This window comes from Hypanus sabinus, chromosome 3 (genome assembly GCF_030144855.1).
Source record: "Hypanus sabinus isolate sHypSab1 chromosome 3, sHypSab1.hap1, whole genome shotgun sequence".
Taxonomy (NCBI): Eukaryota; Metazoa; Chordata; class Chondrichthyes; order Myliobatiformes; family Dasyatidae; genus Hypanus; species Hypanus sabinus.
In genome coordinates, this window is record NC_082708.1 from 165,040,327 (window position 1) to 165,184,505 (window position 144,179).

Sequence of the window (144,179 nt, forward strand, 5' to 3'; positions counted from 1 at the left end):
TAATAACAGATTATTTCGGCAAGCAACCAATCCCTATTTGATTGAAAGTAAAAATATATTTTAGGGGGACATAAAATTGACGTGACAACCTTTTTTGTTTAGGCTGTACAACAGCGCTGAAATTTATATTTCTGGAAAAAAAATAAAATGCATACGCGCGTTGCTTCGGGCTACTGTGTAATGCAGCGCTTCTTTCAAATTGGAATCCACAGGTATAAAGGGGAATAATAAAACACCAATTCCTTATATTATCAGCGCTTTGTTGGTCCAGGTTATTGACCTGCCGGAGCTCCCACGAGGTTCCATTGTTTATAATCTGGGGTTGGGACAGGGACTCTTCCATTCGTCAAAGGGTGAAATGCAAGAGTGTGATCCATTCTTCTCCGCTGCTACTTGAAAGCAGTACAGCTGACAGGGGATATATTACAATCGGCGTTCAGAAAAACAGTATCTGCTCTGGATTTGACACGTGCTCCGAGCGGCATCTCCTCTTGCTGCCAGGTCCCGAGGATGTGCCTCCCGGGGCGGAGGGCGTATGGTAGCTCCCGAGGTGATAAAGGCGGCGGCGCGGGGCTGGCGGCTCACTCAGTTCTCCCGGCGGCTGGGAGGAGGACGGAGCTGGGAGCAGTGGGCTAGCCCGTACGTAGCCTTACCTTTCTCCTAACGATCAGTGTGGGTGCTCGTGTCATGGGCAAAAGATAAACGCGGCACGGAATATTTTATATATATATAATGTGAAAGTGTTATAATGTAATTCTATTGGGAGTATACGTTAAGAAACTGGTAGGGTTAAACAGCACAAGATGAATATTCTGGCTGAGAGGAAGGTTGGTTCCCATGGACGTTTCTTTTCATGCGGTGTTATGGGGGGGGGGGGGGGTCGGCTGCTGGGGCCTGTGGTGTCTCAATGCGCAGGGGCTTGTGGGAGTTGTAGTTCCATTCTCTCCCCCCCCCCCACCCCCAAACCTCCCGGCGGGGGTGAGGGAGGGGATGAGAAAAACAGCAGCTCCCCCCCCCCCCCCCGCTTCGCACCTACGCACTGCTGTCACCCGCGCACCAGTTGCTCGTCCGGCCCGGTGTAATTCACCCAGGTTTTATTTTGGGCCCGGGCGGGGTGGCTGAGAGGAGGAAGCGGTGCGATTTATGGACAGGCAAAGCCAATCGGACATCCTGGGGAAGCAGCAGCAGCTGGAAGTTGGGCTCAGTTTGCTCCAAGGTATGTGAATCCCCCTTACGCTGCTCCGATAGGGTCCGAAGGTGCACAGAGTTGGAACGCATGCAGCAGCTCAGAGACTGTTCAGTTTTAATACATGAATAGGCAAATGCATCTTCTGTCAATTTCCTAGCGCCTCACTTTAGACTCTAAAATATAGAAGATATTTATTAGATTGATTACAAGGTCGTTAATTGGCTGACTAGTGGGGTTGCTCTCCTTGACGAAGGGTGCAAGGGAATCTGATCGAGATATTTAAAGTCAAGAAGGGTATAGTTTGCATCGGCAGAGGGTCAAGGGCCAGGGAATATGGGATGGAAATGATTAGCTGGAGAAGCAAAAGTGGCCTGAAAATGTTATATAGTAGATGATGACTGAAGTGCACTGCAGGCTGTAGCAATAAAGACAGATTCAATTGTACTGCTAAAGAAAGAGCTGGCTAGGTACCTAAAGGGAAAAAAATTTGTAGTCAGGAGAACAAGGAGGTGCAAGGCAGACAGCTGTGCCATTATCGACTTGATGGGCTGAATTGTCTCTTTTCATATGCAACCAGTCTTTGATTCTGAATTGCATTTTTTTTTAAAGTTAAGCATGTAGTGTTTGTAAATGGGCAAATTACTTCGGGGAAATAGCTGTGGAAAGATTTGGTTTAATTATAATTTGAGTGTCTTCATGAAATAAAAGATTTGATTCAGTGGGTTGCTTGAGTAATTGCCTGCTGTAAATTGCCCGTAGTGGAGTGAGAATGGTGGGAGGAGTTGATGTGAATGTGAAGAGAAGAAAATGGAATCAATGTATGATTAGTGTAGCTTGGTGCTTGATGGTATGATTCTTTGATTTAATTAAGTCTCTACAGCTTTCCATAGAAAACATCTCTAATTTAGTCTTTCCCCAAAACTGGACTCTAATCTGGGTAAACGCTTGTAAACCACCTTTGCTGCTGCTCCATTGTAATCACATCTTTCCTTTATTATCATGTCCAGAATTGTATGCCTGACTCTACGATTTTTCACTGCAAAATAACCTTCAATAACCTGCAATTCAGACCCAGTTAATATTATACACAGTTCTAATACTACAGCTATAGGATGTACATCAGCTAATATAAGAAAGCAGTCTTTAGTTTTTATAGACCTTTTTTTAACCAATGTCTGCTCTCTTGAGGTTCCCCAAAATCTCTTACACTTAATATCCTTTAGGGTGCCATGGTAGTATAGCAGTTTGCGTGACACGATTACATCCTGGGGCATTCCAGAGTTCGGACTTCAATTCTGGCTCCACTCTATAAGGAATCTGAGTTCAGAGTTCAAATCTGGCACTGTTTTGTAAGGAGTCTGTATGTCCTCCCTGTGGAATGTGTGGGTTTTCCCTGGGTGTTCCAGCCCCCCCCCCCCCCCCCCCAGTCCGAAGACCAGTACCGTGTAGGTGAATTGCTCTTTGTAAGTTGTCCAATGATCAGGTTTGGTGTAGGTGGCATGGTGTGGCTTGAAAGGCCGACCCTACACCATGCTGTATCGCTAAATAAATAAATGTACTTGGACTCAATTTACTGATTGAATATTCTTGAAATCCTTGAAATCACAGATTTGCCTGGTTTCTATAAAATGCAAATTTCCTTTGTATAATTGCAGTGTGGACAAATGCATCTTCCTCAATGCTCATTAATATATCCTCAGTCCAATTAAGTTATTAAATGTTGCTCTTATCTTTGTATGCTGATATTCATATTTGTTTTTTGGGGTTGAATTGTGATTTTGCAATTTAAAAGTAACCTTAATTTCATAAATTTTCTGCTATGTCTGGGTTTTTTTGGACTTAGTTGGAAGATAGAATCCTTTGTGACATGGCATGCAGTCACATGTAGCCGAAAGCATGAAACAAGTCTTGTTACTGAATAATTTTAATTAAAGATGTGCTGAGAGGTTGTAGTTAAATTGTACTATATCCACCCATATGCAAAGTAGGTGTTAATCCTGAAAGAGAATGTTTGTGATTTGTGAATCTGTTTGCATTCCACGTGCAATTTTGAGCATGAAGAACTTTTTCGAGTTTAAACCTTTATTGATGGAAGTATAGAACTCTATTTTTAAATGTACCATTTGAACAGGTATTTTATAATTATGTAGCTTAGAAAATATTTATAAAAGTCAATGATGTTATTTGAACTTAATTTTGCAATAAGGGAAAATTGAGATGAAGTACATCTCAAAGCAGTTATTTTTGCATAGATAAGAATCAGTTATGTTGCCAGAACCGTAATCAAGCTCAAAATCCTTTGCAAAACAAATTCAGCTTATTGAAAATGCTGTAATTCATGGCTTTGGATGGCAAAAAAAAGATTGAAAAGTTGTTGGAGCATTGACAGATGGAATTTTGTCCTGAAGTGTGAGATGAAGCATGTTGGAAAGCTAGTGAGAGGGAGGGCTTGCACAGCAAAATGGTAGGGCACTAAGACATGTTGAGTTCAAGTCCATAATTCTCAAAGTGATAATGCAAGTGTGGTGAAGAAGCATATCAAGTCAAGTTTATTGTCATTTAACTATATACATGTATACCATCAAACGAGACCATGTTTCTCCGGACTAGAGTGTAAAGCGCTGTAGTATATATAACACGCAACAATGTGGGGAAAGTAAGGATAAAATCCAGTATGAATTATACATAAATTAAATATTGTAAACTGCAGAACGGATTAACTGACATTTCGAATGTAACGCAGCAGGCAGTTTAGAAGCCAAATGGCCAGATGGGAGAAAACTGTTTCCCATCCTGACTGTTCTTATGCATCAGAGACTCCTGTCTGATGGTAGAAAGTCAGAGAGGATGTTGGATAGATGGGTGGGATCCTTGATAATAAGGGCCTTGCGTATGAAGAGCTCCTGATAAATGTTCCTGATGGATGGTATGGAGACCCCTACGATCCCCTCTCTTTCCTAACGTGGTTCCTGCATGGGATGTCATGTTTCAACTTTACAAAACTCTGGTTAGGTTACACTTACTATTATGTGTGATTCTGATTGCTACACAATAGGATGGGGATGTGGTTGCACTGGCTGAGTGCAAAGGAGATTCACCAAAATGAAGTGCATAGATACTTCAGCAAGGTAGTGAAGGTTTCTAAAGAGGGCATGTGGGGTTGGTGTAGTTGAGTGTAGGCATGGTGCACCAAAGACCCTGCTTTTGAGGTGTACTGTGGCTGATTGAGGAGAAACTGAATAAGCTGAGTTTTCCCACAAGTGAAGAGGGCTGAGTTATGACCTGATTGTGATATATAAAACTATAAAAAGCAAGTAGTATACGGTGAATGTTTTCTCCATTGTAGGGGCATGAAAAACAAGAGGGCAGATGTTTTAAAGCCAAATGGAAGGCATTTAAAAAGGGACAAGGGGAGTCTATTTGATTGATATCCAGAACTTGCTGCTCAAAGAAGTGGAACTGGATGGGACACTTTTACAATCAAACAGCACGGTAGAGAAGGCTACAGATGTAAAATGGGCAAATGGGATTGATGCAGATGAGTGTGTGCCAAAGGGTCTGTTTCTGTGCTGAACAGCTCTATAGCTGTGATTTTTTCTTGCGAATTTCACAATTGGTGATTGAGGAAATCATTTTATAACCAGGCATGAAGCCTTGTTACAGCCTCTTAAACAAAATAGTTGAAGGTGGTGGAATAGATGTAGGCTGATTCCTACTTTGAAATGAAAAGCCATTACAAGCACATCGTTTTATTCTGTTTCAATGAAAAGAATTGGGCTAAAAATAAATGATTTTTTTTTCCCCCCGGGGTCCTGAAATCACCTAACTAAACTTGTGTCAGGTCTTGTAGAAGAAATGATTGACCCAGAAGAGCACAGTGAAGGGTAGTAAACAAATTGAGAAATTAAAGCAGATAGATGAGCTCTGAGGATATCCTTTGATATAATTTACCATTACAGAGTAGGGTGGTAGGGGCTGCACATAGAATTGACTGTTCAGTTGATTAATATATATTATAGTGACACTTGCTAATCCCCTCTAATCCATTTTATCTCCAAGCTTTCATAGTATTTGGTAAGGTCTTGTATTTCTTTACATGAAATGAAGTGCCATCTGATCTGAATTTGTTATCTAGATCCAGCAGGAAGTTAATTTGGAATTTATTAATTTTACTGGAGACTGCTTCCCTTTCTGTTTTGGGGTAGGTGTTTATACTAGAGACCTTGTCAACCTGATTTTGCTGCTTATCAGAGAAGTCTGCTTCAGCTTGTTTGTACAATGTGACTCACTTACATTTGCTTTGGAAATATCCCTGTCGAGATTAATGAAGAAAATGGTGTCATATTTCTAAATTCTCTGATCCTTCTGCCAATAGCTCTGGAGTTATAACCTTCGCATGAACTGAAAGTGCAATTCTGAACATTTACAGGAACTGTATAACTTAGGGGGAAAAACAATGTGTATGGCTTTTGCATGTCACATTTCTGATCATTTCAGTATTAATTCTAGCCGGGAATATTTCAGATGGGAAGCAAGTTCTGGCAGGATGGGCAACTCCTAATCTTACAAAAATGTGTTTGAAGGTGTGTATCATGATAACTTAGCAGCTAAAGCTAATTGCATTACATTTTAGTGGTTTGAGCCTGTGGTTTCAATCAAACCAAAACATAGAATTATAAATTTCAGTCATCCTTCCCAAGTGGATAATATTTTAAATAACCTTCAGCATGTGGTGGAAGGTTACATTCCTGTAATATATCTACTGGAACAGTAAGTTGTTTGGTAACAGGAATATAATTAGGATTTGCATTGATTCTTAAAGGTGAAAAGATTATAATGATAATAGCAAACTATGCAATGGGTCAACAAATAGTTTTAAAAATATAATTAAAATGGGTTTCCTGCAAGGATTTTTATGCCATTAATGTTACATAACATTTTGAGCTCTTTTAAAATACTCAGTAAAGCACAGAGTATCTTTAAGTTTCCATTAGGCAGCATCTCTGTCTTAAAATCCTTATCAAATCCCTTCCTGGCCTACCTTTGTAATCTCTTTAAACTGTAACCCTTTGACATCTCTGTAGGCCCTTTTCACAGATCCCTAGTTTTTTAAACTCCCTTCCCCACCAGTTGTCATGCCTTGTAGCAGCCAATAGCTAAGCTTTGAATTCACCACCTTTACTTCTAGATCGTTGCAGGTATTTCATGAAAACCAACCTCTAGAAACTTCTGGCTGTATGTCATGATGCTTCTGTGTGGTTTAGTGTTAAAATTTCTTGATGTTTCTGGTATATTCTACTTGGTTAAAGGTGTATGTGAGTATTTGCTGATTGTCATTGCATTGAACAATGGTCTTTTGGCCCTTTGAGCTTAATTCAAGTGAATTCTTGAAAATCATGAGATACCTGATTAAAGCTATCACAAGTTGCCCTGGTACTGGTTCACCAGATTATAGATAATTTCATACCATGTGGAAGCTAAGGTTTAATCTACTTGGTTTTCCTAGCTTCCTCAAGTTCTCTTTCAGCAATCCATTGGTGTTGGCTGCCCTTGGCATTTATCCCAAATTATTTGGCATTGGCAGTTTGATGTGTACAATTAGTTGGCATTGTTCATTGACACTGGCTGCAGTCTTTACGGTACCCATTTAAGTGACTTACAAAGAGATTCAAATACTTCTGTTGGTTGTTTTTGTGTTTGTGCATGTAGACTTGAAATAGTTATTGTAAGGTTTGAATGAACATAGTTCAAGTCAGTTTGGAGAACTTCTGACATACAAAGTAACTTATCCATGTATGTGGGTGCTAATCAGAAGTATGAGCTGCTGCAAATACTGCATTTGTAGCACCCCTATAGAGGTTATTGTATGTGACAGTGGAAATTCACTAAAATCGTTAAGGAGACCAATGGAGAGCAGCATACTGTAGTTTTTCCAATCAGTGATTTGGTGACTTGGTTAAAAACATATCAGTATGTTTGACAGATTTTTCATTTTACACAAGAGTTGGGATGAGGTAATATGACCCTTAGAGCCATTTAGCTGGCTAATGTAATGTTGACCTCAGTGCTTTCTTGTCCAATACTCAGAATGCTTTACTTCTTTATAGCACAAATATTTGTCAGCCTCATGGACTTAATGATTCAACCTTCAGACCTCACGATAGAAGAGAATTCTAAAAATAATATACCTCAGAAGCTGATACTCAGTGCTTTTCTGCCTGATCCATGTAATGCTTAATTAAATTCCTCTTTATTTCTATCTTAAATGGGTAGCTCCAAGTTCTGAACTGATCCCCTGCCCATCTCCGCATCTGTACTATCAGTTTCCGTTAGACACTTCCATCATGTTTCTATTGTGTGCCTCTAATACAAGAAAGTCTCCAAGAATCTTTGCAATATGGCCTTACAGTTCCAGGTTCAGGTAAAACATCTCTTTGTTGTCTCAATTTTTGTCAAAAAGGCCAATATTCATTTCTTTCCAATTATTTGCTATTCTTTGTTAGAGGCTTGCTGCTAGCATGGCTGAGAGATTGGCTGACTGGCCCAAGTCAGAGTTGGGGATAAAGGGGTCCTTTTAAGCATGGCTGCCTGTGAGTATGGAGTTCTGCTGGGGTCAGTGTTGGGATGAAGTAGTCAATTGGACTCAACATTGGCTTGGAGGGAGAAGCCAGAGAGTGGTAGATGATTCAATCTGATTGGAGGCCTGTGACTAGTGGTACTTTTTATTATCTGTATTAATAATTTAGATAATGTAAACTGGATCAACAAATTTGCAGACATGACACCTGAAGGTTAAGCAGTGGGTAGTCAAAGGATAGCTATCAAAGTTTCTAATGTGATCTGGACCAGCTTGGGGAAAATGGAATCTGACCCATACAAGTGTGAGGAGGACAAACCAGTGTAAGATTTACACAATGAACAGTAGGACTGTGATATATGTGGTAGAACAAATTCTCCTGGAAATACAGATTCTTGGAAGTTGTATAAGACATTGGTGAGTCCTTAATCTGAGTATTGTGTCTGGTCATCCTAGTTACAGGAAAGATTAATAGGGTTGAAAGAATACAGAAAAATATTACAAGGATGTTGCTGGGACTTGAGTACGTAAGTTGTAAGGAAAGGTTGAATAGCTTTGGACTTAATTTCCTGGCGTGTAGGAGAATGAGGAGATTTTGATGGAGGTATACAAAATTGCGGGGTATAGACAGAGTAAATGCAGGCATTTTCCAGTGAGGTTCGGTGAGATTAGAACTAGAGGTCATAGGTTAAGGGTGGATGGTGAAATGTTTGAGAAATCATGAGCGCGATCTTCACGGAGAGGTTGAGTGTGGGATAAGCTGCCAGCGGAAGTTGTGGAAGTTTAAGAGAGGTTTAAATAAGTATATGGATGGGTGGGGAGTGAAAGGCTATGTTCTGGGTGCTTGTCGTGAAAGCAGAGATACATTACTGAGGTTCTTAAGGCAGGTTAGTCTGCATTTGGAAAATCGAGTGTTTTTGACTCTGTGTAAGGAAAGATGTGCCTAGAGAGTCCAGAGGAGGATCACAAGAATAATCCCAGGAATGAAAGATTTAACCCTTGAAGAACATTTAATATTTCTGGGCCTTTACTGGATGGAGTTCAGAAGAATGGAGATCTAATTGAGTCCTGCCAAAGAGTTCTGGCCTGAAACGTTGACTGTACTTTTTCCCCAGAGATGCTGCCTGGCCTTCTGGGTTCCTTCAGCTTTTTGTGTGTGTTGCTTGGATATTAAAAGGTCTGGATTGAGTGGACTTGAGAGGATACTCCTCTTTGGAGTCCAGAATCTGAGTGACAGCCTTAGAGTAAAGGGGTGATCCTTTAAAACTGAGACGAGGAGATTTTCCAGCCCAAGAGTGTTGAATTGAGAGAAAGGGCCACAAAGGGCAAGTCATTGGGTGTATTCAAAACAGATATGTTTTTGATTGGTAAAAGGGTTAAGGGTTAGTTGCAGAAGAATGTGGTTGAAAAAAAATCACATGATTGGTGGAGTAGGCTCAATGGGCAGACCTAATTATAGTCCTATATTTTACAGTCTTAACTTTGTTTCCTATGTTATGTAGTTGTCCTGTGTCCAAGCTGCTGAATTATTTTCCCAAGTTACTCTGTAGCTACAAGGTACACAAAAATAGCAGCAATTGGCCAAACAAGCCTTAAAAAGAAACAAGCCATCTTCATTTTAAAATTTCTGATTTTAATTTATTCCCTTCAAATTCTAATCTTCTCAATAGAGTATTTAATCTAGTGAGGACTTTAAATCTTAGCAATTGCTTATTTGATAATTACTACTTTTGATGCTTTTCTGCTTTCTAAATTGTTTGCATTGGAGAAAGGCAGTTGTATGAGTGTCAGCAATATTGCAAACTTGTCTTCACATCTATGTTTTCATAAGAGCTTGGGGTGAGAGTGTGTACTTTTTAATGCACTTGTGGGCAGTGGTGCAATTTATAGATTGGAAGAGTGTCCAAAGTACGCACTGAATTTTCTTTTCATCTCCCTCTGAGCGGATGAAAGACCAGAGCAGAAGCACAAATTCTACCTAGGTAACTTTAAATTTTTTAGCATTTGAGATAAGGGGTTAATTATCTCTAGTATCCTGTTGGAGTGCTAAGGGTTTGGTGAAATTTGAAATGATTTTAGACAAAGATCTTTGTCAAGTGTTGTCAAGTATATATATAAAAAGTGTGCTGTTTTTTGTCTAGATCTCTTGTGTAAGTTTAATACGGTGTTTCTGGATCACCTGTTTAGTGCAGTGGCTGAATATGGCTATGCACATCAAAAGAACAGAATTAGTGGTCAGAATAGCGGTACCTTAACTGCTGTTGAGAATCCTTTCTCTTGCATTCAGACTTTTTAATGTAAATTTCCATGTAAATTCAGCAATTACTTCATAATCGTTATTGTGCATGATGTCCTGTTTCCTAAGAATATATATTCTACCAAGGCTTCAATGAGAGGAAATAACTGACAGCCTTGATGCAAGAGGCTTAGATGGGGTGGGATTTCTTCAGTGCATCCAAGAGAGGTTGTGAAACAGTTGGAGTCTGATGGGAGGAGACAACATACTGGGCCTGTTTTTAGGAAATGAGTCAAGCCAGGTGACAGACCTGTAAGTGGGTCTGGTGATCACAATACATTGTTTTAAAATGGTTATGAGTAAGGATGAATTAAGATCTTGCAGGAAGGTACTAAACTGCAGGAGGGCAAACTAAAGGATAAGATAGCTAAGGGGAATTGATTGGGAGTAACTACTGTTGGACTAATTCACATCTGACACGTGGAAGTTGTTTAAAGACCAGCTGAACAGTTCAGGATCGGCATGTTCCAGTAAGGTTGAGGAACCTTGGATGTACCGAGAGGTTCTAAATTTAGTCAGGAAGGAAAGGAAGCATATGTAAGGTTTTAGAATCTAAAATCAGACTGGCTCTTGCAGAATATAAAGATAGCAGGAAAGTGCTCAAGCAGATGATTAGGAAGGCCAACAGTGGCCATGAAATGTCTTTGGCAAGGAGAATCTCTGGGCATTTTACACTTGTAATAAAAAAAAGAAATACTAAGGAGAGGGGTAGGTCCACTCAAGGTAGCTTGATTCATAATATAAAGATGCATGTGATTTAGAGTGAATTGTAAGTTTGCATTCAGAAGACTAGGAGTAGAAAGCTGTCATTCTGGCTGGAGGACTGTGATCAGACTGTGCTCTGGTCTCTTTGTGAAATATATTGATGCTTTGGATGAAAATGTAGATGAGTGGATAAACATGTTTGCAAAAGGCACCAATATTGTTGGAATTGTGGGCAGTGTAGAAATCTATCAAAGAACACTGCAGGATATAGATTAGTTATAGACAATGGCCAGAGAAGTGGCAGCTAAGAGTTTAATCCAGGCAGGTGTGAAGAGTTACATCTTGGGAGGTCAAATGAAAGGAGAAAGTATAAAACTATATGGTCCTGGTCCATAGCTGAAAGTAGCTACGCAAGTGGATGAAGTGGCAAGGAAAGCCCACATGCTTAGCTTCAGTGGTTTGGCGGGGGTGGGGGGGAGTGGTTGCTTATGAGAGTAAGGAAGGCATGCTGCAGCTATTTAGAGCTTTGGTCAGCCAACACTTGGAGTATTGTGTACAGCTCTGAGCCTCCCTTTAGGGGAGACATGGAGACTGAAAGGAGAGCTTTACTAGGATGCTACTGGGATTAGAAGATATGAGCTGTAAGGAGAGACAAGCAGGTAGAGGCAGAGGCTGGGTTTGTTACTCCAATCGTGTCAGATTGAAGGGAAACTTGATCGATGGTGTTTAAAACTGAGGTATTGATAATGTAGGCAATCAATCTTCCCCAATGTGGAAGTGCCAAACCCCAGAGGACATGACCCAAGGTTAGAAGGTAGATATTTAAAAGTGATATGAAGAGCAATTTTTCTTTAATGCAGGGAGTGGTAGATTACCAGCAGTAGTAGGGGCAGCAGGCAGATTGAGGATTTTAGATTGACATCTAAATATGAAGGGATATAATGAAACACAGGAGGAGGATATGTATAAACTGATAAGATAGGCTGTGCTGCTCTATATTCTAAATGCTTTCTCTCTGTCATATTGTAGAAAGATGGGTACAATAACTTACTGGAAATGGTACTGGACCAGTAAGTGTTCCAGTTTTAGGAAAAAGATTAAATTGGACTCAAAATATCTCTAGTGACTCTATATGCATAGGGTTGAAGATCAGCCTCTCATGCCCAATCAGCTATGTATAATTTGATTTTGATTCCTTTCAGGTAAGTAAAAATGTGAAATAAAGGGACTATTCCAACTCAAGAACAAATATTTGCGTATTATTTTTGTCAGTGATTTTAAAAATAAGATTTTATGCGCTGCAATTAAAAAGTTCATTGGGGTGTCATGGCAAGAAAATTATGTGCCATTGTGCTTGGTAATTATTTGATTAAAAATACTATGTTTTGTGTTTTAGTACATATATAATTTGCTCCATTTGTTGCTTACCACTAAAAATGTCAGGCACAGATCTTTAAACTGAAATCTTATGAAATACGTTTGTGCTATTTGTGTAGGTGTTGCTGCATAATATGCTGAGGAAGCTTAAATGGAAAGTTTTGTGAATCTTGATGTTTGAATACTTTTAAAGGCAATTACTTTAAGAATCTATAGGGAGGCAGTGTCGCAGTAATGCTGTAGCCTTACAGCTGCAGGGACCCAGATTTAATTCAGACCTCGGGTGCTGTGTGTGTACAGTTTGCACATTCTCCCTTTGACCTTGGGTGTTTCAGTTGCCTTCCACTTCCCAAAGATGTTTTGATAGGATAATTGGCTGTTGTAAATTACCACCGTGGATAAATGGTAAACGAAAAGGAAGAAAGGATAAATTGCAGGGACACAAAGAAATAAGGAGAGGGGGAATTGGAAGCGTGTTCTCTTGGGAGCCAAAATGGAGCTAATGAGCGGAATAGTCTCCTTCAGTGTCATAATAAATAAGGAATGTTTTGTATTCTTTGTTTACCTTTTTTCTCCAAGACTCTTGCAATTAAATACTATTCACTTGGGAGCTTTACATCTCTCTGTAAGGGTAGATAGGGATTTTGTGTAATGTCCCATCCATCAGATTGGTGACTAAATGTTTGCTCTCAAGTAGGACTTGAACCAGTAACCTTTTAACCTTCAGGAGTGAAAGTGGTATCACCAGTCCGTTATATTTTTGCATAATTATCCCTGTGCTTTAGCTCTTATATTTTTATGCTAGCATCTCTATTACTATCTCCTGAACATTGTCTCTAGCCTCTCCCTATGTTGTTACCTTATCGTAACATTACCTTCTCTTACTTTCCTCCACATTGTTTGTGCTCTCTGGAACACTTGTCTCTTTTTATCCCTTATTTTGGTTATTGCTCTTCCACTTTTTCACTTGTTCTTCAATCCTCTGCTACCAGGCACATTATTTGTCAGTGGGAAATTGGCCACTGGCTTTTGTTGTGTTTATAGTATCTAAGGTATGATTTTTGGTTCATTAGTATTCCCAGCTTTCTTTACTTTTGAAACTTGTGTGTAAATCAGTGTTTTTCTATCCCTTTACCCCTACCTCTGTTCCATAAAACATAATCTTTTATGGCCACCTGCCTGGATGCTTTTTTGTACAGCACATTGTCATTTTATTGCCTTCAATGAACTTAATTGATTTCTTTTACTATGGCAGAGGTGTTATTTAACTGCAAAGGTCCCAAGGTGCTATTTGAAAGTAGAGCTGGTCATCCTGGTGACCTGGCTGATATATTTCCCTCAGTGAAAGTCTCCAAGTCATTTTCATGTGGCTTTTGTAGGACCTCGCTGTGTAAGATTGAGTGTCAAGTTTTCTTCCTTGCAAGTGGCATTTCCATTGGTATTTCTTAGCTACAAAATATTTTGCTCCATCCTGAAATTGTGGGTGAAGCCACATAAATACAAAAGATTTTCTTGTATACTTACTGGCATAGATATTGCAGTTCAGCAACCTGAAGGTTATTTTCAAATTTTCATTTTGACTGAAATTTCTATTCATCAATGTTTTCTTAGGAAATATTGAGGCATTAACAAAGACTGTGTTTAATTTCTGTCTGCATTTTTAAGATGTGGTCTGGAGAAATGTTTCCTTTCAAAACTGAGCATGCCTCAGTTTGTGGGTTGGAAAATGTGGGTTTAAACTGCACTTCAATGCACTGCCCAAGGTGACAAACAAGCACTAGAGTGATATGTGTTGAACTTCTCATTTTTGAAATTAAATTATGGTCCAGCTTTTTTGTTCGGGTCAGGATAAAAGATCATTTTGGGGAGGGGGGGAAACTTCCTTGTATTGTAATAGTCATTCTTTGACCAGCATCACCAAATTTGTTAATTGGTTAACTACCTGGTAATTTGCAAATGCTTAAAAATGTTGCACCTAACTATTTTGGGACATCCAGAAGATATGAATCATGATTTGTAAAGGTATATTTTTTCTTGGTTCTTGATATATCTGGATAAGTTAGTTATTAATTAATGGTATACTAACCAGTGGAAAGGCAAGTAAACTCTAAAATTGTGCCTCTCTGGTCATAAGGGCCTGAAGTGCTTTACTAAGCCAGTAACAGTCATTGTCTACTGTGAGAAGGGTACTCTTATGTCACATTTTAGAGCGTGGCTACTGTGAAACTATTTTCCAGTAAGAATGGCTATTATAAGGAAAATAGGAATAAGTTATTGGCAACATCACATTACAAATGTGCATTTATGTTTAATTATTCCTCTAAATCTGTTTATATAATTTAAAAAATGTGCACAAATATGGAACTGCTGTATTTTCTACTAGCTTTATACAAGTCTTTTCCAGCATTAAGCCGATAATTTCAAATGACTTGTGAAAAGCAAATTGAGCTTTGTCATTGCACCAAAAATAGGTATTGATCCTTTATGGGATGTAGACATTATTGACAGGATCTGCATTGCCTATACATTATTGGCCTTCAGAAGTTGGAGGTTGATTAAGTGAATGTACTCGGTGTTGTCAAGGTATGCCAGGATTTGGGACTGATAATGAAGGAATGTGGAGTTTCAAAGTTAGGATGGTGTGAAAGTTGAAGATACTCAATTTCCCCAAGTATTAGCTCTAATATATTAGGAGCTATGAAAATATATGCAATATTTTTCAAATTACTACCAATATGTACTGTATCACATTTTGTTTCTCTTTATTCAATAGCTCTGCAGTGAATTACAAATTAATAGCTGGATGTTACTACATAATCAGGTATATAACATTATTTCTTTTAGAAATTGTTTGGCAAGGTGATTTAATTGCCATTTTGGTCACTCAGATATACCAAGTGGTTGATGAGCAACTCCATGCCAAGAAATAAAATAGCTAGGAGGTAGTTTAAAAACCTTTTCAATATAGGGTGGTAAAGAAGACATCTGGTATACTTGCCTTCATTGGGGCATTGATTAGAAGAGTCAGTGAGTTCTGTTGCAGCTGAATAAAACTGCTACGTTCTAGTCATCCCATTACAAGAAGGGTCTGGAGTTTATGGAGAGGTGCAAAGGAGGCCCAGGATGCTGCCTAGATTAGAGTATTAGTTGTAAGGAGTGGCTGGATGTAATTGAATTTTTTTTTTGAGTCTAGTTCACTGGAGGCTGAGGGAAGATCTGCTTGAAGTTTATAAAATTTTGAGAGGCCTAGCTAGGCTAGATGGTCTCTTTCCAAGTACCAAGTGGTGAAATGGGTGTATCACTGTGATGTATAAGATTGATTTAGACACATGAAGAGAAAAGGAACATGGGTATATGGATCATATAGAGGAAAATGGGGATGATTTCATTTGACATGGTGCTCAAAGGGCAGTTTCATGTATACTAAGTGTCCTGGCATATAGTTAATACAATGAAGAATAAATAAAACATATCTTTTGTGAGGTTAAACTGCATGGTTGATATTTCTTGAGGTACCCATGGTGCAGAATTTCATAGCAAGACAAAAGTTAAGTTTTTTTCCCAAGCATTATAAAATGAAATTATTACTGAGCCTTTTCAACATCTTTGTCAGCTTTATAGAAGATTGAAATCATTTTTTGCATTCGTTTTTCTCTGGCTTCAGTTTTCATTAAAATCTCTGTACTATCTTGTGATTGAGTAGGTTGTTCTAAGTTGATCAGTCATTTTATTGTTTGGCATCTCCAGTTCATTGTGCAAATAAAGGGCGAGTGCTAATTTGGTTGCATCTTGAATGAAATGAAACAATTCCCATGATCAAGAGAATATTCTGAAGATAATTAAATGAAGAAAAACCATCAACTTGAAACACTGCATTTGTTTCTATTTCCATAGATGTTGCCTGATCAACTTAGTATTTCCAGTGATTTCATGATTCCCACCCCCCAGATTTCCTTTGAGCCAGGTCAGAAATCTGAATACTAAGATCACTGTGGTATGAATAGAGGGTATTGAAAAGAAAATTAGTAGAGAAAGATGAGTGTTATCTGATGAGACATAGGAACAGAATCGGGCCATTCAGCCCATCAAGTCTGATCCACCGTTCCATCACGTCTGATTTATTTTCTTTCTCATTATTCTCCCATCTTCTCCCCAAAACCTTTGTCCTTACTAATCAAGAACCCATCAACAAACACTTTTAGTATATCCAGTGACTTGGCTCCACAGAAGTCTGTGGCAATGAATTCCACAGATTCACTACCCTCCAGCTAAAGAAATTCCTCATTTCTGTTCTAAAGGGACGTCCTTGTATTCTGAACCTGTGCCCTCAGGTCCTAGCCTAATCCATTGTAGGAAACATCCTGTATGTAGTTCCTGCTATTCTTTGCCTTAATGGGTAGGTCCCTTGAAGCCATATATTGATTGAAAATTGTGAAAATATTGATCATTATATCTTGTTCAGCAGCTATATCTATTGAGGTGAAAATAATCTTGATCTGGGTATACATTTGTGTTTTTTCCATTTAAAAATGTGAAGTACAGGCCTATCGACTTTATTTTATCATAACCTTTAATTAAGATCTCTTATTTTAACTGGAAGAGTATGGTTTCTTTTTGGATAGGGGTAATCTACACAAGGCATTGATCAGGAACCTTGAGTTTTGGCAAGTGTACATTTGGATTTAAGATTTATTGAATTGAAAACACAAACCTGAGTAATTTTCCATTAGACCTGGTATATCCAGGTGCAATCTGGGGATTTCATGAAAACCTATTTGTGCACTTGGGCTTTTTTAGTGGAAGATCCTTCTGAAGATGCCTAGTCATAATTCCCAAGCTATTTCTCAATGAACTGAGTGAATTTGACAATATGATGTAAGAATGAGTCTGAAGCATATGCTTTCACAGCCATTTCTTTTTTAAAACAGAGCTGTGGCAAGCCATTTGAGCCTCAGTTTTCCCTTTAGTATATTTCCCAACAGGGAATACTAATTTCCTATTAATATGTCAAATTATGGAAAAATAGATGAAAAATTGTGCATTTCCATGATAGCTGAAAAGTACTTGGTTAGTACTTCAGATCAAATGATTTATAACATGGTGGGGAGAGCCCTAATAAAGGGTCCCGACTCAAAACATCGACTGTTTATTAATTTCCATTGATGCTTCCTGACCTGAGTTCCTCCAGCATTTTTTGATTTGCTCAATGATGAACAATTTCCAGTGCAGCCTACTAAAAATTTAATTCACCTTGAGTTTTTGTTTGGTCTGTAATTCCTTTTCAGTTTATGTACGATTGTTTTCTTGTGTCATTCTGACCATTGGAAACCAATCATTATCCGAAGTTTTTGTTGAGTCTGAGGCTTCCTCCTTAAGTTCCAGTGGCAAAAATGTTATACTCGTCTCATTCTTAGGTCTTTGATGATCAAAGTGAGCATGCTTATTTTACATAATGCACAAGTTAGGACAGAGTACATGAATGACCAGCTACTTTTATTTAGTAACCTTCATATGACTGGATGCATTGCTTGGCATTCTGATTCCCACAGGAGTTCTTCCTCTGAGCCCAAGATGACGCTTAATTTTTGGAAGCTACCTTGCGTTTTTGACTGTATTCTTAGCTTGTCATGCCTTCGCAATTTTCATATTTCAACATGTAAGCTAACTGTGGAAATGACTTCCTGTCCTTCATCTATTATCCCCTCAGCTTTGTTACTGACTGTTCATCTCTATCCATTACAACTGATTTATGTAGTGAATAGTTTTATACTATAGAAATGTGCCACCTCAGTTTTCACCTACAAACTTTAGTCAAGAAGGCAACTTTAGTTTGGCCCACACTTTTATCAAGTAGTATTGGAACAGTGCACTTTATATTGTGTTTTGTAAAGGTTCCATCAATTTCTTACCATTTTATTTCATAATTGTTTTCCTCTTATCTGACATGTTTTTCTACAGGCATTTGCAAGCAATAGACTTAAGTCCTGCTTACAGTTGCTTGCCTGGAACATGAATTTATTGTGGTGGTTTTGGACACTTTGAATGTTCGAGTATGAATTCAATGAACATTTTGATTTGTTGGACATGGATGTGGTTGGCTGCAGTTGTTTATTGCTAATTGTAAGTTGTGCAGTGGGGATTGGTTATTTTAGAAGGCAAGTAAGAATTGTTTGTTAGTGTTAGAATGAAAAACATAGATTGGATAGGCAGGGTGTTGAGAGTCCGGTGCAGTTGGATCGCTCCAGGTGCCAAGATGGTTTGGAGATGTCGAGAATAGCTTTTTTGGCAGTGAAATCCAGGCCCAGAATGACTCATTGTGTCAGGGCCCAGGTCCTACTGTGAAGTCTGGACAACTTATACACCAGTCCAGATAGTCTGGGGGCTCCTCTCTCTGATGCTAAGGCTATGAGACTGCCCTCAGCTGCTGTGCTTCGTGCCTGCGAACTTTGTGGCGATCTGCCCCACTTATTTGATAAACTAAATACAGAAGCTTTGGGCCTCTTCTGAAATTCTCTGGGGATTTGGAATTAATTGGATTTGGAATTAATTTGGCTCAGAAAGATGTTGTTGTTTGCTTCTATTGTTAGCATGATTTAGTTTAGTTTTTTTCCTCTTTGTGGGTAATGGGTCCTATTTTTTTGTTGGGTCCTTTTGGGTTCTTTGCTTTGCGACTGCCTGTAAGCAAACAAATATCAAGGTTGTATAATTTATACCTGCTTTGATAAGTGTACCTTGAATCTTTGAAAAAGCATCTAGGCTGAAATAAGACAATCAATTTTGTTTCCTGAAAATACATAGTGCACCATTTCAATTGTTATAAGCCTTGTTCAAACTTGTGATGGCATTTTGATTTTGTGATTCCAGCTGTTTTGTTCATCAATCAGCAAAGATTCAAAGTACATTTATTATCAAGGTGTGTATGCAGTATACAACCTGGAGATTCGTCTTCTTGCAGACAGCCACAAAACAAATACCATCAAATCTGCTCAAAGTAAACATCAAACTGCCAATGCACAAAAAAAGCGCAAATGACCAAAAAAATGAGCAAATAACACGCAGAATACAAACATCAAACCAGAGTCCTGAAACAGTCTAGTAATGTTTAGTTCAGTTCAGGTCAATTTCGCGCTGTTGTTCATTGTCTGCAGGCCACAGAGGTCGTTTGCCCCAATCAAATTAGCGCAAAAAAGCAATAAAAAAGGAGTAACTGGAACACACACAACACGAATTGCAGCATCCTCTTAAAAACAAATCCAATCCCCCAACTGTGTCGATCAGACCTTGCCTGAGACCCAAGACTGTCACCTTTCTCCAGCGGTGGAGAGGGAGACTGATCAAACACAGGCAGACAGCCCTGAACACCTGCTTACCTTCTGCTTTTTTCCTCTCTGCTTTCAGTCATGCTTGATGCTTAGATCATGGGCAAACACTCTGCTTGAAACCTCACCGAACTCCCTCTGAGATGGCAAAGTACCTGATTGTTGGATATGTTAATCTTTTCTATGTATACTACATTTGTGCTTCAATTTTGGGAGTTTTGTTACCTTTGTATTAACTGAATATATATTTATATATGTTAACCTTTAACAATGTAATCCCAATTATTGTAGCAATATTATGTTATATCCATTATTTTGATACTAATAAAAAGATTGAAAAAGAACCTGATTGCTGAATCGGCCCAAAAACACACCATCAAAATGTAAGTGGCAGGTTCACAGGTAATGTGATTTGAGCTGCACTTTATAATTTGAACTTTGTAATCTAAAATACTAGTTGAGTAGCATGACCACTGTGTAAGAAGTGATTGAAATGTTTTGGTCTGTACTTTCCTGACTGGTCTTGTAGGCTATCACTTTGTAGATAATGTTGTCCTTTGGAATTGAACCAACCACAACCCTTCCTGTGCGCATGCACACATTCTCTTTCTGTAATTCTTGGAGCTTTACGTGATTTAATTTGTTATATTGCATTTTCATGCTCTGAGATGTCTTCAAAATCAGTCTTGAATTCTAATACAGGAAAGAATCTTCATCATTGTGGGCTGTTGGGTACATATCATGAATATATGAAACTTAACGTTCTTGTATTCTGGCTATATCTGAAGCTGCTTATACAACAGATGTAAGCAATTCTTTTAAGCTTTATTCAGTGGGGCACATTGCTGTGCAGAGATATTTTCCCCTTTTGGCCAAAATGCGACTTCAGATCCACAACAACATTGTTAACTCTTAATCCTTCTAGGCTGGCCTTGTAGGACTTTCACTTTTATAAAATCAGCTCTATTTTACATTTTCTAAAAATGTGTCTATTGACCAAGGTACCTAAATAGGACATAGCTCAGGTGGTCCCCATTATCTTTGTCATTGGTTGGTCGAATTAGTGCTATTAAGATGATAGTATTACCCAAAGTTTTATATTTATTCCAAGCATTACCAATTTTTATTCCTAAATATTTTTGATATTATTGACTCCAAAATATCCTCGTATGTGTGGCAGAATAAAAATCCTAGATTAAGTAAAAAATATTTACAGAAGCCTAAGGAGGGTGGTTTGGCTTTGCTAAACCTGAGATTTTACTATTGGGCTGTTAATATTTGATATTTAATATTTTGAACACAAGAATTGATTATAGTATCTTGCCCACAATGGGTAAGTTTGGAATGTAAATCTGTACAAGACTTCTCATTGTTTTCTATTTTAGGATCTTTGCTTCCTTTTGCTTTATCTAAATTGAATAAACAAATAACCGATCCTATAGTTAAACATACATTACGAATATGGTTTCAATTTCGTAAATTCTTTGGCTTGAATAAGCCCTATTATATCTAACATTTTTTTCGGCCCTCTTTTATGGATCACGCTTTTGTATTATGGAAAACAAAAGGTATAACATGTTTTCGTGATTTTTTTTAGACAATAGTTTTATGTCCTTTGAATAGCTATCTAATAAATATAATTTGCCTAAAACTCATTTTTTTAGATACTTGCAAGTTAGAAATTTCTTGAATAACATGTTAGTTTTTTCCAAAATTGTTCAATGGACATTACGGAAAAATTTTAGCTCTGAATCCTTGCCAGAAGGGTTTAGTAGCCACCATTTATAATATGATCATGAAAATACAGCCAGAAGTATCAGGAAAAAATAAGAAGGAATGGGAAAAAGAACTTTATTGTCTTATATCCACTGAGCAGTGGGAGAAAATTTTACAATTAGTCAATTCTTCTTCTATTTGTGCTAAACATGCCTTAATACAACTTAAGGTTGTACATAGGGCTCATATGTCTAAGGATAAACTTGCTCGATTTTATTCTTAATCCAACCTGTGACAGATGTCATTCTGAAGTTGCTTCATTGACCCAAATATTTTGGTCTCGTCCCTGCTTGCAAAATTATTGGAAAGATTATTTTTGGTATTATTTCAAAAGTTCTGAATATTAAATTGCAACTGCATCCTATCACTGCAATTTTCGGTTTACCAATGGCGGATAATAGTTGTTTATCCCCCTCAGCCCGGTGGATGATTGCATTTGTTACATTAATGGCTAGAAGATCTATCCTATTGAATTGGAAAGAAATTAATCCTTCAACCATATTTCAGTGATTTTCTCAAACTACTTCTTTTTTGAGTTTAGAAAAAATTAGAAGTGTTGTTTTTGACCCTTCAGTTAAATTTGAAGGAACTTGGAGACCATTTATTCAACATTTTCATATGAGCTAAAATGACTTTTCCTAAACCTTACTTTTATTATCCATGATTATTTGGATGGAGGTATGGAGTTATTTGACATAATGCAATGGCCCATGTTGGTTAGGTTTTTTTTTGGAGGGGTTTTTATTTTCTTATTTACTCCTTTTTTTTGTAATCACTGAGTTTGGGAGGTTATATATGGATTATTATCTATTTGCATTTATACTTTAACCTATTAATTATTCAAACTCTCTGCATCTATGTTTCTCTTATGTTTGTTTAAAATTAATAAAAAGATATAAGAAAGAAAGAAAGAAAGAAAAGAAAGGACATAGCTGAGTGTCTTAACCTACTTGACTTTACAAAGTTGTCCTCGCTGGTATCTGTGGGTCATTGTCTTTGTGAGGAAAGCAGTTCCACAGAATAATTGGTGAATGGTCTGATTTTGTCACCTTTCCTTGGAGGACCCTTATCATGAGTGTCTTAAGGATTACCATTCACAACTGATTTCAGCTAGAACACTGAGTTGGATGATTCATCTTCCCTTTCAGACCATCAGAGTCAGTTTTCAGTCAGTTCACGTCATTCCACATCTTGTAAAGGAATACCTGAGAATAGTGATGTATAAAACTCAATCCAGAATTAACAGGACCTTTAGCCAAGCTGCTCTAGCACTATTACTCCATTGTCAGTACCCACATCAGGTGAACACAAAAGGTGCATCATGTTCAATTCTGCTAGATACTTTTCTGTCTTATCTTAATTATAAATTGTCATCAATTGGCACAAACACTGATTGTCTTTTTACTAGTGCTCATTGTTTCTTGCCAGGGCAACTTTAGTCTTGATCTATTAGACTTATGGGCCAAAAAAATGTAAATTCCAGATGCAAGTGGGAGTAATTGCCCTTCATATGAAACACCAATTGACTTAATGAGGCATCCTTAAATGTAGCTGAAACAGAAAATGGTAAACTTTGTTATATGGTCAGAAGTAGGATATGTTTGTACAATGTTCACTTTCAATCAGTACCTCAGCAAAGCTAGTCTGTTCCTGCCGTACTGTAAACCTGGACAAGGTGAAAACGTAGGATAGGTAGCCAGGAAGATAAATACCAGGCAGTGACCATCTCTACAAGGAGGGTCTCAGAGGAGTTTTACCATATCAGTCCATGTCAAGGTGCTGATAATTACTGTTAACCAGTTCAGTTGCATGAGGCAAATGTAGCTGCAAGAGTAGGCAGAAGCTCAGTATCCTGTAGTAAGTAAGACGCTCCATGACACAGAAATGTCTTTATGATATTTTTAAACCTTAAGGAAAGGATTGATGAATGTAAGACCAGTTGCAGTCAAGAAACTTAATACCATTCCTTAAACTTCTACTCACCCTATGACTGGTGGCTTCACTGTTTTCAGAATGCTCTGCATTTACTTGTCTAGGCACCTCTGAAACCTGTGAAGTCTACGTCAAGAAGGGCAAGGCCAGCAGTTGTGCTTGCACTGGGGCAATCTGTAGATTTCTCCAAGTGACTACAATCCTTTGTTGCTGATTGTAAATCTTTGAATTCCCTTTCACTGTGGGAATTTGGAACACCTGTATCTGAGGGACTTGCCATGTTTCAAGTGGCAGCCTGTCACCACTTTCTCAAAGGCATTTAAGGTTGGATTATAAATTCTGGCCTAGCAAGTATCCTGTAAGTGAATAGGCTCATGACATTGCTGTGGTGACGTGGTAAGTAATAACTTTAAATGGAGCTGGGTTGCCTAGATTTTGTAGTCCAAGGTGTGTTATAGCTTCAGCACATGAAGAATCAAATTTCACAAAGTTTGCAAAAATAGATTAAATTTGCTATTGTTTTTGAATTTCCAATTTGTAGTAATTGTATCTTTACCCTCCAAATCTTTCTTGGTTATTTCATAAGGAATTACTTTAGGTTTGCTGAGAATAGTCTTTTTATCTGTATGAACTATTAATATTTACAATATAGAGAGTTTATTCATTTCTGTTTTTTTTGCATTATTAGCTTAATGTTCTTATTGAATACTTTAAGCATTAATTTGATAAATTTGTGGCTTGAAATTGCACAAGTATGTGAGATGAGGCTTCCTCAGCTTTGCATGGTTGACGTTGAGAGCAAGTGTTATATTAATGTAAAACAATGAGTTCTGTCCAAACTGTGATTCAAGATCATGCAGTGCAAGAAGAGGTCTATGGAGTCGACGGTTATTTGAAAGAGCTATCTGATTAATACTACTAATACTTTGTTAAGCCATGTTTCTTCCCTGTTCAGGCCTACATTTGGTTCTTTTTTGGAAGAACTTTCACCTGTCTGCAACTTGAAGATTTTCCCTACAGAAATATAATCATTAAGCACTAATTTTCCAAGATGCAGTTTTTATTGTCTCCTTTATGCTCTGATTGTACAATGAGAAATCAATTACTGAGCAATAAATTTGCTTTAGAATGTGTCAGGCTTGGCAATGATGTACAAGGTCAATTCTCCAATTTTGCACTGATTGTGGGTGTTTGCAACATTGTGGATTTATGCCTGGTAGAGATGATCTTAAATATCATTCATGAAATATTAAAGATTGATTTTTGTTCATCTTGAATGAACTAATAAGTTTATTTAATTGCATAAATGCTAATGCTAAATATTGATTTGTTGTCTTTAACAATAAAAACTTAAACTGGGAGATAATCAAAATGCAGTAGTTTATTCTTGGAACAAGATGCTAACAAATAGTGATTGACATTGCATTTCTTGAAACTGCAATTACCCAACCTTCATTGTAAATATAAAACCTCAAGACGATGTGTATGTGAATTATATTCTCACATTTTATGTAACTGCCATAATTAGGCTATTTTTAAGCAGCATTTGCTAGCACTTTTTTTAAATTAAAAAAAAGTGTTACTCTAAATATACAGTTTCTTTGCTATTTCAGAGCTTATTCCAAAGTGCCTACTATGGTAATCTCATGAAGGCTTTCAGGTCAGTCTGGGAATCGGATCAAATTCTTTTGATGCTGGTGCATTTAATAACTAAATTTGTCATTAAATGCAGACTAAATCTAGGAATTCCATGTAAATTAATTTCAGGAAAGTTTTCCGCTTTCCAAATGTGCTGTAACTTTTAAAATGTGACTATATTGCATGTCATGTCTGGATCCATTGCCAAGTTATTTCAGCTTTTAATAACTTGTTTTTATTCTGAAACTGCTTTGGGGTGGTATACATGCAATTTAAAAAAAAAGCTTGTGGTTCCTTTTAAACAATGCACACAAAATACTGGATGTACTCAGCAGGCCAGGCGGCACCCATGGAAAAGAGTACTGGCGATGTTTTGGGTCGAGAGTCTTCATCAGGACTGGAGGAAAAAAGTTGAGTCTAAGTAATTTGAAACTGGGAGGGGAAGGGGTGAAGTAAAAAGCTGGCAAGTTGATTGGTGAAAGAGATACAAGGCTGGAGAAGGGGGAATCTGATAGAGGAAAGAAGAGGGAGGAGCACCAGAGGGAGTTTATGGGCAGGGAAGGAGATAAAGGTGAATGGGGAATGGTGAAGGAGAAAGGGGAGGGGGGAGCATTACTGGAAGTTTGAGAAATCAATGTTCATGTCATCAAGTTGGAAGCAACCCAGATGGAATATAAGGTGTTGCTCCTCCAACCTGAGTTGTCGCCTCATCGACAGTAGAGGAGGCCATGGACTGACATGTTGGACTGAGAAGTGGAATTATTGGTGCCCACTGGGAGATCCCACTTTTTCTGGCGTACAGAGCGTAGATACTCTGAAGTGGTCTCCCCATCTACGTCAGGTGTCACTGACATAAAGGGGGCCATACTGGGAGCACTGGATACAGTAGATGACCCAACAGAGACACAGGTGAAGTGTCACCTCACCCGCAAAGACTGTTTATGGCTCTGAATGCTCGTGACCAACTTTGGAAGCAGTGTTTAATAGATTAAATGTTTGAGTATTTTTGTAGTAAGTTTGAGAGGTCCAGTATAAAGTATCACTTACTCAATCTTATTTGCACAGTAGCTATGAGAAAAGTATTAATTTATAGCTGAATAAATGTTTCAATATAATGGCATTTCAGATTGAGAATGCATCTATCAAGTTAAACTTCCAATTAGTAAACACATTTTAAGTTCTGACAGCATTTTAAATACTTGCATCATTGGTAAATGTGCAAAATATACTTGAGGCACATTGATTAAAAAGAATCCTCTGGTAAATCATAATTCAGGTAGATGTTCAAGGTGTAACCTCATGCCCAGTTTGAGCTGAATTGGTGGCTAAAACTTGCTGTTGTACATGACCTTTCTGCCTTGCGTACATAATTTGTCATTTAATGCTCTAATTTTATTTCAATAATCTAAATGTTTCAATGTGGGCAACGAATTTCTATCATGAGTTTTCAGGTGTATGAGCTTACTGTGTATATATGTATGCAGCAGCATGCATTTAATAGCCGCAGGATGAGCTAATTAAGGATCTGAGATGGTCAAAATTGCTTTCACTTTTTTCCCCCGGTTAAAACTTTAAGATAGCATTCCTGGATGCATGTGTAATTTTATGAACTTCTGACTGTAGTTGGAGTTGTATTGGTAAAGCACTTCCCAACAAATTTAGAATTAAAATTGACAATGTTGTTGTGTCTGCCTCATTTTTTGATGGGTGGTGATTTACCAATGATAGGAATTGAATACAAGTTCCACTCCTGGAGTAATATTAATATGTGGGTCAGTTTTAAGATGCTTCAATATTGTGAACTTTAATAGACCTCTGGACCGCTATGTGTGCTACTATGATTTGATATATGCCTTTGTGCCCTTTTCCATGTTGAGAGTTTCTCAAGCATCTGGGGAGTTTTTCAGTTATGATTTGCAAAGACCAGCATCTCAGTATCCATTTGAAAAACAAGACTAAACTGAGTTATTTGGTACTAGGAAAATACTGAAATGAGCTTTGTAAAGGGAGAATTATTAACTTATTAAAATTGCTAACCAATTTACAGTGAAGGCCCTCTTCTCCCAAAATGGTCCAGTAGTTTTGGGGTGGGGTCAAAGGGGAAGCATATAGGTACTGGATTCTGAGTTCAGGGAGTACTTTGTTCTTACATTGAGATTTGTATCTGCTGGTGAGTTTCTGTAGTTTGACTTAAGTGTGACAGAGAAGTGTACTTGAGCGGTTAAGGTTATTAGTTTTTATTTTTTATATTCTATACATAAACAAGATTGTTATCCATTTGCATTCTTTGTCTATGAACAAAATGAGCACCACTGTGTAGTTAATAAGAGTTATAATGAAGTTTCAATAATACTTTGTTTCACTTTGTCTACTGTGAATGAATTTTGCAACAAAACTTTTATTTCCTTGTTGCATTTGTAATTTAACAGGTAATTGAATGTACTGAAGGTTATGTTGGTTCGTGAAAGCTGCGGCTGCCATGGAGGCCAATGAATAAGAACGGGGATACAGTGCGGCAATCAGGGAGTGCATGGGGAATATTGAAACAGTACATAAAAAGCCTCCAATGCTTGCCAGTGTGAGCAGTGGAAACGAGACAACTACCATGGTAACACTAATCACAGAAAAGCTGCAGAACCAAAGCCTGCAGGATATGACGTGCAAAGCCTACAGCATTAATCTGGTAAGAGCTTCACAAACTTCCTGGGTAATTTGGTAGTTTTGACTCATGATTTAAATATCTGTTGTGCTAATCTTGTTTCTCTCTGCTTCATTAGGGAAAGCTTGCTAAGTGACTGAATCATCGGCTGCATTATAGCTTCCATCACTGACTCTTAATATTTGTCTATTGAATGCATTTCCTAATAGCTTCATATTCCCACTTTAAAATGGAGATCATTGCTTTGAAATGTTCCATTTAATGGTGTTATTAGTTAAGGATAAGAATTTGACATTGAGGCTTAGATTTTCATTTTGTGGATGTATTTTTTTTTAAGAACAATGTCTTTTTCTATTCGACATAGTCTGGCTAAAATGCCTTACTAGTTTAAGACATTCATTGAACAGTTTGATACAGTACAAGCTTGAGAGATCTGAATATAGTGAATAATCTGGATAAGTAAGCATTGAAGTTAGAAAATGGAAAGAATCTTCTTGAAAAGTTCCATGAATGGAATAGGAGACTGGCTTCCTGTGCCATCTTAGTAGGTCAAACTGCCATTTCTATCTTCTCTGCTATTCTGTAATACTATAATCTTATACTTCAAGCTTCCCACCTGACTCTCATATCCTTTGAGTTCTTACAATATCCAAATTTCATTCAATTTCAACAACTAAGTACGTATAGCTTTCTAGGGTGAAGATTTCAGAGCTATGCATTAAGAAATTTCTTGTCTGTCCTCAATAACTCTTCTCCAGAGGCTATGGTCTTAAGTTTTAGAAACAGTGGTGGTCTTGTTCTGCCGAACTGAAGTGAGTGTGGAACCTCTCAATCTCATGTGCTGCCTGTGTTGAATTTGCACATTCTCCCTGTGATTTGGGTTCTTCTGTTTCCTCCCACATCCCAAACATGTGTCACTTTGTGGGTTAATTAACAAATGGGTGGTAGAATGAGGGAAGAGTGGATTGGGATGTGAAGCAACTTTAATAAAAGAATGTGAGTATTGTAAGTGGATGCTGACGTGCGGCATGGTAGCGCAAGCAGTTAGTGCAATACTTTACAGTGCCAATGTTCAGCAATCGGGTTCGATTTCTGTGCTGTCTGTAATGAATTTACACATTCTCTCGATGATTGCATGAGTTTCCAACGTGTGCTCTCGCTTCTTCACACATTCCAAAGACATACAGGTTAGGATTAGTAAGTGTGGGCATGCTATGTTGATGCCGGATGCATGGTGATACTTGCAGGCTGCCCCCAACACATCCTTGGGCTGTTGTTATTGACACAAATGATACATTTCACTGTATGCTTCAATATTTCAATGTACATATGACAAATACTGCTAATCTATCTTTTTCTTGCTCTGCACACTTGGTGGATTGGAGGGTCTGTTTCCATTCTGTATGACCCTGGCTCTCTTCTTCATTATTCAGGATACAGTTATCTTAGCTTTGTTCTGCTCCTTAGTGTCTTGTAAATTCCAAGTTATGCAGTTATACAGTATATCCTGTGCTTTATAAGGTTTTAGCATTTCGCAAATACAACCCTATGTTGCACAGCAAGATAGGTGGGCATCCGGCACTTCATCTCTGTCAGTACTACTACTAAGTAAGAATATGATTTATGTTACTTCCTACCTGTACAGACATACATAGCTATTGTTCAAACCAAAATAAGCCTCAGAAATCAAGGATAGAAATTATGTCAGCTGAAATTTCTACATATTGATCAGTTTTTGCATTTTGGTAAATTGTAACATTTTATCAGACACATTTATCAGAACTCTACTGAAAATTAGGGGTGGTGTTAATGACATTGTGTACTGGAAATACTGAAGGTCAAAGTCTGGCTTAATTATTTTAAAAGGATAATATATAAAGTGGGAAAGGTCTTATTCACTGGCAGTGAACTTAATAAATTTTCATATGGATAGTGCACTTCATCAAAGATTAAACATTCCTGTACATATGATCACATTTTAAGTAAATTATTGACTTGGATTTTATCACTAAGAATGAATGTGTGGTCTTTGCTACCATTGTATTTATAGCCAACCATGGACTTATGCCACGTTTGTGAGTCATAAACTAGGCAATAATTCCTTTTCAGGAAATTCTGTGTGAGCCAAACAAGCATGGTGTATCTCAACCATTCAGATTTAAGAATCCTCCAACTAACGTGTTTAAGCCAGGAGGGTAATGTAGTATACTTAAAGTCGTAGAAAATAAATGAAAATTAGATTGAATGGGAGCTGTAAGACCCAAAAATAAAAGTAATATCATTTCTAGATTTAAAGATTCAGCAAATAATTAAACAACAAATAAAATACACATTTGCAAAAGCAAATCTTCAATTCGAGGATTTGTTTGATAGTATTAAAGACTAGCCATGTCATTTAGAATTTCTCTTATACTTGAATAGATGAGGCCTGACATTTTCTTTATCATTTAGGTTTATCTAATGGCTAATGCCCTTAATGAAAGAAATCAGATTTGAGAGCATATTTGTCAGTTTTTATGTTAAGGATGTTCCTTGTTTTCTTCCAAATATTTCAGAGGCTGATGCTTGGTGCTCCAACTATACAAGGCAGTACTTACAGTATATTTTCACTACTTATAAAGAAAGAATTGGCTTTATATTCATTTAATTATATCTTCAGTACCACAATGAATTACTTTTGAAGTGTATTGACTTTTTTTGTAATCAGATGTTGTAGCTGTAACTTTTCTCAATGAGATTTTAGAAAAAGTTGTTCCCTCCCTTCAAGCTAATAGGCTTGGGGTTTTGTTGTTTTGCTTTGCTGGCCAATTACATTATGTGGAAAATTTGAAAGTTATTTTGAAGCAAATGATCATGGGAAGTACAAAGTTTGTGTGTTGGTCCATTGAATCAGTTTTTGTAGGTGTGTGCACGATTTCCCCCCCTCCACAGCTCAATTTGTGGTGGGTATGGAAACCCTTTGACTTGGCATGTTCAGTTAAATGCGTTAGATACTACCTTGCTTTTTCTTTGTGATGTATGTGTAGATTGAACGAGGGCTGATTCCAGCTATTAATCTCAGAGCTGATTTGATCTATCTATTACATGAAGTAGAGAAATGAAACTACACAATCTTGGCAAGCTTGTGACATTTTTGTAAATGTCAGAAAATTGGAGAAAATATTAAGAGTTTACTATTGGGAGGAAAGGCATTGCAGGGTGGAATATTGCACTTGTTTATACAGTAATGAATATTGGAATATGGGATTTGTTTATGGGTGATTGTGTGGTTGTGTCCTGCCAGTTGATATTGAAAAGAATGAACTTGGATCCTATCATACTTGGGACAGTATACAGGGGAACAACATTACAGTCAACTACTTTGTCATGTTTTCAGTGATATAGTTTGAAAACCTGGTTGCTAATTTTCATATAGCAAGGTCTCACAACCAATGTCCAAATATTGACCAGATAATTGGTACTTCAGAATATTAGTTTTGGAGTAACTAAAACCCAGGTTTTCGAAAAAGGTTTGAATATTGAAATGGGATCTTCCAAATCCACCCATGGGTTGACAAGCCTCAGTTTAATGTCCAAATGGAAAGTGATGCATTGTGATTCATCACTACCCTCATGATTACACTACAGTAGTGGTTGCCAACCCGTCGATCTTTAAGACTTTCCCAGTAGATCCCAAAAAAAAGAAAGAAAAATAAATACACAAATACTGTTGAGAGATTGTTTCTGGGTTGCGGGGTTTTCGTTCCGTTCTTTCTGCCCAGTGTGCATGCGCATAGGTCCCCCGCTCTACGCAGTGACTTCAGTGGTCCCCAACCACCGGGAAACAATATGAGTCAGTTGCACCTTTCCTCATTCCCTGTCACAGCCACTGTTGAACTTGAACCCATGCGAGGTCATCAGTTGCCTAAACGCACGGCCGGCAGGGAAGTGCCGATGCTGCTGTCCTGGAGCGCGGCCGGTGGGAAGTGCAGATGCTGCTGTCCCGGAGCGCGGCCGGTGGGAAGTGCCGATGCTGCTGTCCTGGAGCGCGGCCGGTGGGAAGAGCAGATGCTGCTGTCCCGGAGCGCAGGCGGTGGGAAGTGCCGATGCTACAGGGCTGGAGCGCGAACAGATGGGCGCCTCTGAACCTGTTTAGCACACCGAATGTTTGTGGAGAATCTGGTGCTAAAATATTCGCAGATGACCTAATTCGGCCTCAAGGTTTCATAAGTATCAGACCAGCTACCTCGCTGCGATCTGCTGAACCAAACTTTTGTCGTTTGATAGATCCTACAAGGGGGGTGGGTGCGAGCCTCTTGCTGTCCTTGCTCAGTTGGTCGCTGTGTCCGGACTGCAACTGTTGCGGCCCTGACACGGGGATATCTGTCTCTGACCTTGTCCTCTCAACCCACCCATGACCAGCCGCACCTGGCCAGGGTGTCTGGTGGCGGGCGGGGAGAGGATGGAGTTCAGGCCTGGAGGCTGTCTAATGAGGCAATGAAGCCCTCCAAACTGCTTCGGCATTTTGAGACCAAGCACCCTGCACTTAAAGACGAACCCGTTGAGTTTTTTTCCGCGGAAAAAACGTGAGCAGGGCGGGACAGCAGCTAAGTGCCAAGAGCCACGAAGGTCATGTTTAACACAAACCCCCTCCTCCTCTGTCGTCTGGTCCACAAGAATATTGTTAATATTAAACTGGTCCATGGTGCAAAAAAGGGTGGGTACCCCTGGTACTTATGCATTATTTCCACTTCCGGGTTGTGGGGTTTTACTTCCGGTCTTTTCTGCCCCATTGCGCATGCGTGTAACTAATCAATTTGGAGTAGATCTCACCTTTCACTGAGGCCGAGGTAGTGGATCTTGGGCTTAAAAAGGTTGGTGACCACTACACTACAGGATTGCATTTCCCAATATTAATCACCACTGTCATCCAAGGGACCAGTATTCGTTTTAGCCACAGTTTATATATAATAAATGCTTTGCTGATTTCACATGTTATGCTAGCTTACTTTCAGAATCCACAAAAATATTTTAACTATGAAAATAAAAGAAGGTGCCAAACTAAAATCTTATGCATACAATGAGGCCAAGAGAAGAGGAAAACTTGAGGAACACTAGAGGAAAACTAAGATTGGGAAAACTTTAAAGACCAATGAAGAACCACTCTCAAAGCAAGCAGAAAGGAAAGGGAAGTTAGATTCTGAAATGAAACTTGCGCAAAATAGAAGAACTAGTAGTAAAATCTGTTGTTATGTAAAGGGAGCAAGGGTGGCTAAAGTGAATGTAGGCCCCTTGGTAAGTGAGAAGGAATTAATATTGAGTATTGCAAAATGGCTGAGGGTTTGAATTGCTATCTTGTCGGGTTTCACAGTGGAGGACGCGTTTGACAATCCAAAGGTGTTTTCTGGATGTGATGGGAGGTGTGGAACTCAGTACAATTGTTGTCACTAAAAAAAAGTAGTGCTGAACAAGCTAGTGAGTCTAAAGGTAGATGAGCTATTAGCATCACAGCGTGTTGAAAGTACTTGTGCAAATTATGGTAGAGGAATTTGTGAAAACTTGCCAACGTTTTCTGGACTCCTGGCAGATTGGAAAGCAGTGAATGTCATGCTACTGTTTAAAAAAAAAACAGGATATGAAGAAAAGGCAGTTAACTTTACATCGATGGTCAGGAAAATTCTTGCTGTCGTTAAGGAAGAGATAGCAAGATATCTGGATAGAAGTGGTTCCATCAGGCATGGATTTTGGAAGGGCAGGTCCTGTTTGACAAACTCACTGGAGTCCTTTGAGGATAAGACATGCATAGTAAAATGAAGGAAACAGGTGGATTTCCAGAAGACGGCCAGTAAAATGCCACCTGAAAGACTGAGCCATAGGATAATGATACATGGACTTTGGGGGTGGAAGATAATGTATCAGCTTAGATAAATGATTTTAAAGCCAATAGATATATATTAACAATTTGGAAGTGCAGGCCAAGTGTATTGTATGGAAGTTTGTTGATGACACTAAATTGAGTGGAGAAGCAAATTATGCAGAGGATGAGAGTCTGCAGAGATATATAGATGGGGGTAAGTGAATAGGCATGGGTCTGGCAGATGAGTACGATGTTGGTAAATGTGAGGCCATCTGGAAGGAAAAACAGAAGATTATTTAATTTGTGAAAGATTGTATGTAGCTTTCTGTTGTGCTGAACAACTTGAGTGTACTGGTTCTTAGTTGTGGCCCCTATAGAAAGTTCTTAGGATTTGGGGGTCCATACCAAACTTCAATCGTCTGAGGTGAAAGAGGCATTGTTGTACAAACCACGTGAGATCCTTGGTGATGTTCACCTCACAACCCCAGATCCATTGATGTCATTAGGGGTCTAGCCAGTCTCCATTCCTCCTGTAGTCCACAACCAGCTCCTTTGTTTTTGTGACATTGAGTGAGAGGTTGTTTTCTTGACTGCACGTGCCTGGGTGATGACTTCTTCTCTGTAGGGTGCCTCATTGTTTGAGATTAGGCCAATCAGTGTAGCGTTGTTAGCAAATTAATTAACAGATTGGAGCTATGAGTGGTGACACAATCATGGGTATAACAGAAAGTAAAGGAGGGGGCTTAGGATACAGTCCTGAGAGCACCTGTGTTGAGGGTCAGAAGGGCGGAGGTGAGGGAGCCCACTCTTACCACCTATTGGTGATCTGACTGGAAGTTCAGGATCACAAAGCAAGGTGAAGTCCAAGGTCTCTGAGCTTCTTGTCAAGCCTGGAGGGAATTACTGTGTTGATTGTTGGATGGTAGTCCAAGAACAGCACTCTCCCAGAAGTATCCTCCTCCTCCAGATTCTTTTAGGGGATTAACATTTACTGTGGATTTCCACTTCCAATCTATCCAGTAGTATAAGCTCTTGCTTTATTCTCTTGTCTCTTTCTAATGTACTCATTTCTTCTTTCTGGCAAACTTTTGCAGTTTATAAAGTTTTTCCATTGTTGCTACTCATCTTCATTAGTCAGGAATGGTTCATCCTTTCAGTGGAACTTTTGTTAAATGGAATATATTGATACAAATTATGCAATTTCAAATATAGGCTGCAGTTTAACCACCAGCTCACTTTTTAATCCATTTTCCTTATCCAGTTCAACCAACTCTGACTGCACATCTTCGTAATTGCCTTTATTTAAGGCACTAATATCAACCTCAAACATTGGATGAAGTTCATTGTTGTCATCAGTGTTTCCCCAGGAGATCATTAATTGTCACATTACTCAAATCTGGATCAATTTATATCATTCAGTGAAACTGTCGCAAATGCAGAGGTTGCCTTCAAAACTTCCATTGACAGTTGATTTATCCAACCTGTAATGAGAGTTTAAATTTTCAGGGTCACCATGTCATTCCCTGTCATTTCTTGATTTGTACCCATCTGAAGTCTAGCTACTAGAAGAGTGCTGTGGATAATTTCTCCTCATCACTTCTTTCCTGTCCTTTCCTGTCCTATCCAGACTTTTCTGTCTCAATATTTAGAGCAAGCTCATTTCTTTCTACTTGAACCTTGAATAAAATTCCTTCACCATCATTTCCTTATCTAAAATATCAGGTTCTCCAGAATATTCAGTTCAATGGTTGAGAGCAGTTCTGATCAATGCACCTAAGGAAGGACATAGAGATGTTTGTGGAGATGGACTGATTTTTCAGAATGTCTTTCCAGTATTAAATTTGGGTGGTATCTTTAAAATTTAGAAAGTTAAACAGCAATTTGAAAGCTTTTTCAGATTAGAGACAAAATCGAAAACTCAAGGTAGAAAATGGTCTTTACACATGGATAAAAAATGTTCTTCATTTAACAGTTGATGTATATTCTTGAAGCCAAAGATATTAGACGATATGGAGGAGAAGAGGTGAGTCTGTGGAGTTAGGTCAGAGCATAATCTGATCAAGTGAGGAGCAAACAGAGGCTGCATATTCTCACTGTTGGCCCAGTAAAAAGCAAAGCATAATCTTTAGACATTTATAAACAAACCTTGCTTGATTGGAATGAAAAATGACAGGCAAATAAGTTGATTTATTGCAGTTATATAAAGGGAGATCCGGTTTTCCTTTGGCAGCTATGAAATGTTTTCTGAAGTATGAAACTGAATTTAAGAATCTTATAGAGTACTTTTCAGATAGATGAAGGTTAGTGCTGAGCAAATTGTGTTGCATAAGTTTATTTGACTGCATTTCTATGTGGTCATTTGTTGCAAATTTGCACTGGGAAATGTAGTACTTGTGAAGGGGGTGAAAGTTGGAAGCCTGGCCAGGGTTTTGACAGCAGCATTGGAAGACTGCTGCACAACCACCTTGACTAAATTAGACGGATAATGTGTTGGGTTGTGGAGATTGAAGGTGGTCAGCAGATTGAGCACTCATGAAAAGTTATTTTTGTTTTTTTCATTAACAACAGACTACATTAATGTGACCATAGATACACTTTCTGTTGACTTTTTGAAATATTTTCAACCTGAATACTGGAATTTGCCCAAAGCATTTTTGACAGTAGTCCATTGATTAGTTGATGTGAAAGCAGTCTTGGTCACTGTCATTAAAATTCTAAGATGTTGAATTTGGCCAGAGGGTATGTTCATTTGCTTACTTTACGGTGAGCTTTCAGAACTGAATCTATTGAGTAACCTTTCACCCTTTTTGATTAGACCAAAACTGATGCATCAACATGAAAACAACTTTAATAATCATCGTATATAATAGTATATAATAGTTTTATTCAGATGCCCTTGTCTGCAGTTCAGTTTACAAGGCTTTTGGGTCTTTAGATTTTATCAAGTTTCTGTTCTCTGACCTGCATATTTTAGTTTGTTTTCAGTAAAGTTACAAGTGAAGGTTGTTAATTGCTCCTTGTGTGACAGTTTCTCTTTCATATAAATAACATTCTTTTCAGTTGCACATCCGCAGTTGATAAGTTTAGATTTCCTTGCTACCCTGAAGTTGGCAGCCGTCTTATGAAAGAGCCATTAATAAAAATATTCTCCCATTGCTTTTTGCCTCCACGTACCTGATGTGCTTCAGTCCCTTGCACTTCAAATCATTCAATCATAAATTATGCAAGAAGGTGATTCTGTGCCAGATAAAATTATACTTTTTAACAAACTGTTCTGCGTTCTAAAGCTTATTTCAATATTTCATTCTCCAAAATGAATTTGCCACTAATGTAGATAACCTTTTAGGCTTGACATCCAAAATATTCAGTATCTTAAACCACATTCTTGCTCAGCCTATACTATAAATAAAAGATATAATGTTTCCAACAGAGTAAAACTGAACACCAGATTTTTCCAGCATGAGCCGGAGACTCCACAGCTACTAGTTTGTCAGGTATATTTGCTTCATTTTTTAAACCCTTCATTTGAGAAGACCATTTGGGTTTCAGTCTGCACAAGTGGCAGTTTCTATTTTAAACTCAGGTTCTCTTGTGACAAACATAAAAGTCTGCAAAAAATTTTATTGATACTCAAAACTTAAATATTAGTCCAAGAAAAATATGGTGTGACTGGGTTTGCAGAGAATTTACAGTACCTTGTTAAATTGTTGGTGAAGGTTGTGGAAAAGCCCATGTGGAGATGATTATTTTTCATGTTAAGGTTGACCTGAAGAGTTTAACATCAATTCTACATCTAAATAAGAGGCTTTTTTTTTTGCTCAAGTAATACAGTTGATTATTGATTTATTTCTCCTACTCTTTTGGTCTATCTTGAGCTTAAAGCTATTATGTTTTTCTGACCTGTGCCATAAAAGGGGCAGAATTTTAGCTCTGTGTACTATCTTTTGCACTAGAAATGTGCTTTCAACAATTTTATTTAATATCTGCCATCTGAAGTGGGGCCAAACATTATTCTATGCAATGCATCTGCTTTAGTTGCTTTTTGACAGTGGGATTTTAACTTCAGCTCTAGGTAATGGCAAGAAATCATGTTTAATTGCCTACCATTCAATTAAATGTTCAGGTACTGGCACTTTTCTAAGTAGTTAAATTATATTATCTGGCAAAATTGGCTATTGGAGTAGTCACTGACTTAGACAAACCAGTAGAAGCTTTTGACTGCAGACAGAGGGTTCAAAGGAGGTTCACGAAAATGATTCCAGGATTGAAAGCATTATATGAAGAGCGTTTGAGCTTCTGGGCCTGTATTTGCAGGGATTCAGAAGAATGAATGGGGATTGTCATTGATACCTATCAAATATTGAAAAGCCTAGGTGGAGTGGATGTGGGAAGGATGTGAGGAGTCTAGGACCAGATGGCACTGCCTTAGAATAGAGAGACATCCATTTAGAACAAATGAGGAAAAAAATCTTTAGTTGGTGGAATTCATTGCCACAGACAGCTCTGCAAGCCAGTTCATTTGGTGTATTTAAGGTAGAGGTTGTTAGGTTCTTGATTAATCAGGGCGTCGAAGGTTACGGGAAGAAGTCAGGAGAATGGGGTTGAGAAGGATAATAAATCATCCATGATGGAATGGCAGAGCAGATGCAGTAGGCCAAATGGCCTAATTCTTATGGTCTTAATAAAAGATCATGGATAACCTCAAACATTGGTAAAGCCACAGTTTGCCATATTTATATGCATCTCTTATCACCACACCATAAGAATGTGCTGGAATGAATGGTGAGGGAATTTGCCGGGAGGAAGGCAATATGATGCCTGGAGTGGAAGACTGGATAAGCTGGGTTTGATTTCCTTGGAGTAAAGGAGGATGGACCTGGTAAGAAATTTGTATGACAAGAAGCAAAGTTGTAAGAAACTTTTCCCCATGGCGGAAGTGTCTTAAGACCAGAGGGCATGAGTTTAGGGTGAGGACCAAGAGGTTTAGAGGGGATCTGAGGAAAAGATGAAATCTGGAACAGACTGCTTAAGAATGCAGTACCTTCACAAAATTTGAGAAGCATTGAGATGAGTATCTGAATCACTGAAGCAAAGAATGCTATGGATCAAGTGCTTATGGGATTAATATAGATAGGCACGATGAAGGGTTTGTTTCTGTGCTGTGACTCTAATTGCAATGAAGTGTTACCAGAGAACAGCATTGGATTCCCATAATGTTTAATTTTTCCTGATGTTACTTAATGATCCTGGATTGTTTTGAGTCTCGACTTATCTTTTTGTGCTCCATGCTTATGGGAACATGTATTATTCACCATTTTCTCAACCTGACCTGCCACTGTTGATTGTTGCACACAACCTCTGCTCCTGCACCCGCCAGGCTTTTGACCCAGCGACAATGGCAACGTATTCCCAAGCCAGGGTGGTGTGTGGCTTGGTGGGCAGTTTCCAGATGGAGGTGTTACCATGTTTTTCTGCCTTTGTCCTTTTAACTGGTGAAGGTTATGGCTTGGAAGCTGCAACCTAAGGAGTCTTGATGAGTTGCAGCTGGGCTACCATGCTTCAGTGGTGTGGAAGGGAGTAAGCGGTTGTGGATGGGGTCTCTTATGGTGTCAAGTTTCTAGTGTTACTGAAGCTGCACTAATTTGGGCAAATGGAAAGTATTCCATCCCATTTGAACCTTGTAGATGGTGGACAGGCTTTGGGGAGTTACTCATCGTAAGATTCCTAGCTTCTGACTTGCTCTTATAACTACGTGTTTACAGCCACTCCACTCCAGTTCAATTTCTGGTCAGTGGGTTATTGAAAGTGGACTACTCAGCTATGACATTGAAGGTCAGGGGATGATAATATTTTCTCTAGTTGGATATTAACATTACCTGACATTTGTGTGGAGCAAATATTATTTGCCACTTAATCAGCCCAAGCCAAGATATTGATCTCTGTCCACCTTTAGATGTGGGCTGTTTATTTATCCCTACATTAGCAAATGTCCCTTCTTCTGACCTTCAGTTGAAGGAAGGTCATTGGTGAATATCGTAGCTGATGATGGTTACATCTAGGACTCTATTCTGAAGAACTCCCACAAGATATCCTATGGCTGAGATATTGACCTCGAACCATCTTTGTGCAAGGTACGATTTCAACTAGGGAAGTGCTTTCCCCTGATTCCCATTATCTTAATTTAGCCAGGACTCCTCAATGCCACATCAATTGAGTACAGCTTTGATATTAAAATTAGTTAGCACTTAGTTTCTGGAGTTCAGCCACGTATGGTCCAAGGCTGTAATGTGCTAAAAGATTTTGGCAGAACCTAAAGTGAGGATGGCTGAGCAGATTGTTGCTAAGCAGGTGCCACTTGGTAGCACAATCATTTATCCCTTCCACCACTTTGCTGCTGCAAGTTATCACCACCCCTTCTACAGCTGAGAATATTGCCAAGTCTTGCATCACCTGAAAATTTAGATATTGTGGTTAGCATGCCGAAAGTTTTCCCAATGCTGATACCATTATTCATCTTCAAGTACTCGGCGCAACAATGACTCATTTGTTTTGTGTTACTCAGACATTTTAGCTTCCTGCTGTGAAATGTCCCTTCATGGTTTGTGTTGTATCTTCTGGTAGTCCATGTACATCACCCTTATCCATTCTGTCACATCATCAAAATGTAGTAAAACACATCTGGGTTGTTACAATTTTATACTTGAAATGTTGAAACAGTTGCTTATGGTAGAAAACTGACTGTCTTACTATCTTTCCTTTCGGTTAGTCCTGACGAAGGGTCTCGGCCCGAAACGTCGACAGCACTTCTCCCTATATAGGTGCTGCCCAGCCTGCTGTGTTCCACCAGCATTTTGTGTGTGTTGTTGTTTGAATTGCTTGGTGCCTGTTTTCTTTGAACATGGAGTAAAAGGCTCATTGACTCCAGCAGCTCCATATGGGCACAACTTTTATAGATATTGTTTCATTGACAGAAATGGATATTTTAATTTGTGAAGATTCTGACTTTGTGCTTGCAGGCTGCAACATGTCTCAATTATTGTGTGTAAATAAACACTTCTGAAGTTTTTAAGAAGGTTGAGGTGTTTGCACTCAAAACACTGCATTTTTAATAGTATTACCCAATAATCATGAATTGCAACACAAGGGGACAATGCTAAACAATGATTTGCTTTTATTTCTATTAATGATCAAAGTATTATTTGCTAGTTTATCATTAGGTTCTGCTTAGTTTATACTTCGGCAAACAATGGTTGTGAGAAATGGGTTGGAAGTTAATTTTGTAATTTTGTGAATGCATAGATTTGTATATTTCCTCATGATTTGCACATTTTCAAAGGACTATCAGTAAATGTTAAGACATTTTTGTAATCTTTGGTATTCAAGTCTGTTACTTTAGCAGTGTTAATTGATAAAATTAGACTGGTAAGTAACCTTCAAGGGACATAAAAATTACTTTTTATTAGGTGAGCATTTGATTATTAAACTTGGTATGTTATTCCTTACTGAAATGATCAAGTTAATCTTTTTCTATTACTTACCAAGGTGCTATATTGAGTTTGCTGAGATTCGTTAAGTTTTTATTTGCAGCATTCATTTGTTCAAATAAAAGCAGTTAAAGACCTTAGCCCTATGGCAACCAAGAAACTGTAAAACTGAGTTCTAGCCCAAATCTCAATTTTATTGTCTAGTCCATCTAATCACTGACTTTTTCCAGAATTTTTATTTGTGGTGTTCAGTTATTTTCTCTTTGGTTAATTTCAGCACTCATCTGAGAAACTGAACGAAAGTGGCAGCTTGTTTCCATATGAAATTGTTGGTAAGTTTTCCTTGCATTTTTCTCCTCGGGCAGACACTTCAGAATAAAAATAGTATTGCAGAGCTCTTACAACTTTTTTAGCAACTAGCACTGCAATAAGTAGTGCCAGAACAGAATAGGTAAGCCACAAAGTTTCTCCTACTGCTCCAGCATTCAGTTTGATCACGTATGTCTCAGTTACCCATTTTTCTATGTCGTTTGACATCACACGGGACATAAATCTGTGAATACAAATGCATTTTCTTAGCTTTTTTAAAGTAATGTCAGGTCACTTCACGGGCATAATTCAAAAGAAGTGAGAATAGGAGAGAGAGGATATTCAGATGTGACTTGATCAAAATAAAGATATTACAGAGGCGGGTGAGGGGGAACCTAAGAGAGAATTTTTCTGCTTGGGGTGTAGATGGGTATGGGCAGACGTGTGTCCTTGTGGTCTTGTCCCTTTAGCTCGCTTATCCTCTGGAAAATCAAGAACAGCTTTCCACTGGAAAGCAAACTGAGCTGTGCATATTTTCTATTTTTTTAAATTTGTCACAGTGTGGGTCTTTCAAGCCTTGTAATACTTTTATTGAGTAAAATGCTACTTGGTCAACTTAATAATACAAATTGACTTTAGAGGAAACTGATTTTCAGTAAATATTCAAATTAAATATAGTGGAGCATGGGCATTTAAATTTAGTCACCATTTTGTTACAAGTAAATCTGCATACAGTGTTAATTCTGGATAATTTCTCCACTGGATCACTTTTACTTATAGACAGATTTGTTATCCAAAAGCATAAAAACACATAAACTGAGTAAAGTATTGAATGGTTCTTTATAAAATAAAGACAGTAAAGACAGGTAGTAAGATTTCTTTTTAAAGTAAAGCTGTAGTATTAGTTATCAAGTGGACCCAAGAAACTTTGGTCTTTTTGCAGTCTGTGAGGGTTAAGCTAAAATTAACAAAAGTTCCAAATGTCCTAGCTAATATTTCCTGGATTTTTTTTCTGCTACTTTTGATTACATTCTTATGTTAATAAGAAATTTTGCCCATGAGCTAAGAACATGAGCTATGTAAACGCCAAGAGTGATGGTTGAATGGTATTTAGTGTGAGATGCTGTATGGGCAGCAGTATAATGCCATTTTGTGTACAATGGTTTTGTAAACACATCTTTTACCAACTGTTGGACCTTGCAGTAAAGAGCTTGTGGCAATTTTCAGTACGATAGAAGTGCAGTTAAGCCACTGGACTGGTAATTTCTAAGGCCTGAAATAATTGTCTGTGTTTACAATCAGAAATTCCTGCTAGTGCTCTGGGATGTTTAAACATAATTACATCTGAAATTTAAAGGCTGGCATTAGTAATCTATTAAATTAATGGGTTGTTTTAAAAACTCATCATATTAATTCACTAAGTTTCAGTGAAAGAAACTTTTTCTCAAGTAGTTTCTTATACACAGTTCCAGAACCACGTATTATAGTTGACTCTGAATGGCCTGTAGACCATTTGGATGAGCGTAAAATGGATAGTCAGTAGTTGTCCACAATTCATTTTTTAAAAAAAGAGTCAAATGTATGAACCATTCACTTTTTCACTCTGTACAAGTCTTAGCAAGCTTTTTCTGTGTTTTGAAGACTCGGGGGGGGTTGGGGGGTGGTTAGAAATTTCGACCATTTGCTAAAGTCACAGTCTAGTGGCAAGAACATTGAACTGCCCATTATGTAAGCAATAAACTTTGCAAGTGCTGATGCAATTCTATGTAATCTGGGTTTTCGGCCTTTTAGTTAGTGCCAGCAAATGAAAAGCTGACTCCCACCTTTTTTAATCCAGTGAAGGAAAGACAGATGGGTAGATTTAAGAAAAAGGTTGGGGGGGGGGGTGAAGAGAAGATTTTTGAAAGAGCAAAATGAAAGGATTAAATTGCTAGGCCTAATTGTGGGCACAGCTTTGCCATTCTTTTACTAGTGTACCTTTTTCCCCAGTGACTTTTGAAATATGATGTGAAAGTTCAGTTGAGACCATCTTGACGAAGAAACAGGAAATGTGTTATCTAGTATGTGTAACATGTATGCAGTACAGTATTTGCATGTATTTTCTCATCCTAATCAAAATAAAAGCAAAATTTGAGTAGTTCTGTTGCTTTAGAATTTTAGTATTTTTTTCTGTGATGGAATGGGGTGCTAATAGACCCTGTGTGCTATGCTTGAATAATTATGGATATTTCCACTGAAGAGGCATGAGAAGTTATTAACCTTGTTTTCACTCTTCTCTAACAGAAGAAAGTCCATGGGCACTCGTTAATAGGACTTGTCCGATTAAGGCTGAAACAAACCGCAATGTGGCTTTTCCTTTTTCAACGTGCTTAGCTGACCACGTTGGTTTACAATGGCAGATCGACATGAATAAAAACTCTGTCTCCGGCTGGATCAGTGAGCTGAATCTCAATGAGAACTCGAGCGTTCCCTTGGCCCCTCCCACAAAACGGCATTGCAGGTCTCTTTCAGAGCCTGATGAATTGTCCCGGTGCCGGTCCCCATGGAAACCCTGCAGTTCGAAGATCTGGACTCCTGTGTCGAAACGGCGGTGTAACAGTGGTGGCAGCGCAACTTTACAGCGCTGCAACAGTCATGGAAGTGCCACATTGCAACGAAGCACAAGCATCAACATGCTTCAGCATACCAGTAAACACACGTTATCCCTTAACAACAGTATATTTAATATCACCAGCTTCAATACTTCGCCAGTACCAAGACCCTCATCAGCCAGCAGCGGTTTTGTAGACAGTAGCGAGGGAAGCACATCAAGTATTCGTTGGAACTCTACCGGACCCTTTGATTTTAACCCAAGGCGGCGGTTGTCACTTTCGCAGGAACACATTACGGAAACAGCGAATCTCTTGCCTTCAGCGAGCAGCTCACCTACTTCCACACCGGAGCTGAGCCGCCGGCAGGGATTGCTGCGATGCCGCTCGCAGCCTTGCGTGCTGAATGAAAGGAAGTGTGGGCTAAAACGCAGGCGGGAGGAAGATGTCAGGTGGACACGGCCCTCTTTAGATTTCCTGAAGATGACCAGAGTAAGTAGGGGAATGTCTTTCCTTCAAATCTTCCTGGTGAATGATAATATTTTAGTTTGAGATGCGCTGAAAGGGCTTTAGATTTCTCCGTTATATTCAGTGCAGTATTTAGAAACATAGAAAACCTACAGCACAATACAGGCCCTTTGGCCCACAAAGTTGTGCCGAACATGTCCCTACCTTAGAAATTACTAGGCTTACCCATAGCCCTGTATTTTTCTAAGCTCCATGTACCTATCCAAAAGCCTCTTAAAAGACCCTACAGTATCCGCCTCCACCACCATTGCTGGCAGCCTATTCCACGCACTCACCACTCTTGGAATTTTCAACTTTACTGTCCTACTTAGCTTGCCAGCATTTTAGTTCCCTTAGTTTAGATTTAATAACTCAATATAAAAACAGGCTTTCAGATAGTCTTTAAGATTCAGTTTGAAATTGTATCACCAAGTTTCTGACGGGGTTCCATGCACTGCTGTTTCCATCCAATTATTTTACTTGCTGGAGAGAAGTTATACGATGCAGTAACTTAAAAATCCAGTTAGGCAATGATGGGTAAATATATTGACTAAGAGTTCATAAAGACCACTGGTGATATCAGTAACAGTTGTCATAAAGAGAACATACCAGTTTTGGCTATTATAGGCATAATGATCTGAAGGGCAACTTCCTTTGCCATAAATTTCTTTAGATTTTATATTGCAATTATTCATTTGTCTTCAGATTGTCAGCATCCAATTTAGAAAGTCATTTCAGTATGAAATGTGCAGTCATTCAATATATGAAATGTCCCTCAGCTACACAGATCAATTCTGAGTCTCTAGGTGTTGTTTGCACATCGCTGCGCTGCTTTGAGTTTGAGCCAGTGCATAGCAGCTGAAACCAGGCACCTTTAGGTTGGATGATGTTTGATCATATTCTACTCACTATAATGAAACTTTATTCTGTGGAAATGATTTATAGCATAATCCAGATTAGCCTCGTTGAATTGGGAACAAGGCACCTATCATAGGTTCAAAAGGTGGAGGTTCAAGAAGGCACCTCAGATTTTTCTTGCAATTTTATCCCTAATTTGCGAAGCTATATTGTTACATGTATCAATACATGATTAGAGTTTATTTGTCTCAAACCTATCCTTATTGTTCAATACTTCTGCATCAGCTAATATCTGTGGGAAGCATTTAACCACATACGAGTGCATATTCTCCAAATAGTATGAGTCAATAAATTGAACAGCACATGCTAGCTTCTCAAATTGTGATTACATTACCTTTTTTTTAAAAAGGAGTCTGTTTCTGTTCTTGGTCTGTTTTTAAAAAAAAACACCACAATACATTGAGATAAATGTTTACAAGCGTTGAAGTACTTGCCAGACTCTTATTTTATATTTATAAACTCATAATTTAGCAACTAGTGACTGTATGAGTTAATTAGGGTTATTAGCCATATCAAAAACAACTATCAGGAGAGTTGAGTAAGCATAGTATTTCAGCCTTCTTGCCAAAAGTGGGTGTTCGGGTCTTCTTTCCCGAGTTCCTAAATTCTTGTGTTTTTTTTGTACTCCTATTTTTCCTCTAAATATGTGATACTTAGTTCCTGATTGGGTTACATTTTTTCTTGTCTTCCCAGTTTTGATACAATACTTCTAATTATTCATGAGCTACTTCAGATTTAACTGTCCCTTTCAGTTAGGTGTCATCTGTTCAGTCTAGATTAATTATTGAACTTAAAGTAGATGAGGGGGAAAAATGAGTGCATATGGTAATGAGATTTGCTGATTGGAAGGAAATGGAGAATATGTATTGCAGTTTAGGCTAGGTCATTGGCTTCTACTATGTTGTAATTACCATCTATGAAAATTATTATATTGAGTCATTAACTATATAGAGATGTTCTGACTCACTGCTAACGTCCTAACTCACAATAAAAATTGCATTGCAGCCTGGGTCAAAAATAGATAGAAGATGCGAATTGCACTTGACATTAGGCATTATTTTGACAGTCTGCTGCTAAGAGTTCTGGTGAAACTCAAGTCAATGAGATCAAGGAACAAACTTCCAACAGGGGAGAATTTGACAATCTCATTTGGGGTATAATAGCCATGTAAGTGTTTATGAGCTTTATATTCTGCAGCATGCAATTTTCAAGGGCACAGGTTACAATGCCTGTGTCAGTTTGAGGATTTTGTAACTTTCCTGGATAGGCAAAACTACTGTAGTGCCCAAGAAGCAGAACATTCTGCTGCGCAAAGCAGACATAACTGAGTCAGTCCTTCTACCACAGAATGTCAGAGTGCAATCAAATCTCTGCTAAATGAGCACCTTCACCAAAAACAAGCGCATGGGAGTCATTTCTAGAGTAGTTTCTGGTTGTTTACATGTCGCATGGAGCCTTGATTGATTGCTGCTGAGTCAAAGCTGCATCCAGCAAAATAACACCAATTTTTTTTGATGCAAGAGGGAATGGGCAATAAACAATAGCCTTGCCTGTGGCTCCAATGTGCAGGGTAGTTTTTTGCATTGTCATGGTACTGCATTCCAATCCAGTAAAATGAGTACTTGATTGGTAAATAGAAACTGAAGTGCAAATTTTAATCATTGTAGCTCAGGTGATCTATTTTACTCTATTTAGGTTGGGTTCAGGATCACTTTTACAACATGTTGCAGATTTTCTCTTGTAGAAGATTAAATTCTATTAAAATGACATGCAGTCAGGAGAATTTAACAAATGTCACTTTGTTTTGCTCGCATTGTAAATTGTTTCCATCAGTTATTGAAGAAATTGAGCAATTGAATCAAATGCTGACTGGGACTTTTGTGGTTATTTATATCAACAGACTGTATCTAGGGACTCAGTACAATCTTGGTGAATGATGCTGACCCAGAAAGACCAATACACTGGCCGAGTAAACTTCATAATTTGGTAGGAAAGAGTGGATCAATTACAGATTTGGACAAGTATAAGGCTCAGGATATTCATTTAAAAAATACTATTTCTGCAGGATCAATTTATTTTGCTCCAGACACTGGTATAATTTCTTCAGACTAATAAAGGAAATAAAAAGTGGGTTTTTGATAAGAGTTTAGTATTGTCAGAAAATGCTCAACTGAAATTGAACCATACTCTTTATGTTCATATTAGTCTTGAAAGTAGTGTGGAAGCCTTAGAGAAAAAATTGATCGGAATTGAAATAGGGAAACATAGGGAATAAGGAAAAAATATATTTTCCAACATTCAGTCTTATTGAGCACTGAACAATAGGTAGAGTAAATACAGAGATATCTGAAAGTTCAACTGTCTCTTGTCCCACAAATGTGACCTGACCTACTGTGTGTTTCCAGAATTTTCTTCTTAATTGCAGAGAAATACTGCAGAGTTTTCCAAACAGGCAGAACAAAGTTTGTATTGATGGTAGAACAGTACAACACAGTGCAGACTTCGTGGCCCATGATGTTGTGCTGACCTTTTAACCTACACTGAGATGAATCTCATCCTTTCCTCACACATAGCCCTCCATTTTTCTTTCATTCATGTGCCTGTCTGAGTCTCTTGAGCGTGTGCCTCATATCACCTCTGTCAAGTCTTCTCTTATCCTCTGCTCCAAAGAGAGAAGCCTTTTCTCTTGAGTCTCTAATCCTTGTAAATTATGAAGCAACCAGAATTGAAGTCAATACTCTGTGGTCTAACCAGGGTTTTATAGAGCTACAATATTACCTCATAGCTCTAGAACTCAATTCCCTGACTAATGAAGGGCAATACACTTTCTTAGCCTCCCTATCAACTTTTGGGGATCTATAGACTTGAATGCCAAGATCCGTCTGTTTCTCCACACTGCAAAGAATCCTTGTGCTCTGCGTTCATGTTAGACCTTCCAAAGTGAAATGCTTCACACTTTTCCATATTGAGCTCCAGCTGCCATTTCTCAGCCCAGCATCCTGTCATTGTCCTGTTGTAACCCACAACCTATTACACTATCTTAAAGAGCATTAACCTTCATATCATCTACAAACTTGCTAACCCTCCCTTCTGCTTCCTCACCCAAGTCACATACGAGTTCTGCCTATTTAAATGTGTTGAATTCTAGCTGAGATTATTTAAACTTCTAAATAATTTAACTGTATGTTGAACTTACAGCTACTCTCAGAGTAGGAAAAAAACAACTTGCATCCTCATTGAATGCATTTCAAGCCATGATGTCCATAGTGATGTTCATTTCGTACATCAGTTATGTTTAGTAATATCTTCTACTTCCCAGGGCAAAATAGCGCTACTTAATTTAAGTATATTACTTTTCTAAATTGAGAAAATGATCTGCAAAGACTTATAGCAGCAGTGAGACAAGGCTTAACATTTTGGAGGAGTCTTTATGATCAAGGATTTTTGTGGAGAGGAGTGTGCTACTTATGTTCTTGGGTCTGACAACTTTACATTCTGCTTTTCCTTTCTTCTGTAGATATACCCAGGGGAATGACCACAAATAGGGAATCAGAGAAAAGTGAGAGACAATTCATCTGTAATTATCACAGAAACATATAGAAGAGGACCCTTCAGCCCATTAAGACAGTGTTGATATCAAACACCCAATTATAGTAACGCTACAGTTTAACCCTCGTACCCATAAGGTTTATGTAGCAATAACTATTTTATTGGAAATAAAAATTGCAGCTGCTGAAAATCTGAAATAAAGACTAAGTGTTGGAAATACTCAGGCAGTCAGGAAGCAATTGAGGAAAGAGTTTGTTTCAGATTAGAAACACTTCAAAAATTCTGTTTTTAACCTAAGACCATAAGATATAGGAGCAGAAGTAGGCCATTTGGCCCATTGAGTCTGCTCCACCATGGTCTGATTCAATTCTTCCAGTCATCCTCACTTCCCTGCCTTCTCCCCATACCCTTTGATGCTTTGGCTAATCAAGAACCTATCTATCTCTGCCTTAAATGCACCCAATGACTTGCCTTCCACAGCCACTTGTGGCAACAAATTCCACAGATTTACCACCCTCTGACTAAAGTAATTTCTCCACATTTGTTCTAAATGGATGTCCTTCAACCTGAAGTTGTGCCCTCTTGTCCTAGACTCTCCTACCATGGGAAATAACTTTGCCATATCTAATTTGTTCAGTCCTTTTCACATTCGGAATGTTTTTGAGATCTTCCCTCATTCTTCTGAATTCCAGAGAATGTAAACATATTTAAGCTTGGTTGTATACCTGCATACATCTAAGTCTCGTTGTTCATGGTGAAATGAAATATTTATGATGTTTATTCATTTTAATCGGCTCCATTGTCATCTTTAAAGCTTAAACAGAAACCCTTCTGATTTGTGTTTGATAAGAATAAAAATGTAGCTGGGCCAGTTTTATTGCTAAATGGAAAAAATGTTGCTTAACCTATGTTATGTAAAAAAAAACCCACCTGACTTCAAAATGTGGCTCTTGAAGCAGGCTAAAAGTATTAGTTTTGAATAATAATTGAAGCTTGAACATGATTGAGAATTCAGTTACTAATTGTGGGTTTCTGTTATAAGCAGCAGAAAATGCAACATGCAGTGTTTGGGACCACAGTTCATGTCATTCACATTCAGAAATAAAAGTTTGAGATTGAGAAGAAATGTGCATGTTTAGGAGAGGTCTGAAAACCATCTCAAGCAATGGGTTTTCTATTGACTTGTTTGCAGCATATATCTCAACAAAGGCAGGTTTGGATTACTGACAGAACAACTGCTTTGCAACGTATCTTCCTGGTGTTATTTTTGGGAGGAGAAAGATTTCATTTTCCAAAATTTAAAATTTTATACCTGTCTGGGATGGGTGTACATGAAAATTACTGGAGTAAAGTAAGGGCATTTTTGTTAGGAATTCGTTTATTTTGTAATTAGTAGCTTTGAGGAAATCCATCACTCCAGCACACTCGCAAGGATTAAGGCTGTAAATTCCACTTAAAGGATTTTGTATTCAGTTTTTTTCTAACTCGCAGCCATCCAAGGAGTGCATGTTTTATGAAGTATGTCAATTAGAATACTGGAAATTTTAGTGTTGTACTGAATCAGAATCAGCTCTATTATCACTGGCATATGTCATGAAATTTGTTAACTTAGCAGTAACAGTACAATGCAATACATGATAATATAGAAATAAATAACTTACAGTGAGTGTATGTATATTGAGTAGATTGAAAATAATACAATAACAAATAATATATTTTTAAAAGTTAGATAGTGTTCATGGGTTCAGTGTGTCCATTTAGGAATCAGATGGCAGAGGGGAAGAAGCTGTTCCTGAAACACTGAGTGTGTGCCATCAGGTTCCTGTCCCTCCTTCCTGATGGTAACAATGGGAAGAGGGCATGACCTGGGTGATGCAAGTCCTTAGTAATGGATGTCGTCTCTCAGGGGCACCATTTCTTGAAGCTATCTTGGATTCTTCAGAGGCTCTGTAGCTTTCAGTGGACAGGAAAATAAACTGCTTTGGCATTTTCTAAAACAGTCACCAATTTGAGCCGAGAGTCTTCCTTTCCAATCCTGCTGACGGGTCTCATCCCAAAACGTTGACTGTTTACTCTTTTCCGTAGATGCCGCTGAGTTTCTCCAGCATTTTGTTTGTGTTTCTTGGATTTCCAGCATCTGCAGATCTTCTCATATTTGTGACTATATTCTGCATTCTGTTTTTATCACCTTGATATAATTTATTGTATACAAAGAACATTTTTGCCCTAACTCAGTACATGTGGCAGCAATAAACCAATACTCAAATTGATTGAAGGATAAATATTGACCAGGTACCAGGAGCCTTTGAAGTAACATGGATTCATTCTTGTGAGAGGTCAGATGGAGACTGCAGTTCAAAGCATCATCTGAAATGAGATGTCTTTGACAGGATGCAGTGCTCCTTCAGTGCAGTAAAGTGATCGGCAAGAGATTTGTGCCTGGCTCTCCCGAATAGAACTTGGGTTTAAATCATTCCACATCAGTGGTTGTTGAATCAAATAAACCTCTGTAATCAAAGGTTCAAAGTAAAATTTTTGAAAGTCGAAGTCTGTGCAGTAAATGTCACCATATACTACCCTGAATTGCATTTACTTGCAGTCCTTCACAATAGAACAAAGTACAGTTGAATCAATGAAAAACAACAACCAAAAGATGACAAATAGCCATTATGCAAAAGTAGACAAATTGTGCAAATGCAAAAAATACAGATAGTAAAATAAGTAATACTGAGAGTATGAGTTATAGAGTCCTTGAAATTGAGAGCACAGGTTCCACATGTTGTGGAAGCAGTTTCGTGTTGAGGTGAGTGATGTTACCCACACTGGTTCAGGAGCCTGATGGTTGAAGGGTAATAACTGATCCCAAACCTGGTTTGTGGGAGCTAAAGCTCCTGTATTTCTCTGATGGCAGCAGCAAGAAGAGAGCACGGCCTGGATGGTGAAAGTCATTGATGGAGGCTGCTTTCTTGTGGCAGGGCTTCTTGTAGATGTGCTCAATGGTGGGGAGGGCTTTTCAGGTGATGGACTGGGTGATATCCACCACTACACATTACTTTGTTTTGCCTCCTGTATTCACTCGTCTTGTTTCTAGGATCTGGAAATTCACCCAGATGATCTAGTATTGAGCAGATGAGTTGAACAGTTCGTGTTTTTACCTTGAGTGTGCGATGGGGGAAGGCAGGGAGACCTCGAGTATCCCTAATGACTACACGCAATAAGTGCATGCATTCAGCTGCAGCTTCTAACTGACCGTGTTAAGGAGTTGGAGCTGAAACTGGATGAACTCCAGATCATTTAGGAGGCTGGGGGGATTGATAGACAGGACATGCAGGAAGGTAATTCCACCCAAGGTACAGGACACATATAGGAGCCAGTGCAGGGTATCCCTGTGGCTGTTCCTCTCAACAACAGATATCCACTTTGGATGCTGTTGTGGAGATTGAGCAGAGGAAAGCCACAGCAGTCGGGTCTCTAGCACTGTGTCTGGCTCTGTGGCTCGGAGGGAAGGGTGAAGAAGAGGCTTTCTGTAGCAATAGGAGATTCATTGACAAGGAGAACAGAAAAGGAGGTTCTGAGGATGAAAACAAGATTATTGGGTGGTTTCTTTCCTCCTCAGTACCAGGGTCAGGGATATCTCCGGTGGAGTCCATAGCATTCTTAAATAGGGTGAGCAGCCAGGAGTCAAAGTCCACGTCAGCACGTCAGTGATGAGGTTGTGCAATATGAGTGGAAGATCAGTGTGGTAATCTGTGTTGGAGACGAAAGAGGTGGAGATTAAATATTTTTTTTGTTTTCATTCAGAATATGGTCACAGAATCAATAGGTGTGAGGCATTGCAGTGGTGAAGTCATGAACTCTATACAGATTTAAGGAGGTGATGCTTGCTGTCTTGAGACAAATTGGGTGTATAAATCCCCAGGGCCTGTCAAGGTGTTCCCATGGCTCGTGCAGAGAATGCAGGGGTCCTAACAGAGAGATTTCAAAAATCAAAGTAAAATGTATCATCAGAGTATATCCATACAACCCTGAGATTCTTTTTCTGTGGGCGTACTTAGCAAATCTATAGAACAGTAACTGTAAGCACCATCTTTCAACTCTAGTTTTAAGATTTATGGTTATGAACATACTACTGTGATGGGGTTATTAATTATGCTTGGTGTCAGCAGGGAATGAGTGCTCAGGTGTAGGGTTTCTAGGCAAATGTTAGTGGGGTGTCAAGGCAAGGGTTGCTGGGTGTGATGGCCAGTTTTAGTTTAGGGGTCGGGTAGGGCTTGAAACATCCCTATCCATGGATGAGGTGCCAGATCATTGGAGCATAGCTAATTTGTTTAAGAGAGGAAAGGCTCTAAGAATAAACCAGGAAATTATGAGACTGACAGCAGTAGTAGGAAAGTTATTGGAAGCTATTCTAAGTGACTGGATATACAGGTACTTGGACAGACAGGGACTGATTTGGGATAGTCAGCATGGCTTTGCATGTGGTAAATTGATCTAATCAATTTTAGAGACTTTCAAGGAGGTTACCGGAAAAGCTTGAAGGCAAAGCAGTGGGTGTTGTCTATATGGACTTCAGCAAGGCTTTTGACAATGTTCTGCATGGGTGGCTGGTCAAGAAGTTACAGTCACTTGGAATTCAAGATGACGTAGTAAATTGGATTAGACATTGACTTTGCAGAAGAAGTCAGAGTGGTTGTAGATGATTGTCTGGCTGTAGATGTGCTGCAAGGATTTGTGTTGGGTCCATTGTTTGTCATCTATATTAATGATCTGGATATTGTAGTTAACTGGGTCAGCAAATTTGCAGATGACATCAAGATTTGGTGTGCAGTGGATAGTGGCAAAGGCCATCATGGCTTGGGTGGAATCTGCATCAGCTGGTGAAATGGATTGAAAAATGGCAGTTGGAATTTACTACAGAAAAGTGTGAGTTGTTGCACTTCAGAACAATCACCCAGGGTAGGTCTTGCACAGTGGGCAGTAGGACAGAGGGATCTGAGAACACGGATCCATAATTCATTGAATGTGGCACCACCAGGTAGATAGGGTTGTAAAAAAAAAAGCTTTTGGCACCTTGTCCTTCATAAACTAATTAAATTGACTTAATTACTTACATCCTTCAGAACACGAGGAGTAAAAATCTTTAGTTGCGTCTCTGTTTAAATGTGTAATTTATATTAGTATATACACAGGATAGTCAATATAACATAGGTACAGTTGTGTCAACATGAGTTAAGCAGGGGACTTAGTACACAGCCCTGAGGGGCACCTGTGTTGAAGGCCAGAGGGGCAGAGGTGAGGGAGCCCAGTGTTGGGATGTTATGTTTAAATAGTACAAAATGTTGGCAAAGTCTAATTTGGAGCATTGTGATCAGTTCTAGTCATCTACCCACAGAAAAGATGTAAATAAGTGAAAGAGTGCTGAGAAATTTTTCAAGGATGTTGCCAGGACTTGAAGGTTGAACAGATTAAGACTATTCCCAAAACATAAAAGATTGAAGGTAGATTTGATGGAGGTGTTGTTGCATGAGTGAAGTCACCGGAGAAAATTACTGGTAGGTACAAAGCCGCTTCTTTGTTCGATAAAACAAGGTACAGCAGATATCTTACGGAGACACTTTCAATTGAAAGGTCTGGCTGGCCCAATGGTGGGGCTCAATATTTTAGGTGCCAAACATCAAAGGCCAACTCCATGTTTACCATGTTTTCTTTGAAACTACATACAACCTTCATACCTCCTGATGACAGACATCCAAATGAATTTTAATCAGCATTGTCTGTGATTCATGGTTTTTAGGAACCCATGTTCAGAGTTGCATTCCAAATTAAAACCACAATACATTTTCAGATGTGAAGACTGGTATCCAAAGTCAATTGCTGAATGTATATGTCCCTAAACACAAAGATCACTCTTAAGAGGTATGCAAAATTATGAGGGTATAGAGAGGATAAATGCAAGCTGGCTTTTCCTACTGAAGTTGGGTAAGACTAAAACTAGAGATCATGGGTTAAGGTGTGGAAGACAGTGTTAAAGGGGAACTCACTCAGGGTGGTGAAAGCGTGGAAGTGCAAGTGGTGGATGTGAGGTCAATTTCAATATATAAGAGAAATTTGTATAAGTACACGGATGGGTTGATGTGGGAGGGCTATGGTCTGGGTGCAGGTCAATGAACTAGGCAGATTAATGGATCGGCACAGTCTAGATGAGCCAAGGGTCCTGTTTCTGTGCTGTAGTGTTCTATGACTCTCTGACTCCCTATATACCAAAGATATCCCTATATACCAAAGATTTAGCGTTAATGAGCTGCCAGATTTTGTTTTGATGTTACTGAGAATGTCTGAAGGACAAAAGTTTGTTGTAAAAAAAATTTGCAAAAAAAAAGTTCCCCAAATATAAATGACGAGGTTGCATTAACTTGTAATTCCATTGTGTACGTATAGCTGTACTGGGCGTTAGTGGCTTTGCAGCAATACTTGGGTGAAAGTAGGATATTGATCTGATAAAAGACAATGTTCAAAATACATTTATTATTAAAGTATGTATACTGTATACAACCTTGAGATTTGTCCTCCTACAGACTGCCGCAATACAAAGAAACCCAGTAGAGCCCATTAAACAATCAAATACCCAATGTGCAAAAAAAGAACAAATCATGCAAACAAAAAGTACGCAAATAACATTCAGAACTAAAGTGAGGAATGTGTATCAAGATTTGCACCTTATCTGATTTATCAGAGAGCTCCCTCGACATTGTTAATTAGTTCTTTGCAGTTATGGTTAAAAGAAAGGAGGATACTTCTGAAAGAATTGTTACAAGCTTCCGTAGGGGTTTCCAATTTGAGGCCTCAACATCTCCTCTGCACCTTAAACCTGCGTCCACTTGTGGCAACCATTTCAGCCCTGGGGAAAAACCCTCTGACTATCCACATTATCAATGCCTCTTATACACCTTATATCATCTTGTACACCTCTATCAAGTCACCTCTCATCCTCTGTCACTCAAAGGAGAAGAGGCTGACTTCTCAGAAAGCATGCTCCCAAATCTAGGCAACATCCTTGTAAATCTCCTCTGCACCCTTTCCATATCCTTCCTGTAGTGAGGCAACCAGAACTGAGCACAGTACTCCAAGTGGGGTCTGACCAGGGACCCATATAGCAGCAACATTACCTCTTGGCTCCTAAATTCAATTCCATGATTGATGAAGCTCAATACACCGTATGCCTTCTGAACCACAGAGTCAACCTGCGCAGCTGCTTTGAGTGTCCAGTGGACTTGGACTCCAAGATCCCTCTGATCCTCTACACTGCCAAGAGTCTTACCATTAATACTATATTCTGCCATCATATTTGACCTTCCAAAATGAACCATTTCACACCTATCTGGGTCGAACTCCATCTGCCACTTCTCAGCCCAGTTTTGCATCCTATCAATGTCCCTCTGTAACTTCTGACAGCACTCCACACTATCCACAACACCTCCAACCTTTGTGTCATCAGCAAACCCATCCCTCCATTTCCTCATCCAGGTTATTTATAAAAATCACGAAGGGGTAAGGGTCCCAGATCAGATCCCTGAGGCACACCACTGGTCACCGACCATGCAGAAAATGACCCGTTTACAAACAAAAACTACTCTTGGAAGAGTGCAGATCCCACTTTTGTGCAGCACCCACAATAACTGGAGGAACTTGGCAAGTTAGGGAGCATCAATTGATGGAAATAAGCAGTTGACATTTTAGCTGAGTCCCTTCAGGATCCCATTGATATGGAGTCTGGTGGGCGGACATTGACCATTTGACTTGTCTGTTTTTGTCAGGTTTTGAATATTGCTGCTGAATAGATGCAAATATTGCATTGCATTCCTGACACTGAATGGGTCAGGCAGAGTTGCTTGTTGCTGAGTACCAAGTGACTGGTTCGTGTTGCTGATTTGTGTTGTGGTTAAGATCCCAGTCAGTCAGTATTGTCTAAAATGTGTTTATGCTGAGGGATATATGTTTCTGCCTCAAGCTGCAGGCATTAAAACCATGAACTGTTGAATGTAAACTGTCAGTAACCTGTTTAACTTCCAGCTCTCCTGTGCTGATGTAGGAGTTGATAGGATACAGATGAGTAAGAGAAATGTAAAGAAATTGTGTATTCTGGTAAATATGTGTTCCTGTCACTCAGCCACTTTCACTATACACCCAAGTACAAATTGTGGCATTGCAATACTAAAGCACTTAACTCCTCAGATGAATAGTTCATGTACAACACAGATGTCTAATAAACTTCAGTTTCCTTGGAGTTTTAAAAATAGACAATTAGGTAATTAAAGTCACCACACATTAACAAAGTGAAGAAGGCTTATTGTGTGAAATAACTGAAAAATAATTGATAATAGATTGACATTACCACAGGCAATGTACAACTGGTGAAGACTAACCTTGTTTTGAGACTTGGCATGCTTCTCAATATGCTGCATTAAGATGGTTTGCTTTTGAGCATAACCAGGATTGAGAAACAAGGGGTGGGTGTGCCAACCTGGAAACGTACGGATATTTTTAATGCAATATTAAATAGTCCACATTTTTAAATTTCTGTTGTACATACTTTGCATCTTTTGGAATTAAAGTGGTCAGCTGTATTGACAGCAGGTAGAAGTTTGATTTTAAATTATGCCTATAGAAAATGCAACTGTACTATTTCTTGACTTTGTGGCCTCTAATTATTTGCAATTTTCTGAGAGGATAAGAAATTGTTCAATTATTTGTGAGAAATTGGTATGAGTGGGTTGAGAGCATTAACGTGTGCACAATGAATGTCTGCAGGATGTTCAGCAGGCAGGTTCATAACATCAGTTTGTGCAATGCTGTTTTACCAGTGCAAGAACCCTTTTGTCAACGTCTATCTTAATATTGCTGCACACTCATTTAGCAACAGGAAGGGCTATGCCACCAGTGGTACTTTAAAGGATCAGTAGCAAAGGCCAAGTTAATTTAGTGGGTGATTACTTGAGTATCTGATGTTTGTATTTTCAGCTGCAAAGCACTGATCAATTCAGATATTTTCTGCACAGACTAATTATTTCAAGGCAAGGATACATCAGGCATTAATACAATTTAGAGACTGAGCTAAGGACATTCAGATCAGGGTAAGCTTCTGGGATGGGGGAGGTGAAGGCACTCAGCAGATCACATCAACCCAAGATGTTCAGTGCTTCCTGAAACTGGTCCTGCAACAGAACTTGAGAGGACTGCATGTCTTTAAAAGTATCCTCACTGAAAGCTGAAACCTCCAGACAGAATTGCAATGGAGGTGGGGTGGGTGGTGGGGGGTGTTGCAGGCAGTGTACTGGTGGTTGTCAGTGTGACTGGCAATTAACTTTAATTTGCCTGGCACTGCACAGACTAGAGCTTGCGATCTTTGTATTATCTCACCATTCGCCTGACCACAGCAGGGGAGGTTTATTATTAAATTTATTCCACAATGCCATGAGCAAATGGGCAGAGTGAGCAGAAAGTTCTGTGTCAGTTGTTGTTATGTAAGATGGTGCAGACTGTTGACTGTTAACCTGTTGGCATTGCACTGAATGCAGTAATGATAGGTCTTTTGGTGGGGGGTGGGGGGGCGGTTGGCATGTCCTTGGAGGATGACTTCAAGCAGATCTGATTCTTTCTTTCTTTTTCAATCTTTTTATTAAATTTCATATATAAAAAAAAACAACACAAAATAATGAATAGATTACAGATTCAATAAACTTGAGATTACATTAGTAATAGGATAATAATATCCTATTAAAACATCCATCAACAAAAGGTGCATAAATCAATCAAGTCTATGTAAATATATATGAAAAACAAAAATAATCGTCGAAAAAAGAAAAAAAAAAATTGAAATTATATATGAGAAAAAATATATAATGAAAAAAAATACTAAACTAACACTAACATGGGCAATAATAACACTTTATAAATATATAAAGGTGTCAAGAAAAGAACTCCAGAACTCCATACCTGAACAAGTATAAGTAGAGAAAAGGATCTGAAATAAGCCAAATTAATTCATATGAAAGTGTCGAATAAATGGTCCCCAGGTTTCTTCAAATTTAATTGAAGAATCAAAGATAGTGCTTCTGATTTTTTCCAAACTCAAATAAGAAATAGTTTGAGATCTGATTCTGTCTGGCAGTTGATGGTAGCTGCCCATGTATTTTCAGCAGATTGACAGGTAGAAAGATGAATTTTTTTTCTGAAATACCCTTCAATGTCATTTGTAGTTCATAATGTGACAGCAGTTTTAATACAAGTGTGTGACACTGCTTCACTTAAATCCTGGAAGTTGAACCAGTGTACAATGGAAAATGAAACATTAGACATCAGAAGTTTTCCTGCATTTGGATGTTGACTGCCATTTCCACAATAAAAAGGCTGAGCTCCAGCTTGAAACCAACATGCATGCTGTTAGGGCCAAACTTCCCTTTGCTTCCCGATGATACAGTCCACCAAGCATTGTCGTTACATATGACAGTTGAATATTTTCTGTAACCTGACCCATCAATGTTGAGTAGTCTGCAACAGAAGTTGTATGCAGTTTCTTGAATAATCTAACATCACCATTTTTGCTTTTTCACCATCTCTTCTGTGAAGCTTGGGAGATGCAGGTATAGCTGGATTCTTCAAACTTGCCCTTCTGCTACCTAGATTTGTAATTTATTTTCTCCTCCAAGAGAAAATGGTGAATGTCATGGAGTGTCACGCCATTGGTTGATCATGCATTGTTATGGTTGAACACTGGGCAATGTGTTTAAGTTGAGAAGTAAATGCATGGCCTACAATACTGCCAAGCATATCAGATGTATTTGGCAAGCTATGCAAATTGGTGAATTGATGTTGAAAAATGAAATTTGACCAGTGAGGCTCATGATCTGATTGTTGAGAAATGGCATTAGATGGTGTATTCATTACTTTGATTACTTGCATAAGCCTATAGAGCTTTCTGCTATCCTTGGTCTTGAACTAAGCTTCAACTACTTTCTTTTCCCCTTGCTCCTTGACAATATGCCTGGAGCTGTCCCACTGAGAACTGAGGGCTTACTTTATTTCTTTCAATCTCCGGAAAGCCATTGAGTAAAGCTCCTGAAAACATGGGAGCCCCCTTCTCTCTTAAAGGAGATTAGTTGGCACCAGGTCACCTGTTACCTTGCCGGCCTTGGCATCACACACTCATCCTCTCAAATAGATGTTGAATTCTTCCAGAACTTTGGATAATTTAAACTACAAACATTGCTTTTTTTAATTAAAAGATTTTTAAACATTGATTAGCCTTGTTGTTGCTGAGCATTTTAAATGAGCACTGTTGATTACAGCAATTTTGATGTACTGTGGCAATATGCCAAGAAACTTGTTGCTGTACTTAAAATTTTGTATGATTTAGGCTTCAGAGCAAGAGTATAGGCACAGGCCCTTTGCACTGACTAGGCTGGCAGTCATGCCTTCTCTACTCTCCCACCTCCCCACCGATCGTGTTAATTTTATGTCCAACTTCACTCACCTTGGATCCATTGTGACTTTTCTGGACCAGCCTATCATGAGAAATATTGTCAGATTCTTTATTCAGTCCATATAGATGGCATTCACTGCCCTACCCTAGTCTTCATTGCCTCTTCAAAAAAATAAATTAGCAGATTTGTGACTCATGACCTCCCCTTCAGAAAGCCATGCTGACTATCCCAAGTGAGTGAGGCCTCCGTCAGTCAGGGTTGACCATGGGTGTTGCACTCTAGCTGTCTTGGTACGCAAGCCTGGGCAGTACAACAGTACAACATGGAAAGCAAGCTGTTGCCCATGTAGCCAGCTCGCCCTCTCCATGCATCTGAAGCCAAGGGAACGGCAGAACCGAAAGGCAGAGATCGATACAACTTGGTATCAGCAGCGTTGCAGGAGTTGCCAGGTAGTGTTCAACTCAACACAGGACTGCCTTGGGGACTCTAGCTTCGGATTATTCCCCTCTGCGTTTACTCCCAAAGCCTTTCCCATGAGTGGGTATAACCGCAATGGTAGTTTGAGATCAGAGTTTTCCTTCTCCTAGATGAGCTGCCAACCATGGCTGATGAGTCCCATCTACCTGAAGTGACTAGTAACCTGCCTTTGCCCCTTCTGTCAGTAGAAATGGTTCTGCTGGGCTTGCTAGCTAAATCACATGTAAAGGCCAGGAGTTGAACTTGGTTGTCAGAGGCTATTTGAGGCACCTGCCATTGGGAGCATATCCCTTTTACTACCTCTGACTATAACTTGAAGGAGACAAAGAAGTGCATACTTTTCCAAATGTGAATAAATTTTGACCCTAAGAATCTTCAAAAATTTCTCTGCTTATGCATCTTGATGTTTTTCAAGATACCCATCGTATCCTCAATATTGACATGTCTTAGAATATCAATATACCTCGCCTTGTTTTAACTCATCCGTGGCAAACTCGGTGAATGAACACTGATGCAAGGTACTTATGCAGTACCTTGCTCACTTCTTCTACCTCTGGGCAGGAGTTCCCTCCTTTGTCGTTAAGTGCTCATACCCTTCCCCAGCTACCCTTTTTAATACATGTATAAAATGCCTTGTCGTAGATTTCATGACTCCTAATTCCATGTTTAAGTTCTTTCATGCTCTTTTATATTTTATAAGGACCTTCATTTTTCTTTTTGACTAAACTTACAATATCTCTTGCTGTTCTTATCTTTCACCCTCACAGGATCATGATAGTACTGAAGTCCAACTAGCCAGTCTTTAAATTTTTAGTTTAAAAGACTCCTGCATGGCAGATGTAGACTGATGTGCCACTCCACCCCCCCCCCCAATCATCTGCTCACACTCTATTCACCTCAGTTCCTGTGTAACTAATTCTGTTGTAATTACCCTTCCTCATCAAAATGTGCATATCCCTAGTCACATGGCCCTTGAACTGCAGCAAGATGGGCTTATAATAATCTGTGAAGCTCTGCAATCTATTGAATATGGTGTGAATATATAAATTGTTTTGAAATCCAGGTATTTTGAAAATAGGATGCTCTCCTGAATTTAGGGCAGAAATCTTGTTTAACCTGATATATAATTACTTTGTGGGAAGTTTGAGTGCAACTCTTGTCATATTACAGGTGTTAAAAATTAATCATTTTCTTAAAGACTTGTAAAACATTGCTTATGAAGGATCATCTTTCCTCTTCCTGTAGTGCATTGTATTTTCTGGAAACGTGTAAGCCAGGTGACATTTATTATTTTGGAATCTAGCCATGGACGTAAATAGATGTTTCATCTATACATAGGCATTAAAACTGATGGCGAATCTGACTCTGTTCATTGGTAAGTCTTACAGCAGTGATGACTGTAGGTAGAGGAACAGGAGCACAGGAACTTGGGTTAATATTTCCGCACCCTTACTGCAAACAAAATCGTCTAATTGTAGCTCCCAGGTCTCTGGCTGGATTTTGTAACTGAAAGCACATTGGGCATCTTAGAGCTGTTGTGCCTGCTTCAAGTGGTAGGTTTTCCTTTGACCTGACGTCTTCAAATGTTGGATCCCTAATAAGGCTCAGTGTACTGTTTACCAATTGATTAGAGTGCTGTTTGATAAATTCCTAATGTATCTGAGCAAATACATTAATGCTAACTTGAGAAATATCAGTTCTGAAAACCACCCTACACCCTTGGAGCCTGCCTGTGGCTGGACCACCAATGTTGCTCCTGATCACCTCTCTCCTCCATCCCCCCCCCCCCCCCCATGAGTATAGGTCACTCCAACGATAATGTGAGAGTTCCTAATTCCTATTCCTAAGAACAATTTCACTAAATCACAAAACCTGTCACTCAGTTTGCAAAAATTGTACTGGTAGGTTAATTAGGCTAATCTTAGTACAGCTCTTAATTTTGGAACTTTATTAGATCTTAGAATTTATCAGTACATTTCTGTTCTACAAATCTAAACTATGCCAGATCAAATTTTCAGTCTATACAATAATCCATTTTATACTTTGCCTCAGACAAGCAGTGGAGGGTAATAAAATTAAGAATCTTAAGGTTTTGCCACTTAAAATCCCGAAAGCTTGGGAACTTTTCTGTAGTACAAAGTATGATGAAAACTGGTTTCTAGGCAAAATAATTTAACCAGAAGAAAGGGAAGGAAGCAGAGGTAGGAAAAAAAATTGCAAAGGTACTGAGTGAAAATTGAAGGATGTAGAAATGCTAACTTTGTTTTTGAGGATGGGCAGAATGATAGCTTATGTTGTGTGATCCTCAAGCAAAAACAAAGGAAATGAAAGCTAGAAGTTGGCCAGATTTGGGAATGGCTTCTTTCCAACTGTGATAAGACTGCTGAACAGATCCTGACCCCGATCTGGGCCGTACCTTCCAAATATCCAGACCTCTCTCTCGGGTTTTTTTTGCACTACCTTACTTTCCCTTTTCTATTTTCAATTTATGATTTATAATTTGAATTTTTATTATATTATTGATTTATACTCCAGGGAGCACGAAGCGTGGAATCAAATATCGCTGTGATTGTACGCTCTATCAATTGTTTGGCAACAATAAAGTAGATAAATAATAATTTAGTTAATTATAGAATTACTTTGTGAGAAGTTCCTGGTGACAGTTGTACTAACCAATGGCTTGGATCAAACCCAAAGTAGGCTAAAATAATGCTTGGTTTCTGCAAACCGAGTTTCATAATCTGTTAAAGGTTGAAGAACTCTAGAACTGCAAATTGCTCTTGTGCCAATAGTGTAGCAACTGAATGAAAAATTGGTGCATGGAAGTCACACCTTTAAAGTCTGTGGTTAGTGCAATTTGATTTTCCTGTCGATTAAGTGTTGTCTGTGATGGTTTAGACCAATATGCCAAGCATTATGAATTTGTTGCTTTCAAAGATTCAAAGTACATTTATTGTCAAAATATGTGTAAAACCCGCAAGCAAGAACAAAACAAAGAAGCACCATGAAACCTGTTCAAAGAAAACATCAAGCACCCAGTGCATGAAAATAGAACAAATTGAACAGACAGCCAACTGTGAACAAATAACAATCATTACTCTTGAGGTCCAGGAGTATTCAGTTTCGTTCGGTTCAATGATTTGTCCTTAGCAGGCCGCAGAGCTGGTCTTCGCCAAAGCGCTGTAGTCTTCACCCATCGCCCCTATAAAACCACTCAAAAACAGCAAAAAAAAAACAAGTAACCAGAATCTATAAACACATGCAACATGAACCTCAGAGTCCCTCAAAATAAGTCCACAGCCACAAACATTGCTATTCAATCCTTGTAAAGTGAATCTTGGGACTCCTTCACTTTTCTCTGACAGCAGCTAGTGAGAATAAAGGAAGACTGGTCAAATGCAGACTTGCCTAATCTGTGTTCTGATTGGCTGTTTGTCTTGAACCTTAATCTTCCAAGCTGTCTTTATTCTCCATTCTGTAGCCTAAGTTGCAGCAGATTATGTTCACTTTTTTTAAAATTGACTTACATTATTTCACTTGCTCTTGCCTGTTTTTATTCCTTAGTTTTGTGGCATGTTAGCATAAAGCAATTTCCTGTAATGCCATTTATCTCTTCTCCTTTGATCAGATCTGCTTGGTTTACACCATAGCTCAATTACATGTTGAAGGATCTAATTTGTACAGTGGTTGTCCATTCAAATAAACTGAACATCCAGAGCTCTTTGGTGGGCAATGCTTTGAAGTACTTCATCTCCAAGAGGATTATATGATGTGGAATGTGATTTTGAAAATATTTCTATAAAAAATTGTACCTTCCCAAAAAATGCAGCAACCTCATAGGGTTACAATTATGCCAGGAAGTAGATGAAAATATACCAAGGGTCTTTTAGCTAGTAAAACCGGACTTTTACTGCATTCTTAGTAAGCGCAGCATTGTTTTCTTTGCATGCATATCTGCACTATGAATTGATGTATTTGTAAAGATGATATTTTTTAAGTCTCCAGTTATCTCAAAGCCTCAGTTGCTGATGGTTCTGTTTAGCTTGCTGTTACCAAATGCCAACTCAAATCACAATAACAGTTCCAGTTGTGTTTTTTGTGGCTTTCCACCTGTATTATGGATATTTTGCAATATGCATTTTCTTCGTCGCACCCCCCCGGGAAGTTATGATGCTTTACTTCCTCTTGTTGCCCTTACGCTTATGCATAAGTGTTTTAAAAAATTGGTTTTGAGTCCTGACAACACAGATTGGAGTTCTTGTATTTTCACCCTCAGGCAATCCTAGCATTTCGGGTTACAGAAATATATCCTTCCACAAATTGTTGCTCAAAATTTTGAGATGTGGAGTAAAATTTGCTCTCTATGACATTCAAATAAAAAAAAATGAACATTTTCTTTCAACTTGATTCTTAGTGTGTATGTAGATGACCCTGTTCAAGTTGGAGAAAGGGGTAATCTTGGAATTTAAAGACCAGTAGTAATAATAATGGTAGGGAAGTTATTGGAGAGGTACTTTTTCATAGGTGTTATGAGTATTCAGAAAAATGTGGAGAAAGTTTAATATCAGATCCTTTTTAAAACTTTCTTCTCTCATCCTTAATTTTGGACAACTCTACTCTGGGGAAAAGACTGTTACCTTAATCACAAGAGATTCTGCTAATGTTGGAAATCTTGGGACCACCCACTCGCTTTCCCTTCTACCTGGTCTCACCTGTCACCTACCAGCTTGTACTCTTTACTTCCCACCCACCTTAATCTGGCTTCCTTCCTTTCCTGTCCAGATGAAGGGTCTCAGCCTGAAACAATAGCTGTTTATACCCCTCCATAGATGCTGCCTGACTTGCTGAGTTCCTCCATCATTGTGTTGCCATTGACCTTATAATTTTAAAGATTTCCTTAATATCATCCATTATTCTCCTACATTCTGAGGTATAGACCTAGACCGGCCAACCTGTCCCTGTAACCTGGACCTATAGTCTTGGCAACATCTTCAGTAATCTTCACTCTTTCCAGTTTAGCCGCAGATGACCAAAACTATACACACAACTCCAAATGTGGCCTCAACAACAACTTGTAAAACTGCAACAGAAAATGCAACTCTTATTCTCATTGCCCTGAATGAAGTGTGCTAAGTGCTGCCTTTACCACCCTGTCTACCTGAGAAACCACTCTCAGCAAAATTATGAACTTGACAGTTGGAGAAAGCTATTTTCAATTCGTAATTTTTAACCCCATTTTGCATTAAATCCTAATGGTATCATCTCTACCATTTGTAAAGACATCTACTTATAGAGAAAGCAATGCCAGAATGATCAGAGAGGCTCCTGGGATAATGTTTCTACATTAAAAACACGGATATGTAAGTTACTAAAGATTAACTTAAAATCTGTATGTGGTGTTAGTCCTTGGAGTGGTGTTCAGCAAAGATTGTCAAGACCAGTTTAAAAAGGCAGCATAAAACGGTCAGAAAAGTTTCTGGAAAAGCATGCAGACTTTGGCAAATTTTCATCTAGATTTTGAAGAAAGTGGGGAAGACTAGTGTTTGAAGTAGTTATGCCCAGCCTTTTTAAAAAGTACTCTCAATGCTTAATGCAGTTTCACAAGTAACAATCCATTTCAGGTCTACAAACAGCTGCCTGCATCAGATATTTACTGCTGTCTCCATAGATACAGAGAGTGTACACTCCAGAGATTCAGATAATGAATACAGAGTTGCTAAGTATATGGCACAGCTGAATGTGTATTTGGGCAAATACTGTAGAATTCCTGAATTTTAAATAAGAAAACAAACTTTCATCATTATTGTATATTTGTTTTGCTCTTTGGTGCATTGTTTTAACTTCCCGACCTGCTTCCTATGAAAGCCCAATTCCCTCTATCTCCCGTGCTTGGGTTTTCCATTGATTTGTCCATGTGGAGCAAAATCTTGGTCTTGATGAAGGGCCTCTGCCCCAAACATTGACTGTTCACTCTTCATTCGATAGTCCTGACCTGCTGAATTTCTTCAGCATTTTGTGTGTGTTGCTTTGGATTTCCAGCAACTGCAGATTTTGGCATGTTTGTGAAAATCTTGGGCTTTTTCATGTTACGTGCTTGTACATGTATTGCTATATTGGATTATTCTTGTTTGCTCTTTGTAACAAAATGGCACAATTCATTTAATGCTTAGATATCATCCAGTTGCAATCAGTGTGTCATTATACAACTGAGAATTTTCTTATTTGAGATATCTGTAGCTTTAAAAGCACCCAAACTTTCAGATGTACTTGTTTTTCAATTGAAGTTAGTGAAACAGTTTTACCATGTCCTGTGTGCTTTGTATTGCTGTCACCTTTAATTGTGTAAATGAAGATGTGAAATGATATGTGTATGTACCGGTTACTTTCTTTCAGCCAAAATTCATTGATGTGAAACTTCACACTTTTGCCAAATTCCTCTTGAGCCCCTAGATGGCATACATGATGTTAGTAATTTATTACACACCACGTCACATCTTTGCATGATGTTTCTTCTACTAATTTGTTTAAAAAATATAATAAAAGTGCTTAATTGCTGTTTAAACAAAAGTCAATGCATTAAGCCATAGACTGAAGTATTTTCCAGCTGATCTATCGTTTATGCTGAGTTTAGTAAGAGTAGCCAAGGGCAGTGACAGGATACTGCTAAAATTAGTACTTTTTTGAGCAATGGAAAGTACGTTTAAAATGTTAAGGCTGTGATATAGGGCCTCATCAAATTGACAGATGAATCTTTGTACTGATCAGAAATTAACCCAATATGATCCACATATGGCTGCATAGTAGGAACAAAACCATATGAGATAGATGGACGAGTTGTCTTTCATGTAATGTTTGGCAGTCAGCCACATCTCACAGCCTGAATCTCATTCAAATTGACAATGCACATGTCATTGCAGCAGCCTGCTGCTGGAGTAAATGGCCTTGAGTTTGCTTCAGCAATCAAATGTAGAAAGTATATTCAGACTAATGCAGCTAGACTTAAATTGTAGACATGAATTTGATTATATTGGGATTTGAGTTTTAGATATTCTGTGTTGAAATTCATGAGTGGTATCTTGTAGAATGGAAATAGTCAAGTCGTAACAATAGTAGTTAATGCTCTGGATTGGCTTTCAGTAAACTGGCTTACTTTATAACAAATTCACTTCCCTACCCAATCCCCATATCTTCACTTTTTGTTCGACCACCACACTATTTTTCACTCATACCTCCACCCAGTTCCTGTGAAACAACTTAACCTGTGTGAGGCAATATAGATCCAGATCAATCAATGTACCCCTTAGCCTTGGTGAGATTAAAAAAAAGTTGATGAAATTTCATGGTCTCATATCAGATTCATATATGTACTTATAACTGCCCCACCTATCTCGACATAATGTTAAGTAAGTCAGCATCCACTGCACCAGCTGCAGTGTATTTCAGGGACTTGCTGCTCAGCAGAAATGAGAGTTCCTAAAAAGGTCCATTCTTGAAAAGCTTAAGTTCTTTCAGCTAAGTGTAGCTTTTCTTGGATCTTATCTGCCCACTAAGGTGGGTGGGATCTGAGCCAAAAGTGGGCACTGTACTCCTAAAGTTGTTTCGTTGGTTTGTACAGTATTAACAGTATCTCCTTAGAATACTTGTCATGGTAACTGGGAAGCAATTTGATGTGTGAAGATATATTTACCCATGTTGCTTGGCTTTTTTTGAGTTGGCCAAAAAAAAACTAGCATTGATATTTTTAGATTGGACTATAAGCCATTTACTGAATACTCGGCCCTTAATACTCAATTTACTCTCTGAAGTAGAAGTATGTCAATGTGTATAATTTTGCACTGTTTAATTAAAAAAACTTAAAACTCATAGTTAATGAAACTTTAAATTCAATGCCTCGTGTTCCAATAGCAGCAACTTATAGGTAATTTAAAATAATATAACATGTTTAAATAAATTGAAATCGTACCCTCTGCTAAATGCTACTTTTTAAAATAGTGCAGTTCTAAGTTAAATAAAAGTACAACTAAAAGTTACCATTTTGAGGAATTTGAGAATTATGAGTGCAAATTAGTTATCCTGTTCATTTGGCAAGCAGCACAGTTTCAGTTACTCTGAAGGAGAATGGATATTTATTGAGAAATTCTAAAGCAGCCTGTTTGTTCACTTACAGGTTTTTTGACATAATATCCTTGCTACTTAAGAAATGACTGGCAATTGGTTCAGTATATTATTGAACCAGCTTCCCCTGCGCCAACATAATTTTATTCCTGTGACTAAGTGCACAATATTTTTTTTTAAATCACTTGGTTCCACTTTTCAAAACACTGTGCGCTTAGTCAAATCCATCCATTGCTTATTTATCTTTGCATATGCACATGTACCGCACAGCTGTGATGAACCTTTTTTTCTGATGGTTCAGGTGTACCATACAGATTATTTGGTTGTTTTGAGCTATGGTGGTGTATTGATCAGACCCCAGCTGCTAAACCAGCTTTTGCTGCGTTCAAGTAGGTCTGTTCCCCAAAGAGATTGATGAGGAAAAGGTTCTCTCTGAGTAACCTTTTTCTGAGTGATTTCTGAGTAACCTATCATGTGTCATAAAGGCAAGAAGGATGTGTCATTTTTTTAAAGATATTTTGAAAAATATTGGTTAACTTTAGGTGTTGTGAATATCTTCTGCATCAAGATTTCATTAAGTTATAATCAAACAGAACTGCAGTTTGTGGTCATAAAAAAACCATGTTCATAGCTAGAGAACAATTAAAAAACACACTATCTTCCTGTCTGTCTTGAAAATGTTCATTGATGGTTAGTCATCTGTTAGTCTCATACTTAAGTTTCTCGAAAAACTTGTTACCTTGTATGGATCAACAAGTGATTTTATTATTGGTCTGTTCTCCCTTCACCCTTCTCTGTCCTCTCCAAGAAATTTTAGTGAATTTATTTAAACCCTGACTACATTGTCTTCTCTATACTTAAAGAGCAAACACCATTGTTTTACGTGGTAGATGGGCATCAGTTGTGTTGCTATTTGTTAAGCCAATGTGAACAGTGCAATATTCAATCAATATCAGATTAATGCTGTCAAGGCCTCATTGGTGTGTTTCAACTTTCATACTGGTACATTTGTGCTAGTTGGTGTATAGTGATGAACAGGTAAGGAATGCTAATAACATGTTTGCCTATCACACTCTCAGCTGGGCACACGATCAAACTACAATTCATCGATCTTTGTTAACCTGTTCATCATAGAATTCCAGGTGGGAGTAGGTTTTGTCTTTTGTGGAGGTGCTCATCACAGTCCCCCTTAAGTTTTGCTGTTGAAAACTAAAGAAGGATCTCTGCCTGAAAGATTGACTGTATTTCTGTCCATAGTTGTTGCCTAATCTGAGTCCTCCAGCATGTGTTTGTTGCTTTGCACTTCCAGCTTCTGAGGAAGTTCTCGTGCTTGTCTTTGGAGAGTGTCAGGATCAAGGATTTTCATTTGTGCCTACACCCCACTAGCATGCTCTTAGGAGTTTTTATTTCTGCCTGTGGGTTTGCACATGTAGCACTTTAATCACCTCTTCTGTATCCCTTTCTGGCCACCCTTCAAATGATCAGATCCGCTATGGGTGTTCCTCAGTTGGTGAGTGGTGTTCATGGTAAGTTTTCACAGCAAATTCCTGAAAGACATCTCCATGCTTTTTCTGAAAGAAAAACTCCCCCCTCTTCTGCATTCACGTCTTCTAGCATGCACACTCTGTCTTCATTCATACAAGTCTTCATCTGGATAACAGAACTTCTTAAACTTAAATGCTTGCTCATCATATATACTGGTCATATATATTCAAGGTGGGGGGGGGGATTTAAGGGAGATTTGCGAGGCAGGTGGGATTTAGATTGGTAGGTGCTTGGTACATGTTGCCAGGAGAAGTGGTAGAAGCAGATGCTGTAGCAATGTTTAAGAACGTTTCAAAGTAAATTTATTATCAAAGTATGTTGGTGTCACCATATTCTACCCTGATGTCTTTTCTTGCAGGCATTCGCAGTAGAACAAAGAAATAAAATAGAATCAAATACTACAAAGTCTGGCGAGCATACACTGCAAAAGAAAACAAATTGCAAACACAAGTTGATTAATAATTAGATATGTATTAAATAATACTGAGAACATGAGTTGTAGTGTCCATGCAAGTGAGTCCATAGGTTGTGTTCAGTGTTGAGGTAACTGATGTTAGCCGCACTGATTCAAGAGTCTGGTTATAGGGTAATGGCTGTTGCTGTACCTGGTGGTGTGGAACCTAAGGTTCCTGTACTCTTCCCTAATGGCAACAGCAAGAAGAGCTCATGGCTTGTATGGTGGTTTTGGATGGATGCAGCTTTTTTTTGTGGCAGGTGAACACATGAACAGGTGAGGATATGGACCTTGTTAACGGAAATGGGAATGGTTTAGTTTGGCACAATGGTCAATGCAGATGTTGTTAGCTGAGGGCCTGCAGTGAACTTCACTGATTTCCTGCTAAGCTCTGCTTTGGCAACAAATGGGAAAATCATCTGGTTTATTTCAGCAAGGCGGTGGGTTAGTGGATTTGATCTCTGATAGAGTAAGGTTCTGCATTTTGTCTAAATTCTGCATTCATTATAGAAGACTGAATAGGTCACGTCAGTGAGATCTGATGCTTTAGCGAACAGCCCTTGGTCTTTAATTCAGCATAAACAACAAGTTGCTTGCTGATAAACTATTTGTGTTTCTGCTTTTTCAGGAGGAGAATTCTGCAATCTGTTGATAATTTTCATTTGGTATAGAATGACTCAGCCAGAATAATTCTAGATAACTACCAGTCCGTAAATATTGTCTGTTCCAAGCAGTGTATCAAAGTACAAAATGGAAAGTTTAACGTCTAAAGTATTCTGTAGTTAGAGTAAAAGATAGTTTTTAACTCCTTGCATCAAAGAACTTGAGAAATGGTGACCAAAAACAAATGTTTTAATGCTTAAGTACATTGTATCTCATTGGTATTTTAAACACTGATTTGACTTAAACTTAGCTTCTGGGGTGTTACCATGGTGAAATACCATGTCTAAAGCCACTTGTTAAACCAAGTTAAATAACTTGGTGGTGTAAATAACTGCTTGAACACCCAGTCCTGAGTTGGTTGTTGGCTGAAGATCTGTGTGAATGAAGGCAAAGCATTCATGTTAGAAGATATGAAGCAATTAATTTGTATTAGAGCATTGTGTCTTGGTATTACAACTACAGATTTTTGTTTGGTGTATGCTACAGCATGCTAGTTTTGTTAAATAAGCTATTCCATAAGTTGGTAATGATCCTTTAGTCTAGCAGTTTCCTGACTACAATAAACAACCTATATTAATGACTTGAATGAAGGAGCAGAGAACTTGCTGTTGATATAAAGATAGGTTGGTTAGCACATTGTATGGAGGACCCCACTGAGCAAGTGAAATAATGAGTGGGAAGGAAGTTTGCAAGAGCATATGGCGGGAAAATGTGAAATTGTCTACTTTAGTAGGAAGAATGAAAAAAGATCAAATTATTTCAGAGGTTAGACTGCAAAATATTTTGGTTACAAGGATCTGCGGGTCCAAGTACATGAAACACAAAGTTAGCATACAGGTACAAGAAGGCATTAGGGTAAACCAATGAACTGTACGCCTTAATTACAAGGGATACAAGGTGTACAGTTATGGTCACCACCATTAAGCTACTTGCATTGGAGGAAATGCAGAAAAGGCTCATTAGGTTGATGCCTGAGATGAAAAAATTAATGTGATAGAATATTGTGCCAATACTCATTGACATTTAGAAGAATAGGAGGAGATTTCATTCAAATTGATAAGATTTTGAGAGAGAATGACAAGATGGGTATATCGTCCATTGCAGGCATCTTGGGTATACAAAGTGCTATCTATTTCAGATACTTGTGGGTAATAATTTCCTAGGGTCATGGATCTTTAGAATACTCCAGAAATTCATTGAATTTATATGAGCCAAAAACTTACTGTCAAGTTCATCTTCAAGAAATTGGTAGGGGAGAAAATAATTGTGACCAGCTTCTTAGCTAGCTCCTCTGACTTTTTTTTAAACATTGGTCCACTGACGTGCACACCTTGTCTAGTTACAATGGAAAACCATTGAGACCTCTTCAAAGCTTGGATTCTTATTTTCATTTTTGGGATGTTGTCCCTTGCATAATGCCCATTCTTTTCACAGTTTATCTTAACAGATACATCAAGTGCTCAATTGTAGATTTCAGCACTCCAGCTGATGATCTCTGCCAGCTGATGATGACTGCTGTTAGGCAGATGGCTTTCAAATTGATCCAAGTCAAGAAAAAATGTAGGGAATCTTGGCTATTTTCTCGATTAGTTTTTGTTCTTTAAGTGTTGTCCAAACTAAGCAGCTGTCCCAATTAACTGATGGGACAAATTACCCCTAATCCACTATATTTCAATTCAGTACCTTAAACGTTGCAGTTATGTTAAAGTTGCTGTTAAATCATGAGATGATTTTCAAGTAGAATGATCAGGTTTAGGTTTATTGTCACTGGCAGTCATGAAATTTGTTGTCTTGTGGCAGCAGAACTATGCAGGAATAACAAATTACTACAAGTTACAATAAAAAAAGAGATATAATGAGATGGTGTTCATGGATTCTTGAACTATTCAGAAATAATGGTAGAGGGCAAGGAGTTGTTCCTAAAACTTTGAATGTGGGTTTTAAAGCTCTTGTACCACCTCTGATAGTAATGAGAAGAAAGTATGTCCTGGATGGTGAGGGTCCTTAGTGATGGATGCTGCCTTCTCAAAGCACCAGTCTTTTATCTTTTATCACTGAGGCAGAATGTACAAGTGTCTCAGGACCAGGTTCAAGAGCAATCATCAACTGTTAGGCTGTAGAATAAAGGGAAATAACTACACTCACTTGCCCTATCATTGACATGCTTCCCACAATCAATAATTGTATTTTAATGATTCTTTATTTTATTATCTCATGTTCTCATTATTGCTATTTATATTTACATTTTCAGTTTGTTGTCTTCTACACTCTGGCTGATCTTCCATTGATACTGTTAAATAGTTGTTATTCTATAGATTTGCTGAATATGCCCACACCAAACTGAATCTCAAAAAATGAATCCCAGGAGTTGTATGTGGTGACATATGTATGCTTTGATAATAAGCTTACTTTGGGGAAGCTTGTGTCCGTAAAGCAGCTGGCTGCGCCTACAACCCTCTGAAGCCTCTTTCAATCCTGGGCATTGATACCACCACACCAGGTAGTATTGCAACCATTCAGAATGTTATCCATTGTACATCTTTAGAAATTTGTCACAATCTTTGGTTGCATTAGAAATCACCTCAAGCTGCATACACTAAAGCAAAATGTAATTTTCTGTGAACACCACTTAATATCCTAGTAGTCAAACTATTTATATGAAGTATTTTCTCTCCACCAGCATTTCTGTAATGCAATTTATTCTGCAACGGTTTGCAAAAAAATTGCTTTTGGAGAACTAGGCAGGCATGTTCATTGCATCTCGAAATACATCAGATATTCTCTCTGCGCATGCAAAATAAAAGCACTCCTTGAGGGTTTGCTCCTATAGTATAATAACACAATATTACTTCTAATTTTCCTACATTTGTAGCATGATATATTGAAAGAGACGTGGGAGTTGCATTTTTTTTTTGCAGATGAGCACTTCATCAGTGCACCCGTGAACAGCCTGGTCTACCACAATGGATGGTTTACTTATGAGAGCAAGCAAGTACTCCGCTAGCTTTGGTCAAACTGCTTATACATGTCTAGGCTGTTGGCTATTGGCTGTTTTTAACAATGATTTTACTTGTGGTTAGGCAACATTAGCATAGTCCCATATAAAATGCATTTGAATAGCAGTTTCTTGTTTTGGTTACACATATTTACATTGCACATGTAACTGTCCCATTTCTTTCCAACACTGCATCCCAGCACATTTCTGAATTCAGACTTGCTTTGCCTTCCATTTAACCAAAGTGACATTGTCATCTTTGTTTTCAAATTCCTTCATGGGTTCTGGGTTTGTATCCCACCAATGAGGTTTCTGCACATCCCATGATTTAGTGACAAAAGTAATTTACTCTTCAATGTCTTTGATTAGTATGTTCCATAGTTTTTTCAGTTCAACATTCCTCCATCTTGCTTCCTGTTTTTCATTTCTGCCCTTGTGATTATTCCCAATTTTAACTACATTGCCATTGATACCTTCAAACTACCAAGGGCTCCAAACTACCCCTCCAATTAGTCCTCTACCTTTCCATTGCTCTTAGGTGTTCTTTAGAGTTTACTACTTTCACGATGATATTAGATAATCTAAAATGTAATGGCTCTAGTGTCAAACTTAGTTTGATAATGCTCCCTTCAAACGTTTACAGGACGTTTATGATGAAAGTTTGAGTGAACCCAAGCTCATTACTCTATATTTATCAATAGAATGTGTGTAGTAACTTGTAGGACCTTCTTTGGCCCAAATTTACTACAGCAATGCTTAAATGAATTTATCAGCAAAGCTTCCTTCCTTTTCTATTAACTATTGGATAACAGTTACTGGGGACATTACACAATGCACAGTTTATTCAATTGCAAATTTGCACTACTGTTTTTGGACAGATTCTTTTAAATATTTGGTTTTGATTTTTTTTCAATTGAATGAACTTTTATTTTAATGAAAACGTCTATACTCACCATGGGCCAGAGTGCTTGTGCATTTTAGAATGACAGTCCAGAAAACCTGATTCTTTTGAGATTTCTTTTTGAAAGATTTGACTCAGGGCAAAGCAGTGCCCCACTCAGCTTGTTTCAGCAATCCTGTTGGTGGGGGAGAGTGGTTTGTACAGTGGTGGGGAGTGCCAATAATGGGAGGAAATCTCTCACTATGACACTTTTTATTTTTGAAGTATTTGAAGTACCTTCTGTGGACATTAAATGACATTTGCATTTATTCAGTTGTGATGTGCTTCATTAGGGATAGCAATTGTTTAAGCCATAACAAACATGACAGTGATGGGGTACCAGAAATAATGACCTTTTGGAGAAATACTTTGGGGTAACAGTATAGGAGAGAAGCTATGCATGATCATGATTGTGTCATCATACTTTTTTGTTTAAAGTGTAACATAAAATTTTTATCCCTATAACAGCTTTGACATCCTTTCTATGCACTCCAAAGAACCTCACCAAGGAAATACATTTGAAGTCTTATAAAATGTAGGAAGTTCCCATAAATAATGTGAATGTGACTAAATATCTTTATCAGTAAAGGTAAATCCTGACCGAATTTAAAAGAAAATGCCATGGGGTCTCTACATAGTCAGAAGAGGGAAGGAGGCCTGGTTAACCTCAAAAATCAGTACTTTCAACAGTCATGACCATTCATCACTCAACGTTCATGCTCAAAACTGTGGAAAGAGGCAAATTCACAACTCTGATTCAGCTAAAAATGCCAAGGAATTACAACTCTCATTGATAATACCAGGGTGACAGAAAATGTCTGTTATTAAAACAGATTAACAAAATATTCTTTTCCGTATTTCTATGCACCTCTGAATGTTTAGTCTTAGAAACACAGCAAAAGCACTGGAGTAGTTTGACCGCCTTGTCGCTAGCTACTTTTTGCTCCTTGGTTCTAGACTCCTGTAGCCATTTTAAGTTTGACAAGATTAAATCAAATATTGTTTTAGGAAAAAAAAAGTTAATCAAAAGTATCAACTCATATGATTAGGTTCGAAAAGATTTGATTAAAGGGTGATTAAAGATTTGATTAAAAGGTTCTTTCTCCCCACCTTCCTATCAGCTCTCCTTGATTTCCCATCAGCTCTCCTGGGGGCAATAAATGTCCAGTTAACCTAACAACCTGCACATATTTGTGATGTGGCAGAAAACAGCATCCAGAGGAAACCCATTCAGCTGCAGGGACAACGTTTAGACTCCTCGTGGATATCACTAGAAGTCGTGAATGGACCTGGGTCACTTACTGTGAGGCTGCAGTTCTACTAGCTACCACTGTAGAACTGCTTTATAATTTTCCTTTAAAAATTGCATTGATTTCTGAGGCCTCTTTTTTCACTCCACAGAATATAGGTCTAACCAAGCAATGTGCCATCTCAGGAATCAGTCTCCTAAACCTGCATTGCAATACTTTAGGTGGTGTCTCATCAAGGCCCTGTACAACTGCAGCAAGGCATCGATGTTCCTCTTGCAACAAATGCCATATACTCTTCGCTGTTTGCTGCATCTGACTGCTTCTTTTCATTAGTGTCCAAGGACACCAAAGTATGAAGACAGGAGTACTCAAGTTTTCAGATGGCATGGATATTAATGGTATGGTGGATAATAAGGAAGGAAGAAAATTTACAAAGATGCTGCTGGGATGCAAGGACATGAGTTATTGGGAAAGGTTGGGACTCTTATTCCCTGGAGCACAGGAGAATGAGAGGAGATTTGATATAAGTATACAAAATTGAGTGGTATAAATTAGCAGGCTTTTCCCACTGAGGTTGAGTGAGATTGGACCTAGAGATCTTGGGTTAAGAGTTGAAAGGAGAACATGGGGAATTTCTTCACTCAGGATGCTGAGAGCAGAAGTGGTGAATGCAAGTTTAATTTCAACATTTAAGAGGAATTTAGATAAGTACATGCATGGGAGGGGTATGGTAGCCCATGGTCTAGGAGAGAATCTTTTAAGTTTGCTTTAAATCCACCTCTCCAACCTACTCCCTTGTTTATCATAGAACTAGTATAATCTGGCGCAAGCTCCATAATAATTTCACTTTACCTGACTTCTTTTGGACTCCATCATAATTTTAAGATTAAAGTGAAAGCAAAGTTGCTTTCAATGGCAAATGCGTGTGATGTTTAAGTTTTTCAACTATATAGATGATACTTGGATTTCAGATGGAGATGGTGAAAAGCTGTTATCAGTTATCATCCATCTACTCAGATGTATATTGTTGCTTTGCATTCATTTTGTTTTGACTTCTTGGAACTGATCCATGAGTGAGTTTCCATATAGAACTATTAACTGTAGTGGAATTTTTTAATATTTATTCTCCTTGGTTGTACAGCTGTCCTTTTAACCAAAACCTTAGCTCTGCAGTGCTGTGGCTTTTGTTTCAGGATCCTGCATTTCACATCATTGTGGTTTCAAACTTCAGCTTGATGTTGGCTCAGCAAAACCTTTGCTAAGCAAAACTGGAAAGAAGTCTGTTGAAACTTTGAAAACACTGGAGCTTTAAACAGCTTTTTCGTATTGAAATCTTTGTTTAGGATGAGGAGCTTTCCTATTTCAGTGCTGATTTTTTTGTGACCTTTTATACAGAATGGCTTCTCTAAAAGCCAAATTTATACCAAGCCTTTTGAAGGTTACAGTATAACATTTCAAAGCCCGATGAAGGTGAATTAATACCAGTCCAGTGTTAGCTATGGAATTCTGGTGTTTTGCATTTTAAAAGGTGAATGCCAATGGAACTCCAGTATCATTGCTGGCAGGTTCACAGAGCCCACAGTTCATTGTTCTAACCCCTGGAGCGCTCAGAATGAGCCCAGCTGGGTTAATTGAGTGTGAGGCCAGACACTGAGTTGGTTACTAAGAGTGATGGCTGTAAAGAAGGGCTGGGAATGAAATATAAAGCATAGACTGACCTACATCCTGCTCTTTTGAAATTAACAACAAGCAGCTAAAACACGGTGAAGCCAACAAGTGATGCAGCTGGCATCAGGCCTCCGAGACACATTCGGTGGGTCAGTTAGATGGTCCTAATCAAAGCCAAGCAAACCTTGTGGATAATGTACCTTTTTTTGATAATTTCTCTCAAAAAATGAGGTGACAATATCTCAAGTGATTCCAAGTAATTTGCAGAATATTTGGTAAGAATATTTCCATTTGTAAAAGCTACCCTATAAATTTTTATCTTCAATTCATCTGTAGGCTTACACCATCATAAAAGGGCAGTTTACTCCAATGGCCAACAAAACAAGACTGAGTGAAACGCTGGAACGGTATAGTCATTGTGAAAGTGCTGAAAACAAAAAATGGTTTATGTAAAAGAAGCCCTGGCTAATAGTCATCGGCCTTTTAAAATACTGCAAAGGCACTCTTAGAGGTCTATGCAGAATCCAAGCAGAGTGATTTATGAAGTACGTTGAATAGAAACGTGTTCTAGTATTTCAGAAAGGTCTATAAAAAGACTTTTTACAGCCTGTGGACATCTATTCAGGAACTGCGCGACAGAGAGAGACTGTATTATACTACGTTTGCTTAGCTTTGCCTTAGCTGAGCTATCAACTATCTCTGTTCTGGTCCTCAAGTAAAACCAGCTTTGCATCTGTTTGACATCTAAAAGTAATTTCAAGAAGATGCAATTCTTGACAACGTTTTACATTGTTTTAAAAGGAAAAGAGCTTGCTCACTAAGTAAACTTGTTCCCCTGAAGAGTTTATTTGGAAAAGTAAATTTTGAATTGTACTTTTCTTTTGCTGCTTATTTCACTGAGTGTGGGTGACAGTGGAAAAACCCGAACTATCTTGACGACAAAATTCCTCCTATAATTCCTCAAAATTCAAGGTGACTGAGTCAAAGATGGTTACTCATTGAGTGAATTTTACTAATAAGCATATTGCATTAGCACAGAAACAATTCTATAAAATATTTGCAATCCCTCAACTTCAACCCCTGAAAAATTTAGGACTGAAAATTTTCAGTGTGTCCTGATTAGGTTTCGGAATTCAAACCCATGGATCATATTGTACTTATTAGCTTTCTGATCGAAGTTCATTTGCTGAGAATGGTGTGATGGATATAAATTTCTTTTTTTCTGGATCTGTTCATGTGCAAGTGCCAGTGGGACACAATTATATTATTCTTAGTGTAATCTGACTTACTCGTGTTTATGATTTGCTGCTCCACTACGAAGCCCACCCTGAAGAAGATTAAATCTTCGCTTTGGGAGTTCAGTGAAGCCCCCCCTCACTGCTCCCGCTCTGTGATCTCCGCTGCCCTCCAATTCTTCGACCCTTCAACTATTACCTCCTAGCTAGCCACCACCCCCTCTGCCACCCCCACCTTTTTATTCTGGTGTCTTCTCTCTTGCTTCTCAGTCCTTAAGAATGGTCTTGGCCTGAAACATCAACTGTTTATTCATTTCCATAGATGCTGTCTGACCTAATTCCTCCAGCATTTTGTTTGTGTTGCTTTGGATTTCCAGCATCTACAGATTTTTTTTCATGTTTGTGCTTTGTTTCTGACTTCTTAGTAGCTTATAAATATATTTTGCAAAATGCTTGGTTTTCTTACTGCTCATGACCAAAGGCAACCATCATATTTACTTAATATATAGTAGTTACTGGTTTAATTAGTTAAACCTGACATTGTGGACCAAGGGGCCTGTTCCATATTATTTCTGGATATTCCTGTCATGGAACCTGATTTTAATGCAGGCTTGTACTTGTTTGGTTTTGAGTACCCTGGTTTAGATACCCCATATCTATTGTTTCCATGTTTCCATTATTTTTTACATTCCTTCATTCATCATTGCATCATTATTTCCGTACCAAATTCACAATTGCCTGTGTGGCAGCTGCATTCAAAGATTTTGAAAGTTTAAAGACTTTGTAAATTATTTTAGTGAATTGGTCTATCAACAAAAGAAAAACCTTGCTCTTTCTGACAAGCAAACATGCTGCTTATTCTGTGGGAGTCAGCTTCAGAATTTTTAGACTGGCATTTCTGGTATACTAGAGCTAGAATTGTTTTAGTTGCAGTGATCTTTGATATTTCATATTTTCAATTCTACCCCTTTCATAATTTAAATTTACAGTGAATATACCTCGTCAACTTGTAAAAGGAATTTAAAAAAAAAAGTAGTGTTCATGGGTTCAATGTCTGTTTAAAAATCGGATAGCAGAGGGGAAGAAGCTGTTTCTGAATTGCTTAAGTTTCACAACATATGCCGGTGATATTAAGTCTGATTCTGACATAAACACTTTCAGCTGTATAGCATGCTTGAACTCTTTCAAGCTTTTGCATGAACAAGAGAGACTGAGAAACAGCCAGCATCATTTGTGCACTTGTTTACTACACCTGTAATGTAACTTGCTGTGTTGTCAAATTGCTTTTGTTTTTATGCACATTCGCACAGCATATGAAATCTGTGAAAATAAACTTTAAGTGAGACAGGCTACACCACTAGAGAGTCATCTTTTTGAGTTTCATTAAAAAGCTGATAAATTACATCTAGCAATCATTTAGAGATGAAAATTACTGGAACAATGTTCACAATTTCCCATCCCCTTTTCCCTTTCTCACCTATGTCCTTGCTTGCCCATCGCCTCTCTCTGGTGCTCCTCCCCCTTTTTTCTTTCTTTTGGCCTTCTGTCCCTTTCACCAATCAACTTCCCAGCTCTCTACTTCATTTTCTCCTCCTCCAGGTTTCACCTATCACCTGGCGTTTCTTTCTCCCTTCCCCCACCTTTCAAATCTACTCCTCAGTTCTACCCCCCAGTCCTGCCGAAGGGTTTTGGCCTGAAATGTCGACTGTAATTTTTTCCATAGATGTTGCCTGGCCTGCTGAGTTCCTCCAGCATTTCGTATGGTGCTGCTCAGCCCATGGTCAGACCATGTTGATCTTGCACTGACGAATCACCTTTCATCCTTGGGCCGATATTTTTATACTTTGAGGAAGTCGACGTTAAATGTACTCAGCAACTGTTGCACAATGTAGTTAGCTAACTGTAGCAGGATGCATTGGTAATTTTGACCCTTGATGTTGAAGAGGCAAAGTACAAAAAGAATCCATTTGCTGTGATTCATAACCATACTCCCAACTTCAAATGCTTATTTATCTTTAAATGAGTAAGCCTTTTTTTTGTGGTGTAGTTTAAAACAGAAGCATCTTAATAACCAGTAATTTATTGAGACAGAAAACCTTAGCAGTGAGGTATGATGTTCTTAAATCTCAGGGCTGTTTGAACATCTGTCTGAGGGGAGCTTTGTGCCTGATCGCCATTAGGATATGAAATCTATTATCCAAATCACGGCAGTTTTGCTGAGCTTCTTGCTGCACATGGAAGTCTCCCAGGTGTGAAGTGTTTCGTGTTAACGAGTGGGAGCGCAGTCTCTGCAAGAGGAGTTAATTTGACGGCTCCTGGGCCCTGCTCTCGGGTGGCAGCTGTGGCTGCCGTCGCTGGCGTCCTCCGCTGAGGGGAGAGAAAGGCTGGCAGCAGCTGCTTCCACTTTACATTTTCCTCTCTGTAATTTAGTTTGGTCTAACAGAGTGAACTTGTTACAAAATATCATTAGGTTTAATGAGCTTGAGACTTGGCAAGCAGCTCCTGGATAAAGCTGCCAGGAATGATTGTTTTCAGCTGGCTTATTGCAGTTAATGAGCATTTCAGCATCAGTCTTACCTTCCTGCAGATCTACAATTCAGTGTCCACCTTTTCACAACAAAATACTCTCATTTGGATAGTGAGACATCCAATTTAGAGCCTGAAATATTGCAAAGAATATGTATTCATTTAATAATGTATTGCATTCAGATGTACTATTAAATGCTAACGAATGGAATAAATACATTCCCGCTTCTGCTCCTTTCATTACGACTCCTGATGAAGGGTCTCAGCCTGAAATATTGACTGTGTATTCCCCTCCATGGATGCTGCCTGACCTGCATTCCTCTAGCATTTTGTGTGTTGCTGAAGCTTTCCAGCATCTGCAAAATCTCTTGTTTATGTATTCAGTTGTTTAAAAAAAAGTGGAAAAAGTGCTCAAGTTAAAAAAAAAAGTTCTTTGACTGATTTTGTGAATCAATTCAGAGCATATTAGATAGAATGTTGTATTTTACCCAGGAACTTAAATGTAAGAGTACAATCTTAGCTTCTGGAGATTGACCATTTTGTACCAATCCTATTAATTTAATACATATAATGTGTCCAAAATAATGCAAAACCCATAGTACAGTGGAGTTGATCTTGTTGTGAATCTGGAACTCATTGCCACGGATGGCTGTGGAGGACAAGTCATTGAGTACATTTAAAATGGAGGTTGATGGGTTCTCGATTAGTAAGGATGTCAAAGGTTATAGGGAGAAGGCAGGGAAACGGGATGAGGGAACAATAAATCAGTCATGATGGAATGGCAGAGAAGACTCCTATAGTCTTGTGGTTTCCAACATATACAGTTCTCCTATGCCTGCATAGAGCAAATGGTCTTTTATTCACTGTGAAGTTTTAAAGCGAAGGGGAGAAATTCAAAATGGATCTGGCACACAGGGTGATGGTTAAATGAATTGAATTGATTTTGTTTCTTATATCCTTCATATACATGAGTAAAAAGCTTTGTTACGTCTCCATCTAAATGTGCAATGTGCAATCATAGTAATTTATAATAAATAGAACAGTCAATGTAACATAGAAATACACTCAAAACCAGCACAGGTTAGTCAGACTGATGGACTGGTGGAAGAAGCTGTCCCGGAGTCTGTTGGTCCTGGCTTTTATACTGTGATACTGTTTCCCGGATGGTAGCAGCTGGAATAGATTGTGGTTGTGTTGACTCGGCTCCCCAATGATCCTTCGAGCCCTTTTCACACACCTGTCTTTGTAAATGTCCTGAATTGTGGGAAGTTCACAACTACAGATGTGCTGGGCTGTCTGCACCACTCTCTGCAGAATCCTGCGATTGAGGGAAGTACAGTTCCCATACCAGGCAGTGATGCAGCCAGTCAGGATGCGCTCAATTGTGCCCCTATGGAAAGTTCTTAGGATTTGGGGGCCCATACCAAACTTCCTCAACCGTTTGAGGTGAAAGAGGCGTTGTTGTACCTTGACCAAATGCAGTAAGCTATCAAAGGAAGTTGTAGGGGCAGGTACAATTACAAAATTTAAGAGGTATTTGGATAGAAAAGAGGAGAAATGTATGCCAAATGTAGGCAAATGTGAGATGTAGAAATCACATGGCATAGGTGGAATGGACTGTAGGATTCACTTTTATGCTGTACACTTCTAAAATTCTAGTTGCTACATCAATGGAACACTGCCTTTTTAATGTTTCTAAAGAGTTGAGAAAAATTCAGTATTCATTTCATTTACACATAGAAAGCACTTGGTTGAAATTACTTTTGATAAAATGTCACTTGCACACAGATGTCTGAAGTCCACATTTATTTTTCAGTTGTTGCATTGTTAAGGCAGATTTAGCAATTGTAATGCTTGCTCTCTGATCAATGTCCCATTAATCCATCTTCAGCTGCTGTCTGCACTTAACTCATAAATTCACAGTAAATGTGGGATTTAAGCTAAATAGTGACAGTTCAGGTCCAATAATTGATGGTTGGAACAATCTAGCTTGAGGCCCAGAAATCGTTGGAGTTAAACTAGGTTTTGTTATTTATTGGGCATTTGGTTTATTGTCAGCTAGGTTCAGTTATTGTGCACGCCACATCATGAGGATAATAGCTGACTGAACGATGTCACAGTAAAATACCATTAATTTTGTTTTTATTTCAAGCTGCTAAAATAGTACCAAGTGTTTCAATTTATTTGGCATTTTACCAAATAGTCAGTGTTGACACATTAACGTCTAGAATTCGATGAATCCTATTATACAGATAAATAAAGTGTGATTATTTTAGGACATAGGACAATACAGCACAGGGACAGGCCCTTTAGTCCACAATGTCTATGCTGACCATAATGCCAATTTGAAATTCCATGTCTGCCTCAAGTGATGCACATCATTCAGTCCTTACCTAATCATGTCTGTCTTCAATGTTGCTATCTTACCTGGTTCCATCATCTCCCCAGGCAGTATGTTGAAGGCACCTACTGATCTGCATAAAGAAAACGAAAACATTAAAATACCTTCAAACTCTACACACACACACACACACACACACACACACACACACACACACACACACACACACACACACACACACACACACACACACACACACACACACACACACACACACACACACACACACCCCCATGGGTTATAGTATTTGATGACAATCTATCCTCTTATAATTTCCTCAACCTCCTGTCCGGAGAAAGCAATCTCAAGTTTGGAAACTTCCTTAGAGCTAATATTTTCTAATTCAGCAACCTCCAGGTGATCCTCTTCTGCACCCCTCCAAAGCTTTCACGTTCTTCCTGTAATGCAGCAATCAGAATGATATGTAATATTCCAAATTTGGCTAACCAACGTTTTATACAGCTCTAACATAACTTCTCAAATTTTATACTCAGTGCCCTGATCAATGAAGGCAAGTATTATGTATGCCTTCTTTATACCCCATCTACTTGTGTTTCCACAAAATATGGACTTGCACATCAACGTTCCAGAAAATCTGGCCATTTACAGTATACCCTCCTCTCACAATTGAACTCCCAAAATGAAACACCTCAGATTGTCAGGATTAAACTGCTATTTGCCTACCTACCTTTCCAGCTGGTCTATATCCTGCTGAAATCTTCCTCATTAGCTCTGCCATTTTGAGTCATCCACAAAACTTATAATTAGCCTTATTCTGTTTTCATTTAAATCATGTATAATATCACAAGCATTGATCCTTGCTGAATACCACCTGTTAGAATGATAGCCTTCTAAAGTTACGCTCTGTCTTCCGTGGCTGAACAATTCAAATCCAATCTACCATGAGCCTATAATTTTCTGATGTAGCCTACCGTGTGGGACCCTGTCAGAAGCCTTGCTAAAGTACATGTATATAGCATGCCCTGCCTTGTCCTCATCAGTCATTTTTTCATCAAGCCATGCTCTATATTTGCAGCTGAGGGAGTGTCATGAAGAACAGGAGTCTGTCTATTCAAATGATGCTTTGCTGTGATACTAATAATCACTAAGCCTTTTTAATGGACTCAATCCAATCAGAAACTTGAATGTGTAACATTCTGACCAATGTGAGTGGATCATGGTGGCATCTTTGCATTAAGAACATCTTTCGTCTTGTGTGGCATTGTGGTCATTTTACTGGGGTAGACTGAAAGCAGATCTCACTGTTGAAATCATTTGGGGGATTTGTGGAGGCAATCTAGGCTCAAATTAGACCTTCTGAATGAGGAAGGCAGAAAATCAGACAAAGAATCAAGTGCCAGTGAAGCTGAAACACAGTTCCATGCAGAATAGATAGCAAGAGCAATTTGCAATAGACCAGGCCATTACTCTGTAGTCCTGCCATGTCTTGTGAAATGTGGTTGATATTTAAGTAGCAAACAGGAAGAGGTGGCTCCAAGAGCATTCCCACCCTCATCTAATCAGCCCATCAAGCAGTGTGCTCGTCAGTGACCAGTTTGGATTGTGCCAGGACTCTGCTTCATATTTCCTTTGCTAACAACCCCAAACCTTTCCGGTATTTAAAGGACGTGTTTAAAAACGGTCAGATGTTTGTAGTACTCTCTAGTTGCAGTTCCAACTACACAATCTCTGCACTATCGAAGCCAAAGAGGCCATTTGACTGCAACTCTTTCCTGCCCTGTGCATTCAGTTGTGGCACAACATGACAGCAGTGTATGCAAACAGCAAAATGCACAGCAGTTGCATGCCTAAGCTGCTCGGCCGCTGACCTCTACCACCAAAGGGACAATTACAACAAGTCATTAGGGACTCCACTACCTGAAAGATTTTTCCCAAACAGCATGTCATCCTAATTTATCACTGTTCTTTGGTCATCTTTTGATGGGAAGTTAAGATCGAGTGATTAGATGTTGGTCTAACAAGGAAATCTGCATCCCTCAAAATGAATTTTAAAAATAACTTTTTTAAAACATTCAAAGCTGATTAAAACTGGTTGCTCAATGGTTAGAATTGATGTTACAGGGTGCTTTCACCACCAATGGCAGCAGTGCTTGGTAATGCTTCATTTTCAGACCAATTATCTCTGTGATTCAAGCTAGTGAATTATAATAAAAATGGCAAAATCATCTTACAAGATTCTATTTAAAATGGCTTAAAAACCAGATAAAAATATATCAAAATAAGCTTATTTGGTTATTACAAATTATTGTTTAACCAGATGGTATTAATTTTAGTGACAACATTCACATGTTTACAAGTAAAAGACCATAATTGTTGTTTTACCTCCAGGCATGAATGTTGGTTGGGGTTGGAGAACAGTAATCTCATGGGCTTTTATTTCAGGCGTCATTTCTTTTGTGTGAATTTTCAACCATAACAGGAATATATTAAATAAACATCTTCCAACCCCTTAAATGCAATTCCTAAGATTTTAATACAGTGACAATAAATCGCAGCAACAAAGGCTAGCAATAGGCTTACATTAACTCAGAAACATCAGACCTCTGCCATGTGTTCACCCAGAAATGACTGGCCTTTTGTATTTCATTTCACAATCGTATGGTGCTTTGCTATTAGGTAAGTATTCTACAAGTCTGCTCACTGAGCTTCCACCAAGAGCAATGTAACAGTGGCCGGAAATATGGTTTTAGTAATGTTGAGTGAGGCCTATAAATACTCATTTATAAAGTTTAAGCAAAATGTCTGATTTTGTTTCCTTTGTCTAGTTACAAATCCCAGGGTTTTGTATGCCTTGCCATCTGCTCCTTAAATGACTGGACACTTCACATAACTGTGCACATGAGCCCCCAGGCCCCTCTGTTCCTGAATATCCTTTAAAAGTCAGGTGGAGTGATTGACTTGGGAAATAAAATTTATTTTTTAACTCCAAAAGGAAGCTGATGGACGCATGAGAGAAAGTAAGTTACAGGGGAGGCGAAAATAGGAGTTGGTGGGACAGCTGTTTTTTGTGAGCTAGCATGCACTGAATAAGATGAGTGGCTGCGTCCTGTGTCATAATGAGTAATACGGTGAAAACAAAGAATAGGTACTAACTTTCAGATGAGAGATTCTGGAGTAGGACTGGATGTCTGTCTATTATTTGCGTCTATCTCAGTACATATGTTTAGGTTTCAAAACTGGCTGTTTGCCAAAATAAAGCCTGTTCATTCAGAGCAAACATTGGTTGAACGTGAGGGTATTTTTTCTGAATGGAATTGAATGTCGTGGCTACAGGCAAATACCTTAATTTATAATGGAACTAAGGCATGAGTTCTCGCCAAGCTGAGCCAAAGATGGATGTTGGCCTTTTCTTTCTAAGTAATACATGAACAATCAGTTGCTTTTACACATTGTTCCCAAGAAGAGCATCCATTTAAAGTTCAAATTCCAGCAGACTTGAAGAAGGAAAGCCAATAGCAGTAGCTGGGCCCAGGAGATGATAATCAATTGTCAGGACTGAGCTGCAAACAAATCAATGCTTTATCCTGTGACAGCAGATAACAGGATGGTGTACTTAGTTATGAATAGAGGCTAGAGGCATTTGCAGCAATGAAAGAGCACTACTAAGGTGGCGGGCACTGAGAGCATCTGGCGTTTTGCTGCTTTCTGATCACCATGGGGATCACAATGTGAAATTAGGCCTGAAGTGAGCTTTAATGAAGTAACCTTCTGCATTCATAGTTTCCCCTTGGTCTTTGACAATAGGTTGTCTAAAAGATAGCCAATTCAAGGCCTTGGGGAAAGAAATCTGTGCCAACCTTTCTTAATATATTGACAAAAAAATTATCGTGTATTATTCACACTTGTTGAATCAGTTTATTGTGAATATTTCTTCTGATTCTCCTGACCCGCCAACCTTTTCCAATCTGACCACTAGGTTAAACATTGCAAATCAAGTTTAATATCACTTGCATATATTGTGAAATTTGTTATGAACTTGACAATTGTCATGTTCATTTTAACACTTAATCATGTGGTTTTCTTTGTCTTTCTATCTTTGTTATATCTTTCATTAAAATTGCAAATTCATTACATTGTTATGTCACACATTTTATCAGACGAGTTTATGCAGTTACAGATTTTCAGGTCCTGGGGAAATGGCCTCAACTTTCCAGCCTGGCTTAATCATTGTACAAAATGTCACAGTAGCATTTTGTTTTATCTTCTGGGCTCCATCTTGGAGCTATTTATTGTAAAGAAGCATTGTTGGATTAAGGGTGAAGAAACATTCTGAATATAAGCAGTGAATGACATGAGAGAGGAAGGTAGTACTTAATTCATTGTTTTAAGTTTTTAAATGTAGCATGATGAATGAAAGTTACATGTCAGCAAAATTTTTTGAACTTCCTAAATTTACTGTTTTTAACCACAGATGACTCAAAGGTCCACAGGTGAAGCATAGATAATAGAACAGTACTGGGTTGGTCAGGAGTAAAAGACCCAAATCAATTTGAGTGTCCAGGAAATGTGATAATAAGCATACAAGCACGACAATAACTTAGGTCTACTTTAATAACATGAAATAGAAAGCACAAATAAACCACACTGAATGCTACACAGTAAGTTACAAAGATTTCAGGGGTCACATTGCTGTTGTAGAGGGACTTGACTGTTGTTTTTGTCAGGGGAACTCAAATTTTGAGTCGTGAAATCGCCCTGGATCAGTCATAGTCACCAATCGATCATGATTCCTCGGTCCAGGTGAAGTTGCAAGAACCGGGCGAAAGGTGCCTCAATAAACAGATTGAATCCACAAGTATAGCAAGATGCACATAGACAGAAAATAGAGACCTGTTGTTCTCATGCCACTGCCTGAGGCTAGACAGAATGCAGCCACCATTAGAAAACGTTTAACAAACATATTGTTTAATTTGTACAGGCACCTTGTATGCTGCAAGCTCAGAGTTGGTATTACTTTGGAAGTGTTCAGACTTTCATCTAATTTTTTTTTACAAAATTTAGTACACCACAGCATAGTACAGTACAGGCCCTTTGGCCCACACAGTTGTGCTGACCTTTTAACCTTTAAGATCAATTTGCCCTTGCCTCTTACATAGCCCTCCATTTTTTTTTTAATATCATCAATGTGCCTTCTAAGAGTTTAGGTGCCTCAAATGTAAGTACCTCTGTTGCTATTGCCAGCAGGGTGTTAATTGCACTCACTACTCGCTGTTGTAAAGAACTTAGCACTAACACCCCCTTGCATCTCTGCCCTGCACTCTCACACTCCCCGTCTCCTAGGAGGGATAGATGATTGGGGTATATATACCACCGGACTCAACCTGCCTAGGCATCACCCCTAATGAAGGTGGCGGAGCTTGTCATCAAAACGTCAGTTAAAATCGACAACTGTACCCAGCTGGAAGCTTGACAAGAGTTTATTTGTCATGTGCGCCTGGAAAGCATTAGATTTTTTTAAATCGCCCTTACAATACCCTCCAATCACTTTAAAATTATGCTCCCTGGTATTAGCTATTTCTTCCCTGGGAAGATAGCTTTGGCTATCCACTCGATCTACACCTCTTAACTTGTACACATCCATAAAGTCCACCCCTCAACCTCCTTTACTCCAAAGAATAAATATGAATGTCAGTATCACAAGCTAGAATTTTTGTGGACAGCTTACTCTGTGGTACAAGGTGAGGCTGCACTTCGCTACTGACTATAAATGTATTGGTGTTTGCATAATCAAAGATTTAGCAAGTGGTGAGCCCTGAAACTAGGTGTGATGGCTTAAAATATAATCTGCAACTCAAGTTCTTAGCTGATCTTCTGGAAGGACCATTGAACCACGAACTGCATTTTTGTTTTTGTAGTGTGCTGGGGAAATGCGTGTTGATTATCGTTATACCATGAAATTGACAGCAGCTTCTGGATTGTGTCTATCCACAGTTAAAGATGGAAGTTGTTGCAAATAATTCCATGTACATGAACAAGATACACTAGTTAGCATTCTTTTCCACCTTCATAATTCAGTAGTCTGATATAAACTAGGTTTCCATGCGCTATTGGCACTATAAATGTCACCTGTAAATATTTATGCTTTGGTTTAAAAAAAATGTTAGTGGCATATTGTCATTATCTGACAACCTCAAAGGCACTATAATTTACTGTTTCAAAAAGAAATTTACTGGAAGTTATTTAACCTCATGCAATCCAATCTTTATTTCATGCACTATAGATTAAATAGGTTTGCTCAGAATTCCATAGCAAGGTTAACTGCACTCAGTTGGACAAGAGACGTTCGTAGAAGTGACAGCAACAATTGTGAAAGAGGAATCCATATTACAAGCAGCATCAAAGACCCTCACCACCTAGGCCAGGGGTCAGCAACCCGCTGCTCTTTCATCTATGTGCTGCGGCTCCCCGTGGTTTGTTAGTTTTTGAAATGTAATTCGAAATTTGAAGATTATGGTGATCTTGTACAATCTAAATAAAACGTTGTGGAGACCCCATTTCCTGGCACATCCGAACCGGCTCACAATTAGCCACTGTTCCGGCTAAGGGAGATAGCCTACGGGGGTTTGTGAGTACGTGTCATTTGGAGCATCCGTGCCCACGGGGACGGGTTGAGGGAGGCTTTAAAGCAAGGCTGTTTAGTTCGAATAAATTTATCTTTGACTGCAGTGTCGTTATTTTAGCGCTGCGTGTAGCACACCGCTACAATGTGTTTTTTTTATCGCTATTAATATACATCACCACTGCCAATGCCTGATACCTGCCAGTGCGCACTTTCTTTTAATTCTTCGATCCAAGGTAGGCTAACTATGGAGTAACCTTCAACCCAACGTCTTTTTTTTGGAGTTCAAAATGTTTTTGTTGCATGCAGAAATGTAATTTTGTTTTCTCTGCAGGAGTTCATCAATTTCATAAATGCAACACATTATAGTTTGTTTATACATAGCATAAAGGCAAAAAAAGACCGTTGTATGCAGTGTTATTTTATTTTAAATGTCAAACGGGTTTTGTGGCTCCCAGTGTTTTCTTTTCTGTGGGAAATGGGTCCATATTGGCTCTTTCAGTGGTAATCGTTGCTGACCCCTGACCTAGGCCATGCTCTTTACTCACTGCTGCCATCAGGTAGAAGGTACAAGTGCCTCGGGACTTGCACCAACAGGTTCAGAATCAGATTCGGGTTTATCACCGGCATGTAATGTGAAGTTTGTTAACTTAGCAGCAGCAGTTCAATACAATACACAATAGAGGAGAAAAGAAATAAAAGAATACTAATCAATAAATAAATAACTCAATTACAGTTTTTGTATATTGAATAGATTAAAAATTATACAAAAAACAAATACTATATATTTTTTTAAAAAGTGAGGTAGTGTCCAAGGGTTCAATGTCCATTTAGGAGTCAGATGCCAGAGGGAATGAAGCTGTTCCTGAATCGCTGAGTGTGTGCCTTCAGGCTTCGGTATCTCCTACCTGAAGGTAACTGTGAGAAAAGGACATGCTCTGGGTGTTGGAGGTCTTTAATAATGGATGCTGCCTTTCTGAGATGCCACTCCTTGAAGATGTCCTGGGTATTTTGTAGGCTAGTACCCAAGATGGAGCTGACTAAATTTACAACCCTCTGCAGCTTCTTTCAGTCCTGTGAATTAGCCCTCCCCCATACCAGACAGTGATGCAGCCTGCTAGAATGCTCTCCAGAGTACATCTGCAGAAGTTTTAGAGTTTATTTGTTGACATACCAATTCTCTTCAGACTCCTAATAAAGTATAGCTGCTATCCTTGTCTTTATAACTGTATTGATATGTTGGGATCAGGTTAGAACCTCAAGAGATCTTGACACCCAGAAGCTTGAAGTTGCTCACTCTCTCCACTTCTGATCATTCTATGAGGATTGGTATGTGTTCCTTTGTCTTACCCTTCTGGAAATTCACAATCAGCTCTTTTGTCTTATTGACGTTGAGTGCTAGGTTGTTGCTGTGGCACTGTTCCACTGGTTGGCATATCTCACTCCTGTACGCCCTCTCGTTACCACCTGAGATTCTACCAACAATGGTTGTGTCGTCAACAAATTTATAGATGGTATTTGAGCTATGACTAGCCATGCAGTCATGGATATATAGAGAGTAGAGCAGTGGGCTAAGCACACGCTCCTGAGGTGTGCCAGTGTTGATCGTCAGCAAGGAGGATATGCTATCACCAATCCGCACAGACTGTGGTCTTCCTGTTGTGAAGTCGAGGATCCAGTTGCAGAGGGAGGTACAGAGGCCCAGGTTTTGCAACTTCTCAGTCAGGATTCAAGAGCAGTTACTACCCCTCCTGAACAAAAGGGGACAACTACACTCATTCTGCATGTTGTTCCCACAACTGATGGTCTCATTTTAATGACTTTATCTTGTTATTTCATACTCATTATTTATAGCAATTTATTTATATTTGCATATGCAGAATTTGTTCATTGATTCTGTTTACAGTTGCTGATCTACAGATTGGCTGAGTATGCCTGCAGGAAAAAGAATCTCAGGATTGTATGTGGTGACATGTATGTACTCTAATAACTTTAGTTGAAGTTTGAAGCTAGAATATTTGTAGCCAGCTTTCTTTGTGGTACAAGGGAAGGCCCCCATTTGCCACTGACTGGCAAATTACAGGAAATCAGAGGGTAATTTTTACTCCGGATCAAATGGAAGAAGAATGTTGTGTTTTCATTATTGGGATGAAAGACAAATTTGAAAGTTCTTTAGGGCAGCTGCATTGATATTTGGCCATCGTTAACATTATAAAGATGGCTATTTGTATGAATTTAAAGTCATAATTCTATTGAGTTATTTGTTGGTCTCTTTAAAAACAAGCTGCTGCATCTTTCGTCAGGGTAACAGTTGAGATTAGAGACGGAATGATCACCACAACCCATCACCCTGTTCTTCATTTGGTAGGGTCATGCTGAAATCAACACACTTTTCCCCATTTTCCCTGATTTCCTGACCATTGACAAACTTGTTTCGAATGTACTCTGAAAGACACAACACCTATCCCTTCTGTGCATGAAATTTGCCCCACAGTGGAGGAATTTCAAACTTGTGTAGGATGGGTTGTATTTATCATTGACTGTTACTGGTTTACGGTGAATTAAAGTGAACATATTATCTCCTGTCCGACAGTTAAGTGTTCAGGTCCACTTTTGCTGAGACGCTCATTGAAACTCGCTGCTGGCTGTGCACTTTTACAGCTGCTGTTAAATCGAAGATAACTAATCATTTATAAAGTAATTGTCCAGATAAGTGCAGTCTAACCACAATTGCAGTTTAGCAGTGCTGAGTCCAGTTTCTGCTTGCTGCGATTATTCTTAACAGGGTATTATCACAACTTGATATTTTGGTGTTTACATTAAAATCAGGAAAGGCTTTCAATTCCCGAAAATGACTTTTAATCTTCAATTTTAGCTTTCTGACATTTAATTGTCTGTTAAAGATTGACTTGCAGCATTCTGCTGGTTAGAACCTGCTGTTTAAATTACTTTGTTTGTAAATTAAAATGGGATCTAGTGCATTGCCAAGTTTAACCTACTTATTGACTGGAATGTTTTGAGATTAATGCTACTTAGACCCTATAAGACTGCTTACAGTGTAAAATACAGGGACTTAAATATCTTGAAGTTCATCCTTTTTTAATTGACTTAAAACTACCACTGTTACAGTGAATAACTCAGTCTATCATACATGTCAGTTCATGGCTAAGAAGTCTCAAATTAATCCTCCTGTGTGGCTCTTTTTTACCTCAGCTCCTAATCTTGTTCGGTATTACAAGTTTTCATGCTATTCCATTAGAGGAATCTTGAACAAATACTTTTTAGAATCTAACAAATTAACATTTAAAATAAAGATGCCTACCTCAGTCATTGGTCTCACAGCTATTGGAAATTGGTGATCCTCTGTCACTAACCTCTCAACCAGAGGAAATATTTTCTAGTTAAATATTTAACCTCCATAACTTTAAGATCTTTAAAAAAAATCATTTCATTATCCATAGTTGCAACAGAAATTGTCGCTGCATCTCCAATCTCAAATGTTTTGTGTCAGATATATTCTGATAAATCATCTTTAACTTTGATGTACTTGTAAAGGAGTTTTTAAGAGTGCTGCAGACTTCTTTGTGGCTTTTGCTTTGTATCAATTTTAACTTGTAGTTGAGTTCATGAAAAGGAAATGGCCTGATCTATGTGTGCCATTGTTGTGGATTCCATTTAACCACATTACTAACTCAGATGGATGCAAGTATACCTGGAAAATACATAACTAAACTATATTTTTAATTGTGGAGCTCTATTTTGTCATGTCAAGATGCTAGCATCTTTCTCTGAGGTAGCTGTAGAAATTTAGCTTTGTCTTTCTGCAGTTTACTACTGTAGCACTGTGGCAAATGAAGATAAGAAATGGCACTGACATGTTTATCAACAGCATGAAATGGATTGGAAGCTGTAAAACAGGATTGAGTCATTTAACATTCTTTATCTCTTAATTTAATCAGTTTCAAATTTGCTGTAAGATAGAATCCACAAAAGGTGGTTAAAAATATTTGTAACTGAAGTGCGTTTCAAAAGCATGAAAACATTCAGTAGGCCAATCTTTTTACAGAAAATGTCATGTTGTGAGGCAGTTGACGTACTGCAGTGTGTTGATCTCCATCACCCTGTTGTGTAAGTATGGTATTAGTGCAAAATGTGTGATCCTGGGTTTGGTCACTCTTCCTCTTTGCAACCAAAACTCACTTTAGCTATTGATTAAATTTGCTCATCTAACATGCAGGTCATGTAAATTTTATGCATCTTATTCCCAATGTATACATTCCAGGTTGTACTTAATCCATGGCATTTTGCCTTTCTGGAGGAACAAGGAAATTATTTTTAACCCTGTTATTGTATCCTTCTCAAGCGTGAAAAGGCAGAGGAACAGATTAAATCTCATAAGCCAAATGCCTTTTTATTTAGAAATTTTGTTTATTAAATATGTAGATCTGTGCAATTGAGGCCTCAGTGTATTAGTTAATGAACCCAGAACTCATTAATAAGTCTGATCGGTGCTGTTAAAGCATCATTAGGCAGCTTAGCACCATTATTCTCAAGGCCTTTCACAGCGGATCAGATAACAGTTTGCATTTATATAGCACATTTAACCTAGTAGTATGCCTTAAAATTCTTTGCAAAAGTGGAAGCAGGTAAAATTTGACACTGTTACATGAGATTTGAGGATAGGAGAGTGATGGATGAAAAAGGAGTGATTGGGAAGAGTAGAGTCAGAAGCTGAAATGCCTGGGGAGGCAATTTACGGCTGAAGATTGCTGATGTAAGGGCCTTAAATAGCAGGGATGCAGAGGGGGACATAAAGCTTCAGAACTGAGGCCTCCTACCTTATGTAACCTTGCCCTAAAGTCACATTATTCCTTTCTTCAAAGAGCTTTAAATTGTTTATTAATCCAAACTGTCTTTTTTTAAAATTTTAGACATTAAAGAGCTCAAAAAGCCTTTGCTCTCTCGACTATGAAGAAGATGACGATGACGAAGATGATCACCATATGAAGACTATTGTCTCTTCACCATGTGACTCAAATGACCTTTTAATGAATATCATCACTCCAGGCACCAGCCCTATGAAAGAACATGACTCTGTAAGGTATCATGTCCCAGGGAGCAGAGATGGTTGCCACCCGAGAAATTTTGGGAAAGAAGTCCCTGTGAGTGAAAGTGAAGAAGATACAAGTGATTGTGAAAGCACCGAAGAAGGAATATTTCCACTAGACTATGGCGATCTGGATCTAGAACAAATAGAAAATAACTAAATGCTGCAACAAAGTCCTAGATCAGACTGGTTGTTTTTATACTTTTTGTTGTAGTAGAGGATTACTTTGCATAACTTGTGTCCATTTAAAGAAATCCTATTGGTTATTCTGGGCTGCCTGAAAGTTTTTTTTGTACAAAGCATCAGTAGTCCCTTTCATGTGCACAGGAGATGGTAGTGTATTCAGTAACTTTATCTGAAATGCACAAGGTTGCCAGTTGTGAAGGGTTTTAGAAATCTTTTTGAAGAAGCAATTTTCTATAAATCCTTCTGCTTTGATATTTTGCAGTCTGTAGTTTTTGAAATGATGGGAAAAGCTGACCTCTACAATTATTTTTTAAAAGGGCATTCTACATTAAATTACACAAGTTTCACCATAGTGCTGGCTTTTTTTAAGGGAAAGAAGTCAGTGTTCCAATAAAACAAACAGGTGTTTTCTTTTTTTAAGAGAGAAGAAATGGCTTAGATCAACCTGAAATGGCCAAATAGACACAATGGACATCTCTTATAACGTTGCAGGAATGTAATAGGCATCTGAGCTTTGGAAAGAGATTGTGAATGCTGTTGTGATCAATTTCCCAGGAGTCAGAACTCTCAGCAATACTAGAAGGAAGACTTATGGTCTTTAAAATAAAATAAAATGGATTTTTGCTTTGCATTTCCTTCTGTAGAGTGCCTTCTTTATTTCATGGAATTGCTATTTATTGACTTATGTTCTGAACAATTTTTTTAAAAAAATCACTCTGGGAAGTTTCTTCACAGGCAATGGTATTTTGGGGCCAGTTTTTTTGTTTTTGGAACTACCTTCCTTTTCATGAAAATGTTATCCTGTTGTGTTTAATGATTCTTCAAAATTAATTTTTGGTTCAAAAACATTTTGTAATATTTAATCATTGTTTTAGATAAAGATATGTAAAAGAAGCCCTATAAACCATTGACAAATAGTTCACCTTGTTCTAATACTTGAGAGATCTCGGTAGCATTCATTTTAATCAGATGAAATAGGGATTCCTATTGTTAAGGGGAGGGAATGCTGGGGTAACCAACAGTATTTAACTCAATTATGTTCATAACATGCCATGAAGGACATTTTATATATGTATGTTTTTGACATGCTATGAAAACAGTTGGGAGTCCAGGGTTGATGCTGTTGCTATCTTTGCATTTGAACTCCAGATTAAACCACACTCGTAGAACTGTGGGCATGTAGCATAGATTGACAATTCAGCCCAATTCTGCCAAATCATTGCTCTGTTGTAAAAGCTATCTTTATGAATGTGCTAATAAATCAAAACCTTGTCTATACTGGCAGATAGGAATATCTGGTGTCCACAAAGAACTGTTGAGCTAATCCAGATAATATCAGTAACTTCAAATGCAGGTTATCTGGTCAATTATGTGTACATTCCCTACAATGATATCTACACTCAAAAGTACTTGTAAAATGGTTAAATGAGTCCTAATATTTATTGTGTATACAGTTGGTGATGTATACAGCTGGTGTTGCAGCGTCTGCACTGGACTTCGAAGCGAGTGGTCCCAGGTTTGAATTCAGCCTTTTTAAAAGAAAACATGCTAAAGAAACAGCAAGGTTGCCACCCAATGCACCACAAGACGCAGAGAAGAACAATGTTATGTAAGACAGATCGGTAAATTACCCTAGTGCAGGTGTGTGGTAGAATCTGGGGAGAGTTCTAACAGGCTGCATCACTGTCTGGTATTGGGGGGGGGGGGGGGGCTACTGCACAAGACCAAAGGAAGCTGCGGAAGTTTTAAATTTACTCAGCTCCATCTTGGGCACTAGCCTACAAAGTACCCAGGACATCTTTAGGGGGCGGTGTCTCAGAAAGGCAGCGTCCATTATTAAGGTCCTCAAGCACCCAGGGCATGCCCTTTTCTCACTGTTAACATCATATAGGAGGTACAGAAGCCTGAAGGCACACACTCAGCGATTCAGGAACAGCTTCTTCCCCTCTGCCGTCTGATTCCTACATGGACATTGAACACTTAGACATTACCTCATTTAAAAAAAATATATAGTATTTTTGTTTTTTGCTTTATTTTTAATCTATATATGTATATTGCAATTGATTTACTTATCATTTTTTTCTTATCTATTATGTATTGCATTGAACTGCTGCTGCTAAGTTAACAAATTTCACATTACATGCCGGTGATAATAAACCTGATTCTGAATTGATAGTAATAGAATGCCACAGCACAAAAGCAGACCCTTCAGTCCATCTGACCGCCAATCCAATCTTCTGCCCGGTATCATCTCCTGGCAACCAGACCATTTGTTGCAAGCTTCTCTTAAATGTTACAATTGAACCCACGTCTACCACTTCTGCTGGGAATTCATTCCACTCGCACCACTTTCTGAGTGAAGAAGTCTCCCCTCAGATTCTCCTGGAATATTTCACCTTTCACCCTAAAACTATGATCTCTAAAGAAAGATTAGCTTTATTTGTCATAAGTACATCGAAACATCCATTTCACTGCATGTTATTTTGCATCAATGATAGTACAGTCAGATGATGTGCTGGGAGCAACCTGCAAGTGATGACATGCTTCCCGCACCAACCTGACATGCCCACAATTTACTAACCCTTAATTGTACATCTCTGGAATGTAGGAGGAAACTCAAAGAAAACCCACAAGATCATGGGAATATTTTAAAATTCCTCACAGAAAGCAGAGGGAATTGAGCCCCAATCTTCCAATCGCTGAAAAGCATTACAATAACCATTATGCACCCATGCCACCCTAGTTCTAATCTTTCACAACCTCAGGGAGCTTGCGTGCATAATGCTGGGGCCCAATTTGGAGAACTGCATGCAGTTCTGGTCATCTACCTAAAAGAAATATATCAATAAGATTGAAGAGTAAAGAGAAAATTAAACAAGGGTGTTTCCTGGACTTGACGACCTGATTTGTAGGGAAAGGTTGAATAATTTAGGACTTTATTCCCCAGAGCATATAAGAATGAGGGTTGATTCAGAATCGGGTTTAATATCATGGGCATTTGTCATGAAATTGTTTTGTGGCAGCAATATGTTGCAATACATAAACATAAATTGTTAAGTAGGCATATTTAAATAGTTAATTCAGTGGTGCAAAAAGACTTGTGAGGTAGTGTTTACGGGTTCAATCTCCATTCAGAAATCTGTTAGCAGATGGGAAGAAACCTTTCCTGAATTGAGTGTGTGCCGTCAGACTCCTGTACCACCTCCCTGATGGGCATGCGAAGAGGGCATGTCCTGGGTGATGGGGGAGGGAGGTTCTTAATGATGAATGCTACCCTTTTGAGGCATCACTCATTGAAGATGTCCTGGTGATGCGGCCAGTTAAAATTCTTTCCACGGTACGTTTCTGGAAATTTACAAGTGCCTTTGGTAGTTTACCAAATCTCCTCAAAATCCTAATGAAAAAAGCCACTGTTGTACTTTCTATGCATCAATACATTGGGCCCAGGATAGATCCTCTGAGATGTTAACACCCAGGAATTTGAAATTGCTCACCCTGTTCCACTTCTAATCCCGCAATGAGGACTGGCGTGTGTTCTCTTGACTTCCTCTTCCTGAAGTTCGCAATCAATTCCTGGTCCAACTGACGTGCGGTGTCGTAGCAACAACCTTGCACTCAAGTAGCTGATCTATCTCGCCTTGTCCATCTGAAATTCTACCAAAAATAGTTGTGCCATCTGCAAATCTATAGATGCCATTTGAGCTGTGCATTGCCACACAGTCATGGTGTTGAGAGAATAGGGCAGTGGGCTAAGCACACATCCCTGAGGTGTGCCAATGTTGATTATCAACAAGGTGGAAATGTTATTTCTGATCCAAGCAAGCTGTGATCTTCTGGTGAGGTCAAGGATCCAGTTGCAGAGGGAGGTATAGAGGCCCAGGCTTTGGAGCTTTTTGATCAGAACTGTAGCAATATATTAAACACTGAGCTGTAGTCATTCAACAGCAGCCTGACATGAGTATTAATATTGTCCAGTAATGAACGAAGCTATGTAATGAACCAATGAAATCACATCTGCTGTAGATCAATTGTGAGAGGCAAATTGCAATGTGTCCAGCACCTTGCTTAGGCAGGAGTTGATAACCAACCTCTCCAAGCACTTCATTACTGTAAATGTGAGTGCTGCTTAAGGTAGCTCACCCTGCTTTACTTGAGCTCTGGTTTGATTGCTGCCCTCTTCAAGCAGGTGGGATTTTCTGACTGTAGCAATGAGTGACTGAAAATGTCTTTGAACTCAGCGGCCAGTTGGTTGGCAGGTATTCAGAGTCCTACCAGGTACTCCATCGGGGCCTTCCCCTTGTAAGGGTTCACCCTCTTGAAAGACGTTCTGATGTCGCCCTCTAAGACGGCGATCACGGGGTCACTTGATGCTTCTTTTCAAAGCGTGCATAACAGGCATTGAACTCATCTGGGAGCGTGAAGCATTACAGGCATTCATACTGTTTGGTTTGCTTTGTAGGAAGTAATAGTCTGAGAACCCTGCCAGAGCTGATGAGCAACCGATTATGCATCTAACCTCAAACACAATTGTTCTTTTGCTCTTGAGATAGCTCTCTGAATCATACCTGGCTTTGTATATTCCTAGATCACCAGGCTTGAATGCCACAGATCTAGTCCTCAGCAAACTATGAATCTCCTGGTTCTTAGTCTTTTGATTTGGGTATGTATGGTATGTTATCACTCATCCACACAGGTTTCAATGAGGTCACTGACAACTGTGGCATATTCTTTCAGACTCAAAGATAAATTCTTGAATGCAGTCAGTTCTACTGACTCAAAGCAGTCCTTTAAGCACTCCTTGCCCTTACCTTCTTGGTCCTCTACTGGTGCTACTGTCTTCAGCTGCTGCCTGTACTCAGGGAGTAGAAGTACAGGCAGATGATCAGACTCTCCGAAGTGTGGGTGTAGGATGGCTCTTGACGGTAGTGGTCCAGTGTTTTGGCTCATCTGGTTCCACAGGTGATAAGCTGGTGATAGATTACTTAATAAATTACTTTAGATTTTTCAAGATGGCCTGGTTAAAATCCCCTAAAATGATGGAGGTGTCAGGATGCGCTGATTCACAGCTGTTTATTACATTGCTCAATTTGTCTTAACGGGTTTCCAAGCCTTTTTATATAATGGATCCCTACTGTTAACCAAGAGGTCCATGGTCCAAGCTTGGGAACCCCTGCTAGAGCCTGAGGTGGAATATACACCTATACTAAGATGATGGCTGAAAGCTCCAGTGGCAGATAAAAGGGGTGACACTTCGATTGTGAGATATTCCAGGTTTGATTGAGCAGAACTGCCAAGTTTGTGCACCACAAGGAGTTAATCATAAAGCATACTCCACCTCGTCTGCCTTTGAAACACTCACCGGTCCTATCTTGGCGGTGAATTGTGAAGCCAGTGAGCTGTATCACTGCATCTGGAATGGCAAGGTATGTCCAAGTCTCCATTTAAAAACAAAAGTCCCTGATTTCCTTCTGGTAGAGCAATCTTGCTTTGAGGTCTTCAATTTTACTTACTAGAGACACTGCATTTGCTAGTCAGTAGTGGAAGTCAGAACCCTCTTCTCCTTAAACAGACTTTTATTCCAGCATGGCATCCACTGTTTTAAAAGGGGATTATTTAATGCTCTTATTATTTATTGCTATTTATTTATATTTGTATTTGCACAATGTTGTTCATTGATGCTGTTTGCAGTTACTGCTCTGTAGATTGGCTCTAGGAAAAAGAATCTCAGGATTGTATGTGGTGACATGTATGCTGTTAATAAATTTTACTTCGAACTTTTGAACTTAGAAACCACACGTGCAACTGGAGAGTGTCGTTGGAGATTCATTGACTTTGAGTAGCAATGGAGTTTTTAAATACCTTAAAACGACGTTGCTTACTCTATTGTCCATGGCTGTAGCTGTGGAGTTCAGCAGTAGCAGTCTAAAAGGGGAATATTTGATGATTTCTATCAGAGCTGCTCACATGAGTTGCCTGCTTAATGGCACCCTGGATTTGATATACAAAATTGTGGGGTATAGATAGCATAAATGCAAGCAGGCTTTTTCACGCCGAGGTTGGGTGAGACTAGAACTAGAAGTCATAGGTTAAGGGTGAAAGATGTGAAATATTTAAGGGGAACTTCTCTCAAGGGTGGTGAGAAGTGATGGATGCAAGTTTGATCTCGATGTTCAGGAGAAATTTGGATTGGTGTATGAATGGAGGTGTATGAAGGCCTGCAAGAGAGGTCTGGGTGCTGATCGATGGGACCAGGCAGATTAAATGGTCAACATGAACTAGATGGGCCAAAAGGCCTGTTTTTCTGTTGTAGTGTTATATGACTATAATTTTGTTTACCTCTACAAGGTCTCCCTTCATTCACCCACTTGTGTCAGAATTCATTCACAAAGTGCTGCTGCCATTCCTGTACTCAAACATTTTGAGTTATCTTGATTGTGAAAATACCATGTAGTAGAAATTCGTATAAAATGTGATGCAGCATCTTTTAAAGGTGAAAGTCCTTGCTAAGTTAACAGCCTCTTAATAGCTGCTATTAGCACTGGAATGTGAAACTTTTATGCCTTGCCTCAATTGACTTTGCAGGGAGCAATTGGTTTCATAAATGCTCAGCTCCCTGGTTTGATAATTAGCTTGCTGAGCTATGGAATAATACTGGAACCCTAAATGCAAATCCATCCTTTCCAGAAAGAGTTGTGGTGAGGAAGACAAATGCAATGTTGGCATTCATTTCGAAAGCACTAGAATATAAAAACAAGGATATAATGTTGAGACTTTATACCTATAGAGCCTGGTGAGGCTGCACTTGGAATATTGTGAGCAGATTTGGGCCCCTTAAAGGGTGTGCTGATACCAGAGAGAGTGCAAAGGAGGTTCACAATAATGATTCCAGGATTGTAAGGTTTGTCATATGAGGAGTGTTCGATGGCTCTGGGCTTCCACTCACTGGAATTCAGAATGAGGGGTGACCTCATTGAAACCTATCGAATGCTGAAAGGCCTTGATTGGATTGTACCTATGGTGGGATAGACTCTCATATGGACCATATGTACAAAGCCTCAGAATAGTGGGGCATCCTTTTATAACAGATGAGGAGGGATTTCTTTAGCTAGAGAGTGGTGAATCTGGAATTTGTTGCCACAGGCAGCTGTGCAGGCTAGGTCTTTATGTATGTTTAATGCAAAGGTTGATAGATTCTTAATTGGTCAGAGCATTGGTCTCACAGATAGATAGGGGTAGTTAAGAAAGTTGATGGGGTGATAGCTTTCATAAGTCGAGGGATGGATAGAGTTTGAGCTGTGAGATAATGATGCAGCTCTATAATATTCTGGTTAGGCCACACTTGGTGTACTGTGTCCAGTTCTGGTCGCCTCACTATAGGAAGGATGTGGAAGCATTGGAAAGGATACAGAGGAGATTTACCAGGATGCTGCCTGGTTTAGAGAGTATGCTTTATGATCAGAGATTAAGGGAGCTAGGGCTTTACTCTTTGGAGAGAAGGAGGATGAGAAGACACATGATACAAGTATACAAGGTATTAAGAGGAAAAGATAGAGTGGACAGCCAGTGCCTCTTCCCCAGGGCACCACTGCTCAGTATAAGAGTTCATGGCTTTAAGGTAAGAGATGGGAAGTTCAAGGGGGATATTAGAGGAAGGTTTTTTTTACTCAGAGAGTGGTTGGTGCATGGAATGCACTGCCTGAGTCAGTGGTGGAGGCAGATACACTAGTGAAGTTTAAGAGACTACTAGATAGGTATATGGAGGAATTTAAGGTGGGGGGGGGGGTTTATGGGAGGCAAGGTTTAAGGATTGGCACAACATTGTGGGCCAAAGGGCCTGTACTGTTCTATGAGGGGATATGGGGAGAAGTCAGGAGATTGGGAATGAGAGGGAAACTGGATCAGCCATGATGTAATGATGGAGGAGGCTCAATGGGCCAAATCACCAATTCTGCTCCTATATCTTATGGTCTAAGTATATTAATATTTTTTCTCTGCAGCCCCTCCTATCCCCATCCACTGCTCAATCTAAGAGTTGACTAGAGAAGCACTTTGGAAAATGATATTACTTCCTCTTCATTGTGTGTACTTTTTAAACAACCTGTTTTGTCACAAAACTGGGAATATTTACCTTTTACAGCTGCATAGTCTCAACCATTTTTATCTCAAAGGACAATGCAGAGAGCCTGTTTGTCTCTTAAGAATGAATTCTTTGTACTATAATTGGTTTCTATTGTAAGTGAAATTATTGCAAAATATTATGTCTCAAGTAACAGCACACTTCAGGAATCGTTTGATCATAGGGTCAAAAACAAAAGATTCATGTGTATTTGGAACAGACCAGGTATTTATAAGCTAGGCAGCTAAATATCAAAATTTTGGCCAAAGTGCAATTAATCATAATTTAGGAAGTCAGGCTTTTCAAGAGAGCACATATTTGTTAAGGCAAAGTTCCGATGGACTAACCTGATCTTAAAATTTGGGTTAAATTGAAGGGCATATTTGACATAGATCATATTGACTTTAGTTAAGATATCCTCGTAATAATACGAAAGAAAGTGGTCAGAGCGGGGTGCAGAATTAAAATAATAGGAAACTGTTCTACCTTGTAAACTGAACAGAGGTGTCCTGTAAAGACATTCCCTGTATTTGCCTTTGGCTCTCAGATGTAAAGACCATGTTGTAAGCAACAAATGCAGTGCACTGTATATCATTGCTTAATATCCAAAGGAATGTTTAAGCCCTTGGATAGTAAGGAAGAGATGAAAGAGTCGGTACTGCATCTCCTGGGGTTGCGCGGGAATGTGCTACAAGGGAGAGAGTGTGTGGTGTTTAGGATGGAAGTGTGAACCAAGAATTTGCAGTGAGAATGGTCCCTACAAAAGGAAATTCTGTCTGATGTTATCATACAGAGTGTGAAGCAAGTTACAATGGCTAATCCATTATGTTTGGAGACTGGTGTCCTCCAGGCTGTTATCACTCACTCACTCACTCACTAGGGACAATTTTTTTTGGTGGAACGATTAAACTAACAACCTGCATGTCTTTTGTATTTAAGAAGAAACTGGATCACCCAAAGGAACATGTGGTTATAAGGATTTATGCAAATTGCATGTATCACCCGAGGTCAGGATTAAACCCTATTAAGATATAGGAGCAGAATTAGGCCATTTGGACGATCAAGTCTGCTCTGCCATATCTTCATGGCTGATCCATTTTCCCCTCTCGTCCCCAATCTCCTTGCCTTCTCGCATCCCTTCCTGTCCCGACAGTCAAGAATCTACCAACCTCTACCTTACAAATACTAAATGACCGGACCCCCACAGCCACCTGTAGCAACGATTCTCCACTCTCTGGTGAAAGAGATTCCTCCTCGCCTCCCTTCTAATAGGATGACTCTCTATTCAGAGGATGAGTCCTCCGTTCTTGGCCTCCCCCACCTTAGGAACCACCCTCTCCACATAATGGGTTGGCGCAGTGATACACTTGGTGGAGCGACTGTCTCCGTGTACCAGAGACCAAGTGGTTCAAGTGGGCTATTCGCGGTACTGGGGCTGGAGGCTGTGGTGGGAAAGTTACAGAATAAAACGGGGCCGGTGGCTGCAAGACAATGGTCTGATGTTAGGTGAATCAAGATCCCAAGGGAGCTATGAGAAGGTGTCATTTTCATCAGGCAGGCAGTCGGCTGTGTTTTTCTTAGCGCATTTAAGGACAGTGTGCGTGTTGATGCTTATGGAACCAAGTCTTGCACGTTTCGAGGTAGGTTAGGTCGGTGTAAGAAAAGGCAGTGAAAAAACTGAGATGCTTATCACATCAGCAGTTGGTAATGGATTAATGATGGTTAAGATGCCATGGATAGTAGAGAAGTGGAAAGTTGGGAAGGGAATTCTGAGGATCAGAGATGTAATCAACAGATTGTGGTAAGGCATTCTGGTCAAAGAAATTGCACAAAGTTGAAGCAACACACACAAAATGCTGGAGAAACTCAGCAGGCCAGGCAGCATCTATGGAAAATAAAATTTTTAAAAATTCTCCAGTCCTGCTGAGGGGTCTCAGCTCACTTGCTGACTTCCTCCAGCATTTTGTGTGTGTTGCTCAGATTTCCAGCTTCTGCAGATTTTCTCTTGTTTATGTAAAAAGTTGAAGTTGGCCATAGATGAGCTTAACATTGCGTTTTGTTTGGAATTCATTGAAATGGGGAATAAAGTAATTTAGGCTCAAAGGGGGGAGACTGGAAGAAATTGTGTAAATGCGGCAAAAGGTAAGATTGGAGGAAAAGATGGGGACTGAGGAAAGTGGTGAAAAATGACTGGGGTATTGGAACTCAATGGTTTGAAGTTTGCAATCTCTGATGCATGAAAGGAAGAGAAGAAATGGCAAACAAGCAAATAAAGTACAGGACTGATAGGATGCTGGGACTAGAGAGGAAACATGTCCTCTACAGTGAAACTTTTCCAAGGATCGTTACCTTCTTGTGGCGGAAAGCCTCGTGAGTTCCTGAGATCCCGAGATCATGCTGTCTGGAGTTTAGCCAGGGTCAGCCATAGCAATAATGTCAAGGGCAAGGTTCCAGATAAAGAGCAATCCAGCCAAGACTCTAGCAGTAGAGCTGGTGGAAGGTAATGCACACCATTACTGGAGTGAAAGTGGAAGGAGGCTACAGCAGTGAAAGACTGTCAGCCATTTTGCACTTCATGCCACTAGGCCCTGACTCCAATCTGTCAACAACCATGAGGTGGCTGCCCCTTGCATCAGTCATCCCATGTTAAAGTGTCGCACAGGCATTCCCCACTTTAGGAATCCTCCCTAACATCCCATTTAACTGGATCGGCCCCTACAGATATCTGAAGACTCACAATAGATAACCCCTTTGGAAAATATCATACTTGACTCGAGTGATTGCAGTACTGCAGTGAAGATTATGAATGTGTTCAAGGTGGATTCTCTCATTGAGTGTTAGAAAATAGGGGGAAAGTTAGCAGGAAATTGAATGAAAAAACCAGTTACTTCACAGCTTTAGTATTCTACACATCTCTGGTTACATTGCAGGAAGAACTACTACTCAAGGGTGCAAAGAATGTTATTTCCAGAGCTGAAGAAGTCTGGATCTAAGGAAAGGTTGACTAGACAGGAACTATTTTTGGAACAGAATAAACTTAAAGTAGTCACCTAACTAGGGGTTAGAAATAGAACATTTTGTTATTTTAAAAAATACTTTGGGTAAGCATTTGATTACCACATCATGCAGGGCCACAGTGAAGGTTGCTAGTGTGATATCTGAGTAGTTTGCAGTGTGGCCTGGATACATGAGTACACTGTAAGCTCCCTCAATATTTGCCCAGATCTAAAACACCAACCTGGACGGTTTGAGAGCAGGTTTGTCAATAGCGTGCTGAAAACAGGTAATGCATAAGAGGCTGGAGTTAGAGGAATAGAGTGAGTGTGAAATATTGGTCTGGTGGAGAATGAAGATAAAACAATGAGACCACTGGAAAGAAACAAGGAAATTTCAGGCAATGGTGGAGTCATGTGAGAAATTAGATGGCTGCAGTTATTTCTTTTATTATAGACAATTATATATTTTCTAAAGAAAATATTTTGTCATTTTAGAAATCTAACAGCAGTTATTTGTATCTACTGTCACATACGTGATTTGTTATGGATTGGTAGAAGAATAATGCATTCTAGATAACACGATTCTATTTTACTGATACAGCACATAACGCGGTTGTGCCTCTCGCCTGAGGAAGTGGGCAAGGTACTGTTAGTACTTTGCCTTGGGGTTCACTAAAGAGAAGGGCGTGGAGAACAGTGAAGGGGAAGGGGTATGCTGATGAAGGGTCTTGGCTCAAAATGTTTATTCCCAACCTGCCGAGTTCCTCCAGCATTTTGTGTGGGTTACTGCTGATACCAAGGAGAAGAGGACAATAACCAATGTTGTTCCTCTGAGAAGTGCAGCAGAAACAAATCAGGAAATTATTAATGAGTTTTACATCTATAGAGAAAGTATTGGAGAAAATTTCTAGAGATAGTATCTACTCACATCTGGAAAAGCATGGACTTGATAAAGATGTTGTAGAGATTCTGTAATTTCATTGGGCAGAATTCACCCAGACGGCTGAGGGTTAAGTTCACCATGTATGTTACTCGTTATGCTGTACGTTATTATATTTCGGGGGGCAGGATTTTTTCTGGTATAAATTCGACATTGCTTGCTGGACGAATAAAATTTATGTTAGAAGTAACTGCACTCGTGTCGGTTTTTGTCAACACTCCTACAATATTCAGCATGGTTTTGTGTAGAGGAAGGTCGTGTCTTATAAACATGACAGATTTTTGAGGAGGAAATGATGATCGATAAGGGCAGGATGGATTGCTGAACGAGGAAAAAAAAAGCTGATAGGGTCCTTCACGGTAGGTCGATCCCGAAGATTAAGGCACATAGGATCTATGGAGTCTGAGTGGACTGTACTCAAGCTTGATTTGGCTATACAAGATGAAAGGTAGTGGCGGAGGGGTGTTATTTCGATTGGAGGTCTGACACCAGTAGTGTTCCACAAGGATAGTGAAATGGCCTCTATTGTTTGTGTGATATGTTTCTAAATGATTTGAGTATACATGCAGGTGGACCAATTAGTAAGTCTGCAACTGACACAAAAACAGGAAAAGTTGTGAAATGATGCAACAGGATATGGGGCAGGTAAATGGCAGATGGAATTTAATCTGAATACGTGAGGTGCTGTATATTAGAAAGTCAAACATAAGAGGAAAATATATGGAAAATGACAGAGCCCTGATGAGCATTGATGTACAGAAGGATCGTGGGTGCAAGGCCATAGTGTCCTTGGTAGTAAAGAAGGCTTCAGCAGTCAGTTTGTTGAGTACAATAGTAAAGAAATCATGTTGTAACTCTATATAACTTTGGTTAGGTTGCATTTGGGGTTTTGTGTGTGTTCCTTGTCAGGTTAGATGTGGCAGTGATGGAGAAGGTGCAGAAGAGGTTGATCTGGATATAACCTGGATTAGAAGGTATGAGCTAGAAGGAGATGTTGGAGAGACTTGAACTGCCTTCTCTGGAGCATGGGAGGCTGAGAGAAGTATATAAAAATCGAGAGGCATATGTAGGGTTGGTAGTCAGAGCCTTTGTTTCCAGGATGGAAAAGTAGAGACCATAGCTTTATGGTGGTGGTGGGGGAACATTTAAAGGAGATTTATGAGGCAGGTTTTTGATAGTGGTATGTGCTTGGGATGCACAGCTGAGGAGAAGGTAGATGCAGATACAATGGTGGCTTTAATTTGGACAGGAGCATTTGCTAGAAGAAATGAAAGTTTTGATTATTTTGTAAGTGGAGAGAAAATACAAAAAAACTAAGGTGCAAAGGGTCTTGGGTCCTTGTACAGGATTCCCTAAAGGTTAATTTGCAGGTTGAGTCTGTGGTGAGGAAGGCAAATGCAATGTTAGCATTCGTTTCAAGAGGACTAGAATATAAAAGCAAGGATGTAATGTTGAAACTTTGTAAAGCACTGGTGAGGCCTCACGTGGAGTATTGCGAGCAGTTTTGGGCCTCTTATCTTAGAAAAGATGTGCTGAAACTGGAGAGGACTCAAAGGACGTTCACAAAAATAATCCAGGATTGAATGGCTTGACATATGAAATTTGGCTCTGTGCCTGTATTCACTAGAATTCAGAAAAATGAGGATGACCTATCAAATGGTGAAAGGTCTTGACAGAGTGGAAGTGGAAAGGATATTTCCTTTGGTGGGAGAGTCTAAGACCAAAGGGGATAGCCTCAGAATAGAGGGGCTTCCTTTTAGAATGGAGATGAGGGGCAATTTTTTCAGACAGAGTGTAATGAATCAGGAACTCTTTGCCACAGACAGCTGCGGAGACTAGGTCTTTTTGTGTATTTAAGGCAAAGGTTGATAGATTCTTGATTGATCTCAGGATGCAGAGATACAGGGGGAATGCAGGAGACTGGGACTGTGAGGGAAAGTGGATCAGCCATGATAAGATGGTGGAGCAGACTCGATGGGCTATGTGGCCTAACTCTGCTCCTATATCTTATGAACTCGCAGGGAATGGAAAGATGTAGACTGTGTGCAGTTGGGGGGATTAATTTAATTGTTGGAACAGACATTATGGGCCAAAGTGTCTGTTTCTGCACTATACTGTGATAAGGTGAATAGTGGTCATTTATCTCTAACTGCACGAATTTCAATACCATTTACTGGTAGAAATAAGTTATCCTTTCGGCTTGATGTGCAACCTCCTATTCCCTAACATTTACAGAATTCCATGTGAAGCAGACTAAAAGAATTCAAGAACTCTTGCCTGCCAAACTCCTCACACCACTGTGTGACTTGATTTCTCACCTTATATGAATGGGGTTTGGTGTTAAGGTACTGGAACAAGATCCTGGACGTAAACGCTTGTGGAGAATGCTGGAAGCTAATACATTTCAGAGGCAATACACACAAGCTCTTTGAATTAGTCAGCAGTTGAAATTGGTCAACTGAAGCAATTCTAAGCAAATGGTGGCCTATATTTAAATATGAGCAATGGAAAGTAGGTGTCAGTGAACACCCAGTTTAGCATCGCATCTCCGGGCTCCAGGAAGAATAGTGTCAAGTATGTTGTACTGGAGGGAAATAGGAGAGAGCAGAAGAGGTCACACCCTTGCTACGGTTCTTTAACCCCGAGTAAGTACAACATTTATGTTGAGGAAGGAAAAGGAGATCAGCTATAAATTAACCTGTGCAGTAAAATCCATATCAGTGCATTTAAATTATGCATTATGGCTTGAGCTGCCAATGAATCCATTTGAAGTATCAATGTTTGTTCTGTATTACTTTACGATATCAGTCATACGGGCATAAAATATTTAATCTGTTCATAGATCTTTCTCAGATCTGGTGTGAGGGTCCAATATCCACAAACGCTTGGTGCAGCATTCCTTAAGGTCACAGTGTCACAGTGAGCTACATTGCACAAAACAAGCCCTTTGCCCCACCAACTTGGAGCAGATCTTTTAGCTCAGCAATGACCAGATGGGTTAAGGGGCCTGTTTCTATGTTTAGTGTTCTATGATTCTATCTTCAATTCAGATGCATTTATATATGGCGAGTACATCAGAATATACAACGGAGTATGTCATTTTGTGTTTATGGACAACACAAATGTGTTTTGGGGACAGCCTGCAAGTGTTGCCACATGTTCTTGCACCAAACAAGCATGCCCTCAATGTTCAACCAACTGTTTATACCAATCGTATGTTAATTCCATTCTTTGGAGACACTGTCCACTGCTAAAGTGGATCAGAAGATCAGAATTGGATTTAAAATCACTGGCATATGCTGTGAAATGTGTTGCTTTGCAGCTGCAGTACAGTGCAAAGAGGCCTCTGTCGGTCAAGGGGCGACCATTGATATTGTGTCCTAGCTGTCTGGATACGCAAGCCTGGGCAGTACGATACGAAGAGCAAGCTGTTGCCTGTGCAGCAAGCTCCCCCTCTCCACGCATCTGGTGAACCCAAAGGAATGGCAGAGACCGATAGAATTTGGCACCAGTGGCATTGCAAGAGTTACCAGTCAGCATTGAACTCAATGTGGGACTGCCTTGGAGACTCTAGCTCCGGAATTTTCCCTTGGAGTTTACTTCTGAAGCCTTCCCCATGGGTGGGTATAGCCACAAGTCAGTGGAGGCTTGAGATCAGAGTTTTCCTTCTGGTTGAGCTGCCAACCACAGCTGACAAGCCCTATTTGCCCAAAGCAACTGGATTTTAGGCACCAGTAACCTGCTTTTGTCCATCCTCCTGTCAATAGAAAAGATTCCACTGAGCTTAGTGGCTAAGGTACACGTGAAGGTCAGGAGCTGGACTCTATTGCCAGAGGCCATTTGAGGCACATGCCGTTGGGAGTGCTTAATAGGTAATGGGATCTTATCCCCACTACAACCCTGGCTATAACAACCTTAGGGAACCAACAGTGCAATACATAGTTAAAAACACTACAAATTACAATAAAACACACACACACACACACACACACACACACACACACACACACACACACACACACCATTTGTATGTATAAAATAAGCAGAGCAAAAAGGAAAAATAGTGAGGTAGTGTACTGGGTTTATTGTCCATTCAGAAACCTGTTGGTGGAGGGGAAGAAGCTGTTTCTAAAACATTATGTCTGTCTTCACCCTTTCCACTGCTGCTCCCTCGATGACGACAGGAGTGTGTTCCCTCGACTTTCCCTTCCTGAAGTTCACAATCAATTCCTCGGTCTTAGTGATGTTGTTGCGACAGGACTCGACCAGTTGATCAGTCTCACTCCTGTATGCCTCCTCGTCACCATCTGAAATTCTGTCACAACAACTCTGTCATCAGCCGATTTATAGATGGTGTTTGAGCTATGCCTAGCTTACACAGTGAAGGGTGCAGAGAGAGCAGAGCAGTGGGCTGAGTACCCACCCCTGAGGTGCACCAGTGTTTTGCCAGTGAAGCAAAAAATTATTTTTAATGAAAACTTATTGGATGAAACTTAAATGTAATATGTTCATTTTCTTGCCTAATAATCCTGTCTTCCTGTCTTTTCAGTGTATGAGTTGCTCTTGTTGGTTGCTAACAAGACTCTTGTGGGCATGCTACGTTGGCACTGGAAGCATACTGATAACTTTTGGGCTGCCCCCAGCACATCCTTGGACCGTGTTGGTCATTAATGCAAACGGTACACTTCACTGTATGTTTTGATGTGCATGTGACAAATAAAGCTAATCTTATAATAAAGCTATCAGGCAACATTCCAGCAATAGTATTGAAGCCTGTTGAAGTGATGGCTTTTCAACCCCCAGTTCTGAAGGATGTTGAAGCCTGAGACATGTTCTTGATGGGTAATCTTCCCGGGGTGGATCAGTAGATAGTAAAGAAAATATATGTTGAAGTTGCATTACCAGATTGCTGTCATCTAATAAGGAGACATACATATCATAGAATTGTAGAGCACACGACCCCCTTTTTGCCCACCTCATCCATGTCTATATTGCTAGATATATTATACTGATAATTGGTGACAGGATTGTTAATGTACCATGCGCTGAGGTACAGTGAAAACCTTTGTTTTGCGTGCCATCCATACAAATCCTCTTATCACTTTAGTACATCAATATATAGGCACAGAGCTGCTGAAATCGTTCAGTTTCCTCACTACACTACTTCAAACTGGATCCTGAGTTTCAGTGGTAGATGGGAGCTATTAAGCGCAAGATCAGCAAGTATAAATAATCACGGAGGCATTTTAATACCAAACAAATATGCAACATTGCACTTAGAGGTAACAACTTCCCCACCTTACTCACATTTCAACCATATGGTTCTGGAAGTATCTGTCAAACCCCTAATCACTACAGTTTAGCAACATTATGGCAACTTTAATCACCTTGCACTAAAATAGACTTTGTAATTTTGTTCTGATTGTGTTCTTGTAAAGATTGTGTATAATCTGTTCTATTTACATTTTTTCTCTGAAGGCTGCATATGATGCCGTGTGCATGAGATGCTGCTGCAAGTTTTTCATTACATTGTGCATGAGTTTGACTTCATAGATTTGATCTAAAACAACTCTGGGAGAGGTGGCACTGACTGAATTACATATTCACTATTCTTTACACAAATTGTAAGGATGTCAGTGATGCACCATCAATAACACTCTGAGACGTGAGGCGAGATATAGGCTTTTATTGACTGGAAGAAAGAACAAGCAGCAATTGACCACCATACTACATCCTGGAGACTGAGGGCAGGGCTCAGGCCCCAATCGCCTTTATACCAGGGTCTGTGGGAGGAGCCACGGTCAGTGGGGGGGGGGGGTGTGTCCAGACAGGTATATGTAGTTCACCACAGTCAGATAGTTTGTGGATAGATATTTACATTCATATTTAATAAGTGATCAAAAATGATCAGAGACAGTCAGCTTAGTAGTGAGAAATTAATGGAAGTCTCACTAAAGGAGTAAGTACAACTATTGTCAGATCACAAATATATGAATTAATTCTTTAAATTTCAAACGAATGTGTTTTCATGCCCAAATTCATTAACAGGGCACCAGCAAAGGTGATGTAGTAGATGTAATATACTTATATTTCCAAAAGGCATTTAATGAGATTGTCTCTCTGAATAAATCAGAGCATCAAGAGTCACGAGGCAAGTAGAAGATTAGATAGTCAGTTGACTAAGACAAAGAAAACATAGTAGGTGTAAAGTAGCTGGAAAGTGAAGTCTTAGGTCATGGTTTTCATAATTTACATTAATGATTTATATCCAATAAAGTGTCGTGATTAATTTTGGAAGGTTGTATTTGATAGCAGAATACAATATAATGGCAGAATTCTTGGCAGTGCAGAGGGATCTTAGGGTCCACCCATAGAACCTTCAAAGTTGCTATGCAAGCTGATAGAGTTGTAAATAAGGCGCGTGGTTCTTTGGCCTTCATTAGCCAGGGGATTCAGTTCAAGAGCTGTGAGGTAATGTTGCAGCTCTGTAAAATCCTGGTTAGAACATACTTGGAATATTCTGTTCCGTTCTGGTCACCTCATTATAGGAATGATGTGGAAGCTTTAGAGAGGGTGCAAAGGAGATTTACTAGGATGCTGCTGGGACTAGAAAACATATGGTATGAAGATGCGTTGAGTGAGCTAGGGCTTTTTTCCTTTTGATCGTAGAGTGCCGCATTAGCAATCCCCTAGTGCTCTGACAACCTCCAGCCAAGAAGATTGGAAATCTATGTCCAGAGTGACCATCATTATTACCCTCAGTAATGTGTCAGATCCAATAAGTGCCTCCTCTAAGGGAGGTGGCAAGCTAAGGACTAAAGCTGCTCATTGTGTTTATAAGTTTGGTTATGCCATGCAATAATCTAAGGAGATATTATAGGTAATTTCCTATTCCTGTCACATTTAACAGATACATTTCAGAACCAAGCACGGCCATACTAAAACATGACTAGAGCCTAGTGATATTCATTACCCAACAGTAAGGAAACTTGCCCACATATATCCTGTATGCAAAATTGGGACCCATCCAATCTAACCAATGACCACCCAATTCACTTGCATTCATTCCTCAGTAAAGTGTTGAAAAATGTAGCTCACTCAAATAACTTGCTCACCAGTTCCCCAGTTTGTGTCTCCAGGCTCAAAACCTCTTTATGGTCTTGGTCCAAACATGGACCAAAGAACTGAATTCCAGAGGTGAGCGTGGCTGCCCTTGACATTACGGTAACATTTGACTGAGTGTAAAGTTAATGGTAAAACTTATGCCAAAGAATTTCAAGGGAAGACCACATCAATGGTTGGAATCACACAATGCATGGAGGAAGGTGGTTTTAGTTATTGGAAGTCATCTCTGACTTAATTGTGTAATTGCAAATTTCTTTACCTCATCCCTCTGAGGATTGGTTTGTGCTCCCTTGTCTTACCCATCCTGAAGGTCACAATCAGCTCTTTGGTCTTACTGACACTGAGTGCCAGGTTTTTGCTGTGACACTACTCAACTAGCTGATATATCTCACTCCTGCACACCCCTTCATCTCCATCTGAGATTTTACCAACAATGGTTTTAACATCAACAAATTTATAGATGGTATTTGAGCTATACCTACCCACACAGTCATGGGTATAGAGAGAGTACAGCAGTGGGCTAAGCACACATCTCTGAGGTGCGAGACTGTTGTTAGTCTATAAGGAGATATTATTATCAATCCACACAGATTGTGGTCTACTGGTTAGGAAGTTGAGGATCCAGTTGCAAAGGGAGGTACAGAAGCCCAGGTTCTGTAGCTCATCAATCAGGCCTATGGCAATGATGGTGTTAAATGTTGAGCTATAGTCAATGAACAACATCCTGACACAGGTGTTTGTATTGTCCAGGTGGTCTAAGGCCATGAGGAGTGCCATTAAGATTGCATCTGCTGTAGACCTATTGTGGTGATAGGCAAATTGCAGTGGGTCCAGGTCCTTGCTAAGGCAGGAGTTGTATCTAGCTATGACCAACCTCTCAAAACATCTCATCACTATAGATGTGAGAGCTCCTGATTCCTTTCATTAAGGCAGCTCACACTACTCTCGCTGGGTACTGGTATCATTGTTGCCTTTTTGAAGCAGGTGCGAACTTCCACCCGTAGCAGTGAGAGATTGAAAATGTTCTTGAAAACTCCTGCCAGTTGGTTGGCACAAGTTTTCAGTGTCTTACCAGGCACTCCATCGGGACCTGCGACCTTGCGAGGATTCACCCTCCTAAATGACAGCCTGACATCGGCCACTGAGACAGAGATCACAGGGTCATCGGGTGTAGCAGGGATCTTCACAGCTGTAGCTATATTCTCTCTTTCAAAGTGGGTATTGAAGGCATTGAGCTCACCTATCTCTTTGTTACTCCTGCTCCACCAGCACAGCGAGACTGCAGTATTTTTCATTTCAACCACTGAGGTCTCATCTCTAGGACAGCGAGATATTTATTGTTTACCTTTACTACTCACTACATGCACTTTGAATTATATTTTATTAACTTATTTGTGGTAATAGTTTGTTTTATGTGATGTGTGTGATAAGTTTTGTGGGTACACGGTGTTTCGGAGGAACGTTGCTTTGTTTGGTTGTATATATGTATAGTCAGATGACAATAAACTTGAACTTAATCACTTCAGCCAAGCCAATAGCTCCTGCTAATCCCATGACTTCTACCTTCAGGAAGTTCAAGGACAGAAGGTGCCTGGGGACCTTGCCACCTGCGGGTTCTCCTCAAAGTTGTACACCATTCTGATGTGAAAATGCATCACTGTTGTTTATTTAGGCTTAATTCCTTGGAGTTCCTTCTTATTAACACTATGAAAGTACCTTCACCAAAAAACATCATCATAGTTCAAGAGGGCTAGTAAATACTGGACTTTCCAATGACACCAATATTCCAAAAGAACATGTTCAGAAGTCTCTATGAATTCAACTGAGCTTATCATTTCTAGTGTTATTTCATTTCTTTTTGACAGAAGTGGAAGTAAAAAGCTAGATCGTTAAAGAATCACAACTTCAAATGCAAGTTGCTTTCAGCAATGAGTCATCCTCCAAAACATAGAACAATACAGCACAGTATAGGCACTTTGCCTCCCCATCCCCAGTGTTATGCCAACTTTTTAACCACCAAGATGAACCTCACCATTCCCTTCCACATAACACCCATTTTTTTCTTTCAAGCATGTCAAATCTAAGTCTCTAACATATCTAATTCTATTATTTCCCCTGGCAGCGTGTTCCATGCACAAAACCACTTTCTACTTAAAAAATATATCTAACTCTGACATCTACCCTATAATTTCCTCCAGTCACCTTAAAAGTATATCCATGGCTCTTGAACTTAATCCACTGATTAATGAAGGCCAACTCAATTTTAACCACCCTATCAACTTGTGCAGAAATTTTGCAGGATCTATCATTATGGACCCCAAATCCCTCTGTTCCTCCACACCCCCCACAATCTTGCCATTAACTTTGTACCCTGCCATCAATTTCAACCTTTCAAAGTGTATCATTTCACACATATCTGAATCGAACTCCATCTGCTACTTCTCAGCCCAATTTCACTTCCTGTCAACGATAACCTTCTACACTATCCATGACATCACCAACTTTCATGTTATCTGCAAACTTACAAATTATCATTCCTCCTCTTCAGCTAAGTAATTTATTTTTTAAAAATTAATAAAGAGCAGGGGTTCTAGAAAAGATGCCTGTGGAACAACAGAGGTCAAGGACCTAGGCAGAATATGCTCTAACTATTATCTGTGCCTTCTGTGGGCAAGCCAATTTCAAATCCATGCAGCCAAGACTTCCTGGATCCCATGCTTCCTGACTTTCTGGATAAGCCTACCATGGGAAACTTAATTAAATGCCTTACTAAAATCCAGATATATTACATCAACTGCTCTATCTTCATCAATTTGTTTTGTCACTTTCAATTCAGAATTTTAGATTGCTCCCATACGCAGTGTGCTGTACGCACTGGCATTGGTGCTCTTCCACACTAGAAGGATGGCAGGACTCGTTTGGCAAGTGAGGGAGTTTGCTTTGTTATACAAGATATTTCTCAAGGTGGCTGGCAACTGCTGGTGTAACAGATACAAACTGAAAATCAGAAATTATTGGTGAGATCTCATTCTAACTGCCCTGTAACACCGATATACAGATAGATCGCAAGATAAAGGGCTAATTTATCGTATTTGCTGCCTCAGATTGCCAATGTGGTCTTTGAGAGAAAAAAAAATGCTTCCTACCTTCAGTTGAACATAGCAACAAACACAAAGTGCTGGAGAAACTCAGCACACCAGGCTGCACCTATGGCAAAAAGTGAACAGTCGATGTTTCGGACTGAGACCCTTCAGCAGGAAGTGGTTCATTTGAACGTGATTTCCAAATCTGAGCGATGTGTTATATTGTTATACTGTATATCATACATAGGGCTTGATGGGCATCCTCTACCTTGAATCTCTTCCAATTCCTCTAAACATATTTAAAAATAAATTATAGTGGTGACCATATATAAGTGAAAGTGAATGGTTAATGGCTTCATTAATTCTCTGCCACTTCAGATCCTGATTCTTCCAGGTTTGATTCCAGGTCTGCTTGAGAATTATAAAAGTGTCTGGAATTGATAATGAAGTCAAGGCAGATCTGACCTTTGACCTCCACCCTATTGCCTTGCCAAATCTCCATAATCTTTGAAAATGAAAACAATTGGCAGATGCTGAAATTTTGAGATTGAAGCCAAAAATGTGTACCGTCTGTAGAAGTGGAATAAGTTACCATTTTGGCTCCTGAGCTCTTCATCAGAAATGGGAATGAGAGCAATCACTCTACTGGGGGAGCTCTGTGGACTGAGCTGCCTCTGTGGGGAGGGGACGAATTGTCAAAGCCCTGCAACGGGACTGAGAATGGAAAGGGAAGTTGGTTCTCAGTCTACTAGCTGCCTTGATGCAGGGCTCTAAAATGTTGACAATTCTTTTCCTTGCCACGGATGCTGCTCGACCTGCTGAGTTCTTCCAGCTTGTTGTGTGTCATTTCAGATTCCAGCATCTGCAGTCTCATGCATCCCCAAGAGAGAAAGTTAGGTTTCAGTAACTGAGAGAGCGGGGGAGCGACGGGCAAAGCACAGCACTCTCGGAACATGGTCTTAGCAGTACAGCTGCTCGTTTTCCTTTGTAATACATGGCAACCTTTCAATTTCCTAACTAATTACTTAAACAAGCTTACCTCAGCTGAGGCAGCCATGCAATCACAGTTATTATTGACATTGGCACTCCTGAGCTGGAGAAGGGCAAAGTCTACCAGGCTCTCCTGCGCCTGTTGGAAATTGGCTGCGCATGAATGCCAGGGCCCAGCTGAGACATCACAGTAGCCAAATGGCACACTGGCACCAACTGTGCCTGACAAAACAGAATTAAAACTGGCATTATGGGTTGCTTGGCTGCCATACAGGCACCTGGCTTGGAAAGAAAAATCCAGCAGCTTCTATAATGGGCATTTGAACCACACCACCATTATTAGATTCCAACAGTGAGAGTCAGCCCCTGTGTATTCAATGAAAACGGGGATGAAATCAAATGAAATCATATGTTACTGAAGTGACTTTTTTATTATTCTGCAAGTGTTGCTGACATTTCCTCACTGCATTACTAAGGAATAATAACACCATTGGTTTGAACCTGTGTTTATCATTTGAAGATCATGTAGCAATGTAATAAGGGGTCCATTTGCTTTATAATGTGCTTGTTTCCTGCCTTATGTTGCCTCAGTCATTTTAAATAATGGAACCATTTGATGGGGTCATGGGTCAAGAGGATGGTGAATCTGTGGAGTTCCCTGCCACAGACGGCTGTGGAGGCCAGGTCATTTGGTATGTTTAGAAGCTGACAGGTTCTTGATTATAGACAATAGACAGTAGGTGCAGGAGTAGGCCATTCGGCCCTTCTAGCCAGTACTGCCATTCACTGTGATCATGGCTGATCATACACAATCAGTACCCCGTTCCTGCCCTCTCCCCATATCCCTTGACCCTGCTATCTATAAGAGCTCTATCTAACTCTCTCCTGAATGCATCCAGAGACTTGGCCTCCACTGCCTTCTGGGGCAGAGCATTCCACATATCCACCACTCTCTGGGTGAAAACGTTTTTGCCCTAGACACTCCTGTAGGACTGGAAAGGCTGTGGGTAGAAGCCAGAAGAAGAAGGTGCATTCAAGCTGGCCGGTAATAAGTGAGGGGGAAGTAGGATGAGGTGAGAAGCTGGTAGGTGGGAAAGGTAAAGGGCTGAAGAAGAAGCAATCTAATAGGAGAGGAGAAAATAAAGGGGGAGAGACACCAAGGGCAAGTGGTGGGCAGGTGAGAAGGGAAGGGGTGCAAGAGAGCCAGAAAGGGGATTTCAAAAAGTGAGAAGGCAGAAGGGGTATAAATTGCCAGTTGTTAGGGAAATTGATGTTCGTGCCATCAGTTTGGAGGCCACCTGGACAAAATGAGGTGTTGCTCCTCTAACCTGAGAGTGGCTGTAGAGGAGGCCGTGGTGTAAGCTGAGAGCACTCAGAATGGAATGGTGAGGTTGTGGCCATGGGGGGGGGGGGGGAGGGAGGTGACAGGAAAGTACGTCAAGGAGATTGATGGACAGAGCAGGGGGTAAGATGAGAGGTAGGTAGTAGAGGTTGGAGTTGGAAGACTGTGGTAGGTAAATGATAGATGGAAACAAACAGAGCAAAAAGATAAAAAAAACAACAGATAAAGCATGGTGAGGTAGTGCAGTGAAAAGATGGGAAACAGCTGCTGAAGGGAGATAAATCGTGCTGGATCCTGATAAGTAAAGGGGGTGAGAATGGGAACAGTTAGAGAAGAAGGGTGAAGTGATACTGATTGGAACCAGATGGGAGGTGGGGCTGTTGGAAACCAGTGTGTGAAGTTGTTGGGTGGAGGAGGAGAAGGGGGCAAGGATGGGTGATTAGGGGCTGTGAGGAGATGATGTGGGAAAGGGAAAAAATGGGAGGACAAGATGATCAGAAGGATGGGGGAGGGTACAAAAGGGAACTAAATAAAGGGAGCAGTTACCTAAAATTGAAAAGCTCAATATTTATGCTGTTGGATTATAGACCACCAAGGTAGAACATACAGTGTTGCTCCTTCATTAGGTGGGACAGTTAAACAGTGTAATACTATTATGGCTTCAACGACCTGGATTCAATTCCACCGCTGTCTATAAGGAGTTTGCATGTTCTCCCTGTGACTGTGTGCGTCTCCACTGGGTGCTCTGGTTTGCTCCCGGGACCTATGGGTTAGTAAAGATAAAAATAAACATTTGCTTTGGGAGTAGAGAAGGCCAAGGTCAGTGGGAATGGGGAAGGGAGTTGAAATGGTCAGCAACTGGGAGTTCAGGATGGTCCTAGTTGTAGAAGTGTACAACCTGTGGTACAAGTTTAAGTGTTCTGTGAAACAGTTACAAGGAAGCAGTGAAAAGTTTTTGAATTGTGGGAACAGATTTCCTTACCTGCATCATTATATTCTTGCCAGGCAATTCACAGTCTCAGAGAGATTTAACAATCAAGTTACCTTGCTCATTGCAAAATCAATTAGTAATAATGAGCTATCATTCAAGGTGGAAGGGGAAGGCAATGAGAAAAATCATTGTATCATCATATGGTCTAGTTACAAAGGGTTAAAAACTCTTTGGTTATTTCAGCACATTGAAGAATTTCGTATCAGTTCGTCACCAACATTATTGTGTGATTACAGCCCACTGACTTTCATCCTTCCCCCTCAAGTGTTTTTTTAGAGATGATACTCTGCTGCAGTTTAATCGAGAAATCACCAGAATGAAATGATGAAAATGACTCACTTGCAGGAGGGATGAAACAAACCTTTATGAGGTTTCTCTTTGATTGATGGATGACATTTCTGTTATGCTTTGTAACTCCAAAACATAGAATTAATTTGAAGTAAAAATGGGGCCTCAAATATGAGTCCAACTTCGTCTTACTTTAAGCAAAGCACACACGTATCATATGGTAGCATCATGACACATGCAAATCACTTATTTTTACCTATAATTCATAATGAATTATTTAAACAAGCAGAGAGTGTTTAATCAACAACATGTTTACAAGACTACTCAAGTATTAAATACACAACAATTTTGGTTCTCAACATTTATTTTGGGAGTTAAATACCAAATGTAACCTGTCAACTTGTCACTCACTGGTTGTTTACCTGAGATTGTTAGTGAACAGGGTACCAAACAGATACCTCAGGAATATCAACTGCAAGATTCTACAATATAGGGGTCCCTGTTCCCACAGACACTAGCAATCCAAACTTCTCTGGGCTTGGGTCAGCGGTTTTGCTGGATTGGCAGCTGGAACTTGGTAATGGACTCATTATTGGTATATATCACTAGACAGTGTAAAATTTGGGCATGTCATCCATTTCACAACGTAAGTATATCAAGGGAGTACAAAGGTGAAGATAATGAAGAGTACAATTTTGCAATGACAGTTTACGAGAAAGTGCAGTGCACATGGTTAAATAAGGTGCAAGGAGCATGATGAGGTAGATTGAGAGACTGAGAGTTTGTCTTTACTGTATGAGAAGTCTGTTTCAGAGTTTTATAACAGAAGCTGTCTTTGAACCAGGTAGTGCATACTGTCAAGCTTTTGTATTGTGATGGAAGGTGGGGCGGGTGTGCGGGGAAAAATGAATGACGGGGTTGTGGGGTTCTTTGGTTATGTCAGCTGCTTGTTTAGAACATAGAAGAGCACCTCAGTGTTCTGCCATTTGCTTCTTACATTTGATCTCCTGAAGTACAAAATCTCACACTTGTCTGGATTAAATTGCCATTTCTCTGACTGGATTTCCAACTGGCCTACATCTTGCCAAATTCTTTGATAACCTTCTCATTATCCAGAGCTCCACCAAATTATGCATCACTGTTAAATTTTCTAATCTGCTCACCTACAGTACATGTTCAGTCAAATGTTATAGTTGCCCAGTGATCTTGGCTAGATTCGGTGCGCACACTCGAATTTGTGCGGCTAGCCATATTTCAGATACTCATTGTTCATAAGTACTTCAGGTTCATACATATAGTAACAATGTTGTAAACTGCACCAGCAAATTTGTGGATAACACCAAGAATGGGGACAGCGAGGAATGTTATCAAAGTTTGCAGTGCGATCTTGATCAGCTGGGTAAGTGGGCTAAAAAATGGCGGATGGGATGTAATGCAGAGAAATGTGAGGTGTTGCACTTAGGGAGGACAAGTCAGAGTAAGAATTACACAGTGGTTAGTAGGACACTGAAAGGTGCAGTAAAGCAAAGGGAATACAGATCCTTCATCTCTTGAAAATAGCACCACAGGTAGATAGGGTCATAAAGAAAGCTTTTTTTTACATAGCAGGTATTTAGGGTCATAAAGAAAGCTTTTGTCATATTGACTTTCAAAATCAGGACTTTGAGTACAGGAGTTAGGATGTTATGTTAAAGTTGCAAAGACTTTGGTGAGGCCTGGTCTGATATACTGTGCAGTTCTGGTCCCCTAACTACAAGAAAGATATAAGCTTGAAAGAGTGTAGAGAAAACTTTCATGGACGTTGGCAGAGCTTGAGGACCTGAGTTACAGAGGAAGGTTTGAAAAGCAAACATGAGGAAATATGCAGATGCTGGAAATTCACGCAACACACACAAAATGCTGGTGCAACGCAGCAGGCCAGGCAGCATCTATAGGAGTCCTAACAAAGAGTCTCAGCCCGAAACGTTGACATTGCTTCTTCCTATAGATGCTGCCTGGCCTGCTGTGTTCCACCAGCGTTTTGTGTGTGTTGTTTATGGGTGGAACAGATGGGTTGAATACAAGCAAGCTTTTTCCACTGAGGTTGGTTGAGAGTCGAACTAGAGGTTGTAAGTTTGGGGTGAAAGGTGAAATATTGAAGGGGAATCTGAGGGAAAGCTCAAGGGCGGTGTGAGTGTAGAATGAGCTGCCCGTGGAGATGATAGACACGAGTTCAGTTGTAACGTTTAAGAGAAGTTTGGACAGGTACAGTACATAGATGGGAGGGCTTTGTATGGACTAGATGGGCCAAATGACCGGTTTCTGTGCTGTAGTGCTCTATGATTCTGTGACTGAAGCATTTAATACAATGTGACACTATAGTGAACATTACACTACAAATTAAATACTTCATAGTAGGTCCTCTCATGGCTTAACTGATTTAGAGAAGGGTACACTCTAATACCAAACCATAGTATCATTGAATCATAGAGCCTGTAACAGAGAATCCTACCCTTTGGCTCATCTAACCTGTGTCAACCTATTTTTCTGCCTCGTCCCATGTTCTACCCACACCTGGACCATAATACTCCATACCATGCAGATCAGGGAATATTAATCACCAACACTTAGGGACTGACCAGGGAACCAGAAATGCAGTTTCATTAACCACATCAAAGGTTCAAAGAATCATTTTATTATTAAAGTTCACAACTCAGAAATTCTTCGGTTCTGTGGGTAGCCACGACACCAAGAAAAGAAAGGCAGCATGATCATCAGCCACCAAATTCCACGTTCCCATGAAAAAAAACCAAACAGAAACGGATCAGGCACATCAACCCCCAAATCCCAAATCCCAAATCCCACACAAAAAAAACCAAAGTGGATCAGGCACATTGACCCCAAATCCCTCCTTCCACACCAAAAAAGAGGAAACAAAGTAGATCATCCTGTAATCAATAGGAAATGTCATGGAGACCGATTCCTTCATCCTGGTTCCTGCTTTGTGATATGAGGATGGGATTAAATGAAACATATTTAGACTGTTTGTGCTCCAGAGATGTGAGTGAATCTGTCAAACCAAAATTCTCCTTTAGGAGTTAGATATCTGAAGTTTCCTACATGGAAATAAAATTACTGAAATGAAGAGATTTGAAGTTCTTAGTTAATAATGTTAATGTTAGCCTTTGAGTATGTAAGTTTAATTGTCCTCAGTAAATATGGGACATTAAAGGACTTCCACCTCCCATCCATGATTGAAAGGTAACATGAAATCCATAAGATTAACAGCTGGACCCTAGATAACCTGAGGAGAAAATTGGACCACAGCGATCCTGGGAAGTTAAGCCCTCTCCCAGGGTTGGTGTGGTCTATGGTGCGAAAGTACTCTTTTAATGAACCAGGCAGGGATTTCAAGGATATTGAATGAGTGGAAAATCACCTGCTCTCTCAACATTGAGAAACATGCAATGCCTTTGCTACAATGAACTGGCACTCTTGTTTTTAGTGCTAAAGGCCACAGCAGTGAGAGGTACTGTTTAAAAAACAACCAGAAAGGCAGACTCATTTTTCGCCATTCGATTAAAGCTATATAAGACTGTAAGACCATAACATATAGCAGCAGAATTAGGCTGTTTGGCCCATCGCATCTGTGCTTCTACTTCATCATGGCTGATCCAATTTTCCTCTCAGCCCCAATCTCCTGCCTTCTCCCTGTATCCCTTCATGCCCTGACCAATCAAGAATCTATCAACCTCTGCCTTAAATATACATAAAGTCTTGGCGTCCACAGGTGCCTGTGGCAATGAGCTCTACAAATTCACCACTCCCTGGCTAAAGAAATTCCTCCTCATCCCTGTTCTAAAAGGACTGCACTTTATTCTGAGGCTGTGTCCGCTGGTCTCCCACCAGATGAAATATCCTCTCCATATCCACTCTATGAGGCCTTTCACCATTCAATAGATTTCAATGAGGTCACCCCCTCATTCTTCTAAATTCTCGTGAATACAGGCCCAGAGTCATCTTCATATGACAAGCCACTCATTTGGGAACCTCCTTTGAACCTTCTTTTCTAAAATATGGTGCCCAAACTTGCTCACAATGCTCCAAGTGAAGCTTCACCAGTGCTTTATGAAGTTTCAATATTCCTTCCTTGCTTTTATATTCGAATCCACTTGCAATGAATGCCAACATTGCATTTGTCTTCCTCACCAGCCTGCAAATTAAGATTCACAGAATCCTATACAAGGATTCCCAAGTCCCTTTGCACCTCAGCGTTTTGTATTTTCTCTCCATTTAGAAAATAGTCAACACTTTCATTTCTTCTATCAAAGTGCATGACCATACACTTCCCAACACTGTATTCCATCTGCCACTTCTTTGCCCATTCTCCTAATCTGTCTAAGTCCTTCCGTAGCCTCTCTACTTCCTGAAAGCTACCTATCCCTCCAGCTTTCCTTATATTGTCTGCAAACTTTGTAACAAAGCCATCAATTCCATCATCCAAATCATTGACATATAACATAAAAAGGAGCAGTCCCAATACAGACCCTTGTGACCCACTAGTCACCGGCAGCCAGCCAGAAAAGGCCCCTTTATTCCTACTCTTTGCCTCCTGCCAATCAGTCACTGCTTTATCCATGCTAGAACCTTTCCTGTAATACCATGGCCTTGTATCTTGTTGAGCAGCCTCATGTGTGGCACCTTGTCACAGGCCTTCTGAAAATCCAAGCACACCACATTCTTTGTCTATCCAGCTTGTTATTTTCTCAAAGAATTCCAACAGATTTGTGGGGCAAGATTTTCCCTTGAGGAAACCATGCTGACTACGGCCTATTTTATCATGTAGCTTCAAGTACCCCGAGACCTCATCCCTAATAATCGACTCCACCATCTTCCCAACCACTGAGGTCAGACTAACTGGTTTCTTTTCTTCTGCCTCCATTCCTTCTTGAAGAGTAGAGTGTCATTTGCAATGTTTCAGTCTTCCAGAACCATTCCAGAATTTAGTCATCCTAGAAAGATCATACCAATGCCTCAGCAATCTCTGCAGTCGCCTCTCTCAGAACTCTGGGGTGTAGACCATCTGGTCTCGGAGTATAATCTACCTTCAGACCTTTCAGTTTCCCAAGAACCTTCTGTCTATTTATGGTAACGTGGTATATCATTGTTATTATATGAAATGGACTGCCATCTTAGTTACAGAGGGGAACAAATTCAACTTAATTATTCCCAGCAAATATAAGCTATGAATTAAAACAAGTAGGTCTTAAACCTAGCATTTTAACAGAAAACATTGCACTCTGCTCTAAGGTAACAAATGTTTCAGATTCAGCTTCTTTATTTATTTATCACATGCACATCAAGACAGGCAGTGAAATTCAGCATTCCCTTAGTAATAAATTGATCTGTAGTGATAGCATGCAAAACAAAGTTTTCCCTATCCATTGGTGCGTGTGACAATAATAAACCAACTTTCTGAATGTTTTCAGTTTATCAATTTAAAGTCATCATTTCCAGTGGTCAATTAGCTATATTTTTTTGCATTGAGTGTTCCAAGAACTATCAAGACGTACAAAAAAATAGCTGGATGAACTCAGCAGGTCGGTCAGCATCCGTTGAAAGAAGCAGTCAATGTTTTGGGTCGAAACCCTTCATCCTGACTCACGTGCTGATGAAGGGTTTGGACCCGAAACATTGACTGCTTCTTTCAACGGATGCTGCCGGACCTGCTGAGTTCATCCAGCTTGTTTGTACGTCTTGATTTGACCACAGCATCTGCAGTGCACTTTGTGTTTCCAAGAACTATGCCTGATACTCAACATTTAATCTAATTTTGAGGAATTTATTGCTTTGAGGAAACATTTTGGAGGAATTTATGAAAATATATTTCTATTATTTGATGTCAACATTTGTTATTCAAAATTTAACCTAATTTTGTGGAATTTATTCATTTGAGGAAACAATTTGGAGGAGTTTATTAAACTATGGCTAAAACAACGGCTAGTCATTTTTGCCAAGTAACAGACCTAACTTCTGTGGTGAAAAGAAATATTGCTGAAGGAATTCTGGTATTTCCTATAGGGAAATAAGGTTACTACAATAAAAGAACTAGAAGTTTTTTTTAATGACATATGTTAGTCTTCATATGTGACAATGTGATATTGAGTCATAGAGGACTATCAGATCCAAGACTCAGAAGTGCCGTTCAGCTCTACAAAAGGAAGCTCATCATATGAAAGGTGTTGCATGGATACACCGTTGCTTCATTATAATTGTGTTTTTGACGCATCTTAAGCTGTTTTATTAGCTGCAGTTTAACGGACCTACATTGGAGCATTAGGACGTATCTCTTCACGCGGATGAAATGAATGTCTTTACCCGAACAAACTTGCTTACGGCAAATTTGTCAACTCACTGGAATCGGACACATGAACTTCTGATTTTCATTGGGGAGAGAACTAATCCCCACAATGACCTGCTCAGTAAGCAATCTGTTAAATCTGTTCAGCATTTGTCTGATATATGTGAACAAGATGTAAAAGTTACTAACCTTAGCAGATTACATCACACTGATGCCTTTTTAATGCGCAGTGAATGTATCCAAAATCTGATGAGTGACAGATCAGTAAAACTGGATTTTTATGGTTTATTAAAGGGCAGGATGGGAAACCAAAAAAAGGCTTTACGTTTAACTCCAGCTGTCAGCATTAAGTTCCGACAGAGCAGGTGTAATAGTAATCTTTATGTATGCCATCAACCCTGTGTCATAATGCTCTCTATTTCACATTAGGACCATTTCCGACATCATCAACTTTTGACCACTCTGGGTGAGCTTGTTACTTTAATTCTAGTGCGGGTACTAACTATCTTAGTCCTACTATTATGCTCTAGGCCTTCATACAATGAAGAATGAGCTGAGATTGAATGTAATGGTATCTGAAGTTAATGTCTTTATTTGGCTCAGATGTAAAATCATCAAAGATTTTGTTTTTCAGTAAAGTTTGGTGTTAATGATATTCACATGGAATTTCCTGCATTTACATTATAAAAATAGTGTGTTTGTTTTTTTTGTGAATGTTGCTTATCTGATGTTTTGAGCCTGTGATACTGCTGCAAGTAAGTTTTCATTGTACCTGTGCCTACCTGAACTTGGGTATATGACAGTACACTTGACCTGTGCCTACCTGAACTTGGGTATATGACAGTACACTTGACCTGTGCCTACCTGAACTTGGGTATATGACAGTACACTTGACCTGTGCCTACCTGAACTTGGGTATATGACAGTACACTTGACCTGTGCCTACCTGAACTTGGGTATATGACAGTACACTTGACCTGTGCCTACCTGAACTTGGGTATATGACAGTACACTTGACCTGTGCCTACCTGAACTTGGGTATATGACAGTACATTGTACCTGTGCCTACCTGAACTTGGGTATATGGCAGTACATTTGACCAGTGCCTACCTGAACTTGGGTATATGACAGTACACTTGACCAGTGCCTACCTGAACTTGTGTGTATGACAGTACATTGTACCTGTGCCTACCTGAACTTGCATATTTGACAGTACATTTGACTTTGACTTTGCTTTCCAAGGGTACATTGACCAGGATAACAAGTCATAAATAAGCAGAAGAAATAGTTATGGTACTCCACTAAAAGTAGTGGAAGTTAGGAAGGGAAATCATTTTGTGGAATGTTATGGTTATGATTTAGTGACAAATCACAATATTGCCTGAGAAGTATTGGAGGAGAGTTCAGTCAACCACTGTATGTCAATGATTTCACAAACATTCATAGGGGTGAGGAAGAATAATGGACTATGGCTGCAGTCACCAGGCATGCCATTTGTGACTTTGGTAAGGTCCATTTTAATACAGTGGCATATGGTTACGATACCCTAGTAGCAAAAAACAAGCCAATAATAAAAACAGAAAGTTCTGGTGATATTCTGGAGATGGAGCAGCATCTGTGAATGGGAAACTTCTAGTCATTGACCTTCCATCAGTCCTGCAGAAAGTTAGGAATATAATAGGCTTGAAGTTGCAGATAAAGAGAAGAATGGCAGAGGGAGCAAAAAGACTACAACAGCTGTAGTACTGTGCAATACATAAAATAGACTCTAAAATACAATAAGTAGTATGTATTTTAAAAATTGAATAAGTAGTGCAGACTGTGATTAAAAACTAGTGAGGTATTGTTCATGGTTTCATCGTCCATTCAGAATTCTGATGTTAGAGGAGAAGAAGCTGGTCCTAAGATGTGAGCTCCAGTCTGATTATCAGAAACTGTCGAGTTTTATTGAATCTTGAGGTAATGTGCTACCTCTGTCCTCAGTCCCCTCAAAGCCTTGTCCTATTCCCTTCCTCACAGATTAATAACATTTAGTTTTATGGTTTCCAAACTTTATTCTGAACTTTTAGTCTCATCACTTTATTTATGTTGGCACGAGATGTAATGTTCTCTTTCAAAAACCCAATCCATCCCAATCCCTTGGCTTCTGATCAGTCTTGCTGCACTTGGAACTATCAAAGCAACACGGAGTAGGTGAGAAACAGAGCAGAATTTGTTAACTTGGGAAGTGAAGAAATGAAGAACCAAAAATAAACAAGCCGACAAGTTTATCAACGGCTCATTTTAGAAAGAAGCATGGGCAATCGCAGATGAAGTGAGAGAGCTACAGACAAGGAAGGTAAGCTCAGAGAAAGGCAAAGACGGTCATCAAGGAAACACTGATCAATTTGTTGACTTTTTTGAATGATGAGGATATTTTTGAAAGAATAGAAAGACTTGCATTTATATAGCATTTTCACGTCTCTTTTCAGACATCCCAAAGTTCTTGACCTCTGTTAAGTATTCTTGAAGTATTGTCATGGTTTCACTGTCGGATAAATTACAGCCAGTTTGGATACAAGTTCCTACTTCACTGACTAGATAATATGATTTTTGTGTTAATTGAGGCCTGACTATAGCCCATCATAACAGCATACTTGCTCAACCTCAGGGTAATGTTGTGGATTCTTTTATGTCTGCCTGAGACTATGTCTCAGTTTAGTTTAATCTATCATCCAAAGTAGGGCACCTCTGGATTGGAGATACTGGGTTTATACTCCTTGGAGTTAATTCATTCAGTCCTGAAGAAAGTCCTGATCCAAATCTTCGACATCTATTTTCCTCCAAAGATGCTCCTTGAGGGGCTGATTTTCTCCGGCATTTTGTGTGTTGCTCCATGTTTCTAGCACCTGCAGAGTCTCTTGTGTCTGGATTTGTTCTCCTTAGAATGAAGTGAAGATGTACAAGATCTTGAAAGGACTGGACAAGCTTCCCTCTACTTGGATTAGAAAAGAGGGAAGAATCTCCCACTGGTGGATGATCTAAGGAACAAAGATTTAAAATTTGTAACAATAGATGCAATAAGTTGAGCAAGCAGTTACAACCAGTAACTCATTGCTTGTAGGGATGGTGGAAATAGAATCAGTCAGGGCGTTCAGAAAGGAAAATTATAAATAAAAATATGCAGATGCTGGAAATCTGGTATAGAAAATAAAATCTGAAACCACTAGAAATACACTGCAGGTCAGGTGGTATCGTTGGGCAGAAACAGAGAATATTTCAGCTTGAAGACGGAAACAATGGGGAATGAATATGCTCCATTGCTCTAGTAAAAGCTGGGATTGACTCAATAAATAATCTGGATAAATGTGATAAAGATATACAACAGAGAAACAGGCCATTTGGCCCATTACATCCTGCTGACCAGTGGGCACCCTTCCATTCTAATTCTATCACCTTGTACTTAGCCTATACCCTTCTATCCCTGATTCAAGTGCTCCTCCAGATAATCCTTGCATGATGTCAGTGACCCCCATCTCAATACTCTCTTAGGCAGTGCAGTCCAAGCACTCAGCACCCTCTGGGTGAAGAAGGTTCCCCTCATATCTCCTCTGCATCTCTTACGCCTTATCCTATCCTCAACCTATGTCGTCTAGTTTTAGCTATCTCTGATATGGGGAAAAGTTTCCTGTGGCCTTGCCTTACCGATATCCCTCATAATTGGGCAAACACAAGGAAATCTGCAGATGCTGGAAATTCAAGCAACACGCACACAGTACTGGAGGACCGTCCTGACGAAGGGTCTCGACCCGAAATGTCGACTGTGCTTCTTCCTATAGATGCTGCCTGGCCTTCTGCGTTCCACCAGCATTTTGTGTGTGTTCCCTCATGATTGGTATATTTTATATTCCTCAGTCTGGTTCCCTCCCAACCTCCAGCACTTCAGGGAGAACACAGCTGGCTTCCCCAGCCCCTCCTCGTAACTGAACTGCTCCTTCCCAGATAACACCGGTGAATCTGTTCTGCACTCTCTCCAGTGCTGTTCTCCTTCCAGTAGTAAGGTGCCCTGGATTGTATGCAGCAGCCCAGCTGAAGACTTTTATGAAGCTGGAACGTAACCTCCCTGCTTTTGCACTCAATGACTGAACTAATTAAAACTCATATCCCATAACTGCTTGTGCTGACATCTTCAAGGATCTCTGAACTTGTACTCCAATGTCCCAAGCATCATTACCGCTCTCACAATGTATTTACTCACATTTATCTGGAAGGCAACAATAGCCATGTGTTATAACAGTGGTGTGCAGAAGATCTCTGAATGCACAACCTTGAAGAGCATAGGCTACTGAAGCAGAAGACCACAGACATACACTCAATGGCCACATTATGATGTACAGGAGGTACCTAATATAAGTGGCCACTGTGTGCAAATCTATAGCATAAGATGACATTATCTATGACTCTGCCAATTAGTTTGCAAACTTGCTGATTTTGCTTCCTTCATCCACATCCAAATCATTTAAATGAACTGCAGCTCCCTGAAGAATACAGGCATCCAATCATTAAAGCCACCCTCTACGAACACTCCAAATGCCAAGTTAATTTTCAATCCAGTTTGCTAATTTGCGCAGGATCCCATGTGCTTTTGAATCACTCCCTCATGTGGGACCTTGTCAGAGGCTTAACTAAAGTCCATTTAAACACCATCTACTGCCATGCCTTCTCTGATTACACCTCCAAAGATATTCAGTCTGGTTGGTCAGACAGGATTTATCTTTGACAGAGCCATGCTGGTTAATTCTGATTCCAAGTTCTGAGATGATTAACCTTGTCCCTCAGCAAGTACTCAAATAACTTCCTTAACATTGATGTTGGCACACAAGTCTCGAATAGTTTGTTCTCTGGTGTGGGGCTTAAACTTACTACTTCCTGACTCAGAAGACATAGACCTTGGGCAATGAACAGCCACTTTAAACAGGAACAAGTTAGTTGTTCAATATTGGCCTCTGCCGTCGGCCTGTATCACCAGGGGCCACCTACACTTCTCGAGAGTCATTCAAATATAGAATTATTAGGAAGGGCTATGTGAATTTAAACAAGCATCCATGGACTAATCAATTAAAAAAAGCTGGCCCAACACTGGATCAATAACTTTAAACACTTAGAAAAATATTTGTAGAAATGATTGGAGCCTGGAAAGGAAGCAGTGATAATTTTCCAGGTCAACAACAATAAAACTCCACAATATACAAAATCTGTTTTTTTTTAAAAGAGTCAGTTGTAATATAAGTCAATTCGCATAACAAGGTGCCTATTAACTCAATGGAAAATGGAAAATTATAATCATGCAGTATTTTTAGACAGTGCAACCATCAGGGGGTTATCAGAGAATTAATTCTCAGCCTGAAGTCTAACTGATGCAGGTGCTGGTTAAGAGTTGTTTCGTGCTCTGTGGTAGAGGACCACACGTTCCTCCTCTGTTAGATCTTTACCAGCTTTATGAGTGGAAAGACCAGTCAAACACCTCAATGAAGTGAACAGATTTGGGCTCACTTCCCAATGAGAAGCACAGATACTCTTTGAAAGTAAAATTGGTCCACCTTTGAGAGTTCGATAATGCTACAAATGGGGTGAAGATTAACTGTTATTGGACTCAATGTAGTTCATGTACCATTTCCTGCTGCTGATTTACTCCAATGATGTTGGGGCAGCATGGTGGTGTAGTGGTTAGCGTGATGCCATTGCAGCAAAGGTGACCAGGGTTCAGTTCCTGCTACTGCCGGTAAGGAGTTAATACGTCTCCCTGAGATGGCATGGGTTTCCTCCAGGTTCTCTGCTTTTCTCCCACATCCCAAAGACATACGGGTGAGTAGGTTAATTTGTCACTTGGGTACATTTGGGTGGCTCAGGTTCGTTGGGCTGTAAGGGCCTTTTACCATGCTGTATCAATAAATAAAAAATAAATAAAATAAACAAAATTACAGGGGAAAAACAATGGGATGCCAGATGTAAGTTCTTTACATAGAGAGTGGTGCGTGCATGAACTACCCTGCCAAGAGTGGTGGTAGAGACAGATACATTAGGGACATTTAAGAAGCTTTTAGATAGGCACATGGTTGATAGAAAGATGGAGAGCTATGCAAGAAGGAAGGGTTAGATTGATCTCAGGGTAGATTAAATGATCTGCGCGACATTGTGGGCCAAAGGGCCTGGTTTGTGCTGTAATGTTCCAGGTCCTATGCTGCTCATTAACCAATGCATGACCAAGCAGATAACATCAAGAAGGGTTTCTGCCATTTAAAATTAGCTTGCACAATTTAAAACTGAGGAGCTCCTTTTACAAAGAGATGTAATGCAGTTTGTAGGTGTACTGGGAATAGTGCATGAAGAGAATTGACCTGATAAATGTTGAGGAGATGGATACGGTTGATTTATAAGAAGCACTGTCATAAGAGAGCGGCATTCATCATCAAGGTCCCCCACCATCCAGGCCATGCACTTCTCTTGATACTACCATTGGGGAGGAGGCTCAGGAGCCTCACATTCCACACCACCACGTTCAGAAACAGTTATTATACTCCAACAAACTTCACACTCTTAGTACTGCTACCAACATCTCACTGTCTGTCCACTATTCACAGCTGCATTACCTGTTCTGGTTTCTCCTTGATGTGCACTGACATCCGCTTCATCATAGATCCTTGATTCCACAACTAAGTGCTGCCAAGGCCAAAAGAAATTACTGGCACAGGGGAAGTTACTGTCACCTCACCTCTGGAATTCAGCAATCTTGTCTCTGTCCATGTGGCACCCAGATGAGCTTTGGTGCAAATGTGCAGTTTGGAATAGAGGGGAAGTGTTCTCTGACTCCTTTAATATTGAGGATTAGCTTTATTTGTCATATGGACATGGAAACATACAATAAAAAGTGTCGTTTGCATCAAATAAGATCAGTGGTGATTGTTCTGAGCAGCTGAGAGTGTCATTTCTCTTCCATTGTCAACATAGCATGGACACAACTCAACCCAAACTATCCATCTTTGGAATGTGGGAGCAAACCCACGTGGTCACAAGGAAAACGCATAAACTCCTCACTGACAGCAGCAGCAACTGAATCTCCATTCTTCCAAAAATGTGCCTATTTCTAGGCACACTTATTCCAATATGTGGAAGGGAGTAAATAAATGCAACATGCAGAAAATGCTGGAGGAATTCAGTAGGCCTGGTAGCATCAATGGAAAAGAGTACAGTTGGTGTTTTGGGCCGAGACCCTTCAGTAGGACTAGAGAGAAAAAGATGAGGAGCAGATTCAAAAGGTGGGGGAGGGGAGAGAGAAAAACACAAGGTGATAGGTGAAACTGGCGGGATATGGATGAAGTAGAGAGCTGGGAAGTTGATCGGTGAAAGAGATACAGGGCTGGAGAAGGGGAGTCTAATAGGAGAGGACAGAAAACTATGGAAGAAAGAAAAGGAGGGAGTGCTCACCAGAGGGAGGTGATGGGCAGGCAAGGAGTTAAGGTGAGAGAGGGAAAAGGGTTGGAGAATGGTGGAGGAGGCGGGGGCATGACCAGAACTTTGAGGAATCGATGTTTGTTCCATCAGGTTGGAGGCAGCCAGACGGAATATTCATGCCATCATTTTGGAGGAAATAATTGAATGTTAATTTAGGTACACTTGCAGATATTTGTTGTACATAATGAAACATAGAATGATAATAGAACATCTCACCCATCAACTCTACCTGCCCTGTACACATGAAAGAAACAGCTTGCCTTCACTTCATTTAAAGACTCTCATAACTCCAGCTTACTGCGAAGCCCTTTGCAACCAGTGAAGTTCTTTTCAATTCTTGTGCGCTGTTGTACTATAGGAAATCTGTCAGCAAGACCACTGAGGAAGTGACCAGATCATCTACTTTTAATGAAAATGTTGCCCAATACACAAGGATCAACAAGGATAACTTTCCCGCTTTTTGAAGCTGCATTGCAGAGCCTCTGGAATCCAACAGCAGGGCCTTGAGTTGAGTTACATTTCATTCAGTAGGTGGCACATTCAACAGAGCAGTCCTTCCTTATAGGATTCTGATTCTTATTTGCTCAAGTTGTTGTGAGATTGGAAGATACAACTTCTAATGAGGTGTGGATGATGAATCAAGTTCACCTCTTTGCTTATTTCACAGTCTTGAGCTAAATGGTCCTAGGTGAACTGGGTTATCTGGAGGTGTCCTCACTCTTTACTCCTGGTAATGAATACAAATCAGACAAAGTTCCTGTGTCTGGTCAATCTCATGTACCTCTCAATGCAAAGTGGCACCCTCTGACTCTGATGTAATTATTATGATTGGACCAAGGCTGACATAAATATTGTCCTTCTGTGAAAGAGAAACATTGTCATAAGACTCTAAGACCATAAGACATAGGAACAGAATTAGGCCATTTGGCTCATTGAGTCTGTTCTACCATTACATCATGGCTGATTTATTATCCAGCTCAACCCCATTCTCCTGCTTTCTTCCTAAAACCTTTGATGCCCTTACTAATCAAGAATCTATGAACCTCTACTTTAAATATATCCAATCACTTGGCTTCCACAGCCATCTGTGGCAAAGAATTCCACAGATTTACCACCTTCTAGCTAAAGAAATTCCTCCTCTTCCCTACTCTAATGGGACGTCATTCTATTTTGAGGCTGTGCCCTCTGGTCCTAGTCTCTCCCCCAACAGGAAACACCCTCTCCACATCCACTCTATATAGGCCTTTCAATATTCAATAGGTTTCAATGAGATCCCCACTCATTCTCCTGGACTCCAGCGAGTACAGGCCCAAAGCCATCAAATGCATGAACTATTTCATTCCCAGAATAATTCTCGTGAACTTCTTCTGAAACCTTTCTTAGATAAGGGGCCCAAAATTGCTCACAATACTTCAAGTGTGATCTGAGCAATGCCTCATAAAGCCTCAGCAGTACATCCTTGATTTCTATTTTAGTCCTCTTGAAATGAATGTTAACATTGCATTTGCCTTCCTCACCACTGGCTCAACCTGCAAATTAACTTTTATGAAACCCTGCATTAGGACTCCTTTCCCTTTGTACCTCTGATTTTTATTTTTTTTTCTCTCATTTAGAAAATAGTCTACACCTTTATTCCTCCTAACAAGGTGCATGATCATACCATCTACTACATTATATTCCAACTGCCAGTTCTTTGCTCATTCTCCGAATCAGTCTAAGGCATTTTGCAGATTCCCTGCTTCCTCAACGCTACCTGACCTTCAAACAATCTTTGCATCATCTGCAAACCTGTCCACAAAGCCATCAATTTTGTCATCCAAATCATTGACATATAATGTGAAAAGAAGCAGTCCCAACACCAACACCTGCAGACTATCAATAAACACTAGCAGCCAACCAGAAAAGGTCTACTTTATTCCTACTTGTTGCTTCCAGCGGGCCAGACAGTCTTCTGTTCATGCAAGTATCTTTCCTGTAAAACCATGGAATCTTATTTTATTTTTAACAGCTGCATGTGTAACACTTTGTCAAAAGCCTTCTGAAAATCCAAGTAAATACCATCCACTGACTCTCCTAGTTCATCCTGTTTGTTCATCCTTCAAAGAATTCCAAAAGATTTGTCAGGTAAGATTTCCCCTTAAGGAAACCATGCTTACTTTGGTCTATTGGTCATAGAGTTATAAAGTGCAGTGAGAGGTCCTTCTGCCTGACTGGTGCTTGCAGATCAGGATGTCCATCACAGCTTGCCTGTGTTTCCCTATATTCCTCCAAACATTTCCGATCCTTGTACGTGTCCAAGTGTCTTTATGTACCTCCCTACATAAGGTCACCCCTCATTCTCCTGTACTCGTATGAATTAAGTCCTAATCTGCTCAACCTCTAACCATAACTCAGCCTTTCAAGTCTTGGCAACATTTTTATAAATCTTTTCTACACTCTTTCCAGTTGAATGGTATCTTTGCTAGAGCAGAATGATCCAAAACTGACACAACTATTCCAAATGCAGCCCTTGACATCTTGTAGAGCAGAAAAATAATGTTGAGATTTACATTTTCGGTACTCTGACTGATTAAAATATTTAAAGATTAGCTTTATTCGTCACAATGTACATCAAAGTATCAGAACATACAGTGAAATGTGTCATTTGTGTCAACATCAAGTTTGTATTAAAGGCAAGGTGCAAGAGTCGCCACGCTTCCAGCACCAACATCGCGTGCCCGCAACTTTCTAACCCTAACTTTTGTGTGTTTTGTAATGTAGAAGGAAACCAGAGAACCCAGAAGAAACCCATGTGATCATGAGGAGAATGTACAAATATTTCCAGACAGTGTGGGAATTGAACCTGATCTTACAGCTGGTGCTGTAAAGCATTACACTGACTGCACACAAGCAGACCAAAGGCATTCTTCATCACCTTATCTGCCTGTGATGCTTCTTCTGGGGAAGCATATAGATATACTCCTATTTTATAACCCTCTCCAGGGCCTTACCTTTCACTGTTGTCCCTGTCTTTCACAGCTGCTTGCTCCATGGTACAACTCCTTGTCTCCACTGTTCAGCCACATACAAAGTGCATCATTGGCAAATGGGATCGACCTAGCAGAACTCTCTTACTACTTTGGAATCCAAGTGCCTGGGCAATAGGAATATGAAGAGATCCATGAATGTTTGGAATAAAACAGGGTTAGATGCCTGGTCTTGGGTAGTTGCTACTGGCAGTGAGTACAGGAATAAATGAGAAAAAAAGCTCTTGGTTCAAACATTTGTATCTGGGGAATCACTGATGTATTAATGAACTCAACTCCAAGAGTGAGAAAAATGGAGAGGAAGTGAAGGTCTTTCTATTGCAGGAAGAATATAATAGCATTGAAAAAGGCACTAAAACATTTTAAAAGATTCTATTAGATATGAGAATCTAAGCTGATCAGGAAAGATTGAATAGGTGTCTGAATAGAGAATATGGGTCTGTACAATAGTGTTCCGGTTAGCATCATGCTTCCAGTGCCTGCTATAAGATTGAGGTTACAATTCTACTGCTGTCAGTAAAATGCTTGTCCACAAAGTGCTTGTCCACATGGGTTTCTTCTAGATGCTCCAGTTCCTTCCACGTTCCAAGGACGTATGAGTTATGCTTAGTAAGTTGTGGGCATGCTGTGGGGAAGTGTGGTGACACTTGCCAGTTGCCCCCAGCACGTCTCGGACTGTGTTGATCGTTAACTCAGCAACACATTTCACTCTGTGTTTTGAAGCTCATGTGACAAGTGAAGCTAATCAATCAGGCTGTTAAGCAATGGTTAAATTTGCCCAAGTTTTCAGTGTCATTGCTTAATTATGCAGCAATATTTGCCAATATAGATTGAAAGTGATACTTCTTAGTTTAATTTAACTCTTTAGTTTAATTTATCGAAGTTACTTATTTAAGCCTTCATTAAGTGATCCTACCTTTCTTCTTTGGAGGAATAAAGGGGTTTGGTCCTTCACGGATCTGTTCCAAGATGGCCGACTGATGTCTTTTGAGAAATTTGTAACAAAATACTCTCTCTCATATTCACCTTTCCTGCAATATCTTCAGGTCAGACACTTATTACAAAAAAGTAATTTTCCATATATACAAGGTTCTGACCTGTTAGATATTATTTTAAAAATTAATCCTTTAGTGAAGGGTTTTATTGGGAAAATTTATAATTTATTGTTACAACAGCACTATTACCCTTCACTTAAGATTAAGCAAGATTGGGAGAGAGAACTTAACATGACCCCGATAACAGAAGATTGGTTGTGGATTTTGAAGTTGGTTAACTCTTCTTCAATTTGTGCCAATCACTCTTTAATTCAATTTAAAATTGTACATCGTTACTATCTGACAAAGGAGAGACTGTCTAAAATGTTTCCTAATGTTGATAGTCAGTGTGACAGATGTGACAGTGTGACACATTGACACAAATGTTTTGGTCGTGTTCTGCACTGAAACATTTTTGGAAGTCTATTTTCTGTACAATTTCTAAATTAGTTTAATAAATTGACAGTTTTATTTGATATAATAGCTCAATATATTCATGGTATTTCTCCATCAGATCAGCATGTAATTGCATTCGTTACATTATTGGCCAGAAGGGCTATTTTGTTGAAATGGAAAGATGCTTCTGCTCCTACTTTGATACAGTGGTTTTCCCAGGTGATGTTATGTCTTAGTTTGGAGAAAATCAGAAGTCGAACTTTTGATCCTCGATTTGATTTTAAGAAAAGGTGGGGTTCATTTGCCTGCTACTATCATCTGATTTGTATTAATTAATATGGTTTCCTTCTGATTTTTCTTTAAGTGGATTTGATTTGGCGGATTGATTTTTTTAAATGGAAGCTTGTATGATGGATAGCTCTGGTGTTGTGCTCCCAATGGTATTTTTTTTCCCAGTTAGTAGGGCTTCTTTTTTTCCTTCTTTAAAAAATATTCTTAACACTTTATTTTCTCTTATTATTATTGTTATATTGTTCAGCTCTGTTAATCAGTTATTTGCTAACTTAATTCCTTATTGTACATAATGACTTAATTTATCTTTTTTTTTGTTAATCTTCAGTAATAATTAATAAAAAAGATTTTAAAATGAAAGTGATATTAAAGTTGTACAATATTAACCACATGTAATAGTCAAACTGGAGCAAAGAGCACAGCCTTTATCTTGCTAGGTGTGTTTCAATTGTCCTATGTGACATGCAGGATAATTGCCTATCATTGTAGTTTCGACATATCCTGTGTGACGGTGTATGTGCTGGAGTAGGTGGTCCTTTCACTGCAAATCCATTTAGATCAGGACTGACGGAAAGGAAACCTCTTCCCTCTAACTGATGAGAGGGTCCTTGAAGCTGTTCTGTTTTTCCTCTCAATTCAATTACAAATAATCTGAACCTCATTTGGGACTGGAAGGATCCTCCAGGCCCCTTTCTGAAAAATAGGCAAACAATGTCCAGCCATTGCCGTCTAAACTGAAGAAGAGAACAATACATGCACACAGGTACAAGCTAATGCACATGTACACTGTCATATGTGTGCACACACACTGATAAACGGGATAACATGCCTGCAGGTATGAACTACATATACACACAAACTAATATCAGATCAAACAAATATAACCCATTCAAAACCTGGCACATTGTTCAGTTCTTATTCTCTTTACTTTAATGCTCTTGATAGCATTTTGAGTTTTTAAAAAATCGTATTTAATTGGATTTTGTGTTTTTGTATCCTTAAAATCGAATTGACAGTGGAGGTTCTACACATGTAGAGGTGAGCAATTTAGAAAGAAGTATTTGCAGATTTAGCAGCCTAATCGAATTGACAGAGGAGGCTCCACACAGGTAGGGGAGAGTGATTAAAAAGTAGTGTTTGCAGGCTTTTGCCTTTTTCCGGAGGACCAATCGTACCGCAATTCATTAGCAAGGGCAAATGAAAATAAGGTAGTGTCAAGTGCAGCGGCCATTGTCGGAGTCAACCACTGTTAGAGTGGGGAGGCTTTGCCTCAATAGGCTTAGGTGAGAACAGGCTTGGGTGAGGTAAGTTTCTGGTAAAATTCTTCTTCATTCTTTGTCAGTTAATACACAGTTAGTGCACAGTTAGGATGGCTCCAGAGACTGTGTTGTGTTTTTTGTGTGAGATGTGGAAATTCTGGGAGACCTCCAGCCTCCTGGATAAGCATACCTGCACCAGGTGCACCGAGCTGCAGCTCCTCAGAGTGTGTGTTAAGGAACTGGAGGTGCAGCTCAGTGACCTTCAGCTCACACGGGAGAATGAGGAGGTGATAGAAAGGAGCTACAGGGATGTAGTCACCCTTAAGTTGTTGGAGGCAGGAACCTGAGGGAAGGGAAATGGGCAGCCAGTGCAAAGTACGCTGGTGCCCATTCCCCTCAAGAATAAGAATGCTGTTTCAGATACGGTTGAGGGGGGGTGACCTGACAGGGAGAGCTGCAATGGCCAGGCATCTGGCACTGAGTCTGGCTGTGTGGCTCAGGAGGGAAAGTGGGGGTGAAGAAGAAGAGGAGTTCAGTAGTAATAAGGGATTCTGTAGTTAGAGGAGCAGACACAAGAGTCTCTGACATGAAAGCTACATCTGGATGGTATGTTGCCTCTCAGGTATCAGGGTCAGGGATGTCTTGGATTGGGTCCACAGCATTCTAAAGGCGAAGGGTGAGTAGCCAGAAGTCTTGGTACCTATTGTCACCAATGACCATAAGTAGGAAAAGGGAGGAGGTTCTGAAGAGTTAGGTAGAAAGCTGAAAAGATTAATATTTTGGGTAATAAGTTGGATTGTTACTTGTGTCACATGCCAGTGAGTGTAAGAATAGAATGGTATGGCAGATGAATGTGTGGCTGAGGAACTGGTGCAGGGGAAGGGGTTCAGATTTATGGATCCCTTCTGGGGAAGGTATGACCCGTACTAAAGGGATGGCTTTACATCTGCACCTGAGGGGGATGAATAACTTTGCTAGAGCATTTGGGGAGGGTTTCAATTTATTTGACAGGGTGATGGGAATTGGAGTGATAAGGCTTGAGGACTGGGTAGATGCTGCATGTAGTGAGACTGTGAAGAAGGACAGGCAGATGATCCGGCAAAGTTTCAGAGAGAATCAAAATCAGGTTTATTATCACCGGCATGTGACGTGAAATTTTTTAACTTAGCAGCAGCATTTCAATGCAATACATAATCTAGCAGAGGGAGAAAAAAGTAATAAATAAAATAAAAAATAATAAATAAACAAGTAAATCAAATGCATATATTGAATAGATTATTTAAAAATGAGCAAAAACAGAAATACTGTCTATTTAAAAAGTGAGGCAATGTCCAAAGATTCAATGTCCATTCAGGAATCAGATGGCAGAGGTGATGAGCTGTTTTTGAATCGCTGAGTGTGTGCCTTCAGGCTTCTGTATCTCCTACCTGATGGTAGCAGTGTGAAAGGGCATGCCCTGGGTGCTGGAGGTCTTTAATAATGGACGCTGCCCTTCTGAGACACCGCTCCTTAAAGGTGTCCTGGGTACTTTGTAGGCTAGTGCCCAAGATGGAGCTGACTAGATTTACAACCTTCTGCAGCTTCTTTTGGTCCTGTGCGGTAGCCCCTCCATACCAGACAGTGATGCAGCCTGTCAGAATGCTCTCCACGATACAACTATAGATGTTTTTGAGTATAGTGTAACACGGCAGTAGAATCCAAAAGTGTGATGAATTCAGGACTGAAGGTGTTATATTTGAATGCACGCAGTAAACAGAATAAGGTAAATGAACCTGTAGTACAGTTAGAGATTGGCAAGTATGACGTTGTGAGTATCATTGAGCCGTGGCTAAAAGAAAGTTGTAGTTGTGAGCTTAACATCCACGGATGCTGAGTGTATCGAAAGGACAGGCAAGAAGGCAGAGAGGCATGACTCTGTTGGAAAAAATTAAATCAAATCCTTAGAAAGAGGTGACATAGGATCAGGAGATGTAGAATCCTGGTGGGTAGACTTAAATTGCAAGGGTAAAAATCCCCTGATGGGAGGTATATACAATCCTATGAGTAGTAGCCACGATGTGTGCTACAAATTACAACGGGATGTAGAAAACACAAATCAAAAGGGCAATGTTATGATAGTCATGGGGGAATTTCAATATGCAGGTAGACTCGGAAAATTAGGTTGGTGCAAGATGCCAAGAGGGAGAACCT

At 39.4% G+C, this 144,179-nt stretch overlaps 1 protein-coding gene and 1 long non-coding RNA gene across 5 annotated transcripts; one reads left to right on the forward strand and one right to left on the reverse strand.

The window, feature by feature from the left end:
• The first annotated feature begins 553 nt into the window (after positions 1-553).
• Positions 554-96,910, forward strand: LOC132391872 (protein FAM53A-like). 4 transcript variants are annotated; one of them, XM_059965593.1, is made up of 5 exons: positions 554-639; positions 27,239-27,492; positions 41,066-41,120; positions 43,381-44,177; positions 95,920-96,910. In XM_059965593.1, exons 2-5 carry the CDS (start codon positions 27,340-27,342, stop codon positions 96,253-96,255), a joined length of 1,341 nt encoding a protein of 446 aa, XP_059821576.1. In that variant the 5' UTR covers positions 554-639; positions 27,239-27,339; the 3' UTR covers positions 96,256-96,910. The 4 variants fall into 4 exon arrangements, with proteins under 4 accessions (XP_059821576.1, XP_059821578.1, XP_059821575.1 ...); XM_059965595.1 differs by lacking the exon at positions 554-639 and adding an exon at positions 654-672; XM_059965592.1 differs by lacking the exon at positions 554-639 and adding an exon at positions 1,086-1,216.
• On the reverse strand, positions 71,659-84,483 carry LOC132390870 (uncharacterized). The gene is made up of 3 exons (XR_009511033.1): positions 84,435-84,483; positions 82,059-82,140; positions 71,659-71,766 (listed from the first exon to the last, which is right to left on the reverse strand). It is a non-coding gene; the product is annotated as an uncharacterized LOC132390870 (long non-coding RNA).
• Positions 96,911-144,179: the final 47,269 nt, after the last annotated feature.

Coding starts and splice junctions, on each gene's coding strand:
- LOC132391872 (XM_059965593.1), top strand. CDS start 27,340: ATGGGGAATATTGAAACAGTACATAAAAAGCCTCCAATGCTTGCCAGT. Junction 27,493..41,065: donor AAGCCTACAGCATTAATCTG/GTAAGAGCTTCA, acceptor GGTTAATTTCAG/CACTCATCTGAGAAACTGAA. Junction 44,178..95,919: donor ATTTCCTGAAGATGACCAGA/GTAAGTAGGGGA, acceptor TTAAAATTTTAG/ACATTAAAGAGCTCAAAAAG.